We start from the raw sequence: 142,940 nt of genomic DNA, 5'->3' as shown, positions 1-142,940 counted from the left end.
ACATGGCGTTCTGAGAGCTGCTCAGTCTGAGTTATAGCTGAAGGGTTGTAGATGTGAGCCAAAGGATCCCATGCACATGATACCCTCGGGTATGTAGAGAGGGGACCTCGAGGTGTACAGTGTGTTCAGTTTAGAGCCCTGAAATGGTTTCGAGGGGGTTTAGAAACACACAGTCAATTAAAAATTCTGAATTTCTGCCCCTCGGCATCACCTTCTAATGGGCTGGACTGGCAAATGCAATGGTGTGGGGAGGTGTCCCGAGCAGGCAGCCAGGGTCTGCATATAATTGTGCCGTTTGGTGGGATGGAAAAGGCAACCAGAGGTGAAAATGGAGAGAGATGAATGGATGAGGTTTTGCTTCCCATCTCTGGTTTCCTTCATACCCTGGTCTCTTCCTGCACCACTGTCTGGAGAATCCCAGCTTGACACCCCATCCCCCATCTCTTCCCAGCCTCCACTCTCCTGGCTGCCGAGCAGGGAGCAATGGAATTGGATACAGGCCCATGATTGCTGCTCAGGCTCCTGGGGGACAGGCCAATCAATGCCAAGCCTCTAACTAGAGGCCCCGAGTTAATTGGCGTGGGCGGCTGGCTAAATGAAGATTTAGTATGCGTCGAAGGAGCTGGGGGACAGCCTGCCTTCGGAGCTGGGCACTTCCAATTTGTCTCTGCCGGCTCTGGCTTTTCTAATCGAATCCACCATCCTCTTGCGTGCTTGGCTTTAGATAGGAGATGAAGGCAGCGCAGGGAGGCAGGGGCGAAGGAGGAGATGGCCGGGGCCCTGGAGACAGCGGGGGCTGCTGACTTCTGAAGGTAACACTGAAGCACGGTCGCTGGTACACACCCTGCACCCCCCTGAGAGGGGAGATTAGTGTTTGCTAGGCTGATTTATTCCTTGGCAAACTCCATTCTTTAATGGAACTCTCAGCTCAGCAGCTCCATGGGCTTGTAATTTTTTTTGTCTGCCCTTCTCTCTCTTTCTTGCTAGCTGAAGCTTTGTAACTGAATTCTCTCCTCCATCGTCCATGAGAGATATGCGGGAGAGGCAGGGTTTGAACCAGGAGCAAGCCAGCCACACGTGTAGGAGAGGTCTGGACCCAAGAGTTTGGTCCAGACCCTTACCGATGCACAGACTGACCCTTTTATGCTTGGCTGTACCTCTATGGAGAGAGGGAGTTGTATCGACCTGATTCTGTTCCTCTCCGCTCACCCTTTGATTGCAAGCTCTTTGGGGCGGGGACTGTCTTCTTCTACAGTCCCCAGCATGAGGTGGCCCTCAGTCCTGATTGAGGACTCTGGCCCAACTGTGACATTAAGAAAAATAGCTATTACTGTCGGCACTGCATCAGGACTCCTGGGTTCTAACTGCGACTGTGGGAGGGGAGTGTGGTTGAGTGGTTAGTACAAGGGACTGTGAGTCAGGGCTGCTGGGTTCTGTACACAATTGTGGGAGGCTGAATGGAGGGGATGGCGGGGGGCGGGCAAAGGAATCTGGAGTTAGCAGGATCCCTTGAGGGAATCACTCCAAGCAAGCACTGCACAGTTACAGAAGAGGCCCAGGAACCTGCCAGCTAGGAAGTTTTAGTTGAAAATACTGTATCCTTAAAGAGCTAGTGCCCTGCATTGGCTGATGGGCCTCCCAGGGGATGCTCAGCTCAGGCTGATTGGGCACAGGGATGGGTGTGTGGATTAGTGGGTGAAGACAGTAGTGGGAGGGAGACTAAGCCCTAGAGAGGGCAGCCTGTTTTTCATTGTGCACGTCGGCCTGTCATTGGCTAAGAGAATGCAGCCTCCCAGGCTGAAAATGACAATGCCATTTATATTGTCCACGAGACACATTCTGTCTTTCTTAGTTCAGACTAAAACAGAGGAGTCCTGATTTCCAGCCCCTTGGATCTAACTGCTAGTCCATGCTCCCTCCTAGAGTTGGGCATACAACCCAGGTGTCCTGATGGCTAGTCTTCTGCTCTAACCACTAGGTCTCACTCCTGCCACTGCCCATGTTACAGTCTCTCCATTTGAAAGCTGGCCTGTTTTTCACATGCATGCATGCATGCACGCTCTCTCTCTCTTTCTTTCCTGATGTGTCCTGGGGCTTGGAGCCACTGAAGACAATATGAGCGTATATATATTTCTGGTGGGTATTCATTCTTGGTTTGGAAAGTCAAATTCCATGCACTCTGCTCCTCTTGCTGCTTGGTATTGGGAGAAGATGTTGGTTTATGTCTTTAACGCTCTGTCCTTATGGATTTTTTTTTCTCCCAGTAAGACCCAAGCAAACAGAGCCTATGCATTAGAGATCTCAGAAACCCAGTGGCGCCTAGACACTGCACAACAGAGCACCAGGAAAGAGCCCTGCTCTGGCTGGTACTGATGGCTCACAGCCCTCACCTGGGGAACCACAGTCTGCACTGAGCCTTCCCCCGCCAGGAGAGGAAATGCCTCGAGGACCCTGTGCTGTTCACAGAGTGTAGGAAAAAGGCTGACTGTCTGGGTGGAAAGCGCAGCGTCCAACAATAACTCTCATCAGCATTTGCATCAGCAGTCAGATCAGCTTCTTCGTTAGCATGCTCTCCAGGTCGTCCTCTACTGGCCCAGTCCCCTGGTGTTTGTTATCCTGACCTGGAAGACTGAAAGCACTTGACCCACATGCCCTTTTGCCCTGACTCCCCCACCAAGCTGGCCCATGAGGTGACGGCTAGGGGCTTGTTCTGTGGCCTGGCATGGGGGAGATGTCTCACAGTGCAGGGTTGCCATAGCCAGGACGGGCAGCTCCAGCTTGTGGTGATTAGCTTATGGACAGGGGGGGTGATACAGCTCTGAAACAAAGCGACGCATCAAACCCTTTGCAACATCTCTGCAGGGGTTGCAGCGGAAGCGTTTAGAGAGCGACTCGCCCAGCCCCAGGTACTAGGGAATGAGCTGATGTGCGAGCCCTGGGCTGGGGTAGCTGGCAGGGTTGCAGAGCAAGATTGAGAGACATTGTCAGAGAGGTCTGTGGGGAGCTCAGGAGTGGAGCAGCAGGAGGGCTGCAGGTCAGCATTGCAAGGCATTGTCAGAGATGGATGTATATTGTGCATAGGGAACTGGAATAACAGAATCCTAGAAATGTAGGACTGGAAGGGACCTCGAGAGGTCACCAGTAGCAGGGGGACGGCAGGTCAGGGCTGAGGCGCATTGTCAGAGCTACATGGGAAAAGCTTGCACTGCTCTTGTGTCTCCTGGGCCTTTCTCTAGCCAATATTATAGCCCCTTGATCTCTCAAGCACTAAATTCAGCTCTGGACTCAGCTGATCCAGGTAAGTGCTGAAATTCATGGGATCTAATCAGCCATTGTTGGGGGCGGAGGGGGGTCCAGCTATTTGCTTAGCTCAGCAGGTCGGAGATGGAGTGGCTGCCTGGGTGAGCAGGGATCCTGCTGCTGAGGACAGTGGCTGCCTGTTGACGTGAATTACTTAAGCCTGATACAAAGGAGGCAGCTCGAAGATGCTTTGCATTATTGCCCCTCAAGTGGCAGAGCAAATGAAATACTGTCACATTTGGAGAAGCTTGGAAGGAGAGGGAGCTGCCGATGCATGGGACTGTGGCAGACAGCCTAAGATGAAGCCGCATATTCCCTTCTAGGGATGGGCTTAATGGAGAGAAGATAGATTTACAGCACCAGTTAATAGAGTTTGACCTGATTGGCTGCTGGGTGATATCAATGGCTTCATGGTCATTCAGAGTACTCTGCAATGAAGTGCTCGGTGTATCCATCTTGGACAGCCATCGTCCTGCTTGCCTGAGGCCATCACAGCAGGCAGGGACTAGAATGAGACACCTGATTTACCCACGTCCTGGGGACTGAACAGTTTTTGTCCCTGCACTAGCTATTCTGGGCTTCCCCCTATGCAGGCAGGGTCCATTCCTTTGGGGTCCCCCAGTGGGTAGGTGCCAAGCTGAGTATACCTGGGGCCTGACTGGCAGAGGTGCTGAGCACCCCCCTCTTCAACTGGAGCCATAGTGCCCCATGGGTTCCCAGCCCCTCTGAAATTCAGGCCCAGAGGATCTTAGGCCAGGCAACCAAGCTGGGAAAACTGAGGCACAGAGAGATTAAGGGCCAGATTCCCAGCTGGTGTAAATCAGTGCTGCTCTATTGGAATCAGGAGGCCTGATCCCCACGTGGTGTGAATGGGTATTGCTCCATTGAAGTCAATTGCACCAGCTGAGCACCTGGCCTGTAATCGCTTGGTGCCTCAGTTTCCCCATCTTTAAAATGAGCATAATGATGCTGACTGCCCTCCCAAAGGGGTTGCAGCCAAACCCTTTGAGATCACCAGCTGGAAGGTGGAAGGGAAGTTGCCAAGTACAGTTGGGGAATTTCTGGAGTAGCTCTATGTGGGAACAGCCACTGCAGTGCCGCAGACTTTATAGGACATGCTTTAATAGGGATCGCCAAAGCAGTAGCAGCCTCACATTCCCTTGACTGGTCCTTCCGGTACAGCAGAGACTGGCTGATCACTTTTAATAGTGTCTTTAATGCATGTGCAACGAGGGCCCAATCCAAACCCATTGGAGTCAATGGAAAGACTCTTACTGATCTCGATGGACTTTGGATCAGTCCCCTGCTTATCATTTTGAGGCACAGCTGTCCCAGTAGGTTTGCTAGGGTGTGGCTCTAAAGCCAGATCCCAGGAACATAAGAACGGCCACACTGGGTCAGACCAAAGATCCATCTAGCCCAGTATCCTGTCTTCTGACAGTGGCCAATGCCAGGTCCCCGAAGCTCCAGGGTTCACCCTTATCACCCCTTTACTTCTTCTAACCTGTGCCCATCTCTTACAGATGTGCCCATGTCCAGACCTATAGGCCTGGCAGCTGATTATTCTGCGGGAGTCAGTCGTGCCAGCGTGCCCTATTTATTGAGGAATTTGGAGCACTGCCATTCCGAAGCAACCTAGAAAACATGGGTTAATCCTGCTAGTTCAACATAGGCTGCCGAATCCTTAGCTTTTGCTTTTTTAATATGTGGTGATTTTTAATGCTAAGTTTGCATCTGACTTCCCCTGTGCGCACGGTTAGTACATGAGTGTGCGTGTGTGTGTGGTGTGTGAGAGAGGACATCCGCCTGAGGCTGCAGTGTTTCCATACCTCCAGTGCTGCTTATTATTAATATTTGTACTTTAAATAAAAAACGAATGAACTCTTTTTGCATTATGTCTGCGAGACCGTGGGGCTCCTGGAAGACAGAAGTGTTTGTTATGCTTGAAATGTCTTGCCTGGGGGAATCTTGCCTCTGATGTTGCAGCATCTGTATCCCAGAGAGTTTCCTCCCTGTTGTTGTTATTACTGTCGCCCAGTTTTTCAGTCGACTTTCTCAGAGACACCAGGAATGAATGACAATGAAAGACAGGCTTGAGCTGGAGCTCTGTTTCTGCCCTGTGAGTGTGTACATGTGGAAGTGAAGGGGGTTTGGTTCTTCTGGGATATCCCTGAGCTGCAAAGGATCCTCCCCAAGGTTCTGCAGCATTTGGGCCTGGGAGCCTCCTGGTGCTGATGGAAATGGGAGATTTCTGCTTTTTTGTTCTTTCCTGGGGGAAAAAATCTCCATGGACAGAACAGCTCAATCCAAGGCTCCTTTGCTCTGGGTTCTCCTCTCTCTCAGCCTCCTTTTATGCCATTAACTGCAGTGGGGTTACTCCTGTTACCCCAGTGTAACTGAGAGGCTGCCCCAGCCCTCTGTCCAGAGAGAAGTACTAATGAGGGGCGCACCCCACGTGGATCTGATGGAAAGTAATAACAGAGTTGGATGCGCAGATCTCAATTACCCCAAGATTGGGCTAGTGGGAATGGATCCAAGGCTTTGTTTCTGCCCATCAAAGAAAGTCTGTGTCAGGCTTCCAGCCATGCCAAAGGCAGAAGGTGTTCAGATCTGGGCCCCTCTCTAATGAAAATGGCAAGCTGAACCAAATGAGCTCTCAGAATGGGAGCATTTCTGCTTGCATTCCCCTGCCAAAGAAACATAAGCATTGCCAGACTGGATCAGACTAGGGGGTGCATTTAGTCAATGATCCTGTCTCTGACAGTGGTCGGTACCTGCTATTTGTCAAGAAGGTGCAATGGGCAGTTATGGGATAACCTGTGTATAAGGAAAGTTACTTCCCAACCCCTGTCAGTTACAAGTTGGTCTAAGCCCTGAAGCATGACAGTCAAGGGATGGTGCATCTGTCCCTTCCTTCCTACTCCTCTCGCTTGGTGCAGTAGCATTCAGTGCTGTGTGGAACAGTATCTTGGATGCCTCCATGGATCACTCAGCCACAAAGCAGAGATTCTTACCAGCGCTACCTCAGGATTGTCCTTTGTCTGCTGGCAGTTATTTATCAGGTACAAATGGAGACTTCTAGAGGAGAAGCTTCTATTTTGTAGGCGAGGAAGCTGGTCCTATGGCTGAAGAACAGGACTGGGAGTCAGGACTCCTGGGTTCTATTGTTGGAGGACTGCAGTCTAGTGGTTAGAGAAGGGTTGGCGGGGAGGTAGGATTCCTGGGTCTGCCCCCATCTCTGTAAAAACAGCATAGTCTACCCTCGGCGGCAGGAGGCTTGGCATCAGGACCCCAGCTCTGACACTGACCGCGAACTTACGACTTCCTCTCTGTGAAATGGGGATAAGGACACTGTGCTGCTAGAGAGGAGGGTTATGAAGCTGAATTAGTTAATGTGAGTAAAGCTCATTGAGATCCGGAGTTAAAAGAGCAATGTGTTAATTAAAACATGGGCCAGATCCTCAGCTGCAGTGGAGCTCTGCCGATTTACACCAGCTGAGGACGTAGCACCAGGGCCCCACCTGGGAGCATGTAGCACACACAGGTTATTGTGTGTCTGTGCTTCTGGATTTATTGCCTTCATTAAATCCCAGCTGCCCCAGTGGATTTGGCATGGCGAGGAGCACTGTAACCCAACCTGCCCCAGTGCACAGGGAATCCAGCACTAACAGGATTGAAATTAAATCCAGACCTTCTGAGAAATACATGGAGCTGCCGGCTCATGCGGCTGGGTTACACCTGCAGCGGGGTTGGAGCGGGGGGGGGGGGTGTTTCCTGAGCCAGAGGCAGTAAGGAGGAGGAGAAGCAACTCCCCTTGGGTCCCATTACTTAGAGAAGCAAACTCAGGAGTGGGGTAGTAATTTGGGAATGTGGTGGGGACTGGAGATAAGGTAGGGACGGGGTGGGGAGTGCATTTCCCCATTCCCTAAAAGCAGAGGGGAGGTTCCCGTTCTCCTCTCTGGCTGGGATGAGCAGCACTCCCCCACAGCTGGGCTGACACAATGGGCGCTCCCCCATCCTGTCTCAATCTACGGTAAGCACTGGCTGGGAGTGCATGGCACAGCTGGCTGGGCCAGCCCCTGCTGTTGCATAGCAGTGGCCTGCTTCTGTGGTGAGACAGTGAGACTTGACCGCGATCTCCTCTGGATGAGAGCAGAGGGAGATAGGCTCTTGCTACAGGTGTGACACGGAGGACCAGTGCTTTGCTCTGTTCTGGCACTGGATGAAGCTCTCCCTAGGTGATGCCAAAGGAGCTTGTGGGGCTGGAAGGAGTGTCCTTATGCTGAAGTGAAGGTGTATTCTTCAAGCCACAATCTTGCTCTCAATGCCTGGTTTAATCTCACCCCCGTTCACAGCAAGCTGCTCCCATTTGTCTGCCTTCTCACCCGGGAGGAGTGCGATCTCCCCTCCCCATCACCGTGCACTCCTGGTGTGGAACAAAGACCTGGCCACACATCCCTGCATCTGATCCAGTCTCTGGGGCTGCAGAGGAAGGCAAAGCCCCCCTCTCCCCATGACGCACCTGAACCATTGTGCGATGCCATGCATGGGGGGCTGGGAAAGAAGAATTCCTCCACAGATGATGAACTTCTACCCTGAAGCACTGGTTCTGATTTCCTTCACCCCATTGTCTTAGCTTGCATAACTGCAAGCATTATTAATGCACGTAAAAATATCTTTAATTAAGCTCGGCTCCCACTGCCAAAGAAAATGAAAGCAGTAAATCACAGACAAGGGAAAAGCAGATGGCTAGAGCCACTAATCTGGGTCACTGTCTCTCTGGCTCTGCAACCTCTCCCCGTCACCTCTGCTGCTGCCCCTTGCCCTTCCAGATGCTCCTGCCAGGCTCCCCACGGCTGCTCCTGCTGTTGTCTCTGCCCAGCGGCACTGCTGAACAGATACCCTGCTGCAGAGGAGGAGCATGAGGTCAGTGCTGGCTGCCCACCTGAGCAAGCACACCTCCGTGCTGGACGTGGCCAGCGGAGGTCATGGCAGCGCGTTGTGTTCAGTGACGCCCCAGCGTTAGTTACTGGGGAGGAAAGAGCAGCAATGGCAGCCATGGCAGAATGAGTCAGATCTAAGGATTTGTGGCTCCTAAGAACTTGGTCTGTGTGGCAATTGCAGGACTCCAATGCCAAGCAGGCCAGTGCTAGGTGAGGATATACGCCAAGTCTGATCAGGAGATGCTGGAAGGGGCGTCCAAAGGGATGGGAAGAAGAAGAAGGAAGTTTCTTAGTGAAAGAGCAGGGGGGCATGCTGTGGCTGGTCCAGCTTCTGGACTGGCTGTGCCAGATAAGGGAGGCTGGATGGGGGTCATTGTTATCTAGGGGCTAGAGCTGAGGTTCTGCAGGAGAAGTGTGATGGGGCAGGAGACTGGGAGCCAGGAGTCCTGGGTTCTATTCCTAGCTCTGGGAGGGGAGTGGGGTCTGGTTGTTGGAACTGGCTCCTGGGAATCAGGCCACCTGGGTTCTATACCAAGCTCTGGCACTGTCTCACTGTGTGGCCTAGGGCAAGTCGCTTCATCTCCCTGAGCCTCAGTGTCCCCCTCTCTAACACAGGCATTTACATTACTCGGCTGGTAGGTATAAATAATTGTTCAGAGAGCCCGATGTGAAAAGCGCCACCAAAGGGTCAGCGTATTATGAGGATACCTTCATCTGTCAGAGAGAATATTTCCCTGCTTCACTCAGTGGAGACCAGCCCGGTGCTGTGCTTTGTAACTGCGAGGAGAGGGGGCCAGGAGGGGGGTGATATTACTGGACTCTTAAATCTAGTTGAAGCAGGAAAAGTGACGGAGATTGGACTTGCCCAGCTAGGCAAGGAAGAGACCAAAATGACAGGTAACATGAAGCCGGGGGAAACCGGCTGCTAATATCGGCCAGGCAGAAAGGGATGATATAAATATTCCTGCTGACGCAGCAGAGACGGCTTTGAGAGGAAGCTAGAGGCAATAAAGATAATCAAGGGATTCAGGGATATTGCTGGGGACCTGTGGGGCAGCTCATGGCAGTGGATCAGAAAATGGCTTTAGACATCTAAAAGAGGCCTTTAAAGTCTGATCATAGTCTGAGTGTGGGGAGAAGGTTATTTGCTGAAATGTTGATTGGCACAGCTACATGCAGGCACCACCTGCAACTCCCCTCCCCTTTCCCCTTCCCTCTGTTCTCCCCTTCCACTGAACAAGCAAGGCTGGAAATTGCTATTAAGGAAGCAAGAGTCAAGGAGTGGAAATAGGCCCCACAATCGCAGGAAACTCCGCCGGCCAGCCTCCTCTCCCTGGTTTTGCAGATGGCCATTTTGGTCAGGGCTAGGAGGAGTTTGACAAGGAGGTCCCGTGACTTTGTGGGTCCACAGATGGAGAGTGCATAGATGAACAGGTGATTTACCTAGCAGCCGTAGCAGGCTGTTATCCTAGAGTGCCAGGCCCACTAGAAGGGGATGGGATACTGTGATGGGGGTTTCCAGCCCACACAAGACAGAGCAGGTTGAGTGAGATAAATTCACCTGATAGGCTGCACCTGGGGGAGAGCTGGGGATAGAAAGGATGATTGAGGATGCAGACCAGGTGGGCAGGAAAAGGCTGATCTTGTATAAAGCCAGCAAGCTGAGACTAGACAAGGGCTGCAGGGGAAGTAATCTGCAGTGACTTCCTGGGAGGAGGGTGTTTGGGCTGGTAAACCCAGGTGGCAGAAGATAAAGCAGAAAGGTGGGAAATAGAAACAGGGTCTGGGAGCAAAGAGACCACAGTTGCTAGACATAGCGCCCCTGGACTGGAACTGGGAGAAAGGGGCAGGCCTGGGTTCCCCTGCCTGCTGCTAGGAAAGTGGCACAGGACTTAGCAGTGGAGTAAAAGACAGGAGCAGATGAGGACAGCTGATCAGGTGGGACTCTGATACCCCAGAAAGGGAGGACTTTACAATGATCTGGCTGGAGTCACGAAGGGGTAGCACTGAGTTTGGACAGAGAGAGCAAGAGAGGGTGTGGTGTGAGCAACCATCCAGAGGGGGGCGTCAGACCTAGATGGAGCTACTCCCAGAGCAGCCAGGAGGAGGCGCTCTACTGGTGAGTAAACCCTGTTAGAGATACACACATTGCCAGTGTGTTAGGTACAAGCACTGCGGTAACTTCAGCCCAAATCTTCTGCCACCCATTTATGGGCAAAAGGGCCCAGAAACAGAAATGGAAAAGGGAGTGAGTCAGCAATGAAAGCAAAGGAATGAGGGACAGTTCTCTTTCTGCTGTGGTGGAGAGGTCTTTGGTCTGGTAAAAGTAGACCGCTCTTTCCCTTTGGTTGTCACACAAACTGGGGACAAGATCCTCCCCCCCCCCGCCTTGTCTCTTCCCTGCTGTCTTTGCTGTCTGTCTAGCTAGGAGATAAGAGTTGGGCTTCTAACCCATTGGGCACTAGGCGTACCCAGCAGCCTTTGGAATGGGCCACATGCTAGTTAGATTTTGGGAATGGGAGAGAACCTTTCCCCCTCCCATCGCTTCCTTTCCTGCATGTGCTTGTTGGGGCTGTTTCCTGCACTGGCCATGGTGCTGAATTGCCAGGCCACTGAGGGCCAGGTCCAGGATGTTCTATTGTGGGTGGCATACCACACTCATTGAGAGGGGGTGGGTCACTGCTGGTTCAGTGCACTCACTTGCCCATCTGGGCTTTAGCAGTGAGAGGCCCACTGCTGTAGAGTTCTGGGATGTTCAGATCCAGGCATCTGGTTCAGGTTGATGGGAGCCAGTTGCCACTGGATCCAACCTTCTGTAAAGTTCAGGAGTTTTTGGTCCTCCAGGAGATCCTTGGTCTGTATTTTTAGCAGTTGACGCACTCAGGACCCAACTCTGTGGCAAGATCAGCCATTCCACTTGTTCTACTTTGCCCAAGCTGCACAGAAACTACGGTGATGGGCACAGCATAGGTATGAGAATAGAATACAGTTGAATAGCCCCTTTCAAGAGGTTGCAAATGTATTTGAAACCACCTGGGACAAAATCTGTCCCCTCCAATGTCTCTGAAATACCACTGCTTAGGTATACAGCTACCACAGCTATTCAGCTTAGAAGCCTGCTTTCCAATCTTATTAAAAGCTGTGCCCCCTTTTTGCAATGCTAATGCCTGCACTGTTATAACTAACACCTTGTTTGTGTTTGCCTGTCGGGACACTGTCGTATTTGAGCAGCTGTGACTGAGAGGGTGTTTAATAATCCTAGCTGCATTTCAGAAGGCGCCAGGGAGGGGGGACTGGAGGGGGATGACAGGAAGAGAGCAGGCTTGGGGCGAGTTTACTGGAGATGTTGGTGCCCAAGTTGTGTTTTCTGAACATGAGTGGGGAGGGGAGCGCTATTTGTTCAGGCATTTTTATGAAAGTCAGAAGAAGACAAATACAATCACCATGAATATTCATAAGCCTCCCTCCCTCCTTGTCAGCAAGAATGTCGAGCTGTATTCGAGCTAGTCATTCTTTATTAATGAGCCTTCAATTACTGGGAAAGCAGGGGGAAAAAGACATTTGTAAACTGTTTATTAAACTAAGAAACAAACAGAATCACCAGTAAGCATTAATGGGGATTAAAGTGTTTACACACCTGTTATTCTGGGATCTCGCTTCTGAAGGGGGATCTTGCTGATAGACTCCTGAGAGAAGCACCCAGATGATCAAATTCTAGGCAACAAAAGGCTACTTGGTCGTCTACATCTATTTCCACCCCTTGAGGTCTATTTCAGTCCCACTACCTGCTCTATCCTAATGCTCACCAGTCCTCCTCTCTTGGCAACTCTGAACTCCCAGTTGGTTTAGAATGATCTTCTGCTTGCAAGTAAATCCTGCTTTTCTCCTTGCCTCCCACAAGTTGGTCAACGGGGAAAGATCTAGCAAAAGGAACTAGGTGAAGGACTCCAGGGTGCTACTCCTGGATCTGGAAAGGCAGTGGAATCTAGTGGGTTAGAGCAGAGATGAGTGAGAGTCGGGACCCCTGGGTTCTATTCCTCTAGCCTGTCTGTGGCAGCATACCAGAGGTGGATAAATAATCCCAGACTGGAAGCTGTCTGGAACAGGGACTGTCTTTTATTGTTTGTACAGTGTCTATCACACTGGGGCCCTGCTCCCTGATGGGGGACTCGAGACTCTACCACAATATAAATAATAACAGTAATGGAATGAATTGGTGTAGAATTCCTTTCAGTGGAGACTGTCTGTGGAGCTACTCCAATTTACAGCAGCCAGAGATCCATCCCTTTCATTTTATGATCAATAGTAACATTTTTATCTATGCAAACACAGATAAGGGGAATCGCATCCCAAGCTTCAGGTTATAAATTGCTCCAGGGGGTTCCAGGCTTTGAGGGGGTTGTGATCCTGGGGGTTGGTTCACTCCCATTTCTTGCTCCAATAGTTCCCTGGCCCTGTCTCTTCTGATCTCTTCACGCTCGTCCCCACTCATTCCAGGAGATTGTCTTCCCCCTATTTCAGCCGTATCTCTCTCTCTCCATCTCCCTGCTCTGTGCAGACAGCAGTAAAATAGCTCATTAACAAATCTGCCACTTCCTTATTTCCCCTGTCTTCAATTTACCACAGTCACATTTTTTTATAATGGGCCAATTTCTCCCTGTCTGCTGTGGATATAGCTGAAGAGTTCTGCTGTGCAGAGAGTTTAAAATATTCTGCGCGGCTTCAGGCTCGCTGTGATTTCAGCTCCTTTAATTGTCCTATTCACTTGCTTCTCGGGTTTTCCTAGGTCCCCTGATCCACCCCTTGATCACATTGTTTATGTTCTTAAAAGCCCTTTGCTTGCTCCTCTGATGTCCTTGCACAGCCGGGAGGGCCTTCTCCCTTGGTAAGGAGGAGCTGGGATATGTTTCACTTACTGGTTCTCTCTTTCTCCTGCAGACATTAGTGAGATTCCAATTGTGATCCCTTTGGCTGGGTCTTATTTTGTTCCGATCTGGCTTCCTAAGTTTTAAATTATTAGGGTAAGTATTTGTGATAAGCCATGATTTAGTCATGCTTTTCATCCACAGAGTTCCAGGGGCATTAGAAAGGGGAGTGAACAGTAAGAGGTCTGGTGGATAAGCAGCTGAACGTGAGCTCCCAGTGTGATGCTGTGGCTGAGAGGTCTAAGATGATCTTTTGGATGTATAACAAGTAGTATGTTGAGTAGGAGTAAGACGATGATGATATTCCCACTTTGTATGGCAATGGAGAGACCGTTATTGGAATACCGTGTGCTGTTCCGGTCTTTGCCCTTCAAAAAGGATGTGGAAAAAATTCGAAAGGGTTCAGAGAAGAACTATATGAGGGATTTTTGCCATCTGGAAAACCTGCCGTATACATAGATTTTTTTTTTTTTGGAAGATCCGTCTATTTGGGTTATCCAAGAGAAGTTTAGGAGGTGACTTGATCATGGTCTATATGCACCTACATGGGGAGGAGATTTCTGATTAAAGCAGAACAAGGATTCAATGGCTGGAAGCTGATGCTAGATTAATTGAGGCCAGAAATAAGGTGCATGTTTTTAACAAGTGGTAGAAATTAACCAATTTACCAAGGGCTGTGGTGGATTCTCCATCACTTAGTCTTAAATCAAGGCTGGGTGTCATTCTAAACACCATGCTCTAGCTCAGCCAGAAATTATGGGCCAGATGCAGGAATCTCTAATCCTCGGGCCTAGACTCTGTGGGAGGTCAGATTAGAGTATCATCAAGGCTCCTTCTGGTCTTAAAATCTCTGAATCTATACCAGATGACTGGAAAAAGGCTACTGTAGTGCCCATCTTTAAAAAAGGGAAGAAGGAGGATCCGGGGAACTACAGGCCACTCAGCCTCACCTCAGTCCCTGGAAAAATCATGGAGCAGGTCCCCAAGGAATCAATTCTGAAGCACTTAGAGGAGAGGAAAGTGATCAGGAACAGTCAGCATTGATTCACCAAGGGCAAGTCATGCCCGACTAACCTAATTACCTTCTATGAGGAGATAACTGGCTCTGTGGATGAGGGGAAAGCAGTGGATGTGTTATTCCTTGACTTTAGTAAAGCTTTTGACATGGTCTCCCACAGTATTCTTTCCAGCAAGTTAAAGAAGTATGGGCTGGATGATTGGACTATAAGGTGGATAGAAAGCTGGCTAGATCATCGGGCTCAACGGGTAGTGATCAACGGCTCCATGTCTAGTTGGCAGCCTGTTTCAAGTGGAGAACCCCAAGGGTTGGTCCTGTTCAATATCTTCATTAATGATCTGGAGGATGGCGTAGACTGCATCCTCAGCAAGTTCGCGGATGATGCTAAGCTAGGGGGAGAGGTAGATATGCTGGAGGTAGGTATAGGATACAGAGGGACCTAGACAAATTAGAGGACTGGGCCAAAAGAAACCTGATGAGGTTCAACAAGGACAAGTGCAGAGTCCTGCACTTAGGACGGAAGAATCCCATTCACTGTTACAGACTAGGGACCGAATGGCTAGGAAGCAGTTCTGCAGAAAAGGACCTAGGGGTTATAGTGGACGAGAAGCTGGATATGAGTCAACAGTGTGCCATTGTTGCCAAGAAGGCTAACGGCATTTTGGGCTGTATAAGTAGGGGCATTGCCAGCAGATCGAGGGACGTGATCATTCCCCTCTATTCAACAATGGTGAGGCCTCATCTGGAGTACTGTGTCCAGTTTTGGGGCCCACACTACAAGAAGGATGTGGAGAAATTGGAAAGAGTCCAGCAGAGGGCAACAAAAATGATGAGGGGACTGGAGCACATGACTTATGAGGAGAGGCTGAGGGAACTGGGATTGTTTAGTCTGCAGAAGAGAAGGATGAGGGGGGATTTGATAGCTGCTTTCAACTACCTGAAAGGGGGTTCCAAAGAGGATGGATCTAGACTGTTCTCAGTGGTACCCGATGACAGAGCAAGGAGTAATGGTCTCAAGTTGCAGTGGGGGAGGTTTAGGTTGGATATTAGGAAAAACTTTTTCACTCAGAGAGTGGTGAAGCACTGGAATGGGTTACCTAGGGAGGTGGTGGAATCTCCTTCCTTAGAAGTTTTCAAGGTCAGGCTTGACAAAGCCCTGGCTGGGACGATTTAGTTGGGAATTGGTCCTGCTTTGAGCAGGGGGTTGGACTAGATGACCTCCTGAGGTCCCTTCCAACCCTGATATTCTATGATTCTATCTTGCAACACTGAGTAGGCAACCTATGGCACGCGTGCTGAAGGCAGCACGCAAGCTGATTTTCAGCGGCACTCACACTGCCCAGGTCCTGGCCACCGGTCCGGGGGGCTCTGCATTTTAATTTAATTTTAAATGAAGCTTCTTAAACATTTTAAAAACCTTATTTATTTTACATATAACAATAGTTGTTATATATTATAGACTTGTAGAAAGAGACCTTCTAAAAACATTAAAATGTATTAATGGCACGCAAAACCTTAAAGCAGAGTGAGTAAATGAAGACTCAGCACACCACTTCTGAAAGGTTGCCGACCCCTGTGCTATAGAATGAAAAACTGAGGCACATAAATGATAGGAATGTGGTACTCACAGCTGATGAGTACCTGCAGTTGCCATGAGTTCCGTGAAAACTGAGGGCTCAAGCAGCTCTGGAAATTGGACCCCAAGGGGCAGATTTTCAAATGAACTAAGCATGTTGGATGAAGAGCTCTTTTGAAAATGGGGCCGTAGGGTAGCTATAAGCCCACCGCTAGGGAGCAGCCCCTGGCACCCACCTCCTCATTTGGCAACTTGGACTCTATCTGGCTTGCCAAAGGATACAGATGTCACCTGACCCCGAGGCAGGTGCCCTACCCATTGCACCAAGCTGCCTAAGTGTCCGATTATTCACTCAGGTTCAATGCACAGATAGCATTCATGACCTCTTCAGCTCTTCCTCACTTGTGCTGGTGCAGATGGAGAAGCCTTTAATGGGGCTGTGCTGCAAAGAAGTCCCACTGAGCTCTCTATAGGAACATACCATGTCCCTGCATTGCTGCTCTCCGAATCAAGATACTTAATGTGACCCCATGAACAAACTCTAAAGATCTTTGCCTTGTAGTATATGGAAGATAAGAACATAAGAGTGGCCATACTGGGTCAGACCAAAGGTCCATCTAGCCCAGTATCCTGTCTTCTGACAGTGGCCAATGTCAGGGGCCCCAGAGGAAATGAACAGAACAGGTCATCAAGTGATCCATCCCCTGTCATCCATTCCCAGCTTCTGGCAAACGGAGGCTAGGGACACCATCTCTGCCCATCCTGGCTAATAGCTATTGATAGATCCATCCTCCATGAACTTATCTAGTTCTTTTTTGGACCCTGTTAAAGCCACTGTCTCACTAATGGCCCTGGAGGTCCCTGAATATCTTGATTGTCCTTACCTTCCATTCCCAACAACCTTTGCTGTGTGAGCAGGAATATTTATATCATCCCTCTCCGCAGATTCACACCCCCAGTTGTTGACATTAACATGCCCCTCCCTCATCCTTTACTTGACCTGTCCTTCCAGTGAGCACTGAATCTTACTGCTTTAAATCCTCCATCACCGTGGTTCAGGCATATCAGTTATTCCATGCCGATACTGGTCTGGGCTGTGGTCTTAGCACACCAGCTGCCTAACCATATGGTAGAGGGTACAGTTCACAATGGATAGCTTGGTCACACTATGAATGAAAGACCCTAATCAGGCTTCTCCTACACCACTTGAGTGAAACTTGGACCCAGAGATGCTGCAGTGCTTGTCTCAGGTTCACTTGATTCAGGATGAAACTCCTCTGTTAGGTGCAGACCAAGCTGCAAATGTTACACTGTTCCCCAGATATAGGCTTTCCCCTAATTTGTTTAAACTGCATTAGAAAACCCCCACATAAACAAACATGTCTTGAATCTGGTGGGAGGACATATCTCATTAAACAACATCTGATCCTGGGATTATGTCAAAACAGGATATGACACAGTGTGACAGGCACATTCTTAAGGGGCAGTTGTAGAACCGAGGTGATGGGAACCTCCAGTGATTGCATGGCACTTCCTGCAAGAGCCTAGGTGTTAAGTCCTTGTGTCGGGCAAATCCCACTGGGGAATTGCATCCCTGCTCCCTAAACTCCATCTGTGGTTTTGATTGCACATAGGATTCTTCTTCACTAGCTGTTCTACTCTGATATGTGATGTTGCTGTGTTTCACCCCAAAGATGGCTGCACTTCAGTGGTGGATGAAGTGGAAGGTAGAGATAGAAAAGAACTCTTTGATCGTCAGCCCATCTCTACTTCCTATAGATGGTGCTTTGGAATTGTTTGAGAGACCAGGTGGTACATCAACTCATTATTTGTTAATAATGATGCTTAGCACTTTAGGTCTCCAAATAGTATTGCAAACATTGCAATCCTTGCAGAATCCCAATAAAATGGGAAAGCATTGTTATCCTCATTTTACTAGTGGGGAAACCCAGGCATGGAGAGAGGACCTGACTTGTCCAAGGGAAAACAGTATCCTTACCAACACTTGGGAATAAGCATGATTCAGCCATTGTTCCCTGGCAAGTGGGGGAGGGGAGTCACCTCTAAATAGAGACAAGGGCAAGATGGGGTTAACCCTGAAGAGCTCAGTCAAGCAGGGGTTTGCATTGGCCTCATCTATGCTTTAGAGTTCTGCACTGATGCAGCTACCCCTGTGGCTGGCTAACATTAATGGAGTCAGGAGCATTTCCAAGCGTGGCCAAAGATGGTATCCGAGCCTGGATTAGAAATTCAGGCATCCCTGGCTCCAGGTCCTGTGCTCAGCCCACAAATCCTCCCTATGTCTTCTAGAGCTCAAAGGTGGATTCTGGCCAATCTCTCCTCCCGGTGAAGACTATGGTAAAACTCCGACTGGCTCCAATGGGACACTTCTGAAAATCCCAACCTGCATGTTCATCTCCTTTGTGCTGCCACGGGAATGTCCACATTGCAATCCGAAGCGTGACTGCAGGGCGGCTGGATGTACCCGTGCTAGCGTGGCTACAAAGGGTAGCATAGTTGTGGTTGGTTGCCCTGACCCTGGCGTGGTCTAGGAACTGGAATGTGGACCCAGGGTTCCGTGCAGGCTCATGCAGGCTGTGCTGAAGCCTGTGCTGCTGCATTTACACAGCCATGCTAGGGTGGGTAAAGCTATTGTGTTATGTCTCCCTATGCTGCAATCACACCTCTAAATGAAGGGGCTGCCCTGCGCAGCGCTAGCGCCAGCGGTTGATAAAATGAGGGCAGTTGCTTTGCCACCCACACACATGCTGGCACTCAGCTCCTTTTTTATATAAAAGCCCTTTAAAAAAAAAAGGCAGAGTAACAATGCTGGGGCGAGATGTTCTCCCCGCAGCAGCCTCTCTTGAACTGACACATGGTGCTCCTGTTCCCAGACAATCAGAGTTACCCTGACAAAGCTTTTCCTCCCTCTATTATCACAAGCGAGCACAGTGTTTCATAAGCACCTCCTTTGTTTGGCATTATTCAGAGTGTCTAGTGCTGAGATTCGGTGCATCGGAATGAAAATGGGGCATGTAGTATTATAGCCTGCCTCTCGAAACTCTGGGAACATGCTGTCAGACATGGGCTTAGGCAATCGCTCCTGGTTGATTAGCCCTTAACATGTTTTTTGACCTTCTTTCATTTCCCCATAAGGTTCCCCCCCAAAGCCTTTATGAACTATATGCAGGGATCTTTCCACCGGCCCATTGAAATGCAGCCACCTTTGGGACAGAATGCCGCAGCTGTTCAACAGCTGTGTGGTGACACCATGAAGCAGAATCCTGTACCTAATTGTGAATACACAGGAGATGCAGGGAGATAGAATGTAATTATCCGAGATATGGGCTGATCAGGACATTGGGGTTAACAGCTCCATTCTTGTAAAAGAACAAGTGTCATTGGTATCTTTCATGACCACTCAGGGCCGCAGTTGTACATCCCAGCCAAACAGATCCTCAGCTGGCGTAAACCAGCATTCCCCCCACCACTTCAACAGTGCTTCACCAGTTGACACAGCACTGACTCAGAAGGGAGAGCAAATCACCAGCATGCAATGGCTGTTCTGATAGCACACCAACTTTCCCAAGGCAGTCTCCCACCCAAATCTCAACCCAGCCTCATGCTGCTCCAGCTTTTAGCCGGGCCCCAACTAGCATAGGTTAGAGCAACCTCGTGGTTGCTCTCATCTGCCCCTAGGGCCAGGCAGAGAATCAGGAAACCATAACTGGGCTGGAGACAAGATTCCAGACTAAAAAAAAAAGCTGTTGAATGAACAGCAAGGTTGTTTCTTCCTCCCTTGCAGTACTCCCCACTGCAATAGCTCACTGGTCTGCTGGCTTTATAGACTGATCATAATGCACAGCCAGTTGGCACTCTGCCATCAGGAGGTCAGGTGGCTCTGTGTGTCTGACATGTCCCTACACCCATGTTCATAAGCCCCGGCTGTAGCAGAACAAGGCGGTCCTCTCTGGGACAAATCGTGCTCACCTCTGAGTTGTTTTCACCCAGCTGAGCTGCTAGGAGCCCTGGGTGAAAGCAGGGTGGGCAACATTCTTGTCATCCTTTTAAAAGCTTTTAGAGCCTTTTAATTTTGAAAGTATCAGGGAGTAGCCATGTTAGTTTGTATCCATAAAAACAACGAGGGGTCTGCTGGCACCTTAAAGACTAACAGATTTATTTGGGCATAATCTTTCGTGGGTAAAAAACCTCACTTCTTCAGATTCAACAGTCTTTAAGGTGCCACCGGACTCCTTGTTGTTAATTTTGAAAGTGGCCTGGTGCATGGACAGCCCCCCTTGGGAGCCAGAACAGATTCGTGACTGGGGCTGACAGGACGCTCCAGGATGGTGGGGTTGGGATGCTGCCTATGGGTGTTTCCCTCCCTCTACCTTTCTTTTTCCATCTCTCCCTTTCTCCCTTCTTTCCATCACTCCTCTCTCTTCCCCCATTTCCTAGACTCTCACTCTAACCTTCCAGCCTTTTCTTTGCGTCTCTTTCTCCCCTCTCGGCCCCTCCCCATTGTCCCCTGGCTGTATATCTCTCCTTTCCCTTCCCTGTGCGCAGCGTTCTACCATCGAACCCGCTCAGATGAATTGTGTGCATGCCTGGAAAACCAGCCCTCTTCTTGTCCTATTATGGCTCCTGGCAGCAGTACAAGATCACAGAACCTATTTTTGCAGGCTGGAAATTTACTGGCCATGAAGGTGAACCAGAAATTCCCGTGTCCCTCTAAGCTTTGGCCTAGTAAGAGCTGAAACAAAAAGCATCAGAGGGGCGTGCTGCTGGGAGAAGATTATTGTACCTAGGCAGAGCTTTGCTTGTGGGGAATGTGGGGGGAGAGGTTCCCTGTTAGTGGGTGTCTCCCAACTGGGAAGCAGGGGGCACGATGGAGAACAGGGGTAGCCATGTATGGCCAGTGCAGGCTGCACCGGCACATGACTGGCTGTGCTCTTACGTGCTTAGCTTGTCCTTCGTGCTTCAGATGACACAGGCCCATCTGGCCATCTGGAAGAGCAGCCAAGAGAGTCAGCTGCTGCCAACACGGCGGACGAGGGAGGGGGAAGGGAGTGTGGCCTCTCCAATCTGTTAAGTGGGCAAGGTACTGTCACAGAGTGGAACCTATGGGCTCCGTGCTGGCTGGAGGAGCCAGATGGCCAGCGCTTGGAGGGTGAATCCTTCTGATATTCAGTGCAGTTGGTCACAGATGTACAGCCAGCAAGAGGGAGAATGCCTTGGTGCCTTATGGCAGAGAAACTGGCAAAGAGCAAAGCGCTGGCACCAATAGGTAACTGCTCACCCAAGCCATGGAGCCTCTGGGTGCCACATTCCCAGTGTGGCATGGCTCAGGGGGACTGGCTCTACACAACAGCACATGAGCAAGGGTGGCTGGGTGCACGCAGGGCTCTACGCTGGGCCCCGTGGGCACTTGGCGTCGAAAGGGGAAGCTACATGTCCTCTCCCTTCTGGCAGCAAGGGAAGAGAGACAGGGAGGATCAGGAGGAAGTAACTCCCTGGGGGAGCTAGTGCTTTAGCTGGTAGAGGACCCAAGTTCAAGTTTCCACACCGACGTCCTCATTATGATACAGATGTGGTAATCGGCCTGCGGCTGGCAGAGGCGTGGTGTCCCCTGTCAAGCTGGCTCTGCTCCCTCTCTGCTCTGCAAATGCATCTCGGTTCTTGCCTTCCCTGCCATTCTTACAAGCCCCTGCCACTCCACGTGAGCCTGACCTACCCCCCAACTTTGCAGTGAAGGGCAACACCCAGACTTTCCTGAGCTCCTCAGCCTTGCCGTGCAACACTCCCTCTGGCTGAGCCAGTGCAGGGTGCTGACTGATCCCTAGCTGCTGCAAACAGCTCTGTGACCCCTCCCACCCCCCCAATCTCTTTCCGGGGTGACCTCGGCTCTGTTTCAGTCCCGCAGACCCTCACGCTGCTGCTGCTCAGGCCCCTGTGAAGCCTCGTTGTCGCCATTTCTAGACAGTGCCCCTGCCCAGAGCACCTCGCCTGCTCTGCCCTTTGCTACGTCTCCTCCTCCCAAGCTGCGGAGGCTTTCAGCACAGGGCAGTAATGTTGATATATAGGAATTTAACGTTGTTTCCTGAGATGAGGCCCAGTTCGGCTAATTCACTTCAACAGCGAGGGCATGAGAACGTTCATTCAATTATGTCATCTCCACTCAAGTGCTCCCTGCCCCGATGCAAACCATCTCAATTACTCTCCTCTAATGTCCACCTAATGGATGGAAATCGCATTCCTTAGGACCAGCCCCGAGTGCTGAGGGGAGCCCAGCCTGGGCTCTGGAGCTTTTAGCGAAACTTGATTTGTTTCGTTGCCTGATTAAGGCTGAGTGGCTGATACTGGAACCTGCCCCTCGTCTCTCTCATTATCTTGTTCCTTTTCCTCCCACCCCCCAAGTCATTCACAAGGCATTTTAAAAGCATCTGTCTCTTCTGACAGCTGGCCCTGTTCCCTGATCTCTCTGACAGCAGGATCCTAAGATTTTTTTCCACTGGGGTGGAGGGAGGAGTAGGCCTTGCCAGGCCTACAGGATGGTGTCCCTAGCCTCTGTTTGTCAGAGGGTGGAGATGGATGGCAGGAGAGAGATCACTTGATCATTACCTGTTAGGTTCACTCCCTCTGGGACACCTGGCATTGACCACTGTTGGAAGACAGGATACTGGGCTAGATGGACCTTTGGTCTGACCCAGTATGGCTGTTCTTATGTTCTTATCCCTCAAGTGGGGTGTCTCAGCTGAAGAAGGAGGATGTGCTTGTGCTCAAAGCTGTGAGTAAGGGTTCAGGAGATCCGTTTGATCCCAGTTCTGCCATAGACTCCCTGGGGGAGTCACTTGATTTTGTGGCACCACCATTCGAGACCCACCATCCGCTGCCTTCTGGTCAGTGGGGTATATTTCATAGACCTGTGGGACAGGATGGTGGTGCACCAGCAAACCCCACAGTCTTCACACCTGTGGATTCTAATGTCCCCAAGTTCCCTTTTCTTCTCCTTTTTCACCTACTACCCCAGAAGCCCTGCAGCCAGAAAAATAAGGCCCAGCATGACGGCCGGGCCAATCCCAGCTGATGTCTTCAGTGTTTAGCCCTGTGGGAGCTCTGTCTATGCCAATCTAACCTTCTGGAGCAATTACTGATCTTAAAAGCCACGTTGTCCCATGGCTCGAGCTGATGACTGATCTAAGCTTTAGATACAACATGCTGAATCCTTAATCCTCATTCTGCAAGTTACTGGGAGACTCCCCCATCCCTGTGACTTTGCTTTAGCTCCTTGGCGACTGGACGAACTGGCAGAACGCTTGGTTTCCCTCCTCTGAAAGACGGCTGCCGCCTGTAGACAAGAAGCTGCACTTGCGGGGGGGGGGGGGGGAGTGTCTCTGCATGTTTAGGCAGGCAGCAGTCCAGGGGCACGATCTGCCCCTGCCCGGATTCATCAGTCCATCCTGGTTACTGTGGCTTACTGCAAAACACCACTTGGGTGATAGAATCCACCTCTGGAAGCCCGTTTGCCTTGCCAGACAGAGGGTGATTGGACCCCATTCAGCTGATATACAGCAGTGGCAGGGAGCCCTAACTGTCTTGGACCTGGGCTGAGTTCACATTGGTCACGCGGAGCAGTATCATTAGTGGGCTGGATTCAAACCCTCGGTATTGAGGCTGAAGGGTGTACACCCCATCCCCGTCCCTTGGAGCCAGCCAGCCAGCCCTTTTATAAGGTTCCTTGCTCACACACAAGCAGAAAGGGTGGGGAGGTGGCTTTCGCCCCCTTGCCCTGCATAAAATGTATCCCAGGAGCAGCTTTGTGTTTACAAGGAGAGCTGGCTGTGGAGGGCAGGCAGAGGAGCTGCTTGCAGCTTACGCCCTTTCCAATGATCATGTTCTCCCCTTTAAAGCACATGCTGGCAGACTCACTGTGTGCTGGGCCCAGTGCAAGAAGAGAAGGGAAGCAGTTTCTCCTCTAATCACTGGCTGTGAGGGCAGTACAGGCCCGGGCAGCCTACAGCCCTGCCTTATGGGGCTTTTCAAGGGTGCAGAATTGCTGGGGTACAGCTTCCTGGTCCCACTCCAGTCCACCTCTGTTCTGCATGTAGCTTGATCCACAGCTGGCACCCAGCTGCTGCAGGGATGGCACAGAGCTGGTGGTGTCAGGTCTGTAGCTGGCCTAGGGCCCTCCTGGGCCAGGGGCTGCTCCCTAGTGGTGGGCTTATAGCTGACCTATGGCCACATTTCACCAGCCCAGGTGATTGAAAGAAACCATCGCTTCATGTTGAAGCTGGGCCTTAGTCTTCAGACAAACCTCTGTCTCTCCTCTCACATATATACACACACACAACCCCACACACCTTGCCCATTAAATACACCCTCCCAGCACTGCAAACCTCCCAAAGCCACCGGATTCAAGCAAGAGAGGTTGATTAAAATGATGAACAGAGATTAGAGTCAAACAAATCCCTTCCTTAGGAAGAAAATCCCCATCCACCACTCTTTCAACCCATTTTTTTTCTGCTCAGGTGCCTTGGGGTTTTAATTAAATGTCAAATATAATTTGGGACTGCAGAGGCTGATGTGTGTATGAACATAAAACTTGACAGCTCACTCTGTGGGTCTCGTCAGTACTTAGCTAATACTGAGCTCTTTGGGCTAATTGACCACTCGCTGGCAGAGGGCCATGGGAGAAATCTCCTGGACCCACTATGTTTTAAGTAAACACTGAAAAATTAATAAATAAAGCTTGTTCCGAGCAAAGCCTGGAAGCTTCAGAAACAGCAATATCTGATTCTGTCTACACAGGAACGGAGGAACAGCCAACCCAGAGTTCCCCATGGGCCATTTAGTCTGGAATCTTGTCTCCAGCCCAGTTATGGTTTCCTGATTCTCTGTCTGGCCCCAGGGGCAGGTGAGAGCAACCACGAGGTTGCTCTAACCTATGCCAGTTGGAAATGGTCCCCAAGGGACTACATGCCATCTGGAGAAGGCTAGTGCACATTGTTATCCTGTCATGCCCCCAGCCTGCCCCTCTCTGCTCCCTGCACTGGGTCAGAGGAGTAGGAATTCCCAATAGCAGACCACAAGGCACAAGTGGAGTGGAGCAGAGCAGAGATCAGCTGTGTCTGGCCCTCTAAATTGTTCCAAATGCTCTGCCTGATGATTCCTCAGGGATCTTACTCAGGTACCTGCTGGTCTCGCTCCAAAAGGCCCTCTGTATGTGGGGAAGCATATGTAGATAATCTGTATATATAGCAGCACACACATTGATCATCTTCTTAAGTGTCTTGGATGAGGCCCAGTATCAGAGCGTTCAATTAGCCAGGAGAATCATGTCCTTACGAAACTATCACTTTCTCTCTGGCGGAGCAGATCTGGGAACCCGATCAATAGCTCTGACTGTGCTGCCGCCGAGCAGCCCTTGTTAGTTCTCCACACAATGTAAAAGGAACAAGTGTAAAAGAACTAGCTCTCCTATCTTCCTCTCATCACTGGTGTCAGCAAGGTGCTGGGTACGGGGCCTGAAGCACCTTGCCCTTGCTGCTGCTTTCCAATTCCTCGGCCCTTGCCTTGAGTAGCGGGGATGGAGCCCAGGCTTTGCCCTGTCCCATCAATCCCATCTGCTCTGAGGAGGGTGTGAGCGACTGCATGCCCCCATATCATGGGCCAGCATTACTTAAATTGAGCTGGGAACTCAGTAGCGGTAGGAACAAGGGGAGTTCCCCTCCGGGACGAGCTGGAGGAAGTCAGGCTGAATTACCCAACGGGAGCAGAATAGCTTCCTGTGGGGGTAGGGGGGAAGCCCTGAGGTAGGGCCTCAGAGGCAAACTGCTGCAATCTCTGGTAAGGGAAGCAGTGGGAGAAGCCTGGTGGGGAAGAAAGCAAGAAAACAGAAGTTCTGAAGGGGCCCAGAAGCAGAGGATTTCAGGGCTGCCAGAGGGGGCAGAACTATCAGTTTATGCATTTGGTTTGGACTTGAAGTTGGACCTTTTGTTACCCAGGAAGGGGATGGAATTGTTACGTGACTTGGCCGGGGGAACCGAGCTACGGAAAACCCAGAGTCGGGAGAAGAGGTTGGCTGGGCTTGGCCTTGCGGCCAAGGAAGTGGCCTCAGGGGATGGGGGTGCGAGTACTGAAGTCCCCTGAAATGCTGCGTTCAGGCTTAAGGGGGTGCCCTTGAGGTGAGGATGCACGCCTACCCCCCCACTTATTCCTCCACAGCTAGACCCGCTCAGCCTCTGTAAGGGATTCATGCTCCACTATGTGGGTCTATGGTGAAAGTCACACTATAGCCCTCCGGGAGCAATTACTTGTTACGATTATTTGTGTTGTGGTAGTGGCAGGAGCCCCTGTCATAGACCAGTGACCCGATGTACTAGGTGCTGTACAAACACAGAACAAACAGATGGTCCCTGCCCCAAAGAGCTTCCAATCTCAGCATAAGACAAGAGGCAAAAGGTTGAGACAGAGAGACAGCTGGGGTATGCAAGAAAAGGATGAGACAATAGTGACAGTTGAACTGATTTTGTGTGTTGGGGGGAGACATTGTCCCACTTGTGATTTGGGGGGTTCTTTTTATAAACACTGGGAGACCGTGTGGTCCAGTGGATGAGGCACTGACTTAGGACACCTGGGTTCTATTCCTGGCTCTGTTACTGGCCCCCTTTGTGACTGTGGGGAAGTCCCTTCCTCTCTGCATTTGTCTATTTAGAAAGTAAATTCTTTGGGACAAGGGCCATGTACTACTATGTATCTGTACAGAGCCTAGCGTAATGGGCCTCTAGCTGCTGCCATAATATAAATAACTGGTTCGTTATGTGCTTGGCTGTAACCAAGTGATCTATTTTTAAAAAGAACGTATATTTGAGAAACTTTCTGAAGTGAATCATTTTTAACTTAGGAGCCCTTAATACCAGAGGTGGATCTAAGCTGCAAAACTTGGAACCAGATCTGGATTTTGGACACCCTCTGAGTTTTGGGCACCCAGCTCCCGTGTGTGGGTTTGGTCCATCGGTAACACTTCTGTGGCTCTTGATGTTCAAAGCACTTCATCGACATTACCTAATCACACCTCACAAAGTTCCTCAGAGGGAGGCCGGGGTTATAAATGCCATTGTATGGGGAAACTGAGGCACAGATATGTGACTTGACAAGGTCAATCAGTTGCTTGGTGGCAGGGCCAGGAATTGAACCCAGTGTTCTGACTCATGATCTGATTTCTAGACCATGTTGGTCTCATTTCTAAAATTCAGATCCAGCTGTGAGTTTGGATTTCAAACACCTGTGATGCTCAGGTTTGATGCCAAGCCCCCAGATCCAAATGCCCCTATTTCTAGAAGAGGTGAGAGGTTGTATCACTTGAGTTTGTGTGTGTGTGTGTGATAAGACAAAGGGCTAGATTGTGCTGAGCTTAACCTCAGTTGAAGTCAATGAGAGCAGCTGGTTGAAAACTAAGCGGGGGTGCTTGGTCAGAGGAGGACACGGGATGTTCTTAGGGCAAGTCTATGGGTGCAGTTGTGCCACTGCTGCACATCTGGTGCAGACACACCATGCTGATGGGTGAGCGCTCTCCCGTTGGCATAATTACTCCACCTCGGTGCAGTGGCTTTTTCACACCCTTGAGCGATGTAAATTATATCAAATTAGGCTGTAGTGTAGACCTGCCCTAATCCTGCCTCAGTGTGAGGAGATGGACTGGATGACTTCTTGAGGTTCCTTCCAGCCCTATGTTTCTATGATTCTGACATAATTGCTTCAAATATTCTGGTGCTTTATCCCCTAGGGAGGGGGGTGCGTAGGAGGTTTGGAAAGGAAAGCCGGAGAAGGGAAAGCAAAGGAGAACGACAGGAGTGACCTTGGAAGAATCTCGTCTCATAGACAGCGAGGGAATGACAGGCTCACGAGCAGCATCAGAGCTGAATTACTTTGCCTTAATTACTATCATTCCGAGAGAATACAAAACTGTCGGCTTTCTTAATAGAAACTTGTCCTGGTCAGATGTCTCTCTCTGAGCAAACTCTCCAGACAAGGACATTACCAAGCTGGCAGACACTGTTCCATCAACTTCATATGCAGGAGGTTTAACGTTTGACAAATAGAGGAGTGTTTACTCAGAGGGGTCAGACCAAGCAGGAGATTCTATATTTGCCTGGCTCCTCTGCTTGCTTTTTTTTTTTTAAAGTCGCTGCTATTACCGAGCATCTTTTTCCACACTAACAATTACGTCTGTAGAAAGACCTCAATTGTGTGAGGTAGGGCAGCAAGAGGGGGGGCACTCCCTTGGGGCGGTTGAAGAGGGAGACTTGGCTTGGAAAACATCAGTGAGGGTAAAATAGCCTGAGCTTGGGGATGGTTGTCGAGGTGTATTGCTGTAAAAGGGTATGTGTAGGGGTGTTCTACAGACTCCTGCAGCCTGGTGCTATCCGCTGGCCACCACGGTTCCACTGCCGTCAGCGGGACTGCAAACTCAAGGGCCTGTCTGGTCATGAAGGAGGATAGAGTTCAAAACCTATTGATCCAGCAACCGTGGAAAAACTCCCATGGACTCTGTCCTTGCAGGTCCTGATCCAGGCTCTTTCCACTCACTCTCAAGCAGAAAGGCCCATGGGCTGTACCTGTTAGTAGCTGACAGCCACACATCCTGGAGCAACCCGGTATTTCATCCAACACAGGGAAGCATGCCCACTCCGCTCCAGCTGGCCTGTTACAACACAGGTGCCTTTGCACAAGCAGGTTGTAGGCTTGTATAACAACCATGCTATGGGCCACCAATGAGATGGGCTTTGAGAACTAAAATCATTCACCTCATCTGCTTGAGCTAAAGAGCAACTCTGCTGGCTGGCAGCTGTAGGAGACTCTTTTCCTCAGACCAACCACTAGAGGTGGACAAAGACCCACCTTCCTGGAGAGAATTACATCTGCTAATGCACTTTTAGTGCAAGCGGTGACCCTACAGGGCCTTGCGCAATGGGGACTTGCCCATGCCTGAGGCTCCTAGGTGCTGCTGCAATGTAAACACTTAAAAGTAAAGTCGTGGCAATGGTCTCTTTCCAGCTGCCCTTTGCACATGCTTATTGATTGTATCCCCACTCCCACAACACACTTTAACTACATCAGTGCCCTTGGATGTATGTTGCCAGCCTAACAAAGTGGCATCCGTGTGGACATAGATCTGATGTGCTTGCGAGCAGTTAAAATGAACCTCTCTCCACCGCTTGCAATGTCCCCCATGGGTTTTGTCCGGGCTCAGAGTTCCAGCCGGCAAGGAAAGCCAAGACTCTGTCTGGTGGCTGCTTGGAAGGAGGGGCTGTCACAGCCTCTTGCACCCAGGAATCCGTGCTGCAGTGCTGAGACTGGCCCAGGAGCTTCAGCCTAGGCAGGAAGGGCAAGAGGACACAGAGTGAGCAGGACCCTAGTGACCACAGAGGGGACTGGGTGGCTCAGGGCACCACTGATTCAGGGAGGGTGGAAGCTGAAGGCCATACTGGTTGAATCCTGCTTGCTTTCCCAGCAGCACAGAAAAGATGTAAGGCCCTGCTCCCTGTGAAGTCAATGTCCAAACTTAATGGTGCTGCATCAAGCAGGGTGGAATGAGAGGCTGTCCCCACAGCCAGGCGCCCTTTGCCAATCAGAGCCAGCCAGATCCGATCCCTCTGCCTGCTGGGCTGCAATCACCATCCCAGGCAGGGATCCGTGTGCAGCAGCACCCTGGCAAACACCAGGATTTATGCAGCACTCCCAGCCCCGGTCAGGCTCTGGGAGGGAGAGATGGAGCACTGCTGCTCAGAGCTACTCGTGTCTCCCCAGCCTCTGCCTGGGCCTGCCTGGAACTCACGTACCATTTCAATGTCCCATGTATTGATCGCTGGAGGCTATTCCACGGGGCTGTAAGTAATGGGAGGCCGGCCCTGCGCATAAGTACCCCATAACTCAGCCGTGCCAGGAGATGCAAGTAAGTTATGGCAGGGCAGCTGCGCAGATAATGCTAGCAGAGGGTCTATTCCATTTGTTTCGGGTCTGTTACCTCCTAGGCCTTGGGGGTTTGTTCATTTGTTTTCCCTTCTGTCAGGAGCTTTTATTAACAAGATGAAAAGGCACTTGTGTCAGGGACTGGAGCAAAGTCCTGGCTGGGAGCACTGATCTTGGCTCAGCAATGACCATCAGTAGTCAGAGTTCCAAGATAACATGCCTCTCTGATAGGGTTGCCAATTTTGGTCAGACGTATTCCTGGAAGTTTCATCGCATGACATAGTCTTTAATTAAAGATTCATCTTTCATTCTTGGAGATTCCAGGTCAGTCCTGGAGGGTTGGTAACCCTACTCTCTGGGCAACCTGAGGCCTGGCGGACTCTGCATTCTTCTTTCCTGGAGATCAAGAGCTGGGGAATGGCTCAGAGGTGACCTCGTCTAGGTGGAATGAGAGTCCAGAGCCCAAGGACCTTTGAGAATCTGGGCCCAGCCCCCTAGTAGGAATAGAAAGAACCAGGAGAAGAGAGCAAAGCCCAGTTCCCTCCTTGGGCTGGTTCTCATTGCCCAGAAAGTGAGATCCTCATCTGGGAAAGCCCAGCCTAAATGGTCAGCTGAGGAGCAACAGCTGTGCCCCCGCCAGGCCAGAGGCCAAACCTCAGTGGCAGCACATGTTGAAACCCAGCTGGTTCAGGTCTTGGCAGCAGCCAGTACTCACTGCAGATACTGGCTCCTGAAGGCTCTGCCTTACTGCTGTTGTGCAGAGCAGGTACAAGAATACCGCACGCTCCCAGGCATAGGCACTTGGTGTACAGACAGAGTGCGTTTCCATTAGCTTGAGAGGAGAGGTATCGCCTTTACTATAATAAATAATACAGTCCATTGCCCTTCTCTAGCACCTTTCATCTGAGCATCTCAGATCACTTTCCCAGTATTAACCCTCGCAACAGCTCAGGCTGAGAGGCATTATTCCAGCTCTCTTACAGAAGGGGAAACTGAGCCACAGAGCGCTGAAGAGACTTGCCCAAGGCCACACAGAGGGTCAGCTGCAGAGGAGGAATGAGAATCCAGTTGGCTTCTCTAACCACAAGTTCCCCTCCCAGAGCCAGGAGATGGCGCGCAGGTGTCCAAAATTCCACTCCCCTGCTTTTCATCAGTAGATTTTACTCCCATCAGAGCTGGGAGTAGAGCCTAGGAACCCTGGCTCCCCACCCCTTTGCTCTGACTACTAGGTACTGCCCCCCCCAACATCAAAAGAAATATAGTGGTAGTAAAATTAAGCCACATCTTTGCCTCTTACTCCTGTAACAGAAGGCCTCCTGAACCTCTGCACTTCCAGCTACTCTCTTCATCAAGGCAGATAGGGATCACTGGCTGTTCACCAGATTTGTAATTAACAAGTAATTCATTAGGTGGCTAATGAACAAATGATCAACCTGGCAAGGCATGTCCAACATTTTGACTGGTGAGAGATGAAGTCGTTAATAACCACTTGGGAGCATCTGTGTTCCAAAGGCAGTTGTTTCAGCTGCAGCCACTAAGGCTAAGAAATATGGCAGCCATCCACAGAGCAGAGCCAATGGATGGATTGAGGACAGCCATGCATCTCCGGGAGCTCCCTAAAGCAAAGAATGGATGAGTCCACTCCGTATTTCCTCAGTGGTCCAGCTATAGTATCTATATGGCCCGGTTCTGGGCTATATAGCCCATCATGGCTTGGAAAGGGTTAATGGGACCTGAGAGGCCAATTAACACATCTAGCTGCAGCTGGAGCATGGGCCAGCCCCCATTGAAGATGAGCCCCCACTGGGGGAAGAACTCAGTGGTGACTATGAAGGAAGGAAGCCCGGGGGGTTGGAAGGAGAAGCTCTGAGGTCATTCTCCAGGACTGCAGAGTGGTGAGAAGTGTTCAGTGTAGGAACAGGCCAAGGGGGCCTGGAGGTGGCAGTTGGTTTAATTTTATATTTTTGGCTTAGGGATTCAAGGGTCCAGCCCAGGCCCTGTGAGGAGGGTGACCTTGAACATGCTGGGGGAGAGGCCTGCTGACAGGCTACAGCTGGAGGAAGTTAAGGGAGGCAGCCAGACCTGGAGGGGTCATTCCACTAGCTCAGGCTTTTCCGCTCCAACAGCACTGCCTTGGAGCAAGATTATTGGGTGGAACTGAGGTTTCTTTTGTATTGTGCTTCTGGGTTGGGTGGTCGTCCCATGGCTATACAGGACCCAGAGCATCGTCCAGCGCACTGGGAATGGGAATGGCAGCCGCAGCCTTCCTGAGGAGTTCACTGTTGGTCTCACTGAGGAGGTGTCTAGAGAGCCCACCTGAGATCAGAACCCCTGCAGATGAGATGCTGCACAAACAGTCCCTGCCCCAGGAAGTTCATTGAATGAACTGATGACAAAAAGACTAGGAAGGGAAACAGAGGCCCAGCCCCAGCCCTCAGAACACGGCTGGAGGTGTTCTTAGCATTCCAGTAACCCGCTGAGCCACGAGCACTGATCTGGAACGCCTTGTGCTAGGTTCTGTCCATACACCGCTTCTGCCCTGAAGAGTTTAAACAGACAAGGCAGAGCCCGGGGGGGAGAATGCTGGAATCAGCGCTGAGGCTTTGGGGTTTGGACAGCATTCAGACCGGTCCCACCCGCCCGAGGATTACAATGTTAATGAGTAATCCATCACTTTAACAACCTTGACTCCAGCTAATGTGGTAATTCCTTACAGAATAGACTCCAAAGGCGAGAGGGTAAGCAAATTCAGCTCGTATTAAAGGGACTTAAATGGAAATGGTGGGGAGGGGAATCCTTTGGTCACATTTATCAATTTACCCAAGAAATAAAGTGAGACCTAGGAAGAACAGTCCCTTCCAATTAGCATGGACTCCAGCATGGGGCTTGCCCATAGGACCATTAGAAGGCTGGGCCGGTTACTCAAGGAGAGTAAAGGAACTGCACCCTGTGATCCCAAATATAAACTTCCAAACAAGGCCAAGCATCAAGTGCTGCCCTGAACTTGTGGCTTCATCAGTGGTACCTGTGAGGCACAGGAGGAGACTGGATAGAATATCCCAAAAGCAATGCCAGCCTGTGTTCTCTCTGAATTCGGCTTGTGTGATTTGTGTTGGCATTGCACGGGTTGAAATTGCCCGGTACAGCCACAGAATCGTGTTACAAACATGAACCAGTATTTGTGGGGAAATGCATTGTTTGAGGCTGAGAGATGATAATGTCACCTACTGCAGGTGGGCACAGTCTGAGGTCCCATCGCACAGCAACACTTGCCGGTGTGCACCCCCAACACCCCTGTTATTCCAGCCCTCGGACCCCCCTTCGTCTCTGACAGTGCACCTCAATCCTGACCCATTACACCCCTTGCTATTCCAGAACTGGGATCCCCCAACTCTGTCAATGCACCTCAGTCATGACCCATTACACCTCCTGCTATTTCAGCCCTCGGAGCCCCCCAGCTCTGCCAATGCACCTCAATCATGCATTACACCCCTTCCTGGTCCAGTCCCTCCCTTTTCAGCTCTGCCTAGCATCACAAAAGCAGGATTGCTCGGATCTGGGATTTCGGTTCAACCCATAGCAAAGAAAGGGACATGTTTGCACAAACTGCCCCGTGGTTAACAGGAAGTCAGAGCTGCTTTTTGCTTTTCTCCATCTTTTTACATGATGAAAGCAGCTGGCGCCCATGCACGCTAGCTCTTACCAGCAGGGTTGTGTAATGTAAAATGTTCCTGGTTTGAAAGGCATGTTTTGGTCTCTGCTGCACTGCTAATAAAGAAGACACTCTGTTGATGTGCAAATGGAGTTATTTTTGGAATTAATCACATTACTTGCACTGTATGGTGCAAATACCTTAGTACAATTGCACTGTCAGCCTGTATCTGGTCATGCTGTGCTATTAATGTTCATCTTGTCTGTAAATTCAGCATATGATTTAGGCTTTGTGTATACAATTAGGGCCACAGTTGCAAATGCATCTTCTAAAGTTGCATAGGCAAGATTCACCACCAGCAGGGCCATGTTTGGATGTACCATAATCTCAGTGATGACCTGGGGACATCCAGTTCCTGACTCCTTGCTAGGGTTTTGGAATCATCAAAGAAGAGCTTGGCCTTTACTCTGACCCCACTGCGTGCTGGGCCAGGACCCTGGGAGATTAGGCAATGCAGTGCAGACAGCCAGGCAGTGCAGACATGGTGCCTCATTTCTGGACTTCCCTTTCAAGACTCAGGGCCTTGATTTAAGGAGCTCTCACTATATTATTTTTGAAGTAAATCACAAATCAAAGTGCAGATTGCTGGATGCTCCATGTTAAATCAAAGGCTGTAATGTAACAGGATCAGTGCTCTGTAATGCAAATGTAGTTCATGTTCACCAGGATTTTGTGTTACTAGCTAGTCGCTGGCCTAGCAGTTGCTGTGTCTGCAGTAGAGGGGTAACTTAATGAGCTGGGTCCTTTACCTCAGCTAGTGAAAGCTTTTTTTTTTTTTTTAATATAGCTCCTGAGGTCCCAGGTTCAATTCCTGCAGATGATCCCAGGGGAAAGGCATTGTTATTCAAGCTAGCTGTGTCTGGGCACTAAAATCACATAGTGCCCCCTTAGCAGAAGACCATCCCATTGGGAAAGCACTTTGCAGCTAGCAGGACTGCGAACCAACCTCTTGTTGTGACCTGTTGTTACTATTGACACTGCACTGATGCTCACAATATGCCCCGTGTTTTCCAAATTGAGAGAGGAGGGCTTAGGGCCTGATTTGTAAAGATGCTTAGATGCCTAAAGATGAAGATAGGTGCCTAGTGGGATTTGCAAAAACACGTAGGCATCTAACTGCCTTTGAAATCTCCTGTTTTAACTGATAAAACTGCCAGCTCTGGCTAGAACACTTGTTGCAACAATGTAATTGAGTTTTTTTTAAATCTGTGCCCACAATAGACTAAGGAGCAAAGAGACTTGTCTCAAGCCAGCTGTAGGGGCTCCTGAGTTGCAGTGCAATGCCCAAGGCTCTTAACCACAGTGTTTTTCCTTTGTATGCCTTGCACACATCAGTGTCCAATCCTGGAGGGCGCTGAGTGCTTTCAATCCCAGCAGAAACAGCGGGTACTCAGCAGCTGGCAGGATGGGCGCCCTTTGTGAAGGCACACTTCACCTGCCTCCATCATCACCCAGTACAGAACAGAAGCTAACACTGCCTGCTGTGCTGGGTGGCGGTTGAGTGGGGTGCTTACTCCTTAAGGACCAAGGTGAAATTTTCCTAAGCAGGCAGCTCATAATGACAGCCAGACTAACCCCTCTGCAAAGCTGCTGAATCCCCACTCTGGGAGTCCAAGGCCTTCTGATTGCAACAGGGCTCATACCACCTTGACATCTGCATATCCATTATTATGCGGTGATAGAAAATCACCTCCCCTTGCCCCAGTCTAGAACACAGTGGTTTAGTGCACTGGCCACCTGTCTTTGGAGACCCAGAGTCAGAGTTTGGTTAGGCTGGTGAAGAGGGATCTTTTCTTTTGCTGTTGGGTATTGGACCACATCTCAGAAACCACTGCATATTTCAGCATGATTGGCAGTCTCTGCTCAGGACTGGAGTAGTGCAGAGGGTGGCAGCGGCAGGTCAGGACTGAAGGGTACTGGCAGAGCTGTGTGCAGCTGCCAGAGGTGCTGTGTGTCAGGACTGTGGGTCAATGTTGATAAATGCAAAGTAATGCCCATTGGAAAACACAGTCCCAACCTATACATTAAAACAATGGGGTCTAAATTAGCTGTTACCACTCAAGAAAGAGCTCTTGGAGTCATTGTGGATAGTTCTCTGAAAACATCCACTCAATGTGCAGCGGCATTGTTAGGAATCATTAAGAAAGAGATAGATAATAAGAAAATATATTGCCTCTATATAAATCCATGGTACACACACATCTGGAATACTGCATGCAGATGTGGTCACCCCATCTAAAAAAAAAAGGATATATTGGAATTGGAAAAGGTTCAGAAAAGGGCAACCAAAATGATTAGGGGTATGGAACAACTTCTGTATGAGGAGAGATTGACTGGGACTTTTCAGCTTGGAAAAGAGACAGCTAAGGGGAGATATGATTGAGGTCTATAAAATCATGACTGGTGTGGAGAAAGTTGATAAGGAAGTGTTGTTTACTCCTTCTCTTAACACAAGAACTATGGGTCACCCAATGAAATTAACAGACAGCAGGTTTAAAACAAACAAAAGGAAGTATTTCTTCACACAACACACAGTCAACCTGTGGAACTCTTTGCCAGAGGATGCTGTGAAGGCCAAGACCATAACAGGGTTCAAAAAAGAACTAGGTAAGTTCATGGAGGATAGGCCCATCAATGGCTATTAGCCAGAATGGGCAGGAATGGTGTCCCTAGCCTCTGTTTGCCAGAAGCTGGGAATGGATGACAGGGAATGGATCACTTGATGACCTGTTCTGTTCATTCTCTCTGAGGCACCTGGCATTGGCCACTGTCAGAAGACAGGACACTTGGCTAGATGGATCTTTGGTCTGACCCAGTGTGGCTGTTCTTATGTTCTTATGACTGAAGGGCAGCAGCAGAGCTGCTGAGAGAGGAACAGGAGCAGAAGAGCAGGGGCTGCTCCAGGTGAGCAGAGTTGCATGCATCGAGGAGCTGGCACAGCACCTTCCTGTGCTCTGCCTGCTCTGGCATAAACGGGGGGCGGGGGGAGGGCAGTCTCCCGGGCTCTCCACCCAGCAGCTTTCGCCAGTGCTAAATTCACCTGGGAGCTCCCAGCTCTTGGCAGTTTGGGTCACAACTCCCCTGCCCCAGAGAGCAAGGCTGTTTCCCTGCCCCCCTGTCTGAGCCCCAGGGAGAATCCAGGGCACCCTCCACATGGACATTCCCCCAGTGCAGAAACGGGCTGTAGAGCTCTCCACAGCAGAGAACCATCAGGCACCGGAACCTAGGCCTCCGGGTCTCTCCAAGGCAGAGCTACCACAAGGTCTTGTCCCCTCAGCCCACAGCAATGAAGAGGGCAGCAAAGCCCCCAGAGCCCGAGCAGGAAAGTTGATTGCCTGTGTGAGCACCGGGAATGTTTCCACTGATTTCAGCAGGCTTGGGAGACCAGTAGGGGACATTTGTGGGAGGCACCCTTGCCTTGCCTTGCAGCATCATATATATATATATATATATATATATATATATAATATATATATATATATATATATATATATATAAAGCTTTTTGTCCGTCTGTAAAAGAAGAAGAGAAATGAAGCCAGTGTGAGGTCTGAGTGTGGCACTGTCTGGAGCTTCGGAAGATTTCACTGTCAATGGGCTCAGGGGTGTGTGTGTGTGAGTGTGTGTGTGTGAGAGAGAGAGAGAGAGAGATTCCTCCCACACACACAGGCTGAGATCAGCTGGCAGCTTGCTTCATTTCTCCCCCAAGGAAGCGGATCCTACTTAATTAATTTACTTAATGTTTAAAATTCCGATTAAATGCAATGGGTAATGTATAGTTTATGTTGCAGCCTCCCCCCACCCCCAAAAGAGGGGCCAAGCCATGCACTTTGCAAGGTGAATCGTGCATCTGCCTTGGGACAAACTCCCCCCCCCCAGCTCCATGCCTTTCCTCGCTCCCTTGTTTCCTCTCTCTGCGTTCCTCCTGACGTTCAAAGCAGCTCCGCGGGAGCTTGCACATTCACCGACAGAGCCAGCCCTCGCCGACCGAGGAAGGTTCCCAGCGAGCCGGGACTGTGTGCGCAGGAGAGGGCTGCTTCCCTGGTGCCGGGTTGGATGCAGCCCCGTCCCCTGCTGCCGGGAGAGAGAGGGAGTGGGGTGGGAGCCCCATCTCAAAGCCCGGCGTTGGAACTATGTAGCTCTCTTCGGGGGTCTCCCGCTGTGGCACGGAAGGGAGCGAAAAGTACTTTAGAGCCCAGCCGATGGGGACGCCGCTCCCAGCAAGGATTGGAGCGAGCCAGCGCCTGCATCTTTGTGCGGTGGCAAAGTTTCCTGGCTTCTTCCTTGGAGCGGGAGGGCTGCGTCTAGCCTGAGAGCAAGGAGACCCTCCGCCTCTTTAAATAGTGTGTGTGTGTGTGGGGGGGGGGCAGCCTGCCTTATCTGTACACCCCCTCTCCGCCTCCCCAAGCAAAGGCACAGCCTCAACCCGCCCGCTGCGCTTTGCGAGGAGGCGACTGGTCATCGCGGGCTGCCCGTTGTCGTCTCCCATCACCCGGCTTTGCCTCCCCACCCCTCCGACTCCGGCCTCTCTGGGTTGCTGCTGGTGGGGGTGATGAGCGGACAATCAGCTGAGACAGGGAGGCGAAGTTGAAGGGAAGGGGCCGTTCTGGGCTGGCGCGTTTCATTCCAGGCTCTGGTCAGTGTCAGTCCCAGAGGCGAGCTGGGCAGTGGCAGGGCTGGAGGAAGCTGCCGCTGCTGCTCCCTTGTTGATTCTGCTGCTGCTGCTGCTGCTTTCCACCACCGGGGATATCAGAGTGCAGCCCCTTCTCTCCACCCTCCCCCAGAAGGCAGAAAGAGAGAGACACGCAGACATCCCCAGTTTGCAGGAATTTCCATCAGCAAACTGGGCGAGCCAAGGGGGGAAAGGCAGGAGTCGTGAGCGCCCCACTTTCCCCGCTGTCTAAAGGATCCCGCCGGATTGTGTCTACTCTGATCACGCTGTGGATATTCGTCTAATTTCCCCCCCATCTCCACCTCCTCTCGGTTACCCTTTCGCCCCCGAAAGATGCTTGGGAGGAGTAGAACCAGAATTGTTCATCACTGGAAGAGCTAAAGAGAGAGAGAGGCTAGCTGGCTGGCTGCAGAGCTGGGGTGTATTTTTTGGGGGGTGAGGGTTGAAAGAAACGATTTTTTTAAGTTCATCAGAGAAATCTCAGGATTTCTTTTTGCCTGGATTTGGGAGAGAGATATAAATATATATTTGCACGTGGGGAACTATTGGATTTACTAACATGATTTTAGCAAACGTTTTCTGCATCCTCCTCTTTTTAGGTGAGTAATCCTGCTTAGGATGCAAATCATTACTCTCTGGTTTGTTTGGTGGTTATGAGTCCTTTGTCAAACCCCAGAAGCTCTGGTGCTTGGACAGCGTTTAAGAGCGGACATGTTTTGTATTAAAAGACAAACCCAAAACACAACGACAAAGCTAGGCACAGACCCTCACTTTAAAGTGGGCTACAGTCCGGAATGAAATACAAGGATTGAGAGACGCTTATAGTTTTCAATTCAACTAAATGTCTCAGCAACGATTCCTACTGGGAAGGAATTGGGGTCCAGGGAAGGGGAGGGAGATGAGCAGAAATCAGGCTCTTATCTAGGGGGCAACTTTTTAAACTATCAAACTTACGATGACCCCCACCAAGCCTCTCCTTCCCGCACAGTCTCACCTCTCCAAGTTGTGGAGGAATTGAGTCAGATATTCTGATCGAACCCTCTCCTTCCATCTGAACAGGCGTAGCGCTGCCGAATTGGTACGCAGCATGTTGCAGATAGCTGCCCGGCTGCGTGTTAGGTCCCCTCTATAACAGCCCTTATGGTAGAGGCTTTTTAGGATTATTATTTTAAAAAGAACCCCCCACCCCTCGATTCAATCACTTTTCAAGACCCTTTCATTCCAGGCTGGTGTGAGGCAAGTCTCAGGGGTTTTTGCTGGCTGGTTTTAAAGTGTGCATGGAGGACTGATTTAGAAAGTTAATTGTGTGTCGTTGTGTGTTGGGGGGAGTGGGGAGGAATTGCCATCTCTGTTGCAATCCAAGTGTCTGTTGTTTTAGATCATGTGTGACTTATTTAGCAGGCTATTTTGCCAAGAGGAAAGCTTGTATTTCTGAAGCAGCCTCATCCAGAGATGGGGAAGGTGCAGCCCTGGCAAGGGAGGAGTTGCAATGTATTTTAGGTGAAATAAAAGCAAAAAGCTCCCTTTCCCCCAAAGCACGTTATCACGTTGGCAAATTATCCTCTCAGTTTTTCCCAGTATTCTCATCTGGCAGGTAATGTCCCTTGTGCTACAATTCCACTCGTGCATGGAGACACAGTTACAGACAGTACCTGCAACTCTGTCTCTGGGTCTCACATACAACACTGCAGCACAGAACTCCTGGGGAATTCTGCTGAAATCCCCTTGGCTTTATGAATTTAACCCTGCATGGAGTGGATTAGGGTTGGAGGATGAGAGAGACAAGGGGCAGAAGGATGTTTAAAGTCATGGGGGTGAAGGGGGTGAGGGAGACTTGAAGGCTGGCCATGGCACGAGTGGGAGTTAAGGTAAAAGGTAAAGGTAATAATTAGAGATATACCAATCTCCTAGAACTGGAAGGAACCTCGAAAGGTCATCGAGTCCAGCCCCCTGCCACTTCTTCACTGCTTCAGGATTCTTCCCCTGGACTTTTGTTTTGGTTGGGGGGTTGGAGGGGGGCACAGCATGGGAAGCCCTCAGCAAGAGATCTATATGTAGGTTTAATATTTCCACAATAGGTCCCTGTGTCCTGGGATAGTAGGAGAATAAATGGCCCGCTCTTGGTCTCCCTTGCTGCTGGGCACAATTTTGCAAACACTTCAGTGACAAGATCATGGCTTTTGGAAGGCTATTTTCGTTGATGGCCAGGGAAGGGTGTGGGGGAAGGATGTCATTTTGGACTGAGGGGGATGGAAGGTTATTTTCTCCTCTGCCTTAGGAGGGTCTGAATAGTTGCCTTGGGCAGGGGGTGACGGTCTCCTTTGCAATCAGTGCGTTACACATCAGTGTGTCTCTGTAGCAGGGTCTCTGGGATAAGCCTGGGTATGAGGCGAGATAGCTTGCTGCCTGGTTCTCTTTTGACAGCAAGTGGGAATGCCTGACTCCATAGAGGGGGTGTGTGTGGGAATGACATGGCTCTGGACTGGGGATGATGGAAGATGGAGTAGCCACTTGTAGGGCATGTTGTCATTCCCAATGGCTTGGGGGCTTTGCGGGCAGCAAGAATGGGAGAGTGGGAGGTGGGAAGGGGTCAGAAAGTGAATGCACAGATCCCCCTGCCGCACTGGCTCCCTGCTGAGAGCAGGGGGTGCGGTGGGGACTCAGGCTTTGCTCACAGAAGAGGTTGGGGTGGGGCAAACATCAACCACCAAATTATTGGAGTTGTTAGGAGTTAACCCCTGGTTTATTTGCATGCACATTTGGCTGGTTGGGAGGCCCCCTGTGAGCTAAATACGAGAGTCTGGGGATGGAGGGAACAGTCATAGAATCCTCCTCCCAGCCCTGCCAACCCAGGACACTCCAGCTAAGCAGCAGGCTGGGATACTGAGCAGCCACAAACCCACTTCATTTCACCCCCATGAGGAGGCTGTTTAGAAACAGGACCTTCCTCCTTTGGGTCCTTGTTTCTTTGTAATGGTCCCAATCTTCTGCAGCTCAGACTGGGCCAGGAGAATGGTGTGGAGAGGAATCAGGGAGAGGTGCAAATTGAAGGATTAACAAGCTTATTGCAGGCAACGCTTACGCACGGTTCTAGACAGTGGGGCCGAGAATTGCCAAGCTGCACGCATGCTGGGTGCTGAGCAGAGCCTTAGTTAGCTTCCTAAATGGGAGCTGGGCTTTTCTGAAAGCCTGGCCCCAGCTGGGAGGTGCTGAGCCCTTGATAATCTGTCCCCTTGTTCCAATGAGCAAAGAAAGCTATTGCTGTTGGGGCTAAACAAATGCCACCACAAGGATGGCACACAGGGGTTGCATGTGCAGCAAGAGGAGAGAGCAGTACTACTGAGTTAAGCTAGGGCAGTGAATATTTGCTTATAAAGCACCCCATGTCCAATGGGCTCTGCCAAGACCATAGACCCATATTGCAGATGATGTGACCGAGTAACGATCCGGGGAAGCTGTGGGGAGAGAGGGGTATTCTGACTAAGGAATGTTTGCTGGCTCTGTGACTGAGGTTTGTGCATCCAGCTACAAATCCTCACCGTGCTCTGATGCCCTGGAGACTGCTGGGGATTAGATGTAAATTCTCTGCAGATGTTTTATTAATATGAGTTCAGTATGTGCGTATGCGCCGGGCGTAGGAAAACACTCACTCTGCCCCTCCATGCAAACTCCCTCCTGGGGGCTCTGAGGATGCTATATATGCGAGAGGTGAGCAAGGTACATAGATAACTTCAGGCTTCCTATACAACAGCTGGGCCTGGGCTGGAGATGGTGGATGTCAGGGCACAATGTATCATTGGAGTCAGTGGAGTGAACTTGGCCTCGTGTGTTTGGTCTGTGATTGTCCTGGACCTCCTCCTCTCTGGCAGGATGGGCTGAGCAGGGAGGGTTTATTCTTTGCTGGGGGCACAGAGCAGGGAAACAGGCACCATTGATGCTTGTGATGCAGATTCAGGTTGGCACTGGGATGACAAGGGGGACGTTTTAAAGAAGGAGCTCATAATCTGGGGTGGAAGCAAGGGGGGCATGCAGGGATACCCAACTTCCAGTCATCTTTGAAAGCAGAGGGGGGCTTCCCCTTGTCTAGCTGGCTTGGGGAACAGTGCTCCCCTATAACTCTCCCTCCTGTTTCCAACCTCTGCTTGTAATGAGCTAAATGCACAAGCTCCATGGGATTTAAGAAGCAGGAGCTGGGGCATTATCTGTGTAGGGACCATTTCAGAGGTGCCTGCAATGGGAACTTAGGGTGCTTGGTGCTTTGCTGGATTGGGCCCCAACGTGGTGCCCCACTGGCTACCGGACCAGGATAGTCCCAGCGAATACGCCAGCCAAGAAGCCATGCTGGTTTGGGATGGCTGTGCCAGAGAGAAAAATTCTGGTCCTAGCACTAGAGAGTGGGCAGGCCAGGTAGCAGAGATAGGGCCACTGGAACATGCCCATGTCCCGCTCTCCATGTCACAGCTGGTAGATTTGCTGTTGCATTTCCCATCATTGCCACTGGTGGGCATCTCTGCCCATGCAAGGGTCAGTGCAGGAGGATTGCCTTTCCATATGCACACTGGACCTCCCTCCCCATGGACTCTTTGTACAACCCTGGGCTCTCTTTTCATTACATCAGAACAAGGCCTTTTGTCTTTCTCATCTGCCTTGGCAGCATTTTCTGGGGCAGCGTGGCCTGTGGACCTGGCTCCCCTTTTGCCACGCCTGCCCTTCAGCCCCCGATGTAAACCAGTCCCATGAATTCACGCTTCTGCGTGCAGCTCGGGAGTCATGCGGAGTCAAGCTGGAGGCTGGGCTGTGCTCTGCAGGGGGATCTGGGGTGTGAGGAGCATGGCTGGAGGGAATCCAATGAGGATGGCAGGATGGAGAAGGCACTTCAGATCTAGCTGTGGAACCTTGTTGAGAAGGACTGGAGCATGGATTTCCTTTTGTCTCCTGAGACCTGGGTCTGGATCTAGGCCTACTGAGGCTTAACTCAGCAGCGAGTCCTTGAAAAACCAAGGGTCAATGTCATCCGTGATGTAAATCCAAGTGTGTGCAGAGATAGGGGGCTGGGAGGAAGAGTCCGCTTTGGGGCGATGGGCAGATTTGGTGGATCTAAGTCCCCGGGGGCAAGCATCTTTGCCAGTTGTGGTGGGTTCTCTTGGATGGGGTGCAGTTGTCCTGGGTTGTTGTAGTTTTTTGTCTAGCTCTTTGGATCCCACAACTGGCAAAGCTCTGGACCTCGCACCTCTCCACTCCAAATCTTCATTCTTCTTGCAGTGATGAGCCCCTGATTGGTCCCTAGAAGGATGGGAATCTGGAGATGCTGGCTCCTATTCCTCCCTCCACCAACCCTTTCTGGAGTTTTTGGTTGCCTGGGCAAAGCATTATGTGAGGGGCTGGCTCAGAGTGGATGCGGTTGTGGAATGGGGAGAACAAGCCCGCTCAGCGCAGAAATTGTGCATGGAACCGGAGATCTGACAGCAATATTCCAGTGCCGTTCTGCCTGATGGATCCCTCCTCCAGCCCACGTGGAGTATAGTATTGGAAGGACGAGAAGAACTTCCAGCATGGCAAGGGTAAATTTGCTCCCCATCTCTTGGCTGGATGAGGTTTTGAGCTATGGTTTCTTGCACCGACAGTGCCAGTTACTGGGACACCTTTCATGTCTGTCCAAATGGAACAAGATTCAGTGATGACCCAAAAGGTCAGACATCTGCTGAAAACAGAAGTAAATCTACTCTCTGCTCTTTGGCCTGAGGGCAGGTGATGGACACATTGCCAGTAAACAGCTCTGCAAAGGCATCTCGATCCAGACCTGTAACGCCCCCTGCTATTTCAGTCCCAGGCTCCCTCCCCCAGCTCTGGCAATGCCCCTCAGTCCTGACCTCCAACACCCCCTGCAATTCCAGTCCTCTCCCCACACACAGCTCTGCCAAGGCACCTCGCTTCTGACCTGCAGCATCCCCTGCTATTCTAGTTCTGGCTACCACCTCACCCTCTAGCTCTGCCAATGCCCCTCAGACTTGACCTGCAATCCCTCCTGCTATTTCAGCCCTGGACTGTACAACTTGCCTTCAGTGCTGGTTATTCCCAATCCTTAGCTTTTCTTTCTCTCTGCCAGTGCACTGAATGGTGTACTAATATTCTCAAAGGACTCGCAGGATAAATCACTAACTTGCAACGTAAGTGAAGGTTTGATCTCAGGTCCACGTATGAAAAGCTTGTGTTTGGTGCCTAACCTAAGGTACCACTCAGCTCCCAGGGCGGCATGTGTCTTATAGTGGCAGAGAAGAAGAGCAAACAATGGACATAATAGCGAATGAAAAGCTCATTCTCAGCTGCTGTGCGGGGCGGTAGGAAAGCAATGAGCACTGTTATGCGGTCAGTCTGAACTAGGACATCAGATCCAAAAGGTGTGAGACCGAGGAGGTGAGAGGTTGCTGTGAACATGATGTAAAGAAACTCAAAACAAAGCCAAGTGACCCTTGCTTTCCTTGCCCTGCTGCTTGTTGCAGGTGGAATCTGCTCTCAGAATGAAGCTAGCATGGGCCTCCCAGCTGCCTCTAGGTGTCACTGTCTCACTTCCATACCTGGCCAGAGTGACCTGTGGCTGGGGATAAGATGGAATTGGTACACTGAGGCTAGAGCCAGCCTGACATTTTCTGTTTATAGCTCGTGTTTTTCGTTACCAGAGCACACAGCGGGAAATAATCACTTGCGTGGCGCAGAAGGCAGGGCTGTAAAATCAGCAGTTTGCCTTTGAAGGCTGGGTGGGAACAGGCCCATGGGCATTAGGAAGGACTGAAGTGGGGGGTACAATCCGTTACACCCCAGACACAGAGCGAGAAGAAGGGAGCCTTCCTGGCTGGGCATTTAAAGAGGCATTTTTCTTCCACTCTTACCTGCATGTTAGACTTTAGCGCCCTGTCGACAGGGCTGCGCAGGTTTCATTTCCAACCTGTTGGTGAAAGGCCTGGTTTTAAATTCAGTGGAATGTTGTTTAATATAAAGAAATACCTCCCCCCCCCCACCCGGAATAAATCTAATGAGGCCCCTGCTTAGAAATGGAGACTATTATGTCTGGATCCAATTATACTGTTTGGAGAAGGAGGAAAAGCGAGAGAGAGAGATGGGGGAGGCAGGGAGTCCGGGCATGACTCTGCTCAGGGGCAGGAGCTAAGTGGAAGGGAAAGACACACCGTTTTTATTAGCTCTCCTGCCAGCTCATGTGAAGGTCAGCAATAGCTGTGTGTAAACTGAGTAGCTAGTATACCCTGCATGGCTGTATCCAATGTACAGCATCGGCAACTCCCAAGTGTTCAAGAATCCTGAGTCCGATGCCCCAGAACTCATGAGGTTAAAAAAAAAAATCCCATTTGGGGTTTGTTTCTTTGCCTTTGGTTTTTGAGCCTTTCCAGGTCACATCTTGAAGCTTTTTCTCCCAACCAGTAGGGCTAGAACCAAGCTTTCTTTTCTTTTCATGGGAGCTGAAATTCTCCTGTATTCACCTGACTCCAGGAACTGGGGCTTTAAGAAAATAAAGCAATTATTGTAAAATCACAGGAGTTGGCCACATTGGCTAAGGATTACATTCCCTTCCCCATAAATTCATTTGCTCACTTCAGTAACATTTTCCAGGGGAGGCCTATGGAAAGCCAATAAAGCCTCAGGGCTGCTCTAACATATGTTCTCCTTCCCATGAAAGCAGAGAATAGCCGCAGTGCAATATGCATGCCATGCCCCTTCCCTGCCACTGCACTGTCTGCACCTTCCTGGGGAGCTGGGCTAGTGTATTGCTTTTATGCAGCTCTGCAGCACTACACCAACCAGGGGCTCCTTTAGGGGGCTGTGTCCTGGCCCTTTATGTGGCTCCAACAGCGTAACTAAGAATCAGGCCTTATACCTCCAAAGCTCATTTGATGGCTCAACGTAGACCTCCAGCATACTCCACTGATCAATCTTGAGCCCTCAACACGGCTCTGCTGTGGCTTACAGCACCCCTGATATTCCAACACTGCTGGTGCCCATCACTGCCAACCCATAGCCCCCCTCCTTGCTGCTGTTCCAGCTCTAGGCTTCCTGACAGACAGCTGTGCTGATGCCCCTCACTCCTGGCCTACAGCCCTCTCTGCTATTCCAGGACTGGCAGCTGACATTTACAGTGGCGTGTTTATGGCACAAGGTGGACAAACTTTCACCAGGGCTAAGAATGAAACCTGCCAGACTCAATGCATTGAGGACCTGAACTAGAACTGGACCCTAACTCTGCAGGGGTGAAAAGCTGGTGCTCTGCAGCTGCTGAATTTCTGGAATGACTTGATGGAAGATGTACTATTTCCCATCTTTGGATCTGTGCTTAGAAAGACTGCAGAGATGCTGGTCAAAGGAGATATGTCCCTGTGCACCAGAGGGAAGGATCCACGTTCTGCGCAATCTTCCCTAACAGAGCAAACCCCGCAGCCAAACTGGCCAGCATGACCTTGCCGTACAGTTAGCAACAGATGCAATATAGCTGTCAGACCCATTTGAAAACCTGCCGGAGGAGTGAGGTATTTAACGCCTGCACAGTCTGGAAGGAGGACTGGTCAGGGATGAAGGATGTGTGTGAATGTTTCAGTGGGATCTGCTGGAATTGCACAGGGGAAAACTACTTTGGGAGAGAGCTGTGGCCCGATATTGTGGTGGGGAACTCCAGATGGTTCAGCTGGCTGATGGCCAGCCTTGGATCCAGTTTGCACAACAAACCAGAGCTTGGGCTGCTGGGGAATATATTTGGGAACTGGCTGGCTGAAGGGGAGGTTGGGGCAGGGAAAGGAGGTAGTGCTGAGCCCTGGGCAGTGTTCAGTCATGGGGAAAGTGATGGAGGAATTATCCCTAGTTATTCCCTTTTGTGCAAATATTTCCTTTGGTTTCCATTCATGCTATCTGCTTGAGTTTTGCAGTCTTTACTGGTTTTTATTAGAGCCCCAAATAAGCTGCATCAGACCAGTAGTCTTATTGGATAATTACATATCTCCTTACCTTCCAAGTTCCTGCGAATGTAATCACTCTATAAAAGCAGCTGGGTGCTTCAGGATTGCTCATTGAAACAGGCGAGTTTTATTCACTTTTTTTTGGAAACCAGAGGGGAATTTCATGTAATTTTGATGTGAAACAGTTGCACATTCACTCGGCTATGTCTACACTGCAGCTGAGAGGTGTAATTCCCAGGTTAAGTAGACATATTTATGCTAGCTACAGCTAGTCCACAAAAATAGTGGTGTGAATGTGGTGGCCCCGGGCAACAACTTGGGTAAGCTGCCTGCGTATAACCCCATCTGAAATCCTAGGTGCATCCTCTGACAACTAGCTCGAGCCACTTCCTGAGCTGCCATGGTCATACTGTTATTTTTAGCATGCTAGCTCAAGCATAGGTGAAGTAGGTGAAACTCACTAGCTGGCAGCAGGAGTAGACTCTTATCCTCTATGTGAACCAGCCTCTAGAAGGTGACTGGACATACGCTTAGCCAGTGGGTTACCCAACCCTTTGCCTGGCTCTGGTTTAAGCAGTCAGGGCTGAGCTGCAGGATTTGGAAGCAGAGCCAGGTTCCGAACCCCTTGAAAGCGAGAGGGTGTTGAATGCTTTCACCCACTAGTGATATGTGACTGAGAAAGCTCAGGGCATTACTCAGCCAGGCAAGAAGAGAAGCCAGGACTGATGTCCATCAGGGCCCCTTGGGTGCCTGCATTTGAAGCAGGTCAAAGGGGTTTGAGGGAGGGATAGCTCAGTGGTTTGAGCATTGGCCTGCTAAACCCAGGGTTGTGAGCTCAATCCTTGAGGGGGCCATTGAGGGATCTGGGGGAAAAATCTGTCTGGAGATTGGTCCTGCTTTGAGCAGGGGGTTGGACTAGATGACCTCCTGGGGTCCCTTCTAACCCTGATATTCTATAATTCTATGTGAGATATGCTGTGCTCAGTGCTCCAGAAGGTGAGAAGAGCCCCTGTGTGTTCTGGGCGTGGGGAGAGGAGCTGCTCCTTACTCCCAAATCAACTCATCAGTTACAACCAGTGAGCTTGAGCAAGAATGGTTCTATATTCAGTTCCATTGATAATCTGAGCTGCCCACCACAGCTGATTCCTACTGGGAACTCCAGCAGCTCCTGATTCCCTCTGGGGTGAATGGGAGGAGAACCAGGACCTGCATATTAACTGTCCATCTTGCCCCAGCACCCTGGGGAAGGTGGAATCTGCCAGCAGCTCCTGTGGCAGAGAGCTCCAGACATCAGCCACCCTCTAGAAACAGAGTTTGGGTTTGCAGGAAGAGAAAGGGGGGTGCTGCCTTCTGGGCTGTGGTCCAGTTCTTAGCAGTGGGGGACTGCTCAGGGCCCCTCTGCTGTTTGCACAAAAACTGCCAGGTCAGGACTTTCCATGAGCACAGAATCCTCCAGCTTTACTTATTTCTTTTGGAATTTGCTGCTTTTTTATGCATTTCTTTTGGCGAGCTGGACTCTCCCCTCTTCCACCTGCCCCTATCTGGTGCAACCAGGCCACCGACTGCTCAAGGATACAGTGCTGCAAATCCAGTGTCACTTCAGCAGACTCATTCCAGATTCACAGGACAGGGTGTTGGGCTCTCCCTGTGCTGGATCTGGTTTACAAAGAGCCAGTCAGGACCCCCTGTTGACTTTGGAATTAAACAGTAAGATACAGGAAGTCCTGAGCCACCAGGCTGCATTGAAGTCACTGGGGATTGCAGCAAGGAAGGAATACAGGATCAGAGCTTATGTGGAAAAGAGTGTGATCTAGTGGGTTGAACTCAGACTGGGAGTCAGGAATCCTGGGTTCTGTCTGACATTGACTCACTGTAGGGGTTGGAACGTGTCATTTCACTTTGCTGAACCTCAGTTTCCTCTTCTGTCATGGTGGGCCTATCCCATGTGCCTGGCTATCTCCTGGACAAGTTCACGAGCTATGTAAAGGCCAAGGATGGGCTTGGGGAGTTATTGTACCTCTAGAGATCTGGCCATGGGAAAGAAGAGCCTGGTGGTTTCAACCTAGAAGATGAGAAGTAAACTCCCACTGTATTTGTGGGATTTGCTTATCTTGCCTTCCCAGTATGCCTGAACTCAGCCTTAGTTGCAGGCTGTTCCACACTGGGGGATGTAGTAATAAGCAGTAACAAGATCAATTATTTATTACTATTATTTGCATTATAGCAGCACCTAGAAGTCTCAGTCAAGATTTGGACCTCATTGTGCTAGGTGCTGTATATACAAACAGTAAGAGACAGTCCCTGCCCCTAAGAGCTTACAATTTAAATAGAGAAGACAGACAAAAAGCAGGAGGGGAAACCGAGGCACGGGGCAGTGATGTACCTTGCCCATGGTCCCACAGCAGCACACTGGTAGAGCTGGGAACAGAGCAAAGCCCTCCTGAGTCCCAGTCAGGTGCACTATCCACTAGTCCATAACCTGATGCTGGTGGGAAAGGGAGGTCGTCCCAATGAAGTGATTGCAGTCACCAGTGGGAGACTAAACCCCAACAAACCTATTGAGTTGGGGACCAGCGGATGCTTGATGGACACTGAGCTCTGTTGAAAATCTGGCCCTTAATGTGAATAGAGGTTACACATAAACAGGTGACAACATGGGCCTTCCTTGACATATCAGTGCAGCCTGGGACAGGAGGGGCAGAGAGACCTGGAAGTGGAGTGTGACCAAATTTACAAAGATCTCTGTCCTGCCCTTATTTCAATGGGTGGCTGCAAACTGAGAAAAAGACCCTTTTAAGTGGAACATCCTGGGTTCTGTGAGCCTGACGTTGGGACGCACCTGGAGTAACACTATGGAGTCAGTGGGCTTTGTTTTATCCTATGGATTGACAGCACATGATCCACTGAGACGGCCTTCATTTTTTGAGCTGTGTTGCGATTGGTTGTGTTGGTCACATGGTATTTTTCTGTCTCCTAAGTGGATGAGTAAAGCTCTTATAACCAGGAGGAGAGGGTTGAAGAGTCCAATAGGAGGTTGATTCTTGGTCTAGTGTCTGCTGAGAGATGATTTACTGCATGTTTGTGAGCTGGTCTTTTCTTTTAGCAGGAGAGACTAGGCCTGCTCCACCTCCTCTGCAAGCTCTAATAAGGCTAGTCAGTGACAAACATTGCAGCCCTGGAAACAAGCTCTCTGTAGCTGATCAGTGATCCTGAGGACCTGCTAATGTTTCCCAATGTCCCATGCTAGCACAATTCCCCTGTAGTGGCTGCTCCCCTAGAGGATAACAGTTTACTACTGCTGCTAGCTACTGGATTTACTTATCTAGCTCAAATGGCAGAGGTTGGTGTTGAAGGCAGGGAGTTGAAACCCTGCTGATGGCCTCTGTGGAAGGCTGTTGCCTAGCTCTTCAGAGAGTGGAAACATTAACCCTTCTGTGACTGTCACCATAAGAGCTAAGACAGATTTATTGCATGGTACAACATTTCATTACCTCTCATGTTTTTAATATGCAGGATTTTTATTATATTGTAAGGATACTTCAGACTGAAGTGATGAAACTCATTTTGATGTGATCACTGACTACAAATATACTGCTTTATATGTGCAGAGCAATGTTATCGAGTGACTAGAGCAACTGACTGGGAGCAAGGATGTCAGGCTTCTATTCCCCTCTCTGCTCCTAATTTGCTATGTGACGTTGCTTGAGTTGCCTCATGGTATGGTGACTCAGTTTCCCCACCTGGCTAACAGGGTTGTAAGGACCAATCTACTAGCGCTATGAGAGGTAGTGAACTCTGGGAACCTGGCCACAGGAGAAATGAGGCTGTGACACCAACTTAGTCTCTTGTGAGCTAGGCATGACAGACAGTTTCTGCTCAAGAGAATCCCAGGCCTGAAATAGCAGGTGAGCTGCAGAGCTGAACTGGGGTCATAGAATCATAGAAGATTAGGGTTGGAAGGGACCTCAGGAGGTCATCTATTCCAACCCCCTGCTCAAAGCAGGACCAGTCCCCAACTAAATCATCTCAGCCAGGGCTTTGTCAAGCCGGGCCTTAAAAACCTCTTAAGGATGGAGATTCTACCACCTCCCAAGGTAACCCATTCCAGTGCTTCACCACCCTCCTAGTGAAATAGTGTTTCCTAATATCCAACCGAGACCTCTCCCACTGCAACTTAAGACCATTGCTTCTTGTTCTGTCTTCTGCCACCACTGAGAACAGCTGAGCTCCATCCTCTTTGGAACTCCCCTTCAGGTAGTTGAAGGCTGCTATCAAATCCCCCCTCACTCTTCTCTTCTGAAGACTAAATAACCCCAGTTCCCTCAGCCTCTCCTCGTAAGTCATGTGCCCCAGCCACCTGATCATTTTTGTTGCCCTCCACTGGACTCTCTCTAATTTGTCCACATCCTTTCTGTAGCGGGGGGCCCAAAACTGGACGCAATACTCCAGATGTGGCCTCACCAGTGCTGAATAGAGGGGAATAATCACTTCCCTCAATCTGCTGGCAATGCTCCTACTAATGCAGCCCAATATGCCGCTAGCCTTCTTGGCAACCAGGGCACACTGCTGACTCATATCCAGCTTCTCATCCTCTGTAATCCCCAGGTCCTTTTCTGCAGAACTGCTACTTAGCTAGTCGGTCCCCAGCCTGTAGCAGTGCATGGGATTCTTCCATCCTAAGTGCAGGATTCTGCACTTGTTCTTGTTGAACCTCATCAGATTTCTTTTGGCCCAATTCTCCAATTTGTCTAGGTCACTCTGGACCCTATCCCTAACCTCCAGCATATCTACCTCTCCCCCTAGCTTAGTGTCATCCGCGAACTTGCTGAGGGTGCAATCCATCCCATCATCCATTAATGAAGATGTTGAACAAAACGGGTCCCAGGGACTGACCCCGGTGGCACTCCGCTTGATACCGGCTTCCAACTAGACATGGAGCTGTTGATCACTACCCATTGAGCCCGACGATCTAGCCAGCTTTCTATCCACCTTATAGTCCATTCATCCAATCCATACTTTTTTAACTTGCTGGGAAGAATACTGTGGGAGACCATATCAAAAGCTTTGCTAAAGTCAAGGAATAACACGTCCACTGCTTTCCCCATATCCACAGAGCTAGTTATCTCATCATAGAAGGCAATCAGGTTGGTCAGGCATAATTTCCCCGTGGTGAATCCATGTTGACTGTTCCTGATCACCTTCCTCTCCTCCAAGTGTTTCAACATGGATTCCTTGGCCCAGTTCTGGTACAGCTGAGGGTGTAGGAGAGTAGCACCGAGCGGGGTGGGGAACCCAGGGCTGATGTATGAGGAGTCGGGGAGGGATTGCATGTTAGGATCCCATTGAATTGCCAGAGCTGTGTGGGGTGTGTGTGCGGACGTGGCTGGTGGAGTAGTAGGAACTATGGGTCAGGATCATGTTGCATCAGCAGGACTGGGAGAAGGGACCTAGGTGTAGCAGGATGCTGGCTGGGTGGGGGGCTATTTGTCGGTATCAGGGGCTGTCAAAGGGCAGTGCATTGCGTCTCGTCCCTGCCACGTGGCTATCATCACTCACCACGCTCTGGCCTTTCTTTCCTTCCCCTCCCCTGCCCCTTGTCCAGAGAAGATCCTCCATTCCCTGGCATCCGGCCAAGATCCTCATGGTTGGCGTACCCCAGTGGACTGTGTCCGGGCCAATGAGCTGTGCGCTGCCGAGTCGAGCTGCAGCTCTCGTTACCGCACGCTGCGCCAGTGCCTGGCTGGCCGGGACAGGAATACCATGCTGGCCAACAAGGAGTGCCAGGCGGCTCTCGAGGTGCTGCAGGAGAGCCCGCTCTACGACTGCCGCTGCAAGCGGGGCATGAAGAAGGAGCTGCAGTGCCTTCAGATCTATTGGAGTATACACCTCGGGCTGACGGAGGGTAAGTGTCCTGCGTGTGGCGGATCTGGTCCATCAGGAGGGGGGTGCCCCATATGCAGCTGTTCTGATGGATTAGCCCCATCGGAGCAGTGTGAGGGTGGGTCTGATCCCACGGGCAAGTGGTAAAGGGGCCCTTCTGCACCATTATGCGATGTTCCAGTCTGTTTGGTCAGGAGTAGCTGGGGGCTATTCTGGTTCCTTGGGAGAAGTGGTTCTGATCCACTCGGTATGGCTGGAGGGGTGGTTCCGGCCCATTGGATTGTTGGTAGGTGGGTGGGTTCTGATTTGCTAGCTCAGCAGTAGTGTGTGTGGCTGGGTATGGGTGGAGAGGGAACAGTTCTGATCCACTAGCTGCTCTGATCCACTCTGGCTAGGCCAGGAGCCCCATGTGGCTAGTCCTGGGAGCTGGTGAAGCAGGTGTGAGTTAGGAGATGTGTTCAGAGCCTGACTGTCTCTCGTTGCCATTTACACCTGTGCAAAGTGGAAGTAAAACATTCCCGCTGGTGTCCTGATTTGGAGCAATTCACACCTGTTCTGCACATGTGGGATAATGGCTGACACAAGTGCCAGGCAGCGAAGAATCAGATTTTTCATTAGTGTAGTTGGGAGGAGGGTTTACTACGGGAATGGCAGAGGGGGCCAGCTGGTCTGGAGTGAAGAGTGTTAGTGGAGCAGTGTGTGTGTGGGGAGTCCAGGACTGGAACAGCAGAGGGTGTTGCAGGAAAGGACTGAGGGGCACTTGCAGAGCTGGTGCGGGGTCCAGGACTGGAATAGCAGGGGGTGTTCTGCAGGAAAGGACTGAGGGGCATTAGTGGAATTATGTGGGGAACGTTCAAGTTCATTCTGTGCCTTATTCTGTAGCATGGGCTGGTGTGAGCCTGGGTAGAGCTGGAGGGGTATCAGCAGGGCTGTCTTGGACTGGCATGTCTCAGCTTTTAACCCCAAGGTTTCAGTGTTTAGATCCCAGGTAGATCTCTCCCCTCGTTCATTATCAAACAGAAGCCAAATTGATGGGTGGGGATGGGGAAGAAAGAACCAAACTCTCCCCTTCCCCTCCAGGCTCTTCCTCCTTTTCTCCACTCTCCTCCTCTAGATTCTTTCTCACCATTCCCCTTTCCCAGACTCTCTTCCTCTAGACTCAGGCACATCCCAACCCTGCCTTGGGAATTTGCTAGACTTGGAGAGCCCATGAGGCTTCCTAGTGCCTGCAGACACCCTCACTGCCATCGCCAACGACAGGGGCTGAGAGCTTGGAGAGCTGCACCAATGCAGAGGGCAGTCCCGGAGCCCGGCAGCTCTCTTAGCTCTGTCACTGCTTCCCTCTCCATGTTAAACAGCTGATTAGTATTCTGGAAGGAGCATCCTCACAAGAACCAGACTGGGCTGGAACAGGGGTTGATGGGGGTGAGATGAATGTGGGGTTGGGCTCTTCTCTGGTGCGGCTGCCTTTTCATAGCCAAGCTGCGAATGCCTGGCTGATCCCAGGCAGCCTCACCCCGGAAGGGGCCGCGCACACTGGAGCAGATTGGGCTGTAATGAGAAGACACGTCGGGGCATCGAGACAGGTCACGAAGAGGGGAGCCCATCGCGCAGGCAGCGGGGAGTTAATTTCCAGTTTGCGTTAGTGGGGTCAGAGGGCCAGGTCTCCAGTTGGTGCCTTTGCGTGGGCTGTTTGCCTGCTCCCCTCTCAGAGCAGGCTCCGGGCTGTCAATCTAGTCTTGGTGTATCTATATGAGTGTCCCCCAGGCCTTGCTTGCAGGGCATTTCCCTCCCCTGCACTGTATTGGCTCCTGCCTGTCTGTGTCCAGTGGATGCCCTGGCTTGCCAGGTGGGAACGGCACTTCATCCCCTTGCTCGCTGTCTCTGGGAATTTGCATCTTCCAGGCAGGGTGGGCTCGTGGCTGGCGAAGCAGACTCCCTGCTGTCTTCTGCTCTGTTCCAGCCTGGATTATGGCAACTGCACTGGAGTTAGTGGAGTTGCTTCAGACTTACGTTGGCATCAGTGAGGGCAAACTGTGACCCTGGCTCCTGTTCTTGGCTCTGCCACTGATTCACTGAGTGACCTTGGGCAAGTTCCTTCCCCTTCTCTGTAAAGTGTCTTGAGATCCTCGGGTGCAAGAGGCTATATAAGTGGAGAAAGGATTGTTCTAACAGTGATATGTGCCAGTACTGCTGGGTGGTGTTGGACCTGCCTAGCTGTGTGCCACAGTTTCTCCTTTAGCTCAAGCAGCTGGGGCCTGTGCTCAGGGAGCAAGAGGCCTGGGGTTGGATCCCCGTTCTAGACAAGAAGCTTTCAGTGGTCCTGTATCTGTTACAATATGATTCCAGCCTCAGCCCCTGTGCGTGCAGAACCCCTGCTACAGTTCAGGATGGGACTGATCGTCTGCTCTCCATGCCTCAGTTTCCCCAAAAAGAAGAGTGAGGAAGGGGACTAGAACTCAGGAGTTCCTGGTGCCCAAGATATTGCTTTGGCCATTAGGCTTGGCTGACTCTTTACGGACTTTTGATGCTGCGTGCATGCCATAGAGGGGCATGTGCCAGGAACAGGCTGTAGGCTGTACTAAAGCCCCACATGCAGTCTGTCAGCTGCCCTAAGTCCAGGAGAAAACCAGGCACCTCCTTAATACTGGTCATTCTCTGGCAAGGGTGGGGGTTGAGTGAGAGCAGTGGGAAGGACATGAGGGAATCTCGGAGCTGGCTGTTTCCATAAATGAACTGCCTCGAGATGCACCAGAGGCAGCTGTGATTGCAGGCCAGTGAGGGTGTAAATCAGAGAGGGGAGCAGTGCAGGTAATTGAAATTGGATTTTGCCAGTGCTGGGCCGGTTTGTTTATTGGAGAGAGGATTATCTACTCTCTCCTCCTCATCAAAGGGAAGGGGAGGAAGCTGTCTCTTCCCATCCCCCACATCAGCAAGTCAGGGGCCCTCCCCTCCCCTCGCTATCACATCGCAATCAGTGGCTCGACTGACTGGCTGTGCTAGGGTGTGGAATTGGGGACCCCCCCAGACCTGAGGGGCTGGGAGAGCTGGCTGGAATTTGGTGTATGGTGGGCAGGTGCTGGCAAGCTTCCTTCACGCAGCTTTGCCCATGCCCCTCAATCCTGAGTCTGTAGCCGCTCTGGTCATTTCCATCCTGGGTCTGCATAGAGCAGGGGCTGCCAGTCATTTCTGAGTATCCCCCAGTTGGTTGCTCTGTGATATGTGAAAAAGTATCACTGGTGACTAGAACGAGCCTGAGTCTGCCTCAATCCCAGCTGCCACGACGCTGCTCTTTGTAGCAAGCAAATTTCCTCCCTCCCATTTCCCTTGCACCTGGGCTGCCCCCTGGATGATCTTTTCCAGACAGAGGTACATCATCCATCCTTGCTGTCCCGCAACAACGAGCCAGTCAAGACATGTCCAGCCCTATCCGTAGTGAGCGCTGTAGCTTTTCCTTAATACGTTTGCCCATGATGCTGATTGCAGACCATTGAATGCCTGGGAATGCTCCAAGTACCCACAGATGAAATGGCAGATGTTGCTTCCTTGTAACAGAGAGGTGAAAAGTGGGTGTATGTGTACTGGGGTGTCTTCCATGCAGAAAGCCGGTGCTAGAGAGCGAGGATGTTCTAGTGGCCAGCAGGACCGGTAAGGTAGCATGTAGGGAACTCAGAAGAGCCCTGGGGAAATAATAATTGCCACTTACAAAGGATGTTGGATCTGCAAGTGTTTTACAAAGGGTGGGGGGTATCACTATCCCATTTTAAAGATGGGTGGGGAAATGGAATCAGAGAACATTAAATGACTTCCCCAGGGTTACACAGCAAGTCAGTGGCAGAGCTAGGACTAGCCCACAGGTCTCCTGACTCCTAGTCAGATGCATCAGCCGCTGGACCAGGCTGCCTCATTAAAGATTCAGAGCCAGATTTTTCAAAAAGCTCTGTACCCGAAGCTCCTGCTTGGGCACCTGAATGGAGTGACCAGCAGATTCAACATACAGAAGGTCCCATAAAAAACCCAGCCCTTATTTAGGTGCCTCAGTGGGAACTGAGCTCAGCTGAAAGCCTGGGCCTGATTGTGGGGTGGAGGGAGGAAAAATTGGGGGAAGGAAGGATAAAGCAGAGAGAGCTGAACAGGAGAGAGAGGATGAAAGGAGGTCGGGGGGAGAGAGGGTCATAGGAGTGCATCCTGCAAGTGAAAAAAATTCATTTCTTTTCCTCATGTAATTAAAAGCCAAGGGAGTGTGGCAGGGAATGAAAGGGGAATAGTTCCTCTTTCTAACCATGCAGCGCAACCAAAACCATAACACTCCTCTTCCTTACACGGGACTCTCCTCCAGAGGTGGCTCCCCAGCGGCTCTAGGCTGGAGGTAGAATAGAATGCGGCCTACCCACAAAGTGGCATCTGTTCAACTATCACTGTGATTTTTAAACTAGTTTAGTTCAATCAGTGAAACTCCGTGTGTGGACGCTCTTCAATTGGGTTAAACTGGGCTTATGTTGTTTTAGTGTGTTGGTAAAGGTACAGGGGTAAGCTCAACCACTAGAACCAGCTTTTAAACTGGAATAAGTGTGTCCACCCAGAGGTTTGCAGTCATTTAAAGTGTTGTAAGTCTGTGTGCAGTTGACATTGGGACCAGATTTCCAAAAGCACTCAGCACCCAAACGTGCTGAAAATCTGGCCCTGATTATGAGTGTTGAGTACCTCTGAAAACTTTGGCTCCTGGTGACTCCCTTAGACCTTCACCCACGCTTGGTTAAAACACACTTTTTTCTGATGTTAAATTGCAAGTGAAGATGAGGCAAGTTGTAGTTTTAACACATGTCAGCTGGTGGAGGTAAACCCTAGCCTCTAGGTCAGCTCCGCTGCTGGATGGCATAAAAGCCAGGCTGGAATCTCTACTTAATGGTGATTTGCCCCACAGCACCGTGCATTCAGCAATTTCAAAGGGCTTTGCACTCATGAATGAATTTAGCCTAACAACACCTTCAGGAGGGAGGGAAGAATACTAGCCCCATTTCACAGAGCAGAAAACTGAGGGACCAAAAGAGACTAAGGCACAGAAGGGGAAAAAAGGGTGTGTTCTTACCATGTATTGGAAGGCAGGCTGTAGCTTTCACATAGGTTAGCAGGGTGAGATGGTGACTCTGGCCAGGATGCTAGGTTTACTTCAACCTGTTAACTCATGTGAGAGCTGCATGGCTTTGCCTTCAGTCAGATTTTACCTTGTGTTACCACATATTAGCTAATGGGGTAAGAACACACCTTTTCCTCTTGTGATGACAAGGCCAAAGGGCCCAAATTCATGCACAGAGTAGTGGGGAAGCCAGGAATAGAACCCAGAATGACTCCTGACTCCACTTCTGTGGTCTAACCAGTAGGTAACAGACCATCTGTAGAAGGTTGTGCTGATGCCCAGCATGGATGGGTATTGGCAGAGCTGTGTGAGGAACCCAGGACCAGAATAGCAGGGAGCTGCTGCAGGACCATCCAAAGCCATCATACAAAATCCCATCTTGTTTCAGAGATCTCACTTTGCAGGTAGACTCACTGTAGTGCAGCAGACCTCTGGGCAACATGGTCCAGTATCCCATCTCCTCCCATAACTAGATCTCTCCCCAACCTATCACACTGGATCAGAGTGGTCTATCTAGCCAGTATCCTGTCTCTGGCACTGCCAATATGTGATGCTTTAGAGAGGTTCAATTCTCCCACAATGCATCTCGCCAATAGACTGTTCTCCACTCACCTTTCCAAGTGAGCAAGTTTTGCAGTGTCCTGGTGCATGGCAGCTTAGTCCCCAGCATTAAGCCTGGTTGGTTTCACCCCAGTGCCTTTCCCAGAGGTTAATTGCTTCTCAGCCAGCTTAGGGGAAGTTCGATGCCCTTTTAATACTGGGTAATTTTCCTAGCGAGCAGCAAGGTTCAGCCAGTGTTTAATTATTTATTGCATTGGCAAAGCAATATAGAGAGAGGTTAGTGTTTCCTAAACACACTTTAATAAAGGTGCCATTTGTCATCAGAGCATTAGCAAACCCAGCACGGTGAATGTGTTGGCACGATTTAAACGAGGGACTCTTACAGGATGAGCGTAAGTGTTTCCTTTTCTTTTAATGGCCTTTCAGTTTTACCAGCCTGTGGTAACAGGCCAAAATAACACATGAGGAGGGTGAGGTTGTTGTTGTTGTTGTTGTTGTTCTCAATATTCATTTGTAGTACTGTAGCAGAGGCATCAACCAAGATAGTCAGAGAGAGCCTCTGCTCTAAAACTCTCACAGTCTAGCTAGGGCTAAGGTGACCAGATGTCCCTATTTTATAGGGACAGTCCCGATTGTTGGGTCTTTTTCTTATATAGGCTCATATTACCCCCCATCCCCTGTCCCGATTTTTGACATTTGCTGTCTGGTCACCCTAGCTAGGGCAGACATGGGAAGAGAAGGCACAGAGAGAAGCGGCTCCTCCATGGACACAAAGCAGGGTCTGGGGCAGAGCCAGGAATAGCATTTAGGTCTCCTGAGTCCCCAGTCCAGTGCTCTATGCACTAGACAACGTTGCCTCCTAGTAGCTTGCCTTGTCTCTAAGGAAAAGGATAAATGGACACAAATCAGATATTAGGAATGGCAATATACAAAAACCTGTAGGAGAACACTTCAACCTCCCTGGCCACACAATAGCAGATCTTAAGGTGGCCATCCTACAGCAAAAAAACTTCAGGACCAGACTTCAAAGAGAAACTGCTGAGCTTCAGTTCATCTGCAAATTTGACACCATCAGCTCAGGATTAAACAAAGACTGTGAATGGCTTGCCAACTACAGAACCAGTTTCTCCTCCCTTGGTTTTCACACCTCTACTGCTAGAACAAGGCCTCATCCTCCCTGATTGAACTAACCTCGTTATCTCTAGCTTGCTTCTTGCTTGCATATATATACCTGCCCCTGGAAATCTCCACTACTTGCATCCGAAGAAGTGGGTATTCACCCACGAAAGCTCATGCTGCAAAACGTCTGTTAGTCTATAAGGTGCCACAGGATTCTTTGCTGCTTTTACAGATCCAGACTAACACGGCTACCCCTCTGATACTTGACGCCTTTTCTCTGTGTTCTTCCTGGTCTTCTCCTTTCCAGCCTGGAGGCTGGAATTCCTTTCTCTCACATCACTGAGGCTCCTCTCAGTGTGCTTTGATCACCTCCAGGAGGTCAGTCCGTGGTCTCTAATTCCAGCAGGCGCCTTCTGGTTTCTCTTGTGGGCCTGCAGTGCTGCTGCCCCCTCCCAAAAGGCGATTGGTATCTTCTTCCTGCTGCTAGGTACCCAATCGTGGGACTCCTCACAAGGCACATTCAGTGGGCAGGGCAGGTGTCCATTGCCGAAAGGAGCTGGTCACCATGGGAACAGCTTGGAACTGGGGCCGGCGGGTCTGTGCTGTGTAATGTGTACTCCGGGTGGCTTCGGCCGGGTTGGTCCCTGGGCAGTGGAGGTGAGGTAGGTGGACAGAGAGTGAGGCCATGGGACAGCTTGTGAGAGACTGACTGTACCATGTCTGAGCTGAGGTGACTTGGGCTCAGTTGAGATGGGGAGGTCTGGAGTGTCCAGCGTGACCATGACACAATCTGGGGGCTTGTGTTTCAGCTCACGGCGCAATAGCTGTGCTGTTGTCGCTCGTGCTGACTAAGCACGAGTTACTTCTCTAGCCCCTTCATGCCATGAAGACACCTGGCCGGGGGAAGTGGACTGAGACCCACCAATTCATTTCTCAGAGGCCACCAAATGGCGGTGAAAGCTATTGGAGCCTCTCTCTCTCCTCTTGCTGATCTCTCCACTACCCGGGTCCCATCCCAGTCTTGCTTCTGCTCTGCAGCAGGAAAGGAGGGTGGCTCAATCCCAGCATCCCAACAACCAATTTTGCCTCATGATCCTTTTGAAGGATTTCCTGTAGTGAAATGCATTTATAACCATCCACGGAGGAGCTGCTGGAAGGGGAGCCGGCCCTGCCTGATTGCTTCCTCCCCATTAATCGGCCTTTTTTCCAGCAGAAGGTTTTGAGTGGCTTCTTAATTATGGGGGACAAAAGGAGCCTTGCTCAGGCTAATAATATCCTGAATGATCCAGAAGAGCCTAGAAAAGTGGGCGTGGGCCACAGTCTGTTAGGAGGCTTGTACATCTTTTTAAAAACAGAAGTTTCCTGTCTCCTCCTGCTCTGGCTGAGCATCCTCCCTGTCAAGGGAACTAACTGATGGGTCACTGTGTGAGATCTCTGTTCATTCACAGAATAGGTGCATCACCTGTGGGCCAGAGCAAGCTCCCTCCATGTTCCCCTTCACTCAAGAGAGAGAGAGAGAGATCCCCCTACCCCCAGGAGTGAGAGGGCAACCGAGTCTAAGATAGGACAATTAGCATGATGAGTGTTCTTGTGGAGGCAAGGTCTGGCTGTTGGAGAGATGGTCTCATGGTTAAGGCTCTGGACTAGGACTCTGGAAGTTTGGGTTCTGTTTCCGGTTCTGCCACTGACTCCCTGTGTGACTTGGGCAAGCCACTTTGTTTCCCTGTGCCTTATCCCCACCCTGCAGATGGGAACAGATTCTGTTTTGTCTTACCTAGTGACATTTAAGCTCTCTGGGGAAGGAGGTATCTTTTACTTTCTATTTGTACAGCACCCAGGGCAATGGAGCCCTGAGCTTGATGTGGGATTGTAAATACTATCATACCAATAATTTAAAACACTAGGAACGAAATTGAATCCCACTCAAGTTACATCACATAAATCTCATGGGAGTATTTGCTTTTGATCGCTATGGACCTAGGTTGGATTTGAATCCATGACCTGGTGGTAAAGGCCTATATCCCAGCACTTGTCTTATGAGGAGAAGGCCCCCTTTTTTGTGCATGTAGCCTTACTCCAGATCAGCTTGCAAATTTGAATTTGAAGAGAGAGAGAAAGAAAAAGCAGATCCGAGAGTGTGGATGTTGGTGTGTGTTGATGTTAGGGAGCAAGCAGAGAACCCCATATTGGGACTCCTGTGTTCTGATTTTGGCTCTCTCTTTGAGAACAGTGGGCAAATCACTTGAACTATCTGGGCAAAATCAGCTCTGGCACAAGAGGATGGAACTTTCATTGATTTCAAAGAGTTGCAGCTGCTCAGATCAGGGCTGATTTGAATCCTCCATGCCTTACTTCACCATCTGTATGGTCTACCAAAACTGACAGATTGTGAGGTTTGTTTTGGTAAAAAAATAATGTGAAAAATCTCAATGTTTGTGTTTTGCTTTGAAGTGATTGTTTCAAAATTCTTTATTTTAGTATCAAAGCAGTTTAAGGATGGTAAAGGCAAAACTCAAATGTTTCAAAATCAAGCTGTGTTTTGATTTGCTCAAAGTTTTGGTTCAGCTCAAAACAAACATTTTGGAATCACCAGTGAACCGAAAAGAGTCAGTTCTTTTCACATCTGTACACCTGAAACCAGGCAGAAGGTGGAATTTGGAGGTCCCCTGTTACTCCTGACACCCACTTGTCATCCCAACCCCATGGCTTGGTTTGCTGTAGAGTTGCCCGTCCATACCCATCCCTTCATGCTTCACTTCCCCCTCTGTATGCTCTGCCAAATCATGTTGTGTTCTCATGCCAGTGGCTGGCCCACCTCGAGGATAAGAGCCTGTTATTGCTGCTAGTTAATAGTGACTCCTTTAGCTCAAGTGGTTGAGGCTTGTGCTTTGCCACTGGAGGTGGTGGAGTCAGTCCCTGCTGACTGCATGTGGTGTGGGTAATGTAGAATAGAGATGAATAATACATACTTTCCTGGCAAGGAGTGGGGAGGATGAATTCAGCGGTGATCGCCAAGTGCTTGGAGATCCTCATGATTATTTCTTGGGTCTGTTGTGACGGGTGCAAGCCAATGACCACAGTGAAAAGTAACTAGCTGTAATTTGTGTTACAGCTGAGATCAGGGCCCTATTGTGGCAGGGGCTGCGCATACATAGGGTGACCAGATGTCCCATTTTCATAGGGACAGTCCTGTTTTTTGGGACTTTTTCTTATATAGGTGCCTATTACCCCCTGTCCTGTTTTTTTCACAGTTGCTGTCTGGTCACCCTACACATACACATAGCAAGAGACAGTCCCTGCCTCGGGAGCTTACAGTCCAAACAGCCGAAGGAAGGATGATCATCCCTGCTTTGCCGACATGGAGAGATTAAAGCCCATATTCTTAAAGATATTTAGGCACCTAACTCTCCTTGATTGCAATGGGAGTTAGGCAGCTAAACATCTTTAAGAATCTGATCTTCAGTGTCTTGCTCCAGGTCACACAAGGAGTCTGTGGCCAAGCCAGGGATTGAACCCAGCTCCCCAGAGTTCTGGTACTGTGCCTTATCTGCAAGGCACCCTCCCACTCTAGCACCACACCTCCTAGTACCGGTTTGGGCAGACAGGACCAGATTCTCCTCTCAGCTACGCCGGCGTCACGGCCCCCCGTAGACAATGGTCTATACTGATGTAACCCAGAGCAGGCTCTGGGCCTGCCTGCTGGGTTTGGAAATAGGCCGCTCTGTTTAATCATCTATCCCTTTCCTGGAGAATCCCCTTTGCTGATCAGCAGAGAGCTAGCTTGGAAGGGAGCCCGCCCCAGCCCAGCCTCCACCTCCAGGGAGCCAGTGCAGGCAGTGTGGTTAGACCCAGTGTCCTCCTTGGTTTATGGGACCATGTGTGGCGTGGCAGTTCATCTGCTCCTAATCCCTCCACTGCAACCCCAGCTCACTTATCAGGAAGGTGGGCACTTCAGCATCTGCCAACCCTTCCTCCAGGCAGGAAATGTCTTCGGACAGGCCCTCTCCAAAAGGCTTGGCTCTCTCCCAATCCACAGAGATGTGCCAGAAGCTCACTGAAAGCATGGCTAGGTACAATGGAAACTGATGCACGAGGCTGTTGGTCAGTCTTCTGCTGGGAGCTCGGAGTGGCCTTCCATTGATTTTTTTTTCTCTCTCTCTAGCAAGAGCCCCTGCACAATGGGAGCGTTCAGGGTCCAGGACTGATATTAATGGTCCTTTCATGAATCTCTCCTTAAGAAGGACAAATGCTCTCATGGCCCATACGGCTTGTTGTCCCATTCTTGACTTTGCTGACGGCTGCTCTTTGGGGGTGCAGTTTGGTTTAGGAATTTGTGTGCACAGGTGTGTGTGCGTGCAAGAGAGATCATCACCTGGAGCTAATTTTTGTATCTCTCCTGAAGATGCTTGAAGGCAATTTAGTAATGGGCTTGTTGCCCTGGAGAGCAATTCTCCAAAATCTGACCCTGTTAAAGTCAATGGGAGTGCTCCCAAGCTTTGGCACTTAGTGTGGTGCTTTATGTATACTGGTCATACTGACGGCTTCACTCAGTTCCATGGAGATGTGAAGCAATCCTGGAGAAAAGCCACAAGCTCTTGAGCTCTCTGCATACCAGTGCTCCAAGGGTTAATATGCCATGGTCTTTGGCAGAGTTATGGTCCCTGGGTGGGGTTTTTAGCAAGGGGCTATTGCATTCTGTTGAGCCTGTTTGGGGTCTGTAGATTTGGGTTATTAAACCCCAGGGAAGGTCTTGGAAGCAAAACATTTGAAATTATAATAAAATATTCACCCAAATTCTTCCCCCCTCCCCGCAAATATACACCTTTCTGCCATGTGGGAAAGTGTTTGTGAGAAGATGGACTTGGAGTCAAGAGACTTGGGTTCTGTTCTGAGCTCTGCTACAAGATGACTTTGCTGCATTCACACACACACACACACACACACACACACACACACACACACACACACACACACACACACACACACACACACACACACACACACACACACACACACCCTCTCTGTGCCTCAATTTCCCCATCTGTACAATGAGGATGACAACAGATTTATAGCAGGTCTCTGTAGGTAAATTCATTAATGTTTGGCAGGAGCTATGAGATGATGGTGCTGAATGCTGTATAATTATCTAGATAGGGACCCAGTGATACTAGGAACTGTAGGGAGCTGCTTATCAATACAATGCCTTTTCTTTCCCCCCCAAAATCGGCCATGATTCTAACAAAGGCTAAGCCCTGAACTAGAGCTGTTCAGGGGTGAGGGGAGAATTTTGACATGTTGAAATAACTTTCTGTTCTGAATCAGAAGGTACTGTCAAAATACTGACAGTTTTTGCAAAGCAGGGGTAAAAAATCCCCCAAAGTTTTGAATCTGGGAAAACGTCAACATTTTTGATCGACATGCCAAAATGAGATATTTTGAACTGAAAAAAAAATTCATTTAATTTTGAAGTGTCCATTTGCAACGAACGTTTGTTTCAATTCTCCTGAAACAGGAAATCAAAAAGCTTTCGTGAAATTGACATTTTCCTGTGGGGAAAGTGTCAATTTTGACAATTACATTTTCCTATGGGCAAATTTTTATGGTCACATTTTTTTGACCAGCTCTGCAGAAATGAATAGTCAGAACATTCCAGGATGAATAGGATTTGTAGGGAAGTCAAAGGAATTTCTGTGGCTGGATCCAGCTGAAATTCAGTGGGATTTAGCACCTAATCCCCTTAGTACCTTATGACCGGCTTCCCCCACAGTGGCTTGCTGGGGCAGCTCAGTAATAGCATGGGTGGTTGTTGGGTTTATTCAGTGCGGGGTTTCAATCTCTTTTATTTTATTTTTTTCCCCTACTCCAGGAGAAGAATTTTATGAAGCTTCCCCTTACGAGCCGGTCACCTCTCGTCTCTCTGATATATTCAGACTCGCTTCAATTTTCTCAGGTAATAAAAGCAAAACAAAACATGCTTTCACTGTTTTATATTCTCTTCCTCTCGCCTGTGAATAGACCTTCTGCCAACCTCCAGGGGAATGATAAAACATTAGCTCCCTTTCCCATTCCTCAATCCCTTCCTCTCCAGCCTATCTCCCACCCCATAATATCTCATATTGCGCCCCCCCTTCCCCGGTTGCCTTGCAATCATTATTCTGTGACTAAGATGTTGCAGCCTAGAGCTATGGATAACAGTGACATCTCTAGCACTGCTACTGAGAATGCTCTGGGCTTGATTCTCAATCGCCCTGCACCTCATGCTGTTATTTCCACCCGTGCAAAGCGGGCGTGAAACACTACAGGGCAGATGCTCTTCACATAAAGCAGCAAGTGAGTAAAAGTGCAAATCGAGAGTAGCTCCAGTCAGGGAGATTTGGATTGCGCTGGTGTGACTGAGAGCAGAATTGAGCCTTACTGTTCTCATTCGTTAGTGGTTCACACACACCATGCGCTGATGATGCTATGAAATACAGGGCAACAGAAGCAGGTTTTTGGGGTTCACATGTATAGATCTATAATTAATGTGTTGCACCAGAGTCTAATCTCAGTGACGTTGGTGCCAATCTGGCGGCACTGCACTGATTTCTGTGGAGTTACTTGGAGTTTAAAGCAGTGTAACTGAGAGCAGAGTGCTGGACCAACGTGAGTGAACTAATAATGCTCTGCTGCAGAGTCCAATGGGAGGCAAATGTAGAGAGAAGTGCAGGGGTGACCCTACATTGGTCCCTGGTGGGGACAGACCAGACTGAATCTCCTGGGTCTTCCCCCTGCTAATTTTTCTGAGCTGGGAGGAGTCCTCTTTGCAACCACACAGTGACGTTGGTAACCAACCGTTGTGGTGAGTGGGATTAGAAAAGGTGAATGGCTTTGTGCAGTTGTTGGAGCCGGTTACGTAGAGCCACCACCTGAGATCCCAGGGCTGGGTCAGACCTTGAGACTCTGTAACTGGATCTTCTGGGGAGTGCTCTAGTCCTGGGAGACCTTGCAGAGATGGAGTCTGGGAGCAGCATGGGACCTCTGGACGCTATTCTCTGCCTTTGGGTATTCAGGGTAGTTCTAATTCTGCAGCCCAACATTGCCTTCTCTCCTTGCCCTCAAGGGCTCCCTCTATCTCTGTGTCTCCTTCCATTCTACGTCTCCTTTCTTCTTCCCTCTCTCTGCCCCTCTGTATTGTCTCCAGGCCTGTGGGACCCTTTCCCAAGCCAGACGACCCATGTGCACGTGTGCGTTCTATGCGGCACTGGTTCTTCCTCTCTATTTGAAATGCATTCTTTGATTTATGCACCTCCAAGGGCCTCCCTGCTGCAGCTGTGTAACTGTTGAAGCATCGCTTGCAGGTCCTCCCCTTTCTTATCCAGCTCCATTCCATTCAGACATTCAAGATTCCCATTGGTGTCAGTGGGAGCAGGGGTATAGCTGTGTCTGGTGCCTCCCATTTCCTGACATTGGAATCCATCTGCCAGATGCGTCCAGCAAAGCAACATATTCCTGCTCCCGCTAAAGTCAATGGATGACTAACGGATACTGAGGAACTCTGGGGTCATGCCCCTGGGAGAGGACAGCTTGGGAAAATAGCCAGAAAGGTGCAATGACTCCAGGGCCAAATTCCCTGCTGGTGGAAATCGACAGGGCTCCATTAACTTCAGTGCAGATGTGCCAGTTTACAGCAGCACAGAATTTTCCTGGTCTGTCTCTGTTAGTCACTTAGCTAGGGTCATGTCTACGCTATGGGTGCTAGGGACACAGATACGGTGCTGCTGCTGTGCCTCTGTAGCGTGGATGCTACGTACACCAATGGAAGGGGTTTTTCCACTGATGGAGGTAATCCATCTCCCTGAGTGGTGGTAGCCACATCGGCACTGGTGGTTAGGTCAGCTTAACTATGGCACTAGGGTGTGAAAAATTTTACACCCCTGAGTGATGTAGCTAGGTCAATCTAAAGCATAGTAGGGCTCGGAGGGGCATTTGGGGGTGCAGATGAGGAGAAATTGGCAAGACAGAACTAAGCTGGAACGTGCTACCTTCTCATCTTCTGTGGCATGACCGTCAGCGCGAAGAGCACAGGCTCTTCCTTGGAGTGGATTTCTTTTTTTTACAGAGCTGTTGTGGTTTGGTGTTTTACTTTTTTTTTCCTTTGGACCCAGCTGCCTCCAAGCATCGGATAATAAGGAATTGATAAAGTGGGCTGGAGATCTCGTAATTTGCTCATTTGTCTCGTAGACACACAAAACGTGTTCTCTCGCCCAGCAGAGTGTCAAGTCCATTAAGCAAAGATTTTCCCAGAGGGAGACACTTAGACACAGCTCCCCCCTCCCTCTGGGGGGCTGAGATCCTGCTGCCATTCCCATGCTTTGGGCAGGGGAGTCAGTGGTGAGGGGAACAGGAATGGGAATGCGTGACTGGGTAATGGGGCATCTGTGCTGGAGTTCCAGGAGGCTGTTTGACCAGGTTCCAGCCTTGGGTGGAGAGGGCAGATGGCCATTTGTGTCACCTGCATTTGTATCAGTCTGGACATGCTGTGATTTATGAGAGAGTCCAGAGGTGGGGGCAGGTCCGGCTGGCAGGTTCAAAGCAAGAGCTCTGGAGAAAAAGCAGAGTTGATTTTTGGTTGGTTTGGGTTTTTCTCTCTTTTTTTTTTTTTTACCTGAGGGATCTTGATTTCCAGATGCCCAAAATGGACATGAAAGGACCTTGTAGTGATAGGGTTTGAAGAAGGGTACCAGTATGAAGAAGCAGAAAGCCTTAAATGTTCTACTGGGAGAAAGGACTTCTCTCAGGGCCAATTTGTGCAGCCCTGTGTCCCATTGGTGAGCACTTGCCTATGGAAGGCCATAAGACCCCTTGTGGAGTTAGTACTCACCTGACTAAGGATTGCACAATTGCAGAGTAGGAATCAGGAACATCCAGCCACATGTTAGTCCCATGGCAAAATAGTGAAAGAACAGGTTAAAGAACACTGGGGGGATGAATCTAGTGGGGTCCCAAAGGGGTCAGCCCTAGGTTCGGTACTAGCCAATATTTTCATTAATGATGTGGATCATGGAGTGGAGAATATGTGTATAAAATCTGCAGATGACCCCAAGCTGGGAGGGGTTGCAAGCACTTTGGAGCACACAATTAAAATTAAAAAATGCCTTGACAAACTGGAGAATTGGTCTGAAATCACCAAGATGAACTTCAGTAAAGACAAGTGCAAAGTACTTCACTTAGGTAGGCAAAATCAAATGCACAACTACAAAATGAGAAATAACTGGCTAGCTGGTAGTCCTGCTGGACAGGGTGTAGAGGTTATAGTGGATCACAGATTGCATATGAGTCAACAATGTGCTGCAGTTATGGAAAAGGCTAATATCATTCTGGGGCAGGGGTAGGCAACCTATGGCACGGGTGCCAAAGGCACACGCGAGCTGATTTTCAGTGGCACTCACACTGCCTGGGCCCTGGCCACCGGTCCGGGGGGCTCTGCATTTTAATTTAATTTTAAATGAAGCTTCTTAAACATTTTAAAAACCTTATTTACTTTACATACAACAATAGTTTAGTTATACATTATAGACTTATAGAAAGAGACCTTCTACAAATGTTACAATGTATGACTGGCACGTGAAACCTTACATTAGAGTGAATAAATGAAGACTTGGACACCACTGCTGAAAGGTTGCCGACCCCTGTTCTGGGGTGTATTAACAGAAGTGTCATATGTAAGACAGTGGAGGTAATTGTCCCTCTCTAGTCTGCACTGGTGAGGCCCTAGTTGGAGTCCAGTGTCCAGTTCTGGGTGCCACGCTTTAAGAAAGGTGTGGATAAACTGGAGAGAGAGTCCAGAGGAGAGCAACAAAAATGATGAAAGGTCTAGAAAACCTGACCAGTAAGGAAAGGTTAGAAAAACTGGGCATGTTTAGTCTTGAGAAAAGAAGTCTGAGGGGGAGACCTGATAACCGTTTTAAATATGTTAAGGGCTGTTATAAAGAGGACTGTGATCAATTGTTCTCCATGTCACCGAAGGTAGGATAAGAAGTAATGGGCTTAATCTGTAGCAAGGGAGATTTAGGTTAGATATTAGGAAAAACTTTGTAACTGTAATGGTAGTTAAACTCTGGAATAGGCTTTGAAGGGAGACTGTGTAATCACCATCACTGGAGGATTTCGAGAACAGATTGATACATACCTGCCAGGTCCTGGTTTACTTGGTCCTGCCACGGCACAGGGAGCGGGACTTGATGACTTCTCGAGGTCCCTTTCAAGCCCGACATTTCTCTGTTTCTATGAAAAAAATATGAATGATGGAGCTGGTTGGGAATCTTCTGTTGAATGATTTTCCCAACGGAAAATGAAGTTTCTGCAAAATCAAAATTTTCTGCTGGAAATATTTCTTTTCAGTTTCCCATTGGGGAAAATTGAAATGAAATATTTGTTGTGGGTTAGTTTGACCCAGATCAGAATACTTGATTGAATCGACCCAAAATGTTTCCTTTTGAATCAATTAAAAAATAACATAAAGCTGCCTTTTTCTAGCTCTTTGCCTTATGGGTGTTGTCATTTGGATACCTGTTGTCTCCTATGAGCAGCGCTCCCGGGAGGACTATATCTCACACAATGCAATGTGGCTCCCTCAGGAATGTCAAAATGTTTTTCAAAAATGTCTAAATGAAAAGTTTCTACATTTTGGGGGGGGGAATTTCCATTCCATAATTATTATTTTTTTTAATTTCAAGTTTTCATCCTGTTCCAGAATGAAAGCAAATGTTGATATGTCAGAAATTCCAACTTTTGATCCGCTCCAATCAATGGGTTTAAAAGCAAGGCAGATCAGCTGTACACCCAGGATATAAACATCTGTATACACCTGGGTCTACCTTACTGCTTAGCAAGAGCTCTCTGCCCTGACAGTGAGGGGAAAATGGACCAGATGGACCAGGCACACAATTTTGTCTTGATTCCCACGAGAAGAACCCATGCTGTATTTGGAACAGACTCTGGGTACAGCTGCTAAAAAGAGGGAAGAACCTTACCTGGGGTCAAGTCTGTCAGGACTCCTGGGTCTAGGTGTGCCAAAGAGACCAGTTGTAACTAGGGCTGTGTCAGTAACTAATTTTTCAGTCTGTGGCTGTCCTGTAAAATCGGGGTGGAAAATAATTCTGGTCAACCTGAAACAAAGTTTTAAAAAATGTTGTTGTTTTTTTAACCAAAAAGTTGAAGAAAGTATGTATTTTTGGTTGAATAAAATGCTTCATTTTTGAGCTTTTTTATGCATTTTAAAACTTTTTAAATATAAGATTGAAGTAAATTTTGAAATGAAAAATTGTTTCAAATCAAAACATTTCAGTTTTGGGGAGGTCTTTTTTTCAGGGTTTCAGTTTTTTAACTGAAACAAGTCAGTGAATTTGACATGAATTTATGAAGCATTTTGGTGTCTCCTAATCTGTATTTTTTTCTTAGTGAAAAAAGTTTTGGATGGAAAATTTCTCCCAGCTCTAGTTGTAATTCACGCTAACACCATGGGCCTCTCTGTCTGTCACTGTGGGCCTGGAGTTAAGGTTGTCTGCGTGCTATAACTCTGCATTTCCAATCCTTAATAACCTTAACACTGAATTTCCTGAATATTTAATAGTTGGGTTTGGGATCACAACATCCTGTTGCGTCTGACGAAGTGGGTATTCACCCACGAAAGCTCATGCTCCAATACGTCTGTTAGTCTATAAGGTGCCACAGGACTCTTTGTTGCTTTTTACAGATCCAGACTAACACGGCTACCCCTCTGATACTTAACGTCCTGGTAAGGATTTTTACTCTTAAGCTACTGGTAGGAACTGTCATCTTATGTCCATCGTAATGTAGGTTTCTGTCTTGAAAAATAGGTTTGAATTTGCTACTTGTTTCTGACTTAGAGGTTTGATCCTCCGGGTCAGGCAAAAGCAGCTCATGGTTTTAGATACAGAGGTCCTAGGTTCAATGTCCACCGATAATCCAGACAAGGCTGTTACATCTTTATTTTTGTGTGGGTGTCTGGCTTAAGACAATTTAAAGGGGTCTGACTTTTCAGACAAGGTTGAGTGCCCTCCCTTGGAAAATCTTTAAACCCTTTGCAGGAGTCTCAAGTTGGGACCAAGAAGTCACTTATTAGCCCTGGCAACTGAAATCAAGTAAGAGCAGACTGGCTGGACAGAATTCAGTGGTCTGTCTGTCAAGGAGGAATCTGAGAACCTCAGATTTCTCTCTGTGTCTTTCCTTCAGTGCCACCCACTGAGCATCCTTTGGAATGTCATCCCAGTCCATTTGTAACTTTTGGCCATCAGTTTCCATGACCACCCCTTGGGGCTGCCTTTCCATTGGCTTCTCCCTCTTCTCAAGTCCCCTACATCTCCAGCCAGCTAAAATCAGGACTTGCAATGCCTTGACTTCTTTTCACCCATTCTCCTTTTAACCCTGGAGATGAAAGCCAAGCCCTTACCATTTGCCTTGTCCATGACACGAACCCTGCTCTCCAGCAGCCATGTCACTATGGCTACGGAGTTCGGCTGTGGTAATATACGAGGCAGGAGAGGCGTGGAAGGGCCGGAATATTATTACTCTTCAGAGGTACATTACATGGCTCATTGCACCGTCTGGAAGGTTAGGGCTTCTTTAAGAGCACGTTCCTGGAATGGGGTAGGCTAATAGAAAAATGTCCCTTCAGACGCTTCCAAATAAAACCAGTTAAGGGCACAAACGGCTGCTTTTGTCAGCAGTGAAGTGACATATTGCTCTGCTCCGGTGAGAGGTTAATGCTCTTAACTGCAGTGAGGTAGCTCATGCGCCTATAATGGTGACACACTGTGCTGGCCAGCTGAATGCTCGTGCCTTAGAGGGCTCACGTTCCACAGCCAGGGCCGCAGCTCAGGGCACGGGTGAAGGAAAGGGGAGTCGTGAGCACAGCCTGCCACCATTAGACTTTTGACCCTGCTGAATGGTGGGCAGATACTAACAAGGGACTGGTTACTCTGGGGCGTTGGTAATGGACTACAGAGCCTTATGCTTAGGGCCCTTCCAAATTCACGGCCATGAAAAATGCGTCATGGACCGTGAAATCTGGTCTTTTGTCTGCTTTTACCCTATACTATACAGATTTCACAGGGGAGACCAGCGTTTCTCAAATTGGGGGCCCTGACCCAAAAGGGAGTTGCAGGGGGTTGATAGGTTATTTTAGGGGGGTCACAATATTGCCACCCTTACTTCTGCGCTGCTGCCTTCAGAGCTGGGTGGCCGGAGAGTGGCGGCTGCTGACTGAGGGCCCAGCTCTGCAGGCAGCAGCACAGAAGTAAGGGTGGCAATACCATACCTGCCATCCTTACTTCTGCACTGCTGCTGGCAGTTCTGTCTTCAGAGCTGGGCTCCCGGCCAGCAGCCGCCACTCTCCAGCTGCCCAGCTCTGAAGGCAGCGTCACTGTGAGCAGCAGGGCAGAAGTAAGAGTAGCGGTACTGCACCCCCCCTACAATAACTTTTTGACACTCACCCTCCACAACTCCTTTTTGGGTCAGGATCCCTACAATTACAACACCTTGAAATTTTAGATTTAACTAGCTGAAATCATTAAATTTATGATTTTTAAAATCATATGACTGTGAATTTGGTAGGGTCCTATTTATGCTCCTTGGTCACAGGCTCAGAGAAATCAAGCTGTTATTGTCTGTCAGCTCAGTGGCCTGCATGAAATGAGTTTACTGGTTCTCAGTTTTGTCCACCTCACAAAACATCTAGCATCACAATGGGGCGGGGGGGAGAGCTCAGCAGACAGGTCACAGATGGAGAGGATCATAGATCTCCTATCAGTGCCCTTCTCTGTTCAGCACTGAAAGGGTTAATTGAAGGCAGCGGCTAGATTGTTTTCCCTGAAGTGATGCCCAGGCAGGATCAGGACCCCCTATTGTGCTAGGTGCTGTACAAATGCCTCGCCTGACCTAATCGCTGCCCTGAAGACTTCTCAATCTAGTTGAGAGGTGGGTCAAAGGGAGGATTTAAAAATGGAAAGTAAAATCATATTGTTGCTGAGTCGAACTCCTGGTTTTAACTTCTGAAGCAAAGGTGCTCCAGGGAGCTCAGCCCTTTGGGTTCCAGACAGCACGGCCATTTCTCCCCCCGCATTTTGGATTAAATTATCATCAAGGAAACATTTAGCTGGTGGAAAAATATGAAAAGTGAAGTGTCTGGCGTCAGGGATTATTAATTCGTGGGCTGATCTATTCCAAAAACCAACCCGTGATTAACAGGAAATGTTTCTGGCAATTGGGGCAGGGGGAGGAAGGGGCGGAACTGCCAGCCAGAGGGGGAGGCTGGGATATGGGATAGGGAAATGCTCAGCAAAGGGGAGTGTTGCTTTCACGGCTGCATGAGGCATAACGTGATTATCCTCAGGTTGTCTCCCAGGCCAAATGCGGAAAACATGTTATTTAAATTTCAAAAAGATCCGATTCCTCGCCAAACGGCTGTCAGAGCTGCTAAGTGTCACCGCAAAGCAGGTTAGAGCTGCTGCTCGGGCGTTACTCCAAACTCCTGGAGGAATCACCACTAGCTCCAGGGGACGTGAGCAGGAGGTGCAGGTTTGGGAACACGGGGAGCAAATAGACATTTGTATGTTGATCTGTTGCACCTCTCTTGTGCATAGTGGGATTCAGCCCTGGGCAGAGGAGCCCACGCTAGGCCTGTATCCCAGTCAAGTCCCACTTTAGCCCTCTCTTGATGGATTAAGTGGTGCATATGTGACTGCCACCATCTTGACCAACCCAGTGGGGATTGAAGCAGGGACTGAAAGGCCTGAATCTCTAAAGCCTGAATGTCCTACACCCATCTGCCTGCACACATGGGTGCACTGCCTCTTGCCTGCAGTTTCCCTTTCCCACCCCTTGTTCAGCTGCATCCCTTACCCTCCTGCTGCTCTTCTCTTGTTATTGCAGAGGATCCAACCACTCCTGCCCTGACTAGACCTTACCCTCCTGTCCTGCCTCAGACACCACTCCATCCCCATTCCTGCCCTAGTCCACCACCCTGTGTGCCCGTTTGCTGAGGGCTTTTCTCCTGTCCTGGGCTGCTGCTCAGGATGTTCCCTCTATCCTGCGCACCTACAAATTTCTTCTCCAGTGTCTTTTAAGAGCAGCCGAGGATATGACTTGGTGCAGCTGCATCTCCCAGCCCATCCCTTCATTCCTTCTGCCCTCCACCCTTGGTGCTGTGTCCATGCATGCATGGCAGTAATGAGGCTGCGAAGGGAGCAGGAGCTTCCCCCCTGACCTGAAACCGAAGCAACTGAAGCAAACGAGCTGTTACTGTTGTTTGTCGATAACAAGGCCGGGCCAGCCTGGCATTAATTGCCTGTGGGGATAGCCGTGGGATTATCGTAACCTTTTAAAAAGGGGCTGTGGAAGCAAAGAGGGAGATATTGCATACTCCAGGCTTGCTGGCTGCAGAGCAGCTGACCTGATTGGGAACTCCTGAAATGCCATCACCAATGGCTTTGGTGGTGGGTCTCCCCCTAACCCCTTCTGTGTTTTTGTTTCCTGCATCAATAGACCCAATGCCCAAGTTGGCACAATTAGCAGTCTGTGCTCTGGAGAGGCAGGGGGTGGAAGGGCAGGGGGGCTGCAGGGCAGGACTCATATGCATCAGTAGAGCTGTTTGTGGAGAGCCAAGACATGGAACAGCAGGTCGCTTGCAGAGCAGGTGAGAGGGCGTTGGCACAGCTATGTGGGGGAAGCTGCTAAATGCACTTCCATCATGGGGACAATTTCAGCTCTGTTCTCCTCCATTTGTGCACACAGCTTCCCTTCTGGAGACCAACTGCCTCCAGAGCTTTCTGTGCCTCTGTCTCTGGTATCCTTACTGTAATGCCTAGTGGTCCCAACTTGGCTCAGAAGCCGCTTGCACTAAGCCCTGTATGCACACATAGTGAGAGACGGTTCCTGTCCTGAAGTGCTCACAATCTGAACAGATGAGGCAGACACAGGGTGGGACAAAGGGAGGATTATTCTCCCCATTTTACAGATTGGGGTGGGGGAACTGAGACCCAGAAAGATGAACTGACTTGCCTGAGGCCACACAAGGGAGTCTGTGGCAGAGCCAGGAATTGCACCCAAATCTTTTGAGTGCCCAACCAGTTCTTTAAGCACAAGACCAGCTTTCCTCTGTCTCTATCTCTATCCCAGATTCCTTCTCTCCTCCCCTTTCATTAAAAGCTTGCCATACTTTGCCTGAAGGTCTCCCTTGCAGTAGACACCATTACATTTTATTGTTACCCCTTTTGGCCTGAGCAGCTGGTTAAAATTTGGGACCCTTGCAGTTTTTCTAGTTGGGAGGAGAAATTGTTTCCCCAAACACAGGAGGAACAAAAAAAACCAAACCCACACACATTTCCTTTGTTGGTTTGCCTTTCCAGCCAGCACTCTGTATCCAAAGAGCTTTGTCCCTTAGCTTTATCTCAGGACCACATTATTGTGCTTCCAGGTTACGTTTACTTGGCTTTTTCTCTCTGCTTCTGTCTTTTGTATCCTTGTCTTGTGCCTCTTGTGTGCACCCACAGACCAGAGAAACTGTTCCCCCAATCAAAGCCCCGTCCATACACTTGAAACCCTTTGAGCCACATAATTCAGCTTCTGCTTGGCTTTTCCGTGTGCCTATGTTTTGGGTGCTGCTGCTGTTGCTTCAGTCACGTGATCACAATGGATTCTTTACATTTATTCTGAATGAAAGCAGTGGCCATGTATGACCCATAACAAGGTTTAGCTCAAGCCAGAACAGTGTTCTACAGCCTGGTACTGTCTCTGCCCAATGTTTGCAGTAAAGGGAACGCACGCTGGACAAGGGAGCGCGCTGAGTTCAGGCTGCAAGTTGGTGGTGAATGTTCATTCATTTCCTGTGCTAGCAGCGCCTGGCTGTTGGCAAAGGGGTGAATAATGACACATCTGTCCCAAGAGCCAAAGGCAGCCCTAGGGAGAGCAGACATGGCTTCCGACAGCATTAGTGGACGTTAGCAGCGATTCATGTGAGACTCAGACTTTATATCCATTATTTTGCCTCAAAATTCTTCTGGACTCACCTGTACTGGAGATTCTATGAAGCCTCTTTGTACGGGGGCTGATGAGGAGGGAGATGGATCTGGGGTGCTGATAAGCACCTAACTTCTGTGCTGGAGACCCTGATGCAGGCTCGAGCTCTTGTATGCTTGATCTGTACACAGTAGGCAGCATACACAGGGTTGCAGGTAACCTTCCCTTTCCTGCCCTGGAAGTCTCTGCACCATCTCCTGCCCCTGGAGGGCCCTGGGCCCTGTCCTGCCTATTGTGAGGGTTGGGATAAGCTCAGGGGCTGAGGGGAATGGAGTTGCCACTCTCCCAGAGCTCCCTCAGAAGTCCCAGCTTCATAGACCCCCATTGCCTTTCTGCCTCATGAAATGTTAATGCTTGTGCCTCATTAATGAGCTCCCCAGAAACTGCGCTTTTCCAAGTGCAGGCTCTATTAAAATGCATCCAGGTCCCCGCAGGTCTCAGGCAGGACAGATGCAGATGCTCACGAGGATTATACAATAAGCCAGCACTGTGCATTGATCCCACATGTATGCCGGTGCATCAGAATGCTGTGCGCTCCGCTCTATTTAAAGTGTTCTGAGGGCTCTGAGGATGATCGGCCAGAGTGAGCATGATCCAGCTGCACCAGTGCCTGATTCCTTCTGGTCTAAACCAGATCCCAGAACGAATGCTCAGCGAGTGTGGGACAAGGTGAAAAAAGGCCCTGGGAGCTGGAGAGAGACAACTGCCATGTGTCTACCACCATATGTGCTGCCCCCAGGCATGTCTGCCTTCTTATCATCTGCCTATTGCTCCTCACTGTGGTGTCTAGGGAAGGGGAAGTTGCAGGGTAGAACGTATGTAGCTTGGGAAGACAGGAATCTGGGCAAACTCTGTGTTCTGTATTTTGCAGGGTAGGTTTTTAACATATATGCTGTGTTAGTAGTTAGCACTTGTCTAGAGGTTGGCAAGCAACTGTCCCAGCAGAGAACACTCCCCAAGCCACTGCTGGGGAAGGATGTGGGATAAATAGCTGGCTGTGTATGTGTCGGGGGTGGGGGGATTGTAGCTATTTCCGTCCCTGCCTTTTGAAGCAGGGTGTGCGACATGGCACATCAGAGCCAGCTGCGGGTGTGATCACGGCTACACCAGTTCTAGCCTCTCCCAGCAGGAGGTGCTGTAGGGAATGGTGCAGGTGCACTGGCTGTAGGGCCATTCCAATTTTGGCTTCTCCCAGCAGGGAGTGCTGCAGGGAGAGATGCTGGAAGGCTGTATTCCAAACCAGGCTTGAAATGTCTCAGTTGCAGAGATGGCTTTAGAAGCTGTCTGATTCTCTTAACAGCTGCTTTGGTAGGCAACAGCTTAGGAGGGCTGGCTGTGGGGGAGCTCTTGGTGGGGCCTGTGAGCACTGATGGAACAAAGCAGGGAGCGGAAAAAACAAAGCCAAGGTTTCCCACCTAGGTAGCTGCTTGCCATTTGCTAATTACCAAGGCTCTGCAAATATTTCTGTTAGGAAACCCTCCTTGATGCTGCCATCTGTCTCTGCCAGTGGAAACTGGGGAACAGCGGACGAATCCAGGATCTTGGTTGGTTTGTGGGGGAGGGGAAATTAGGGAAGAAATTACTGATGCAGTCAGGTGACTTTAAAATAGCATCTGGCTCTCCTTGGGCAATTCATCATTTTGACAAAAAATTCAGCCCTTGTTCCTTCTCCGGGGTGTGTGTGTGTTTGTATATATGTGTGTGTGTGTTTGGTTTTTGTTTTTGCTGATTGCTGGGATTCCGGGAGCAGATGCTGCAAATCCAGCTGTGCACTTGGCAGGCCAGCATTTCCGCTTCTCCAGCAGCTCTCTTCACTTAACTGCTCCCCTTCTCCCTAGTCCTGCCTGGCTGCAAGCGGTCCTGTTGGGTCTCTAGCTCAGTGCTCTTGGCTTGCCTAGACTAGGGGCTGTCCACGTCCATGGGACGATATTAGTGCAAGTGCCTAATACAGGCAAAGAAAACAAAAAAAAGGGCTGGTGCTGGTGTGGTTTACTCCAGATATGCCTCACCAGAACCAGCCCTGTCTTACACCAGGGCAGTGCATCTCTCCTGGAGGGGCTGCAGTGATGCAGCTGCTTCGCTGCAGAAGCACCTAGTATACATGGTGTCTATGGGCAGTGGTCACGCAGCCCCCTGGGGGAACCAGTGGGGAAGGTGCTAGCTGGCTGGGACCTGGCACGTCATAGGAGGTGATTCTGTTCTAGAGCTGGGCAAATAATTAATCCCTATTCATTGAATAATAGACTAGAAAAATATTGCAAATTCATGGCATAAATTATGCACTGAATATTATTTGATGAGCTTTGATCCCCCCGCTGCTTCTCGCCTGGCTCAGATTAACCCCTTCCATGCCAGATGTGTACCTCTAGTCCGAGCAGACTTTAGGGAAATTCATGTTAAATACAGGTCCTGTTCTGGCTGCAGCTATACACAATGATCTGGTGGCAGCTGTCTGTGAGCCTCCAAGCAGGAATTGGTAATGCGGATCTCAGGGGTGAATACGCCAATGTCTCAGTCGGGTCACAGTGCCCATGTTTTCTGACTTAGATGTCTGAGAGCACCTGACTAAGGGGGTCTGAGCTCCTGTGACTCTCATTGAAGTCACTGGGGGAGTGGAGATTGCTCTGGGTCTGGCCCATTGTGATGCTGAGGGCTGGAACTTGCCAGCAGATGGGGGCAGGAGGGGTTCTGTGCCAACTTGGCAAATAAGTTTTACGAAGTATTAACACACTTTAAAAAAAATGCTCCAACAGCCAGCCTGCCTGTCTGTCTGTCTGCCTACATGGTGGGGAGGGATAGCTCAGTGTTTTGAGTATTGGCCTTCTAAACCCAGGGTTGTGAGTTCAATCTTTGAGGGGGCCATTTAGGGAACTGGGGCAAAATTCTGTCTGAGGATTGGTCCTGCTTTGGACTAGATGACCTCCTGAGGTCCCTTCCAATTCTGTGTTTCCTCAGCAGAGAACAGGAAATGGCTCTTGGTTTGAGCTGCCCACTGCAATGAACCCTGCTGCTGCTCATAGAATCATAGAAACACAGGCCTGGAAGGGACAACAGGAGGTCATCTAGTCCACCCTCTGCACTGGGGTATATAGTGTATCTAGTATATAGGCATCTTTGCCCTCAGCCTGGAGTTCCAGAGGCAGGCTGGCTCAGGTAGGGTGACCAGACAGCAAGTGTGAAAAATCAGGACAGGGGGTGGGGGGTAATAGGGACATCTGGTAAATCAGGACATCTGGTCACCCTAGGGGGGTCTGGGTTAGGCCTCCAGGGTGCTGCATTGGTCTGTGAGGGGCAGGTGGTTTGCTGCGGTGCTTGACCAATCAGATGGACCATGCTCTAGTCTTCCCAAAGCTCTATTTGTTCAACTGGGCCACCATGCTGGTGGAGGAAGGGTAAAATCTGTGTCTCTTGGAGAAGTGGGTTCCAACCATCTATTCACCCTTTGAAATCAGTTCTCTGTGCGAGACGCCCAATGCTTTGCTGAGCCTGCCTTTGCACTCTTATTGACACTGCTTTGGCAGTGCAAAGGAGCCTGAGGCCTTAGTGTAAATAGGAACCAGGCTCCTCTTGTGATCAGTCACCAGTGCACTGTCTGTGCAAAATGCTACCAGTGTGGTAGCGCTTTACACCCACACTTTACCGGTGGGAATGACTGCGCCCAGTGCAGGGCGGCAGGTTGTCATCCCCTGTCCTTTGCATGAACGGCGCAGTTCACGCCGAGGCAGATAACACATGTGAGGCCCTTGCAGCTCACTTCTGGCTGAAGGGGAGAATTTCACCCTGTTACTTGAGGTGACCCCCTGCTAGCAGCAGTTGGCCCAGCACCTCTGTGTCAGGCTGCAGTGGCTTACACAGAGACCGTAAAGCAACACCAACTGTGACACACGTCATTCACCGCATGCCTCTAGCTGTGCAGCGATGCCAGCATCACACATGCCCCCCTGGGGTTTATTTACCCAGTAGCCACGCAGTTAACCATTGCCGCTGCTGCATTTTCACATGCTGCACTGTAGGAGTTGTACCAATTGTTGCCTATGCTCATATGTCCATATACAGACACTTCTTTTTAAAAGCAAATATCTTCTGTGTTCAGGCTCTGATTGGGAATGAGCCAAGCTGTAATTACAGCGGCATTAGTGAAAGAATATGCTGGGAGAGGGGGGAGCAAAGCATCCAGGAAACCTAAAAGCGGCATTAAATTCCTAGTTGGACCCTTGTTTTCCCCAGCCCTCCTTCACCTTGCCCCATGTGGCACCCCAGCAGCTGCCCTCCTTTTGTCCTTGCCACAGGGACCTGCAATGTAGAGGTGTCTCTTCAAGGCACGGATTTTCAATGGAAGGAAGCATTGCCAAATAACCAATTCAGTGCCTCCCCCCGTGCGGTTGCCATGCTGGTGTGCGGCATTCCAAGTGGCAGGAACGTGGCTGATGACTGCTGCGTTTAATCAGTGGCTCGACTGGGTTCTGGTGATGCCTATCCCAGTCGTAGCATAATAGGAATAATGCAGTATGTGCCTGGACACTGCAGCTGTGTCTCGGTGCTGGGGCATGCCAGAATGCTGTAGCCACCCTTTGGTGATGATGCCCTGTTCTGGCTCCCCTAGTCACATACATCCTCTCCTCTTCCCTAGTTTCGGGGCATGCCAGCAGCATCAGCCACTCTGCCATCAGCTCTGAGTAATGCCCATCCCCTCTCCCTCTCTCTGCTTGGACAGGAATGGATCCTGCCACCAACTCCAAAAGTAACCACTGCCTAGATGCAGCCAAAGCCTGCAACCTGAATGACAACTGCAAGAGGCTGCGCTCGGTCTACATCTCCACCTGCAGCAAAGAGATCTCGGCCACCGAGCACTGCAACCGCCGCAAGTGCCACAAGGCCCTGCGCCAGTTCTTTGACCGGGTGCCCAGCGAATACACCTACCGGCTGCTCTTCTGCTCCTGCAAGGACCAGGCCTGCGCCGAGCGCCGCCGGCAGACCATAGTCCCCAGCTGTTCCTATGAGGACAAGGAGAAGCCCAACTGTCTGGATCTGCGGAATATGTGCCGGACGGACCATCTCTGCCGGTAAGAACTATCCTCCCTCCCTCCCTCCCAGGCCATGCAGAGGTGCATGATTTGGTCTTGGTTATCCTCCTGCATGGCATTATGGGGAGACTAGAATAGGGATGCCCCACAGACCCTCATGGGGAATTCGCTGCAGTTCTGGTGGAGTCCAAAGGCCTGATGGCAAATCCTTTTCCATCTGCCTGGTCTCTCAACAAGCCTGGATCCTTCCCAGTTCCTCCAAGCAGCCAGGACATTGGAGGTGGGAGAAAAGAAGCCTCCTCTTCCATTCCCAACTCTTCTCACCCTGCACCTGTCCGAGCCAGGCTGAGGAGTGGGGAGAGGGGATGTTGTGCTGGAGTGGAGGGAGGCTCAGAACTGTCAGAGCACCACATCAATACAATGATGCAGTGATTGTGTGGCCTCCTTTGGCTCCCTGGCAGTGCTGGGGTGTGCGGCCGGTCTGTATACATGTTTGCAGTGGTCTCTTCTGCACTATGCTCTGGCAGAGCTGGTTAGCCGCTGGCGACTGGGTTTATCCTGGTACTGGTTGTTAGGCTGGTCTCTGGCCCATGGTTCCATGGACTCAGTGACTCCAGGGACCTGGCGTACCCTTAGACCATGGCAGTGCAACTCCAGGATGTCAATGGAGCTGTGCCGCTTCCTACCTGCAGAGGATGGGCCAGTTTTCTCTGACATGCTTGTCGTGACATGGTGCTTCCATGTTCCACAGTAGGCACCTTGCTATGTAATCCATCTGCTGTGCTCCCTTTACTGGTTTTAACTCACTCGGGAGGAGCCTGTGATTTAAGAGATTAACTCAGATCCTTCTCGGTCACCCCCTTGCTACTGGATGAGTGTATGGTGTTGTAAACAATCCCCGATGGCTGCAGCATTTCCGCCGATTCGTGTCTGGGGGATCCTGTACCGAGGCATAGCCACTCGGGTAAGCTGGCTGCCTGCCCGTACAGCCTGCGGACCGAGTGTTCCATTATTCCTTGGTGGGATACTAGAGGAACTCAGGCTGGATTGTGTAGTCCAGGCTCCGTCTGCTTCTGGGGAGGAGCTTTATTCTTTATGCATAGACTTGGATGTCTAGCAGTGTCCCCTCTGCTGGTTCAAGCATTGCCTTGGCAGTGATGTTCTGTCGCAGCTGTTCAGATTCCTTCATCTGTCTGTTGGCATGTGTAATCCATCTGTCTGCCTAGTCTACCCCAGCCTAACCTTTCTAGGTATTTACACCGCTCTCATCATCACGTCATCCAACCTTCCATGGGGAAGGGCTATAGCTGTACTTAGGAATTTGTCTTAAGTCTTTGTCTAATGTCATTGGCTTGCTGGAAGCGCCGGGGAATTTAGGGCCCAGATCTAACAAGGGTTTTACTGAATCTGCTCTATGGGGGGAGCTGGCTGGAGTATTTGTGTGTGTGACAGCCTTCCTCGTTACATCCTGAATTTTGAATAACAAGGGAGAGACAGTTTTCCCTCTTGCTTTTTATTTCACCAGCACTGCTAACAAGCCCAGTCTTAAGGGGAAGTACAGTCTAGACTCTAGCTGTTAAGGCCAGGGAGTGGGAGTCCAAAGACCTGGATTCTATTCACCAGCTCAGCCACTGACCTGCTGTGAGACCTTGGGCCAATCACTTCCCCATTCTGGGCCTCCTGTTCCCCTCCCACCCTTTCTCTGTCTTGTCTATATACACTGTGAGCATTTTGGGCCTGGGGCTGTCTCTGACTGTGTGTTTGTACAGTGCTTAGCATGCTGGGGTCCAGATCTCTGTTCAGGCTCCCAGGGCTGCCCAGAGGATTCCGGGGGCCTGGGGTCTTCGGCGGCGGGGGGCCCTTCCGTTCCGGGACCCGCCGCCGAAGTGCAGCCCGGTCTTCGGCGGCGGGGGGCCCCCACCGCGGGTCTTCGGGGCACTTCGGCGGCGGGTCCCTGAACGGAAGGGCCCCCCTCCGCCGAATTACTGCCGAAGACCGAGCTGAACTTCGGTGGCGGGTCCCGCTTCGGCGGTAATTCGCCGGGGGGTGTCCTTCCGCCAGCGAAGACCGGGAGCAAAGAAGCTCCGGGGGCCCGGGCCCCGCAAGAGTTTTCCGGGCCCCCCGGAGCGAGTGAAGGACCCCGCTCCAGGGACCCCGAAAAACTCTCGTGGGGGCCCCTGTGGGGCCCGGGTCCTGGGGCAAATTGCCCCTCTTGCCCCCCCCCCCCGGGCGGCCCTGCAGGTTCCTAGTCACTGCAGTAATAGAAATAGTAAGTAAGTAACAAGGAGTCCTCATTCGATGCTTTGTGTCTGGAGGATTGGGGTGTAGGGGAGCTGCCTTTCAGTGGCAGGTGGGTGTAGGGAGAAGGAAGATGGCCCGATGGTTAGGGAGTTAGCTTGGGCCCCTGGGCTTCTGTGGTCAATTCCCTGCCCTGCCACAGACTGACCATAGACTTAGCCTCCTGGGTGTGTCTACGCTGCATTTTAAAACCCGCAGCAGTGAGTCATAGAGCCCAGGACTACAGACTCGGGCTCATGCTACGGCGCTAAATACAGCTGTGTAGCTTGGGCTCTGAAGCCCACCCCAGGCTTCATTTTTAGTGTTGTAACGCGAGCCAGAGTCTGTAGACCCAGGCTGGGACGCTCTGCGGCGGGTTTTAAAACGCAGTGTAGACGTGTCCCCACGGCCTCAGTCTCCCAATCGTACAATGGGGATAAAGCACTGTGTTATCACACAGGGGTGCTGTGAGGATAAGCCCATGAAAGATTGTGAGGTGCTCACTGCTCAAATACTACAGCGATGGGTGCCATTTCAATACCACTCAGAGATAAGCTCTTGCTTTAAAAACCTACGCCCATATCTCCACTCTTAGTGAAGTCTGTTGGTTTCCCTGTGTACAAACTAAGTCGAGAGTGCTCCGGACTTTTCTCTGAGCATTATTATTCCTACAGCAAAAACTCCCCTTACTCTCCCCAGTGGCAGACTGGCCGCGTAAAGAATTTGTTTAATATCGGAGGAGGGTCCATTTCCTGTCGAATGGCTGCAGGGTCTCAGGGGTTAGTGCCAAAATAGAATCAATCATAGGACTGAAAGGGACCTTCAGAGGTCATCTAGTCCAGTCCCCTGCACTCATAAAGCTGTATCTACTTCTCCTCTCCTTGGAAATGAGTATGTCTGAAACTTCTGAATGTGGCTTTTCATCCACTAGTAATACAATAAACCAGTGTCTATGAATAAATGATACGGGGCAGGCTCTGTGCAGCGTCAAATTAACGGCAGTTCTTTGTCAGCAGGTCTGCAAGCCCGACGCTTGCTCAGAAGTTAAATGCTGTGGATGTGTCCGACTTGCAGAGGGAAATAACCTGCATTAGGAAAGAGTTGAGAGAGAGTGCCTGAGAGAATGTAGCTCTGCAGAGCACAAATTATAGACCCTTTCCAGCATGAAACGAAGTTTAGACTGAAAGGGGAGGGAGAGCAGCAGGAGTGCGGGAAAGTGTGCGACATTTGCCTTGTGTGTTTTCACTTTGAAATATGTTCCTGGCAAAGAAGAGAATTTACAATGGTGCGTCAGAGCCCCAGGGCTGGGGAAGCAGGACTTCTGGGTTCTATCCTTAGCTCGTGGAGGGCAGCGCAGGTCCAGTGCTTAGAGCAGGGGACGGGGAGTCAGGACTGCAGGATGCTATTTCTGCCTCAGGGAGTGCAGTGGGGGCTAGTGGTTAGAGTAAGGGGGTGTGGAAGCCGGGACCCTGAGGTTCTATTCCTGGCTCTGCCATGGGCTAATTGGGTGGCTCTTAAGGCCAAATTTTCAAACTTGGGTCATTAAACATGGGCACTTAAATTTTTATTTAGGTACCTATCTTTTGCCACTGAATTTGAAAAGTTTGGGCTTATCCTCTCTGCCTGTTTGTTCTCCTGGTAAAATGTAGATCGTGATAGTGGCCTGTCCCCCCGATAGCTGTGATGAATTAATTAAACACTTGGAGAACATTTCATGAACATGCTAAGAAAGTGCAGAGTAGATGTTGAAGTCAGCCTGTGTAGAACCCAGGAATTCTGGTGCCCCTGTGCTACCTGCTAGACCTACACTGCCTTCCAGATCCCAGTATAGCACCTGGAGTTGTAACTCCAAGTCCCTTGCTCTCTCCCTGAGGGCACGTCATGCTTGTCTGCTTAGACTCCTTATTGTCTGGTGGCTTTAGGAAGGGATAGTGCTGGTCTTGCACAGCAATGTCCTGCCTTGCAAAGAGTTAATCTATCCAAGGCATCCCAAGCTACCAGTGTGGAGTAGCTGGGAGCCCTGGTCACATGCGATGGGATTCTGACATGCTTGGGCAGCTCACTTGACCTGCTTTTGTTTGCAGCTGTAAAGCTGTTTAGAAGAAGAGACCTGTCTGCAGACAAGTGCGGCCTAACACCTGAGCTGTGTTTCCCTGAGGGATGCAGGTGGTAAAAAACAAAGAAGAATTTTCTTTTTAACTGTCGGGCTGAGAGCTAGAGAGGAGATCTGGTTCCTGGCGTTTGAAATGGAAATGGCTCTAGCAGATCCTCTGGCTGAGTTTTAGCTGGGGTGCGTGCGTGGGTGGGTGTTTGTGTGCACCACTCTGTAACCATGATGTAACCTTTAATTAAAAATGAATCTCTAATTTCTGGAGACTCCAGGACCATTCTGGAGGGTTGGCAGCCCTAGAAAAGAACTTTGTTTTGTGAAAAAAGTTGAGGTTTTGGCATTTGGTTTGATTCCACATTGGGACAAAACTGAGACCTTTAGAAAAACCAGAGAGAGAGAAACACGTCTACACAGACAAAAAGTACCCACAGCAGCAAATTTCAGAGCCTGGGTCAACTGACTTGGACTCATGGGGTCTGTGCACAGGGCTTAAGCTAGCAATGTCGGCATTCCCACTTGGACAGGAGCCTGGGCTCCAGGGCCCTCCTCTCTTGTCAGGTTTCCAGCCCAAACCTGAATGTCTACACTGCTATTTTGATCCCAGCAGTGCAAGTCTGAGTCAGTTGACCAGGACTCTGAGGTTTTTCAGGTGTGTAGACATAGCCAGAGTGCCACCCAGAAAAGCCAGGTGGCCAGGCACTCACTTGGGATGTGAGAGATCCAGGTTCAAGTCCCTGCTTTCCCTGATTTGGTGCCCTTACCACTGGGCTAAAGAGTCAGTCTTTCTGGCCCTGGCTCAGTGCAATGTACAACAGCTCTAGCAGGAGTGACCCCAACCACAGAATGCCCTGGGAGTCAGGGTAATCACTTGAGATGGTGGAGACCCAGGATTATGTCCCTGCTCCAAATCAGGAAGACCAAGGACCTGAACCTGGGTTCCCACATCCCTGCTGCATGCCCTGATCACTGTGGTTCTCTCATTTTGGCCAGGAATTCTATCCTGGGCCCAAGAAACCTTCTGGGGAAAAGATTTGTTGAACCTGCACCATTTCAGTGAACAGTTTCGGTTTCGACAAATTGGTCTTTTCCAATGACAATAAGTGTTGTTGAAAAATTCCTGATCCGCTCGACTGCCCAGGTGCCTTAATCCCCATTGGCAGTATCCCCAGTTATTCTGGGACCCTCCATAGCTCTGCCAGTGACCCTCAATCTGGCCCTGCTCCTCCTCCATCCCCGCCCAACCTCATACCTTGCTCTCCTATCCCTGGAAGAAGGCTGGCATTTGTGCCAAGCTGTGGATTTGGTTATACTTGCTCCAGGGGCCTTTCTCGGCCCAGTCTAAGCCTGAGCACTAATGGTGCTGAGAGACTCTCTGTGGGTTCTGTGGGGCCAGCCATCATTGTGGGATCTGAGCACTTTCCACTTAAAATCAATAGCAATAGTGAAGTCCCTGGTGGGTTTCCTGGAGTCTCTGGTGCTTCTCCCCTTTTGGAGTAAAATCCCAACAACCTCTGCTTGGGGTTAGGATGGTTGTTTCAAACCATTATTAATGTACTGGGGGGAGCGTAGGTTGATTAGTTTCAGTGTTGTTTGTTTTGGGGGTGTTTTGGGGCTTGGCGCTAGAAGCGGGCATCAATGTTGTGAGCGCCAGTCTTACGGTGGGAAAACTGAAGTGAGATGAAGGCAGCAGTCCAGCCAGTCCCACTGGGGACAAACAGCAGAGTGGAGCTGTTGGCAGTGTAATAAAAATCCGCTGATGGAGGCAAAGAGGCTTCTGGGTGTCAGACGACATGAGTGCACAGGGCCAGCTGTGACGTGGGTATCAGGCTACCAAAAGGAGGGCAACCCCTGCATTTCCTATCTCTCCAAGGGGGTGTGTGTGTTGGGGTGCATGTGTCTTAAGATAAATCTAGGTGTGTATGTGTGGGTTGGGTGGTCTGTATTGTGGTTATCTGGATGCTGGGGCCCTTTGTGTGTTTGGGGTGATTTGTGGGGGTTGGAGGATTTGGCAGGAATGTCATAAGGGGCACTTTGGGGTGAGCGATTTGGGGGTCAGGCCAATGTGAGGGTTGTGTGCCAGAGGCAGTTTGGGGAGCGGGTGTTTGGGGATGTGACCATTGGGGTTGGCACGTGGGGAGCTGAGTTGCTTTGGTCTGTGCTCTCTTGCTGTGTTGGGGGGGGGGGTGGAGAGTGTCATCTGAGATCAGAGAGAGGAAAATCTTGACTGATGTTACAAGGATGCACGGAAGAGCCGGCCAAGGAAAAACATCATTAGCGATAGTCTTGTCTCAGTGTATCTGAGTCTCCCGCTGCCCCTGTCTATATGACTTTGTCTGTCTGTCTATCTAGCTGCTAAGACTCTCTGTCTTTGGCATCTAACTACAGCACTGTCCCTGCAGAAGGGTTGGGAACCTGCTGTTCCCATTAGAACCTGCACCCAGCCCTCTGTCTCCCTCACAGCTGTTGGGAAGGCTGAAGTGAGCACTTGTCTGCAGATTTGTTCCCATAGCTATTAGCCTTTTGGCTGTGGTGGGCACTGGCTTATCCATTGCCGGCTAAGTCTTGAGCATCCAGGAATCTACTGGAGCTGTTCAGATGAGGTTTCTGCTCACCTAGGGATGTCATTTGCATTTCCCACAATGGTGCAGTAAATTTGGAGCTGGGGAAAGCAGATTTTAGCATTCCTGGGGACACCACTTCTACTTCCCTATGCAATGGACTGAAGCTGGACAGAATCAATCTCTGCTCCTAAAGAGCACGTCTACCTGCAGTTAAACACCTGTGGCTGGCCCGTGTCAGCTGCCTTGAGCTGCGGAGCTATAAAATTGCAGTGTTGACGTCTGGGCTTTGGGACTCTCCCTCCTTGCCGGGTCCCCCAGAGCCCGGTCTGCAGCCCAAGCCCAAGTCAGCTGATACGGGCCAGCCATGGGTGTTTTATTGCAGTATAGACATACCCATAGACTGGAGCTGGGGGAGTCCAAACTCCTTCAGGGACAGTCAGTTGTGCAGATATTTAGTCCACATTTCCCTGGGTTTGCACTGAATTAAGAAGGTCCCGTGTGAGGATTGTGAACAGTCCATGTGATGGCCTTGTGTGTGCAGCTCCGGTGTAGCTTTGGCTGCCGTCGATTCCTACGCACACAAGACGTAGCCAGCAATGGATGAGCCAACACCCACCGCAGTTGTACGTCGCTAGCCTAGCTTTGCCAGCCTGTGAGGTATCACTAACCACTGTGAAACTGTTCCGAGCCCTCACTGTAGGTGGAGCCATTTGGTAAACATCAGCACGAACTTGTAAGGTCAGTCCGGGCTTCCCTGACCATTTCAGCAAGGCCATGTCCAATCTTTACAATAGTAATAGTAAAGGTTGTCATCCGACCCAAATCAGGCTCTTGTTAGCGATGGGCGGATGGGGTTCAGACACAAAATCTGCCCCGACCCTTTGCCCCAGAAAGTTGGATCCACCCTGGTTTTGAGATCTGAGAACATCTGCTTCACGTGGCTCCTACTAGTGTGAGATGGACGTGGCAGTGGGAACACACAGAGAGAGAAACTGCTTTTCCAGCGTGTGCTGGAGGCTGGGTATCTCACAAGGGAACCTAATGGGGTTGGCTAAGCAGCCATGCTCTTATCTGAACGCAACCGCCCCAGTCACTAGCAGCCATTGCCCAGCAACCCCTGGATGATTAGAGCCTTATCAAGCTCTGGTGGGTTTGGTAGGGTAGTGAGGTGCCATGCATGATGACCTTCCCCCGGTATCAGATGCATCCTCTTTGGGTCCAGGCAAGATGTGCTGGCAAGCAGGCTCCACGCTCACTCAGGAGCACCAGAAAGAGCCTGATGTTTGTTTGTAGTTTTGTCTGTTGCTGGAAAGGTGTCTCCACTCCCTTGTTTGTCTCCAAGGCGCTGTACATTTATAAATAACAAGGCATTGGCCGTGAGCCAGTGCCAAGGCTGTAATTCAACCTCAGCATGCTGAGAATGTGTATAAATAGAGCATGCCGGCTTTGCCCTCGCTCGCTTTGCATCTGTCTCAATTGGGCTGCAGCCTCAGGCAGCCTTTATCTGCTCCTGCGTTACCCCTCCAAGCGCAGTTATGGTGGTGTAGTCCTGGCTCCAGAATCTCTGCCACAATAACAAACTCTGCTGACTTCCTTTGGAGGATGTCAGCCTCATCGTTCCTCAGGACCAGCTGGCATGGCTTCCTCTTAGATCCTCTGTGGATAGCACAGAGGTATCACTGTGGTGGCCAGATATTTGTGCTAGTTCTGGATACTCTAACAAACTGGGAGCCGCCTAAGACTTGACACAGATTCTCCTGCTTCGGAGGAAGCACAGAGCCCATCCACCTGAGCTCAGAAAGAATCTCCACCAGCTGTTAGCAGTACAGGGCTTGGGACACACAGTTGAGCAATTCAGATTCCATCCAATAGAGGGCAGTGTGGTGCACTTACACACTAGCCAGGACAGTATAAAGTAGCACAAGTTAGTTTAATGGAGCATCTTCTCTATGGGCTGTCTATTCCAAAACATACTTTAAAGAGGTAATGAGATTGGAGGATGTGGGAAGAGGTTAAGAGGCACATACATGGGACAAGAGTGAAGAAAGGTGAAGAGAGGCGGAGAGCAGTCAGAGAGGGTTCAGGGAGGCGGATGGCAGGAAGGGTCTCAGACCCGTAGCCAGGAGGTGCCAGGGAAGGAGTCTTGGCCTAGTGATGTCTGGGTAGGTGCCTCTGTCCCTCCCGCTAGCAGCCTTTTGGAAGCAGTGCAAGCTTTGGGTTATACCAAATAAAGTTGCACTGTCTTTTGGGACCAGAGCTCAGGGTCAGATTTCCAAGTGCTCAGCACCCACAACTGAGGCCAGATTTTCACAAGAGCTCAGCATGTTGGGTGCTGTGTTTGGTAGAAAATCTGGCCAGGAATGTGACAATGGGAGCTGCTGGGTGCTGGACCCTATGGAGAACGTGACCTTTATTTAGATGCCCAACTGGCACTACTGAGCGCTTACCTGTTGTGAAAATTCCAGCCCTGATGACCCAGCTAGGGTAGTGTGCACCGCTTCCTTCTGTATAGGATGGAATCAGAATCACGCAACTGCAACTGAAAGTGGAGGGTAACTGGGCCACATACAGGTGTAAGTTCGTTGACTGGACCACCGAGAGCCTGATATGTGCCTGTACTTATCAGTCCTGAGTCGTTGCATGATACTCATCTTGTTAATCTTTACATGGGACCAAGAGTGTTGATTGCACTCTGAAGCAAATCAACAAGCAGCAATGCTACCTAATAGCGACACAAGGAAGAGATAAAGCTTCTCTGCCAGGATGGGAGGTAATTAAGCCTCCAACTTCCACTGTTAATGCAAGGCAACATGGACTGTAATCAGAGAACCTTTAAGCAGAGATTTCTGCTGTTCTCTCACAGCAGTTGGTGTAAGAGGAAAAAGCCCAACAAACCAAAAAAAAGCAGAGCCACCTGGAGAGACGTGCTTTTCAAGGAAGACTTTGGTGAATATCATGCTGGGGAAGCTTCTCACCTTCTTGGAGACAGATGAGGTCCCAAAGTGAGCAGGGGTTTTGGAGACCTCGGCTCTGTTTTTTAAGATGACCACCTGATTTTTTCAGCTCATGCTGAGCACCAGCCCTTGGAAAACCAGGCCCCTTTAAGCTGATTCCAGTTGGGCTCCCCAAATCAGATTTGAAAATCTTGCCAGGAGGTCTGATCTAAAGCCCGCTAGAAGTCAGGGGAAAATCTCCCACTGGCTTCAATGGGCTTTAGATCAGGCTCCAATGTCACATTTTTACAGAACAAATCTAACATGGACAACAGAAGGTCAAGATTCATCCTGGGCTTGGAGGGACTTTCTTTTAGGGTAAGAGCCAAGTGGGGAGGTCTCGCTCCAAGATCCATTCAGTCTCTGGCCTCTGCTGAGACTGCCCACAAAGGCATCCATTAAAATATTTGGTTTTGTGATTTGTCCAATTGGAACTGGCCTGAATGAGACCCCACAACTCATCGCACAGGCAATTCAACTGCTGTCAAGCAGTAATTACATCTGGCCTGGGCTAGATTCCAGCTGGCAGCTCAGTTTCGAAGGTCAGTCAGAATTTACAGCTCTGAGGCGTTAGAATCAGAGTTTTGAGATAAGAAATTCAAAATGGCAAGTGAGAGAGTCCCAAGTTCAGGCTGGCCCAGTTCAAAACATCCTCAAGCCAGGAGAATGGGATGTGCAGTTAAACACCCTCAAGGCCGCCGAGTGTGGGTTTGGGCCCTGGTGAAAAAATTTTTTCGGGCCCCCAGCAAGGGGGGACCGGGCCGACGAAGCCAGGGAAGCCGGGTCCCGGGCCCCCTTCCGGACCGCCGGGCCCTGGTAATTTATATAGGCTTCTCCCCTCTCTCGTCGGCTCTGAACACCCTCCAGTGTTTGAAGCACTGATGCAATAGTTGGTGAAAGCACTGCAGCTCAGCTGATGAGAGAGGATTAGTGGGCATTTGAAGAAATAGGCACACAGGAGCTGAACAGCTGGGAACCCAGTGCCCTTATTCAGTGCAGCCTGGGAAGAACTGGTGCTTCTCTATTCAGAATTCTAGTTTCATCTTCCACTGCCACTCAGGTCTCTGCAGACAGCAGGTCTCTGTTCCAGTCCCATCTTCCACCACAGGTCAGGTTGCCAAGAGTCAGCTCTGAGGTTTGCCACAGGGATTCAGATACCCCCTCCCATGAAAATGAATGGAAGTTATGCATCTGAATCCCTTAGTCAGCTTTGAAAATCTCACTCCAGTCCCCAGTCACTTGGGAACAGGCTGGGTTTTAGTGCAGTGCGTGGCCCCAGTCCCTGAAAGGAGGGGCGTTTACAGACTGAACGGGGTTGTGATGGCAAAAGGCAGATGGGGCTGTTTGCTGTGGTGCTGGATGCCGTAGCCTGTGTTAGGTGATGAAGCATGTGTAAATTCTGTGCTAGTAGAAGGAGCATACAAGATTAGATTACAGACACAAGCTGTGACAGCGAGATGGCTATGGACACCACTGTAGCTACAAAAAGGTTTCTGCGTATTCTCGGAGGGTTTGGTGCACAGCCACCAGCAAGAAAGCAGCTGCTTGGAATCACAGTGGAAGCTGTTCAAAGCCAATTGCTACAAAATAGCGAAGGGATGCCTGCAGCCTGGGTGGCCAGGAGTTACTTATCCCAGAAATACCAGGCAGTCTGGCATGAGAGGCAGGCTCTGCTCAGGAAGGACCCAGGACTGTGGTTGCTGGGCAAGCTGGAAGGGCATTGGCAGAATAGTGTGCAGACCCCAGGAAGAACTGTACTTCAGGACTGGGGGCAGAGTTTGGAAGAGTCACATTGGGATGGCAGAGGGTTTTGAGGGTCAGGATTGAGATCTCTAGATGTGATAAGTCTAGTGCACTGACTGGCTTCTCCCAGTAGAATCTTGTCTTCCTTTATCACATACTGGGTTACCCCAGAACTTCCTCATTGTACCCTGATCACAGACTACAGCCTCCAAGCCAAGCAGAACCCAGAGATTGTGGGGGAGGAAACAGGACCAAGCTGTGACAAGAAAACCGTATAAAACAACCAGAAGCAGAAGCAAATTCAAAACAAGGATTGGAGACTTCACTGGGTAATGAGAACATCCCCAGGTACATCAGAGAGGATAAAAAGCTAGAAGACATTTAAACCCTTTTACTTCAGGGCAGGAGCCAACCAATAACTGATGGGGTCAGTAAGAAACTTCCCTGATGGGCAGATTATCCCATAATTGCCCACTTCAGGGTTCTTGCAACTTCCTCTGAAGCAGCTGGTCTTGGCCATCATTGGAGACAAGATGCTCAGTAGCACCAGCCCCAAGCATTCAAACATCATGGGTCAGGCCTCAACAAATCATGAGATTGGCTTAAAAATCATGATGGTTTTATTTCCTTAAAGATACATTTTAGCTAAAGCTGTTTGGAGAAACTCCAATGGAGCCATATTCGGTCAGAATACGCAGTTCAGTTGACATCTGAACACTTCTCAAAGCTGGGTCAATTTTGCTGGAATTTCCTTTTGGGGGGAAAAATGGGGGAGAGGGAGCATTCCAGCAATGTCGAAATGGCCTTTTTCAACATTTTTGGGGAAAAATGTTTCATTTTTTCATTTTGAAATGTCTCTTTAATTTGCTGAGTTCCTTAAATTTTGTGTTACCTACTATTTGTGTCTAGCAATTATATATTGTAATACAAATTAAAAAATGTCAAAATCAAAACATCTTGATTGACCAGAAACAAAAAAAATGTTTTGGAATTTTCTTTCCTTTGAAATTTTTGCTCCAATTTGGAATGCAGCTAAACATCAAAATCTCAAAATCCTCTAGAAAAATGAACTTCCGTCCTATGCACAGCAATGATTTTGGATTCATTTTCTTTGCCTTCTGATTTCTTACCCCCTAGGGTTACACTCAGGTCACATTTTCCAGATTTTCTTCCCAACTGTTAGGACTTGACACTTAGTTTTTTAACCGTAAAGTGAATTTTTCATTTAATGACATGAATCCAGGAGCTGGAGCTTTAAGAAAAAACATCAAACGCTGCAAGACTCATAATAAAACTGCAAGAGCAGGCAACTCTGAAGACTGGGTGAGCCACTGGTCTGATTCAGTACAGCAATTCCAATGTTCTTAAATTCCTGTCCTCCCCTTATGAAGCTTGGGCAGGCAGGATGTCTAACACCACGGACTGAGACTGGCCTTGGAGAAGTAACGCTTGCAGAAGTCAATACTGGAATATTTTTTTTCTGATTCCCCTCCCCTGCCCCAGATGGAAAGTTTTTCTTTTCTTTCTTTTTTTAGTTCCCTTGTTTACTGGCTGTTGGTGGCATATTCTCAGCCAGACAATCATTCTGGAGATTTCACTGCTTTTCGCTGCTGCTGCTCTCTGACTGCACAGGGCTGGCTTTTAAATGGTCGTCAGACACTGGTCTCTGTCCCATCAATAGTCATAAAGTTGGGGAGATAAAAGCTATCAGTTTTCCATTACGGCTGAAAGCAATACTGTAGACAGCTATTTTCTGAATGCTGGAGATAGAGGTATTTTAACTAGCAGACAGTGTACCAGCCTGGAGGGCTGCAGCTCATATAAACAGCCTTGCGGTGAGAGGAGGTGGTGAAGTGAACAACGCGCTGCTTGCGTTTTACCTCCAGTCTCTGCTAACGTTGCTCCATTGTGGGCTGGATTGCTGTTTCCCAGAGACACCCACTGTGTTCTGCGGATGCCCCAGGCTGCCCCGAGTGGGCCAGGGTAAGATTAGAAAAGTCCAAACTGTAAAGGGGCAAACACGGTGGCCAAGAGGGCAGGGACCTCAAACCAGTAACGGCTTCACTCCTGCACTGGTGAAGCCCAATGTTGCCAGAGCAATAGGGATGCTGCTCACTCCCACCATGGCGTGATCAGCTATTCCGCTACCTAAGACCATCAGAGTCCGCGCCAGCTGACGCAAACCTTGCTCAGGCAGTTGGCTTCCCCTCCATGGCTTTGCCCTTCACAACTTCACTTCCCCCATAGAGCTGCAGTAGGCTGCGCTCTCTACCCTCTGCTAGCCAGCCGGCTGGATGCAAGTCTGTGCTGGCAGTGAGCTTGCATACGCTGCCATTGGTGTCTTTCCACAGCCACACACTCCTACACTTGGATTTACTTGTGACCGACACAAATGAAACATTGCAGCCCTCAGGCTGAGCATGCATTTCCTACAGGTAGCCAGGATTCATGCACCTGGAATAAAGAGAATAGAAACATGGACTGGATTTCTGTGCCCATCTGGGATTGGCTCTGGGTACAGTTCCCTGGTGGGAGGAGAAGATTTGGAACTGGATTTAGTTTGCTGGCTGGAATGGGCCTGGAAATGCAGCAGCCCCATTTTATAGTTGTGCTGCCCAGGGAGGCTGAAGTGGTGCACGGATGGTCTTTGTGCTGGGGTGAATTACAACGTTGTGGCCTGATCTTAAGAAGTGCTGAGCTGCATCTGCAGCCCCCACTGATGTCACTGAGCACTGCCTGGGGCTTAGTGCTTCTGAAAGTTAGGTCCTGCTGAATGACCTAATTGTGATGGGTTTAGAAAGGGCACCCAAGCTGCAGAGCCTGACCTGGATTTCCAAGCCCACCCCATTCTGGGAAGTTCTGATAGGGGACTTGGCTTTAGACATAGGGCATGCTGGGCCATATGCTTTAGCACCCCAGAGAACAGCTCACCTGGAAAATGAGTTTTAATTGAGCTAAAGCTCCCTGGGGCTGTATCTAAGAAAGAAGCCGCTCTGGGCCTGACTCTGCTCCCACACACATGCCACCTGCACCCTGATGTGACTCCGTGGATTTTGGTGGCGTTACGCCTGGTTTACACTGGGGTGACCAACAAGGAGAATCGGTCTCTCTCCTGCTACTGCTGGACACTGAACACCTGTAGACCGGCCTGAATGCAGCAATCCTGCACCATGCCCCAAGGTACCAACACTGTTACTGCATGTACAGCATGATTTTCAGAGGTGCTAAGTGCCTCAGACTCCCATTGACTTTATTGGGAACTGCACGTCCTGAGCCCTTTAAAAAAAATCCAGCCCCTTCATGTTCAATCCAAAGCCCACAGAACTCAATGTAGTTGGGGACTGGTCCTGCTCTGAGCAGGGGGTTGGACTAGATGCCCTCCCGAAGTCCCTTCCAACCCTGATATTCTATGATTCTATGATTCAATGGAAAGGTTTTCAGGAACTCCACTGGGCTTTCGTGGGGGCCAGACCTCTCCACCAACTCAGGTACTTGGGCTTCTAGCTGTGTATCAACCCATTGCGTGAATGTGGACAGGGAAGTTTGTAGAAAGCTCCCAAGGCTCCTGAGTACAAGCCTAGGCTTTGGAACTGGCTGAAGCATGTCTATTTGCTTGCACTGTAACGCTAGCAATACAAACAGGTCAGCTGTCTTGTGGTGGCTGGGCGGGTACTACTTCTCCTGGAGTGCAATGTCTGTGCCCATGCCATCAGCATTTCTGATTAGACTCAGTTCCAGGCAGGTTTGTGTGCCTCTGTGCTACTTTTTTAAAGTTTACAGGCTGCATCTGTCTATTGAAATGCAAAATGCCCTCGGCATCATTATTAGCATTAATCCTGCTTATTACGGTAGTGCCTAAGGACCAGCCAAGAATGGGGCCCCACTGTGCCAGGAGCTGCATGACACAGAGGAGCAGACAGTTCCTGCCCTGAAGAGCTTGCAAACTAACTATGCAGGGCAGACTCAGGGTGGGGGAAGGGCTGTAACACACAAGCAGAGGAAGCAATGGGATGCCATGATTTCTGGGCACTCCCTTGGTTCTGACGCAAGGACTTGGTGCCAACACCTCTCGGATTGGTTATTCCTGAGGGTTGTGAATGGTTTGGGCAAGGGACTCTCCTGCCTGCTGTAGGGTAGAAGAAATCCTAAAGTCCCAGGATCTTTTTGGGAGAATGAGGCAAACATGCCTCCCTAAGCCAGGTGCTAGAACTGTTTCAACCTGCAGCTTCCAATGAAAGACCCTGAACAGCAGTGACCAATCCTAGTCAAACCCTATAGGAGCAGGACTTTCTGCTAGCTGGGTCTCCAAGTTACTGTAATTCACACACCACCTCTTCTTTAGTATGGAGCTCACAAACATAAAGGACTGGAGGCAGGGCCAACGTGGATAAGTGCTGGGCAAGCTTCCTGCCCAAGCCCTCCACTGATCACCCTTCACTCTGGACTTGTAGCACCATCCTAGGCCTGGGCTCCTCACTCCTCCTCCAGCTCTGCCAGAGCCTTGACTTGCAGCCTTGTCCTGCTATTCCAGTCCTGGGCTGTTGCACACGTTGCTCTGCTGACGTCGCACAATCCTGACCTGCCTCCAATGTGCTATTTGAGGCCCAACACTCTCAAATCCCTGTTCTGAGCAAACAAGCTATTGCACCGATTCTCAGCTGCCGCACCCCCTGGTACTCTAGTCCTGGGCTCTTCCACAGCTCTGCTAATGTACTTTAACTCTGATCTGCAGCCATGCTGCTATTCCAGATCTGAGACTGCCACCTCTACCTGTCCAACTTTCCCAATGCACTGTAATTGTGATCTGCAACCCCCTTGGCTATTCCAGCCCTGGTGCAACTAACCCAGTCTCTCAATATGCCTTACTCTCGTTTTCTAGCATCTATTGATTTCTCCAGCCCTGAACCAGTAGCTCAGCCAATGCACCTCTTTCAACCTGAGGTACCCCCTGCTCCTCCAGTCTTGACCTTCTCTCTCACTTCTAATGAGGCAGGTCAGTCCTAGACTGCAGCATTCCTTGCTAGTCTAGTCCTGGTTCTCTCACTGCAGCGGAGCTTCCAGTTCCAGCAGTGCGAAGCTGGAATGCCTGGGCATGCACAAGGGTTAATACACTAAATGTTGCCATGAGACACTTGGCTTGCAATGCTGGCCAGGATACAGGTGAAGTGAGCTGCACAGTCTCAGCCTATTCTGCAAACAGACTCTGTTCAATGCAGCGTGCCATTGCCTCTTCATTGCTCAGTTTTATTGAAACTGTTCTTCATCACCAGATGGTTGGATTCCGAGAGATTTGGGATGTGGAGAGGGGAGGTTGGAGAGGTCAAATCTCTAGGTGCCTTAGCATGAAATCCTACCTCTCCTCCTCATTTATATTATGATGCCTTTTGAAAGGCCCCTGAGAAACCCTCCAGTTCCCAAGCCCTGGCCCTCTCTTGTTCTCTGAGTGCTGAAGAGTGAGAGGAGGGAGCGTTGTGATTTGCGAGGCTTTTTGTGCCAGGAAGCCTTCCCCTCTGCCACTGAGAATTCTGACAAACTCCCTGTGCAGTGTGTCTGATTGCAATGGACAGGTTTTAGCTCCCAGAATATAAAAGCCTTTTGCAAAACACTAACCTCAGCTAAGGGGAAAGGAAAGGGGGGAGAAAAAGCTGATTTCAGCAGCTGCAGTTTGCTGTATTTTTCATCTTGCATCAGCAAGTCAAGACCACAAATAATCTGGTCTTATATGCTTCACTGATGCTGGTGCTTAAGAATTTCCCATCCTCTAAAGGCTGAATTTCCACAGCATCCAAAGGCAGGGCAGCTTTTAATTCTTCTTTGGTTTCTTTCCCCTTTCCCAATCCTCTCCCCTAAAACAATTGACTTATGGGATGGGGAGAGGGTGATTATTCGATTCTGGCATTGACTTGTGTCCCCAGCTTCATATCCTTTGCTAGTACAAGCAAAATGTCATTTATAATGGATGTTTCCTTGATAAACAGCATCAGAGCAGCTCAACTTTTTCATTACAACATGTAATGAGAGTGGCTCAGTGCTGCTGTTTAGCTGTCGAGATATTCCCCCAGAAAGAAGAAGAAGGGGAAAAATATGTACATGAACTTACCGAGTGTTTTGAAAACCAAATAAAGAAACAAATAGAATAGATAGATTTATATAGTGAGATGGGAAGCAGGCATTCCTGCTGGCCGCCTGTTGGGGACTTTCTGGGCTATGGCATTGTTTAATGTTATCATCTCGACTAGATCTTATTGGGTCGCTTTCCCCACTCTGTAGACTTGCATTTGGCCGAGTGTCTTTGGATGCTCTTATCCGCATGGTGAAGCAGGAGGGAACTCCCCATTGCTCGTTGTCAAGCCACCAGGTCAGCACTCAGTTGTGGCTAGTTGCCCTGTCGCTGAAATTCCAGTTGCCAAATGTTAACCATTTCCTGTTGGCAGCTAGAGTTCAGAATACTTGGGTCAGACTACTGGTCCCTCAGCCTACTGCTTCATCAATAGGGACCAGTAGAAACCAGTGGAGACCAGCTGAAAGCAAGCCCACTTGAATTGCCACTACTGATGTGATCTTCTGGTTGGATGAGCCTTTCGATCAAGGTCTCAAAGGGTGACTGTGAAGAGGAATCCAAAGGGATTCAGGCTGTTATCCAACCTGCCCTGTTTTATGCCTGCACTGATTTAGATGAAGAATGCTCCAACTGTCGTGTAAAATTTGTATGTGATAAAGGAATCCTCCCTTTCCTGTTAAGGCCCCAGACTGAGGTTTAGATATCCCTGGGGATGAGGTGGGGCCTAGACGGTGGCTTCCTTCAGCGTCGCTCCCTGATTAGTCAGCCTGGTTTGTTACCAAGGGATGCTCGCTATTCTTGAAACCTCCAGCCTTCCTTTGGGCCTCACTCAATCCATCTGCAAGGATTGTCCCTTCCCTGCTGCAGATGGGTATATGGAAAACATGGAGGGCCAGATTCTCCATTGCCTTCCTCCTTGCCTTGCTGTTCACACCGTGCCAAAGTAATTGGTTCCAACTGGGACAGTGTGACGTTATTGATATAATCTGGGACCATATAGAACATGGTTGCAACCAAAGTCCTGTAGTGGCACCAAATCTTGTATGAAGGGGGTCAAATGAGGTGTCTAAGATCAGGTTATAGGTTGCTGGTTATGATTATGCTGTCTGTATGCATGCATCATTTTGTAGTTGAAGTATGAATAGTGACTCTGTACTGTCTGTACTTCAAACTTATGCTATGCTTCTGGGTGACATCCCAGACAAGATGGTGTTAGCTTTGCCTAGCCTGCTTGATGGCCCATTAAGGACCATCAGCTACACAACTAACCCATTGAGAGAAGGCAGATATGCCTTATAACTCAGCAAAGTATGCAGGAACTTGCCCATGTGACTCCAGACTCCATTTTGCTGTAATTTTCCACAGTAAGAACAAAGAGGTGTTCTTACACCTGGAAAAGACTATAAAAGGCTGATGCCTCATCTTCCTCTTGTCTTCAGTCTTGCTTCTTACCTCTGGAGGGACTTTGCTACAAACTGAAGCTTTGAACAAAGGACTGAATGACCCATCCCAGCGGGGGATGTACTCCAGAGACTTGATTTAAACCTGCAGTTTATTTCATCACTGCTACAAGCCTGAACCAAGAACTTTGCCATTACTGTATGTAATTGATTCCATTTAACCAATTCTAGCTCTCATCTATATCCTTTCCCTTTTATGAATAAACCTTTAGATTTTAGAGGATTGGAAACAGCGTGATTTGTGGGTAAGATCTGATTTGTATATTGACCTGGGTCTGGGGCTTGGTTCTCTGGGATCGAGAGAACCTGTTTTTCTTTATTGGGATGTTGGTTTTCATAACCATTCATCCCCATGGCGAGTGACACTGGTGGTAATACTGGGAAACTGGAGTGTCTAAGGGAATTGCTTGTGTGACTTGTGCTTAGCCAGTGGGGTGAGACCAAAGTCCTCTTTGGCTGGCTGGTTTGCCTTAGAGGTGGAAAACCCTCAGCCTTGGGCTGTAACTGCCCTGTTTTAAGCAATTTGTCCTGAATTGGTACTCTCAGTTGGGTCCCGTCAGAACCACATCGTTACAGAGAGGCCGGGGGTTATTTATCCAGTCACCAGTTAAAATTATGCTCAATTTATATTTTCAGTTTACAGTCTTGTAGGGTGAATCTGGCACTGGTTTGACCGCTCTTGAGAGGGGGGAAAAAAACCATTGCTCATCCACACAACAGATGCAGTGTGATACGCTTCCTCCAGGCTATGCCCCTACAAATGACTTCAATCTCACTGGAGGGGTCTCTTCCATGGGGGCACAGAGGGTTTGCCTGCCAAGGTGCACTGAGTCCTTGGTGTGTCGGCAGAGACTTCTAATGATTGCAGAGATTTTTGCAATGCAAATGCTTGTCTGTTGGGAGCAGGGCAGCATCCCGCCACATGAACACTTCTGTACAACTGTCAGATGGCAGCAGTGTTGCAGGGTGAATGGTTCTACAGCCCCTCACGCTCCACATAGCCAGCCAGTCACGCCTAAATGCAAATCTCTGATAGGAACCTAGGAACCTCCAGAGCTGAGCAGAGCAGGGCTCCATCTAGCCCAATATCCTGTCTCTGGTGGTGGTCAGCTCCAGCCGCTTCAGAGGAAGGTGCAAGGAACCCTGCCGTGATGGAATGACCTGCCCCCGTGGAAAATTCTCCTCCAAACTCCCAATAACTGATGATTTACCTAAATATGCTTTAGAAAAATGCAAAGTCCCTTCTTCACCTGACTTCTGCATAGAGGTTGTTGGATCTATCCTCCTGTGCAATGCTGAAGGGGAATAAAGAGAACCAAAGGAAGAGGTGAAAGAGAGGAATAACAGAAACCTCTGTATTCCCCTCCCTCCTAATTCATTTCTTTGCACAAGAGAGGTGGCTGCACTACTCAGAAAGATAATGATAAAAGACCTCAAATCTTCAGCAGAAACCAGATCAGCATTCAAAGAAAGTTTAAAGAAATCTTTCAGCTCAGTGGCTACCTTGCTCAAGGCTAACCACACTCTTAACACAATAATAAGTCAATTCTCACTGAATAATTAAATAGAGAACCTTCATAAGTATTGACTTAATGTGACAGCCAGTCTATACTGACTCAGGGTTTGCTTATGTAAACACAATCTCTTGTTCAGCTTAGTTAGCAGTTCAATGAAATAGAACATTCCTTCAATTAAAATCAAATGATGTGTGCATTTAATTCTTTCCTTCTCTTACTGGGTAATAATAGGTTTTGAACATAGGCGAGTGGATAAAAAAATCTTTCAAGTGCACTTATCCGTGATGAATCAAAATGTAGTGTCCTAAAAAATATGGGTGACTTTATTTCCTAATTCAAAGACAAAGTGGACTTATCTTTGCAGCCGACCTATTGTCTATCTGACCTAATTTATTCCCCACCCCCCCGCTCTCTCTCTCATCTAAATAATAACTTACCTTAAGTTTATCATAAAAGACACAGCTATTCACTGCCTCTAGGTTTTTACTGGGTTTAGTTTTTTTGGTCTCCTTTTCTTTCCCCTCCCCCCGTTTCCTTTTATTCATCATCAGCTTCCATTATGACAGGAAGGTTTTTATGAAGTAGCAGGTGTGTGTACATTTGTAACAAGATATTCCCTGGCACAGATTCCAGAGCTAAGGTTCAGTTGAGATTTGCACTCAAAGCATGACTAAGATTCCTCTGTGTCACACTGTAATGATTGACTTTAGTCTCCAAATCTGGGCCAATAGCTCTTCATGGGCCAAGTGAAATGTCCATATTTTACTTTTTTCAGTGACATATTGATGAGGAAACGTATAAATGCTCCTCTTGTGGATTTTTCCCCTGCTTCCCTCTTTTTTCCTTTGGACTCCTTTAGCTAACCAACCACAGTCCTCACAAATGCCAAACTCTGTGTCGCACACATGTTTTCATGAGCATGCATTCTTAACAACATCTCAGACATAAACCACGTCTGAACTTGAACAATTAAATGCATAAAGAGTCATTCTCCTTATAGGTCATACGTTTTGCCAGGGTTATCTGATGGAACTACATCATCCATCTAGTGGCTTCTATTTTCAATGGAAAACACATTTTTTGTCCTACAAATTCCATTTTTGTGTAAGTTATCTACCCAGCTCTGTTCCTATCTATCTAGGGACTTATACTCACCCTGTTACAGTGGTATCTGAGGAACTCACACTCTTTATCCTCAACACACCTCTGTGAGGCAGGGCAGAGCTGTTCTCCCTGTTTTACAGAGGGGGAACTGAGGCATAGAGGGGCTAGGTGACTCATCCATGGTTACACTGGCAGGCTGTGGCAGAGCAGGGAACTGAAGCCAGGCTTGTGCCCAGCCAATCTGTCATCCTTCCTTTGACTCCCCACTTGTGCTCTGCGCACACACCCGGGTGAACCCAGGGTGCAAAATGAGCATCATAGGCACGTGTCCTGGAGGACCTTGGAGAGGGATGAGCAGGGTTGATCGAGGAGCAGGCAGAGTGAACATAAGGGAACAGGGGTTGAGTGCTGATTTGGGCAGGCTATGCTGAAGGAATAGGTTAGTGAATGAAAGGGGCCACTGCTGAGCGGGGGAAGGCAAGTGTCTGCATAGATACTGCATGTGAAGGTTTCCCCTGGCATAGCTTATTGGGCCCCAGAGCTCAGAGAGGGCAGAGTCTGAGGAGCCCACTAAGTGCTGCTGCAGAAGCACAGGGCTCCCTACACTCTTGGCCTCCCATGCAGTCCTGCTCTTCCCTCTACAGATCCCTCCTGAAATCTCAGCCCGGCCTACCAGCTGCGAGTTTAGTGTGTGCCCTGTTGGGGTTGTAGAGCTCTTGGTGAGCAGGGGCTTGTCTGTGTGAGGTGCACACTCCCGGGATGCTCTGACACAGCCAACCCTCCCCCTAACCAAACAAAGGCAGGGGGATGCGGTGCCGGAGGCCGAGCCAAGCATGGAAGCTCTCAGGCAGCAATGAGGGTATTGCTCTTTCTAGCGCTTTCGTCCTGCCTGCCCGGTGGGTGGCTGAAAATCTTCTGCCTCTGGTTGCGCTCATGAGAGTTCCATGGCGCATCGCAGTGACTCAGACAGGCACTGAACTGCTGAGGGAGGGGCACGTCAGAGCGGGTGTGCGGACGCCTATGTCCATTAAAGCCATTTTGCCTCGGTCCTTGTAAAGGGCCCTTGAAAACACATCTTGAGTAATTTCCACATTGTGGATGTTTTCTGCATGAAATACTCAAATGCACGATACGGTTCATGGGGCAGCGAATTCCTCAAACTGTTCCTGGTGCTGTGCCGAGACCCTGCCAGGTGCTCAGGAAGGAGCACAGTTAGGGCCACTTAGGCACCTTGGCGTCAGTGCTCATGGTGTTTAAGGCCCGAAGGGACAACCAGCTTATCCGGTCTGACCTCCTGTCTATCATAGGCCACCCACCGCACCCCCACGCTAAACCCAACCACAGAAATGAGACCCAAGTATTACAGCCCTCGGGAGTCCTTGCTGGCTAAAAAATACTCTGGAAGAGACTTTTAATGCTGGAATGTGGGTGTCTTGGTGGCACTGACAAATGGCATACGAAATGCTTCCATGAGATTAGGGAGCATTGTACAACAGTAACTAGGCAATCATATGCATTAGCAGTGTGGCCCAATGGTTGGGGTCCTTGCCTAGTGTTCAAGAGAGGTGGGTTCTATTTCTGGCTATACCATTGACTGGCTGTGTGACTTTTGGCAAGCTGATTCCCTTCCCTGTGCCTCTGTTTCCCCTCCTACCATTTGTCTGTCTTGTCTGTTTAGCTCTTTAGAGCAAGGACTGTCTCTCACTCTGGGTCTGTACAGCAATGCGCACAATGGGGCTGTGATCTCAGTTGTGGCGAAGAACGTTGATTCATATAAAAACCAGAATTGCCTCCAAACGTGACCTGGTGGGGGATGGGGGCATTGTGTGACTTAGGGCAAGTCTCTGAGGCCCAGATTCTCATAAGTATGTAAGCAGAATCAATGGGATTTAGGTGCCTAAATACTGTTGAAGCTCTGGGATTCGTCCCTCGGGTCTCAGTTCCCCCTCTGTACAATGGGGATAATAGCACTGCCCTGTCTCATGGGGTGCTGTTAGGATAAATATGTTACAAGATTGTGAAGGGACTTAGTTTTTAATAGGGGTAATTAGGAGCTTGGAGGTGTGGCAGGGTGGCCAATGGGAACAAGGATATGAAGTAGAAATTACATATCCAAGGTGGAAGCCAAATTCAAACAATTTAATGGGACCAAACGGGGCAGGGAGATAATCTTCATCCAAGAATGTTAAAGGAACTGTCTCATGAAATTACAAGCCCAAGAGCAAGGATTTTTAATGAATCTGTAAACTCAGGGGTCATACTCTACGACTGGAGAATTGCAAACAAAGTACCTATATTTAAGAAAGGGGAAAAAGAGTGAAAACTACAGACCTGTTAATTTGACCTCAACTGTATGCAAGGTCTTAGAACAAATTTGAAAGAGAGTAATTATAGACCTAGAGGTAAATGGTAATTGGGATAAAGTACAACATGGTTTTGCTAAAGGTAGTCATGCCAGACCAACCTGATCTCTTTCTTTGAGAAGGTAATTGATTTTCTAGACAAAGGAAATGCAGTAGATAGAATCTACCTGGATTTCAGTCAAGTATTTGATACAGTTCCACATTATGGTCAGCGATGAATTACCAACACATGATGGTTAGAAACCTTCCCCTAATTTCAAGCCTAAACTTGTTGATGGCCAGTTTATATCCATTGCTCTTGTGCCAGAATTTGCCCTTAACTTAAATAACTCTGCCTCCTCTCTGGTGTTTGTTCTCTATAAATACATCAGAGGGATAATCATATCTCCCCGAAGCCTTTGTTTCATTAGGTTGAACAAACCAAGCTCCTTAAGTCTCCTCTCCTACGGTAGGTTCCCCATTCCTTTGATCGTGCTGGTAGATGACTCGAGGTGTCTGGCTGATGGGTCTTGCTCACATGCTCAGGTTCTAATTGATCACCATATTTGGGGTTGGGAGGGAATTTTTCCCCAGGTCAGATTGGCAGTGGTTTGCTGTTACCACCTTGTCTCTGATATCAGTGACTGCAGGCCAAGTTTTCCAAAGTTACCAATGATTTTGGGTGCCCAGGTTCAGACGTCTTAAAGGGGCCTGAGTGCTCCATACTTTCTGACAGTCAAGCCCCTTCAAGCTGTCCCACGTTGGGCATAGAAAAATGGAGGCACTCCAAATGACTAGTTACTTAGAAAATCTTGGCACTGCACCCTTCCCACCTCTCATGACTGGAACAGCTGCAGGTGACTTGAGCTAACTTAATGTGGTCAAATTAAACTGCACTCTGCCTGTTTTCCTTTAAAGGGTACAAGGAAACCTTAGCCAGGGAATCCCAGCCAAATTGAATTGTCCTGGCCTTTTTGTCCAGAAGGAAAACACATTTCCGAGATGAATTCATCAAAGGGGAAACAAGCCGGAGAATTTTAACTTTGAAATTCAGCATTCGGGTTGGTCTCATTTGTTCTTTTCTTTTAATCCTTTTTTTGTTCCTTTTTTCTTGGATGGATTTCAGGAAAATAACTTGACAGCCAAGATTTTTGGTGCATGCGCGCTCTCTCTCTCTTCTCCTCCTCCCTCTTTCATGGGATTTGACCTCAGCTGCCAGGGAAGCTGACTCCAAAGCAGGTCTCAGATTTCTAGGCAAAGACTGGCTGGGCCCACCTGCTGCCTGGAGTTGTGAGCAGCAATTTGGCATGAGTTCCCCGCATTGCTGCTAAAACGGACTTGGCTCTGTCTCTCTTCACCGAGGCACTTAAAGGCAGAAATCTGAGAAGCCATGGGACTGTTCCAATAAGGTTTATTCCTGGCAGTTAGAATCTCATCCAACGACTGTGAACTCATTGTATATAACGGAAAGAGTGACATCTGGCTTGGATATTATGGAAAGATTACCAGCTGGCTTGTCATGTATTATGAAAAGAATAACATTTGCCTTAGAGGATGCTACAAGCCAGGAGCAGGGCCCCGGGGAGTGGGCTGACAAATTTCCATCACGCTGGGTGATGAACTTGCCACAGTTCTTTAAGGGAATTGACATAACTTTGTCTCTAATTCTGGGAGAGGGAGATGCTGTCATGAACTTTATTTATCTCCTGAGGAGGGGTGGGGGAAGGAAAGAAGGAAGGAGCTCAAGTACCTTCTTAGCACAAGTATGTTTAGAAAGCATCAGAGTTTTTCTGCAGTGGGGCAGGTCCCCCCTTGCCTGCAGATTGGCAAGAGGTTATGGGGGCTTTTAAGGCCAGATCTAACCTCACTGGTGTCAGTGGAAAGGGTCCCATTAACTTCAGTGAGAGCTGGATCAAGTCCTTGGCCCAGGACTCCAGACTCCTAGGGTAGACTAGACTCTACATTCTTAGCCTCCCTCCCTTCTCTCTGCCTTGTGCATGGGGAGGCATTGCTGCAGCCCCTAGAGACATACAACCTGCAGGGGGTATGAATGCCCTAGCGGGAGCATGCTCAGAAGTGGCCTCCTGTCCATGGGAACCGCATGCTTTCCAAGGCATAGCTCAGCTGTGCTAGCTGGTATGAAAAAGTAGTGGGGGGGACCCACTTTGGAGCGTCTCACATCCCTGGCAGCACTAACACTCTCCCTGCTGCTTGCACTCATGTAGCCTGATTCTAAGCTTGCTTGCACTGGGTCCACACCAATGCAGCACCACTTCAGCAGAGTCACTCCTGATTTACACCAGAAACATCTGCAAGGAGGATCAGGCCTCCAGGGAGCTCAGGTACAGGGACTATTCCCTGCAGAGGTGGACAATGGGGTTAGAGCTTCGTATACTACCCCTTTGCCCATCCACCAGAGTCAGCACTCCGCAGCCCTCTGTCCCCTGCATTCTAGCTGCAGCTTTGGTTATCTCCTGCAGGGTGGTTTATTCCTTTGCAGTAGGGCAGGAGTGTTTAGGATGGGCACTGAGGACAGGAGTCAGGCACAGGTAGAAGAGGCACAGGCTGGACATCCATGGAGGTCAGTCTGGAGGTGGTAATAGCAACACCAAGGGCAATGGATGCTGGAAGAGAGGTGGCAAATGTGGGAGTCGGGTCTCCCCTGCTCTGGATTCATGTGGTCTGCGTCTCATGTTGCATCAAAGATAGGCTCAAGTTGCCTGGATGCTGAATGGCCCAGAGCGGGGTGGGAATTGGGATTCAGGGATTTGGTCTAGCCCATTATGAAGATAGGGGCCATTTGGGAAATCCAGATCTGGGTGCAGATTTTGCACAACCCCATCTCTAAGAATAATTCTTTGCCCTTCTCTAGTCCCTGTCTTCCCTGGATCTCCAGGCACCTTGCAAGCCTGCTATCTGTGCTTTTGCATTGGTGCCCATCACCCTAGTACCCAAGCTCCACATTAATGAATTAACCCTCACAAATGCCTCCCATCCCACCCCAGGAGGTAGTAGTATCCCCATTTTGCAAATGGGCAGATTGGGGTGCAGAGAGGTGAAATGACTCACCCAAGGTCACCCAGCAGAACAGTGGCATAGGGCAGGGAATAGAGCACAAGTCCTCTGAGTCACAGTCCCCCCTATTAGCACCCCCTTGAGCAGAGCACACACTCCAGCTGTGAAATGTAAGTCCCAGATGTAAGTGGTGAGTGGCACCCAGCCTTCTCAGGTGCCAGCAGCAGTGGCTTCCCGAGCAGCAATGTATTCTTTTCTCACCCTTGCTGATGCTCCCGGGAAGGCAGGCAAGGCTTTTCACACTCTGAGCTGACATAGCTCACAGCTGGTTGCATTCAATGTCTTCAACTTGGGGGGGGGGGGAAGGAGGGGCGTGTTGACCAGATGCTCAGTAAGGTGGCTCAGCCCTGGTGTTCTGATTTCCCCCTGGGGTGCTGTATCCACAGTTTTCCATTCCATTGGTACTGGGCTTTGTTGTTTAACTTTCCCTTCTGCATCTATCCTGGCATCGCTTCTCCTTTCAGCTGCCACTGCTCAGCAGGACCTGTTTCTGTTTGCAACCTGCCTGCTGTTGTATATCCAGTTGTACCACTAGCAAGAACAAACCTTTCCTCCTTTCTCCACAGATGCTGCCTTTTGAGATTGATTTGTACCAAAATATGTATTCAGTTGGGGATAGAAACCCCCATGCTTCATGGCATTCACCAACCTCTAATTAATGGGGGTCAGGAAGAAACTTCTTGTTGGGGAAGATTATCCCATAATTGCCTACTGCAGGGATTCTTGCCCTTGCCTCAGAAGCAGCTGGTCTTGGCCACTGAGAGAAACGGGGTACTGGGCTAGATGGACTCCAATTTCGATCCAGTCTGGCAATCCCTGTGTTCTTTCTTGTGAGTTTCCCTCTTACTTTGTGTGTTTGTGAACAGACCATCGTTCAAATGTATTTGCAGGACAATTATTGGTCTGTGGGTTCTGAGGGTATGTCCACACTGCAGCTGTAACTTCCACCTTGGGTAGATGTATAGGTGGCTAGCTTTGATCAAGCTCGCATGCTAAAAATAGCAGTGTGGCCGGAGTGGTGCAGGCAGCAGGATCAGCAGCTGGCCACTTGAGTACAATCCTATCCAAGACCCTAGGTGTGTATTTGGGTGGTTAGTCTATGCCTCTGTCCACACCATTAGTAGACGTGTATCTACCCAACCTGGAAATTACACCTGCAGCTGCAGTGTAGACATAGCCTGAGATAGTGTCGTGCGCCCCTAGGTCACATGGTGTTGACTCCATTCCCTGGTGGGAAGAATGTAACTCTTACAATCAGATTTCCAGCATGAATGGCTGTGTTTGCAAATTCAGTTTGCTTTATCCTCATCTGGGGTGAACTGGCATAATCCATGAAGCTACACTGGTTTACATCAGGGGAGGATCTGGCCCTCCAAATTTGCTTCCTATGAATATTCTCCTAAATTTGGCTGTTTCCTTGAAAGCACCTTTCTGCTAGAAAATTTGCAGAAAGGGTGAAATCTTTGTAGAGGGGTGGCACAACTTTCCTTCCCCTTTTAGGGTGTATCTTCACTGCAGAGTTAGTCCAGTTGATCTGCATGGCCATCTGAACACATGTGTTAGCCTCATTCGGGTGTGAGCACCCACGCTGCAAAGCCATATCTGAGTTACTGTGACCTCCCTGTTTCTGCACCCACCAATGGTTCTTTGAGCAGAGATATTCTGATTCTTTCCCAGCCAGTTGTCAATTATGGGAGAACTTGTCTGTCCTATCGGGGGAATTATGGGAAGACATTACAGGACTATCAGCACTTGAGTGATTTAGCCTGTGTCCTCATTGCAAAGCAGGCGGGTTCTAGCCCAAGTGAAAGTGTAGCCTGGGTTCTACCCTGCACCCCCAGCTGGGCCAGGTAGCCCAGGCTTGAAGCACCTCCAGACCTGAGTAAATGGTTTTTGGGTGTGGACTGTAGGGAGAGTTAGTGTAAAACACTGGTAAGAGCCCAGATTAACTCCTCAGTGAAGACACACCCTGGGGGGACTCAATCCTGCAAGGTTCTGAGCGCTCCAAAGCCAATCCAGTAAAGCACTTAAACACATGCCTGACTTTAAACACAGGAGTTGACTTCATTGAGACTCTACATGTGCGTAGGTGCTTTCCTGAGTATGGGATGGAAAGCTCAGAGCCTTGTAGGCTGGAGCCCAGGGCACCTGTCACTGCGTTGATTCTGCCACAGGCTGTGGAAAAGTGCCTTTCCCTTTGGGAGAATAATATCACAGACCAGGGAAATAAACAAGCAGGTTTACTGAAGCCTAATCTGCTGCATTGTGAGGAGGAGTGGAGTGCTATCAGGTTAGCTTTGCGTTGGATTTACGAGTGGCACTAAAACAAAAGAGCTGAGCATGACAGAAAGGAGAGGTTTGTTTCCAGCAAGGAGCGGGAGCTGGCTCTGAACTGGGGGTGAGGAGAGGGTGGGCTGATGTATGCATTGACGTCCTTCCCTCCTGAGGGCTGACAACATGTACAGTTCGCTCACTGAAGGGTGGGGGAGTTGGATCAGGGGCCAGGCCAGTCTGATTTGCTTTTGTTCTCACATTTTCCACAAGAGAAGAGGGAATTAAAACCCACATCAGTGGCTCCTGAATGGAACACTCCTGACACGCAAGCAGCACACACTCCTCTCTCTCAGGGTCCGTCCACACTGCAATCTGAAGTGTGATTGTGCTAGCTTTACGCACGCTAGCATGGCTTAAAACAGCAACGTAGGTGCAGCGGTGCAGGCTGCAGCATGGGCTGCACAAGCCCACCTGGAATGCTGGGCACTTATGCGCATTGGAAAGCCCATGCTGCCACATCTCCACTGCTAGTTTTAGTTATGCTACTGTGGGTAAGTCCACCCCATCTGCAATCCCACCTCCAGCTGCAGTGTAGACGTACTCTCGGTTGGTGTGTCTGCTTACAGCACGTCGGGAGGTGTTAGCCAGGAGACGGAAGCCAGGGAATTGTTGGCTAAGGTGCAATAAGAACAGGAGTACTTGTGGCACCTTAGAGACTAAGGGCTTGGCTACACTTACAAATTTGCAGCGCTGCAGCAGGGTGTGAAAACACACCCTCTCCAGCGCTGCAAATTGCAGCGCTGCAAAGCGCCAGTGTGGTCAAAGCCACAGCGCTGGGAGCGCGGCTCCCAGCGCTGTACGTTATTCCCCACAGGGAGGTGGAGTACGGACAGAGCTCTCCCAGCGCTGGCGCTTTGACTACACTTAGCGCTTCAAAGCGCTGCCGCGGCAGCGCTTTGAAGTGTAAGTGTAGCCAAAGCCTAACAAATTTATTTGAGCATAAGCTTTCGTGGGCTACAGCCCACTTCTTCAGATGCATAGAATGGAACATATAGTAAGGAGATATATATACATACAGAACATGAAAAGGTGGAAGTTGCCATACCAACTGTAAGAGGCTAATTAATTAAGATGAGCTATAATCAGCAGGAGGGAAAAAAAACTTTTGTAGTGATAATCAAGATGGGCCATTGCAGACAAGAGGTGTGAGGATACTTAAGATGGGGAAATAGATTAAATTCCCTGTCTGTGTGTTCCATTCTATGCATCGGAAGAAGTGAGCTGTAGCTCACGAAAGCTCATGCTTAAATAAATTTGTTAGTCTTTAAGGTGCCACAAGTACTCCTGGTTTTTTTGCGGATACAGACTAACACGGCTGCTACTCTGAAACCTGTTATTCCTTTAGCTGTTTCTCTTTCTCCCCTGCTGTCCTCTGTCCTGCCCTTTCCCACTTGGTCATTAAAGACAAGTTTGTTATGCTGCTGGTTAGCCAGAATGCTTCTCTTGGGCAATCCTTTTAAACTGGAGAGAGGCACTCGGGTCCTATGGTGGCAAAGGCCATATAGACACCTAGCTAGACAGAGAGCATAGGACAATTGAGTCTCAGAATAAGACAAAGGCTGAAAATTTGCATCCTGTACTCTTTACCATGCTTGCTGGCCCCCATTAGGCCCTGGGAAGCAGAGAACAGCTGTAATATACTGCTCTTTGGGGACACCTCCCTACCCAAGTGGGCTGGAAGCAGGCTCCACATATGGACCTCATACCAGCTATTCACCAGCTGGGGAAGACACTCTGAACAGAGGTTATTCTCATGGGACCAGTTATTCCCATGCTAAGTCCCCTTTCCGCTTCTGAGCAGCATAGAACGGGCCTTAGCGTCACTGAGAATCAGGCCTGATGCATTTTTAAGTTCCTGCCTGAGCACTTGTATCCTTTAGCATCACCTCGCCAGCTTAGGAGAATTGAAAACGCCAGGGGTGAGACATGCAGGAGGAGGTGATATCTGAGCTCATTAATTCTGGTGAGCTGTATCATACCTCGCTGTTTGTTTCTGGGCTGGTAATGATCGAGGCAAACTATTGTTTTTACACTGCCTAACTCCAGGGAGAGAATGTTGTATCCAGAGGAAGAGAAAGATCTCTTCATTGTCCTTTACCAGGGCTGCTCTGCAAATCCAGGAATCCCCTGGGACCTTTTAGCTTTAGCAGCTCCATAATTCATGATCCAGCTGAACAGCGGTGCATATCATTAACCCTAATGCTGAAGTCAGGGCTTCTCTACTCTCAGTACAGAATGTCTGTGCCAGGCACATTGGAAGCCAAGAGAGTAGGGGTTCAGGATACCCCGTCTTGTAGTCTTATGTGTTCTTCAGGTAGAGATGTTCATGTGTTTATGGGAGACCTGGCAAATTGGGTCCACATTCCGTAATTACAGTAGCAAGCCCAGAGTTAGGCACTGTACAGATACAGTGAGAGACAATCCCTGCCCTGGAGATCTGACAGTCTAAATAGATGAGCAGTGGGAAGGAGGAAGATGAATATCCCCAGGTAACAGTGGGGAACAGAGGCACAGAGAGATAAAGAGTACATCTGCCCTGCAGCTGGCAGCGTGCCTCCCAGCCCAGCTAGCCAGAACTGTGGCACACTCCCAGTTGCAGCGGAGACATTCCCTAAGTGACTTACCCAGGGTCACACAGGGAGTCTGTGGCAGAGCCAGCAGTTGAACCCCCTTTTCTCAAGTCCCAGTGTCTTAACCACAAGACCAGCTTTCGTCTCTGTCTAAAGTAGATGCAGCTCCACTGGAGGTCTCTGGACCAGATTTATCAGTGGACTAAATGGTGGTGTCATCTGCATTATTATTATTATTATTACTATTGTTATTGTTTTATTATTTATTACTGTTAATTATTTATATTACCCTAGTGTCTAAAGGCCCCAATCCCATTAAGATTGGCACATCCCATTAACATAGCCCTGGAAAATGTAGTCTGTAGATAGGCAGTAAGTGGGTCAGCAAACTGGTGTAAGTGCTAATTCAGAGCAAAAATGAGTGTAACTTACACACTAAGGGCTTAACAAGCAGCAGGAGAAGGTATAAGATACAGCACATGGGATGACTGTTTATCTTCCAGTTTCCTGGCGGCTGTTGCATGTTTCACTTCTAATCCTTTGGCATGTACAGCAGAGCCAACCACACTCAGTTTTGAACACACAGAATGCCAGACTGGCACAAGTTGCACCACTTTCCCTCTTACCCTTGTTTTCCAACCACTTGCATCCTGTCCTCAATTGTTATTGCTGAGTGCTAGTAAGCAACTGCTGAGTTCCACCCCATGGGTGGCTGCATTTCAGCAGGATCTGTCACTCATTCTGTAGAGCGCTTTGATATCCGTTGTGACAAAAAGCAATGTATAAATGGAGGGTATTACTGCAGATCCTTCCACTTCATTCAATCACGGCTTCGTTTGTTCCTCCATTTAATGTGATCAAAAACTTCTGGATCCAAATAATTCATATTTAAACCCCCCCACACAATTTCCGCCCTTTATTTTGATCAATTTGGATGGCTCTAGGCAGGTAGTATTGGATAATTCAATCACTGGTTGTAGAGAGCTGACATTTAATTAACAAGGAAGCAAAAAGAAAAAAATTGGAAAAAGGCAAGAAAAAATTGCTCAGGGGAGACTCCCCTGTGAAAGCCAAGGTCTTCTCTACACTGAGCAATATGATGTCAGGGGACCTGGCTACATTGACCCAGTTTGGCTGAGTCACAATTCAGTCCTCAATATGTTGCAAACCCTGATGAGGGAGATTCTGTTATTGTTACTGAGTTCCACAATGTGGTGTTTTTTACAGTGCATGTGGGGCACCTATTCCAGGTATTACGGTGAGGCAGTATAATCTAGGTATTAGGGCACTGGACTGGGAGTCAGGAGGCTTAGGTTCTATTCCATGTTGTGACTGTGGGTGTGTCACGTAGACTATTTCCTTCGCTGGTCTTGTCTGTTGAGACTGTAAGCTCTTTGGGGCAGAAGCTGTCCCTCACTAGGTATATGCACAGTGGAGTATGCAGGTCTACTGCAACATTAATAATAATAAGGCACCACGTGTTAGATGACTGGAACTGATTAGACTGAATCGAGAAGAGTATTCATTTAGAGATCCACAGAGTTCAGCTCTGGCTTTGCCAAAGCTGTTCTAGGTTTGGAGCTGGTTTTCTTTTTCTGTTGACTCATCTCTTGTTCAATTATTACTTTTGTTCCTGGGAGGAAACCCCATTTTTTTTCTTGGCCAGCTTTCCCAACTGTAGAAAGTTCCCTACCCAGTGCTGCCAGTTCCATTTTAGATTGAAATGATACGATTTGCAAGGCAGCTTTGATGTAACTGAGAAGAAAATTCCTATTGGCAGCAGTAAGCCATATAGCTGTAAGGCTGTAATGTAAGCAAACTCCTTAACTCCATATGGAACTCCTCGTTATTGGCCTTTCTGGAAATCTCTCTCTCTCTCTCTCGCTCTCTCTCTCTATCCAGGGGCGGCTCTAGCAATTTCGCCGCCCCAAGCACGGCGGCACGCCGCGGGGGGTGCTCTGCCAGTCGCCGGTCCCGCGGCTCCGGTGGATCTCCTGCAGACGTGCCTGCGGAGGGTCCGCTGGTCCCGCGGCTCCGGTGGAGCATCCGCAGGCATGCCTCCGGGTGGTCCACCGGAGCCGCGGGACCAGCGGACCCTCCGCAGGCACGTCTGCAGGAGGTCCACTGGAGCCTCGGGACCAGCGGACCCTCCGCAGGCATGTATGCGGGAGGTCCACCGGAGCCGCCTGCCGCCCTCCCGGCGACCGGCAGAGCGCCCCCCGCGGCATGCCGCTCCAAGCACGCGCTTGGCGCACTGGGGTCTGGAGCCGGCCCTGTATCTATCTATCTATCTATCTATCTATCTATCCTCCATCTTTCTCTGACCTCCCTCTCTTCAGAGTCCCCTCTTCCTTTCTTTCTCTCCCTGTTTAGCCAACCCCAAGAAAACCCCATCCTCCAAAGGAATTAAAACAAAACACATGAAGGAAGACACCAATCAAAATGGTGGCACTAACATGGTGTTTGCAGACCATCACTGTGTTCGCTCTGCTTGCATGTGCCATCCTTCCCCCTAGTCCTTGGTTCTGTCTTTGTAAGTTCTACAGGGCAGGGACTGTCTCATTCTGTGTTTTTACAGCACCTCATGCAATGATCTCAGCTGGGGTCCCTAGGTGCTACCATAACACACATAATAATAATAGCCGTGCTCCCATATGGCCCTCATCACCTTGGTATTTGAGAGCCTCCCATTAGGCAACAAATATTATGGTTGTTGTCTCTCTCTCCCCTGCCACCGAGAAGCAAGAGAAGACAACAAGGGGTATGAAGGAAAACAGAGGCAAAGTGGCTTATCCAGCAGTCTGAGGCAGAGCCAGGAATAGAACTGAAATTGCCTGGCTTTCAGTCTGCTGACTTAGCCACTAGCCCAAACAAAGATGGGCTTGGAAGAAAGGGAAGAGGCTTTATTTGCATCTTTATGTGATGCTCAGAAGCAGGATGTTCTGGTCTGTTCCCCCACCGCCCCTAATCCCTGACACCACTGTCATCCTTTCCCTTTCTTCTGGCCTGTTTGTCACCTTCATTCTGCCCACCCTGTAGCTTAGAGCTACGCCAGTGGTGCACTGGGGTGAGCATGAGAGCCTAGAGGGGAGCTAGTATGGGCAAGCAGAGCCTCTGGTTTCTTATTCCCTTTGTAAACTTGCGACTTTGTATTTCAGTGTCACCGGCAAATCACAAAAACAACCCAACCCCGGGCGCTTCAACCGCACGCCAGCCTCTAACATTCCAGGGGGCCGATAAGATCCAGCAGTGAAATTATACAATCCTGGAATGATGCTGGCAGCAGCGTGGCCAAACAAGGATATGAAATTTACAGAGCACTCGGAATGTAGGCAGTACTTAAAGAGCGAGCAATGTCCCAGCATACCAGCCACTGCTGGTAACTAGCTAAGCATATTAGGGCAGTGTCTTGTATGCCATCCTTATAGTATTTACAGGGTAACTAGGAATCTGTGTGCAGTACTTGGACACCAACATAAGTGATGTCCCCAGCTCACCGCTCCTTCCTCAGTGGAAGGGCCCTGAGTAAGCAAGCACCAATGAATATAGGGTTACTCACAGTACATGCAAGGTAAATAATAGTGCAACATGCATGGATACCCTTGGAACTGTATAATGGTGTAGCTACAGCTTTGCTACTCCTAGTATTTCCAGTGTAGTTACTATGGCCCAGGGTCACATGCACAGCTAGCCATGTAACTGGCTGACTGTAGCAGTGCAGTGTAAACCAGCAAAGGGTTTCCTTTAATCCAAGGCATCAGACACAAGAAAGGGTAGCCTTGTGATTTGGGCATTGGCCTGGGATGCAGGAGAGATGAGTTCAGTGCTTGGAGCGTCTGAAAACTTCCTTGGGTGACCCTTAGTCTCTCTGCAGCATTGTGAAACAGGGGGACGGCACTGCCCTCGTTTGTGTAGTCTGCTTCAGTTTGTAAGCTCTCCAGGGCAGAGACTTTCTCTTGCTCTATGGCAGGGGTTGGCAACCTTTCAGCAGTGGTGTGCCGAGTCTTCATTTATTCACTCTAATTTAAGGTTTCGCATGCCAGTAATACATTTTAACATTTTTAGAAGGTCTCTTTCTATGTCTATAATATATAACTAAACTATTGTTGTATGTAAAGTAAATAAGGTTTTTAAAATATTTAAGAAGCTTCATTTAAAATTAAATTAAAATGCAGAGCCCCCCGGACCGGTGGCCAGGACCCGGGCACTGTGAGTGCCACTGAAAATTAGCTTGTGTGCTGCCTTCGGCACGCGTGCCATAGGTTGCCTACCCCTGCTCTATGGTGCCACAGAACCTGACACGATGGGCACCCTGTTTTGGCTGCAGCCACTAGGTTCCTAGAAGGAGCTATTGCTTCGGCCTATCTGTAATGCTAACACCTCGCAACCCGTACATGGACCCAGACACTAATGACATGAAACTTGTGGCAATGTGACAGCACAGTGATTGCTCTTGCAACAGGGAGAGTCGGCCCCATGCCCTGCAACAGAGCCGCTCTCACGTCCCCCCGGCTCTCTGCTCACCATCCCCTGAGTGCGTCAGAGAGGAGCTTGCAGGTCAGGTTGTTGAGAGAGGTTTGAAGCGAAGATACGGAGTTTTTCCTGCTGTTTTGGCTGGCGAGGCTCTAAAGGCTTCTGTTTCTGTCACCCTGAGGGCTCAGGGATGGCAGGACCCAGCCACTCGGAACGAGCTGGACAGGCACATCAGCCTCGGCTGTGCTCAGAAGCCACATCTCTCTGAAGTCAAGCAAGTATGAGTCACTCAGGCGGGGAGCGTTTGTGCTGAGAGGAGTGGGAGGGGGCTCTGAAGTGCCTGTCACCCAAACCCCTCAATGGTTGTCCAGCCCGTCAGGCTTTGAAAGCATTAAGGCTTGATCCTGCAAAGTGCTGGACACTCTCTGCTCCCACTGGAGCTGGGGTGTGCTGACTGAACTCAGCACCTCTCAAAATTAGGCCCTTAGTGTCTGTTCCCATTCTGGCTTAGGAACAAACTGTAAACAGCTCAGAAATCCTTACCCCGTCAACTGCCGGGAAAAGCGTGCCAGGCTCTCGCTGACTTCAGTGGGTCTTAGGGCGGTGTGTCATCCAGCAACAGCAGGGAAGGGAGACCCCAAGGACAGCTGCCAAGTGGGCTGCAGAAAAAGTAGGCCATGAAGGAGAGCTTTGATCTGTCTCTCTCTTTGTGAGCACGGTTGCAAGAGGCCTGATGTGAATTCTCCTGGTTTTTGCTGTGTGCGCAGTGCATAGTGCAGTGGCTGGATGCCGGGCAGGAGAGAATGGGTCACTGATGCTTCATAGAATCTTTTATCCAGACCTTCCTGCTCCAAACCAGCATTTCTTACTGCCAGGGGAAGTGGTGGCCTTCGTGTCTGGGTCTCCCTGTGTTTGTGAGAACCTGTTTAAAACAACGATGGAGCAACGAGGTGAAATATTTCCCCTTTTGTTTCCCAATGTGTGTATGTATAAAAGGAAGGGCTTTGTCTCACTCTGTCCCCGGTGAGCTGCTGAATAGCTGAGGGATATAAATCCTCCTGCTTCAGGGCACAAACCAGCCACTAACTAATGAGGGTCAGGAAGAATCTTCTCCTGTGAGCAGGTTATTCCTTAATTGTCCACTGGGGTTTCTTGCCTCTTCCCTCTGAAACAGCTGGTGCTGGCCACTGTCAGAGCCAAGTCTGATCTGTTATGGCAATTGTTATGTTCCCATGAGAAGCCATATGACATTTGCATGGGTCTGCTTGGGTTAGGCACTCTGATATTCTCTCCATATGTGTATAGCCATATCATTTCTTCGCTGTAAATCCAGCCTTACAAAAGCCCCATGGAAATGTACTAGCCCAGGCTTTGAATCTACTCACCCAACCTTTGGCATGTTCCTGAAAAACAAGACCCCCTCCCCCATCCCCCAAACAACCCAACCCCTATAAATAGCTCATTCGCCCATCAGGAAATCTTACTCCCGGTGAGGAGTGGAATTTTGCAAGGTTGTGGTGATCAGCATGGCCGTAATCAGCAAAGAGATCCGGGAACCTGCTTATTCTTGAGAGGCAGGCCTGAGACCTCAGCCCACCCTGTCCCCTTCATGCTTTCTCTGCATTCTGATTCTTGCTTCTGAGGGTTTGTGTTTTTAGTGCAAAGTTAACTCGAATTCTACTCAAGTGTTGCCCCTAACCAGAGTCCCATCCATGCACAGAAACCTCTCACTTGAGTCTGCTGGTGCTTTTCACTCAAGCTGGCTGGACTAATGGGGGAGGGCAATTGATCTTCAGAGCATCCTCATGTTCTGGGTGTGAGCTATGTTCAAAACCTACCCGGATCTACGCTACAAAGAGGTTGATGTAAGTCACCATTTGTCAACTTATTTGTGCGTGTGTTTGCACTCAAATCTGTCTCCCAATAACATAAATGCCCTGTTACGGTGATGCAGTAACGCCATCTCCCTGAACGGTGTCGAGCCATGGTTGACATACAGTGGTAGACGCTGCATGAGTGTGATCGATGACAGAATGAGATCATATACATTAAAATATTGCTGCAGATTCTAGCCATTATTCTCCTTTAGCTCTCCTCTCTAATACGTTCTCTTCTCTTCTTTTTCTCTCTGCTTTAAAACCACTGAATTTACTAGTTCTTAGGGAGGAAAAAGCAGACAAACCAACCAAACCCTGTTCTCTCTCTTGTGTTTTGTAACCAGGTCAAGATTGGCAGATTTTCACACAAATTGTCAAGTCTCTTTCCAGTCACTTACCAGCTGCCCCGGGGATAATTACCAGGCGTGTCTGGGCTCCTACGCAGGGATAATAGGTGAGTCTGTCTTGTTCATCATGCAGAGCACAGCAGGGTTGCCTTTCTCAATCAGTGTCTGGGTTTGGGGGGACTGGTTTATGGATTGTGGCTTGGGGGACTTGACACTTTAGAGACAGAATAACTTAGTGCTGGGGCGTATTGGAGGGGTGGTAGTGGATGCAGACGTTGGAAGTTTAGCAAAGCTGCTGCAGCCAGCAAGAACAACCACTTGTATCTGCAGGAACCTTCCTCTTAGCTCGCAAGAGCAAAAGCACCAACCCCTTTGTGCATCTGCTGCAGGGTGGGGTTATAGGGAGATGCTGTGGCCCAGTGGACAGGGGGAGCTGGGTTGTATTCCTACCTCTACCTGCTGTGTAACCTTGGATAAGTCTCAGGTTTCCCTCTGTTAAAGGGGCATAGAGATGCTGGCCTTGCTATGTACAGCAAGCTCTGTTGCTAAAGGAGGATGTATTATTACTGGAGACAACTCTGGTTCTAGAGGTGCACCTGGGAGAAAACAGGTGAAGGTGGCAGAGGTGTTTGGCAAGCTCAGCCGATGCCGATTGGCCTTTCCCCAGAGGGGTGCTCCCGAGGTCTTCGGCAGTAGGTTAAATCCTAGGGTGCAGGTTGCAGGGGAGAGAGCTGTGAGTTTCAGAGATAGAAAATCCAGCCGCTTTGTCACTGACTCAGTTTCACTCTTCAGTCCAGGGTTTTGCTTCTCTCGGCTTTGCTCTGACCCAGAGCTCCTTCTCCCCCGCCCCCCGCAATTACTGCACAGCATTGCAGTGGCCACAGTGGGCAACCGGGAAATGTTGTTATGATCCTGACACCAGGACTCAAAGGCATCCTGACACCAGGAACGCAGAGGGGATGATGGGTGGGCCAGGGCCCCGTGTGAAGCTGTCAGGGCAGCTCTGCTCATCGCACCTGAAGAGAGACGCAGGGGCAGGTTGAGCAGGCGAGCAGCATGTCTGAGTCAGACAAGATTCCCACAGAGAGAAGGAAGGAGCAGGGGACCAGGCCAGCTCAGAGGGACCAAGAGCCATGTGTCTGCTTAGACAGGACAATACCAGGGGCTAGTTATGGGACATGGAGCCTTTCGCCCACCACCAAATTGTTATCCTCCCTCCATCTCCCACTGAGTTACCTGCTTCCCCTTCTGTGCTGTGGATCCCACCCTGAGCTGGTTCCTGAGTGAGCAGCTGGAGGGAGAGTCCCTGGTAGCGGGGGTCTCTCAGAGCCACTTGGGTTGGGGAGAGCTGGGGGCTGGAACGAGCCATCTGCAGTTCCCTTTAGCTCTGCCTGGATCATGGGGAATCCACTGGGCATGGAAGACGAGAGCCAAGCTGGTGCACAGCCCACCCTGCTGTGAGGGGAGGCTGTCGGGGCAGAAGGGAGCACAGAGCTGTTTCTCTCCGTCAGACTTTGCTCTTCTGGCCCTTGATTCCCTTTCCTTCCTCCTGAGCAGGGTTCGATATGACACCCAACTACATTGACTCGAGCATCGCCAGCATCACGGTGTCGCCCTGGTGCTCCTGCAGAGGAAGCGGCAACATGGAGGAGGAGTGTGAGAAGTTCCTGAGAGACTTCACGGAAAATCCATGTCTCCGTAAGGCACCGCTCTTCACTCGTTGTCTGTCTGAAGGGGCTTTGGCCTGTCCCAGGGAGCAGGGCAGGAGCTCTGGCTGTGGGAGAGCTCCCTCCTATTCTAGACGCATTCTCTCCCACCAAGGAGTGCTGTAGGGAGCCAGGCAGGAGGGCTGGCTATGGGGGAGCTCCCAGATATTCCAGTCCCAGCCTCTCCCAGCAGAAGCTGTGGGAAGCAGTCTGATGCAAGGGACTCCATGGAGTGCTATATGCTGTGCTGCAGGAGCACTTTGTGTCGGTGGAAGCTCACAACTGCTGTATTGCAAGCTTCTCTCAGCAGTGGTGCTGCAGGTGTCTGTAACCTCCTAGATTTTCTGGCCTCTCCACAAGACCCTGTCAGAGCTCCTGCTCCATGTCTCTGAACAGGAAGGAGATGTAGGAAATTCCTTCTGGCTTGGGCTTGCTTTCTGTGGAGTTTTGGGAAACCTTACAACCTTGCAGATAGCTATTGACAAGGTCCCTTTGATGAAGGAGGCTCTGGTGTGCTGAGCTCTGGGAGTTTCATTCTCTCCATTACTTATTATAATTGTATCCATTTAATTAGTTGTCATTCAATTTAATCATCCAAAAATGTTACCGTCAAGCTCTCGCCTAGTGCTAACAATGTCCCCATCCCTGCCTAATCGTCAAGCTAATTTAATCTGTTTTGGGGGTAACAACTGAGTGCAAGCAGGCCTGGATTATTCTGCCATTGCAATTTAGTCCTGCCTTGCAGGATTAGCCTAGCGCACTCATGAAACAGAAGGCATTGTCGATTTCACACCAGGAGGCATTGTAGAGAAGGAAGTAGGAGCCCTGGCTCCCTTGGTACTATGTAAATAGTAAATAAAGAAATAATACAATTATTATTATTAATAATGCACCTCAATCCTGACCAGCAGCACCCTTGTTTTTCCAGTTCTGGATTCCTCATATGCTGGTCTGCCAATTCCCCTGACTCCTGACCTGTAGCACCGCCTGCTATTCCAGTCATGGCCCCCATTCCCTACCCCACCCTAATGTTTCCAGTGCCCCCCCCCCACTATTCCTGCCTGCTAACCCTATGCAGCTGTACCAGTGCACCTCAGTTCAGACTTGCACAGCTGCCACATTCTGTACAGCACCATGTAGGACATACTATGCAAATAAGCTATTTTGCATATTTGCAGATAGTTTGCATTTACTCTTAAACTTCCCCTTAAAAGTATCATGAGGATTTCATGCTGGTGAAAGGCATTGGGCAGAGTTAAGGTTACCTATACAGCCCCCTTATGCATGTTCATTAGGACACAGTGTTTAATTATACCACTACATGCTGCTTTTCCCCCACATGAGTTATCAGGATTTGAACCTAAGGCCTTCTGTGCCACAGCATACACCTCAGCCATCTGAGCTATAGTATAGGAAGAGCTGTTGCTCTAAGCAGGCTGTTATCCTCTATGTGGACTAGTCCATAGAGTGGGGGACACGTCACCAATGGGTTATACTACTTTTTGTGAGGCAGCACTGGAATGCTGGGTGTCAGGATTCCTAGCTCTGGGAGGAGAGTATGGCCTAGTGGTCGGTGACAGCACAGCCAAGCACAGTTCAGCCCACAAAGTGGATGACACTTGCTATGTCATGTTTGAGAGTGGCATGGCATTTTACAAGCTACAGAGGCAGGCACAACAGAGCTGCCAAATGCATGAGTGTTGTGTGAGATGCGTGATATGGGACTTTTGGACCAGCTTCATCCTCCACTGTTCCAGACTGAGGTTCTCCAGAGAGCTTACCAGTCCCGTCAAAAGCGTGTGTCCGTTTTGTTATATGGCTCAATGGCTGCCAGGGTTTAGACTGAGATCTGCCCAAACTCATTTCACTTGTGAGTGCTAGAGATGTTGGAGTCCAGAGTTAGGTAACAAATGTGTTATTGCCTTGTCCCACCAACACCTGTTCCCCACCTCATCATATAGCTCAGTTAAGCCACTGCAGTTGCAACATGCCATTGATACGCTAGACAGACCCAGGTCTATTTCCACCTACATACAATCATAGAAGATTAGGTTTGGAAGAGACCTCAGAAGGTCATCTAGTCCAACCCCCTGCTCAAAGCAGGACCAACCCCAACTAAATCATCCCAGCCAGGGATTTGTCAAGCCGGGCCTTGAAAACCTCTAAGGATGGAGATTCCACCATCTCCCTACGGAACCCATTCCAGTGCTTCACCACCCTCCTAATGAAATCGTTGTTTCCTAATATCCAACCTAAACCTCCCCCACTGCAACTTGAGACCAGAGAAGGGCTACTAGGATGATCCGAGGAATGGAAAACCTGTCTTATGAAAGGAGACTCAAAGAGCTTGGCTTGTTTAGCCTAACCAAAAGAAGGCTGAGGGGAGATATGATTGCCCTCTATAAATATATCAGAGGAATACATACCAGGGAGGGAGAGGAATTATTTAAACTCAGTACCAATGTGGACACAAGAACAAATGGATATAAACTGACCATCAGGAAGTTTAGACTTGAAATTAGATGAAGGTTTCTAACCATCAGAGTAGTGAAGTTCTGGAACAGCCTTCCAAGGGGAGTAGTAGGGGCAAAAGACATATCTGGCTTCAAGACTAAGCTTGAAACGTTTATGGAGGGGATGATATAATGGGATAGACTAATTTTGGCAATTAATTGGTCTTTGACTATTAGCGGTAAATATGCCCAATTGCTGGTGATGGGATGTTAGACGGGGTGGGATCTGAGTTATTACAGAGAATTCTTTCCTGGGTGTCTGGCTGGTGAGTCTTGCCCACATACTCAGGGTTTAGCTGATCGCCATATTTAGGGTCAGGAAGGAATATTCCTCCAGGGCAGATTGGCAGAGGCCCTGGGTTTTTTTTTGGCCTTTCTTTGCAGTGTGGGGCATGGGTCGTTTGCTGGAAGATTCTCTGCATCTTGAAGTCTTTAAATCATGATTTGAGGACTTCAATGGCTCAGACACAGGTTTGATACAGGAGTGGGTGAGTGAGATTCTGCAGCCCGCATTGTGCAGGAGGTCAGACTAGATGATCATAATGGTCCCTTCTGACCTTAAAATCTATGATTCTGTGATTGACCCTTGTTCTGTCATCTGCCACTACTGAGAACAGCTGAGCTCCATCCTCTTTGGAACTCCCCTTCAGGTAGTTGAAGGTTGCTATCAAATCCTCCCTCATGCTTCTCTTCTGCAGACTAAATAAGCCCACTTCCCTCAGCCTCTCCTCATAAGTCATGTGCTCCAGCCCCCTGATCATTTTTGTTGTCCTCCACTGGACTCGTTCCAATTTTTCCACATCCTTTCTACAGTGGTGGGCCCAAAGCTAGACGCAATACTCCAGATGTGGCATCACCAGTGTCGAATAGAGGAGAATAATCACTTCCCTCGATCTGCTGGCAATGCTCCTACTAATACAGTCCAATATGCCGTTAGCCTTCTTGGCTACAAGGGCACATTGCTGACTCATATCCAGCTTCCCATCCACTGTAATCCCCAGGTCCTTTTCTGCAGAACTGCTGCTTAGCTAGTCAGTCCCCAGCCTGTAGCGGTGCATGGGATTCTTCCATCCTAAGTTCAGGACTCTTCACTTGTCCTTGTTGAACCTCATCAGATTTCTTTTGGCCCAATCCTCCAATTTGTCTAGGTCATTCTGGACCCTATCCATACCGTCCAGCTCTCTACCTCTCCTGCAGCTTAGTGTCATCCACGAACTTGCTGAGGGTGCAATTCATCCCATCATCCAGATCATTAATGAAGATGTTGAACAAAATGGGCCCCAAGACTGACCCCTAGGGCACTCCACTTGATACCGGTTGCCAGCTAGACATCAAGCCATTGATCATTACCCATTGAGCCTGATGATCTAGTCAGCTTTCTTTCCACCTTATTGTCGATTCATCCAATGCACACTTCTTTAACTTGCTAGCCTTCCTGTACCCTGTGTCCTTAAGCCACAACCCCTGTCTCTACTCCAAGTATAATTCCTTCCAGGTCTGTGAACTCCGAGTTCCACAGCTCTCCTCAGTTTCTCCTATTACCAGTAGTGCCAACCCCAACCCCCGAGTCTGGGCTTCAAAAATCATGAAATAAGCTTAATACTCATGAGATTAACCCCCAGATTCACACAATTTAGGGGCTTTTTTTCTTTGCCTTCTAGTTTCTAAGCCTTTAAGGAACACTTGGGTCACGTTTTCAAGCTTTTCTCTGTAACCAGATGTGACAGATGCTATAGATACATGGACTATTCAAAGATTACTACACTGACTTTATAAATGTTATATGTATCCTGATTGGCTGACTAGTGATTGTCACACCAGGAGGGCTGGAATCATGGCTTTTGTTTCCAAAGAACTGAGATTCTCATGCAGTCACTTACATTAGATACTGGCTTCTAAGTAAAACACCAACTATCATGAAACTCACAATCAAACCCTACATGCTGGCAGTGCTACCTAACTCTTCTACCCTCCTGCTCATTTGTCATTTCTTTTTCCTTTGCAATGAGCAATAGGGGTGTCATGGCGGGGAAGGTGATGAGAGGAAAGATTAAGGTGTGTCGGAGGGAAGGGCAGCACCTTGAACTCAGTGGCTTTGAACCATGTGGCTGGCAGCTGATCTCTTCCAAGTTTCTGGCTCCTGTGCATTGTTCCTGTCTGGGGGAGCTGGAAAGCTCTGCCTCTGGGGTGCTTTGCCCATGGTGCATCTAGGGCTGATGAGAATGCCTATGGGCCGGAAGAGATGCCTGGCGAAGGGATCAGGGATGCTGAACTTGGGGGATGAGGGTGGGTGTAGCAAGGGGAAGGGAGGGATGAAGGAGGTAGAGGAGGATGGGAGGTGATGGGGAAGGAAGATAGGGAGAGGATGGAGGTGAGGAGGTGGAGGTGGAGGTGGAAGATCCTCTACCAGACGGTATTTTTAGTTCTGCTTTCCATTAACTCTCATCCCATCACTCTCTTCTTTTCTCTGCCTTCCCTAAACACTGCTGCCACACCCCCGAGATGCCTCTCCTGCACGCAGCGCTGGAGAGGAATCGGGGGCTCAGTGGAGACGGCGTAATTTGTGCTGTTTCCATCAGCAACTGCCATATTCTCTGTGACGGCGCCGCAGCGGGGAGTGGGGCTGGAGACAATGCACCCGGGCATTTATCTCTGCACTGGGCACGGAGCCCATGCAGCCAGAGCAGCGGGTCAGCGCACGATGCCTAGTTGCCCCTTCCCCCCACCCTCTTTGGAAGCTTTTCTCGTGCCGTTGGGTAGAATTGCCCCGGGCTGCCACCTTGAAACAGACTAGGGCCTCGTGTGCATGTGTGTGTGTGAGACAGAGAGATGGGGAAGGAGGAGTTACTATTGGAGCAGCAGAACTGCTGCCAGCCCCAATCTTGTGCATGGGAAAGCCACTGACAACCTCTGCAGAGCAATGGGCTGGAGCGGGGAGGACTCCAGGACCGTCCCAGGGGATCCATGAGACACAGAGTCCTCTCCATCAGGGGATGGGGGTGCTGATGATGGAAACCATGCATGTGGTGTTTGTTATTACTACTTCAAGCCAAGGGGTGTGGCTCATCCCTAGTTCCAGCACTGCTGCCCTCAATTCCCTTCCCTGGGCTCAGGGAGGAGGTGGGGTCCCCACTAGAGATGAGAGTTCATAAGACGTATCCCTTCTGTGGTGGGATTTAGTGATATTTGAGAAACGGGCTTGGGGCGGGGGGAGGGAGGGTTAAGGAGAGGAAAACACTTTGAGCTGCAGGGGCTGTGTCAGAGCTAATGAAGCAGAACCTCAAGGCGGCAGGCTGGGTCCCAAAGCAATGAGGTCTGGGCAGGAAGGAGGGCTGGAATGAGGAGCAGGGAATGGGAAGGAGGATAGGTGAGTAGGGAGAGTGTGTGAGAGAGAGAAGGTGCGAGGCCAGGAAGGAAGAAGAGTATGAATGAGAGATGACAGCCTGACAGGAAGAGAAATAACTTTCCCACATTGTTTGATGCCTGCTCACTCCCACCCCTGGCCCTGGTATCCCACTGACAGCTAGTGACTCCTGGCTCTCTCTGCCATGGCATGCGTCTCAAAGTGGGATGTGTGCAAATAAAGCTTGAGGGCTTTTGCTTCGGCAGCTGCCTGGAAGCAAGCAGACCCCCTCCCAAGGAGGAGGCTGTCCGGCTGGCCCAACAGAGCCCCAGCAACTATCTCCTCTCATGGGCTGCTGGTGTGAGAGTCTGGGCGTGGGATGGCAGTGGCTGTCTCTCAGTTGTTACCTAAGTCAGCCCCTAGCCACGATCCCTGATGACCATGAAGCTTGATACAACCAGCAGGGAGCCACCCTAAAACACAGCAAGCAACATTTCTAGTGGTTAGAGGAGGGAATGGGCCGTCAGGACTCCTGGGTTCTACTCCTTGCCCTGGGAAGGGATTGTGCTCTAGTGATTAGCACAGTGGTCTAGGAGTCAGGACTCCTGGGTTCCATTCCCAGTCTAAGGAAGTAATGTTGTGTAGTGGTTGGAGCAAGGATGTCATGTCTGCCATGGCCTCTGATCTGGCATCTACCACCAACTTGCTGTGTGGCCTCGGGCAAGTTGCATCCTGGTTGGGTGCCTCAGTTTCCCCATCTATAAAATGGGGATTATGCTGACCTGTCTCATGAGGAGGGGAAGTTCGTGAGCTTTAATCCATTCCTAATGTTTGTAAAGTGTTTTCAGATCCATGGGGAAGCACAGCATGTTTAGTATTTATTTTTGTATGCCCTGTGAGTTGTGTGCATAGAAGTTGATAGTGAAACCACATCCCCAAAGCCCTGTCTCTCTTTCCATTCACAGGAAACGCCATTCAGGCCTTCGGCAATGGTACGGATGTCAACCTGTCCCCCAAAAACCCCTCGCAGCCTGTCACCCTGCCCCCTAAGACAGAAAAGAGCCCCGCTTTGCCAGATGACATCAATGACAGCAACACCATCTACGACACCAGTGTGATCACAACTTGCACCTCTGTTCAGGTAGGACCTCGGCTCCGGCTCCTGCTCCCTCTTCACAGAAGACACATGTTAATTGGATGCATGGACCTAGCTTGGCCAAAGCTTCCCACATATTGATGTGCCTGCCGGGACTTAGCCTATGGTCTTGGAAAGTGAGGGTTGTCTATTGAAGGCTGCTGTTTGCAAGTGTACCTCTTGAGTTATTACAGCGCCAAATTCTCTGTTACCCAGAATCCCCTGGGCCCATGCCCAGCACTGTATTCTCTGTTACTCAGAATCTCCCTGGGCTCTGCCCAGCCCCTGATACATCTCCATTACCCAGAATCCTCCAGGGCTCCTGAACAGCCCCAGCCCCAGCGTGCTCACTGTTATGTGTATTAGATGGTTTGATTTCTTTTCGCCTTCTCTTGTTTGGGATGGATCTCTCCCAGGCTCATGCTTTCCCATGCACTGACCCACGGGCTACCAGTTTTTGCCCAGGTTGGCTAGCCTTCCTGCTTTGGGCGAGCACTGGAAGCTGAAAGTGCCCATCAGTATCCAGACACAGCCTGTGGATTTACGGCCCGCACGTATGCCCCTATGCACACACACTGCTATGTAATCCTGCTGGTGATGGGCTGGGGAGGAGGAGGTGGGATCTGGATCAAGATTAAGATTATGTCTGAGGCTGAATCGGGGGCCCATGCTTAGGTTCCAGGGCAATGAAACCTTGGCAAGTGATTCTGTTAAGACAATGAACCCAAATAGATAATCTCTTAGGACTATAGTTGCTTTTGTGGGATTTCCCCCACCTTGGATTGCAATCTTCTGAGCTGCCCTCCTGAGATTTTAGCCATAACTAAACAGGAACCAGAACTGGAAAATAAGGTCCCTTCTGCTTTTGAATCGAATCCAGAAACAAAAACAAACCCACATGGGCTGGCAGGGTGTGATGAGCAGGGAGCAGGGCGGATTTGACCTGGGAATGTTGCCAGGGAGTTACATTGGGGATGAGAAGGAAGCTACCTGAGCTGTAACCTGAGCCAGGAGGGGGATGGGAAGAAGTGACACCTTCTGCCCCAGAGACTGAACAAAGGAGAGGAGGAGCAGAGGGGAGGGAGGAGAGAGCTGCTGGAGGGATTTTTAGAGTCAGTTTGGGCTGGGTGGTGCAACGCAGGGAACCCCAAGCTGGAGTCTAAGCTCCCTGAACCCCCCAGAAGGACTTGATTGAGGGGTTCTGGTTGTACCTACACGCTCTGCTTGGGACTGTGTTCCTGTTGTCTAATAAACCTTCTGTTTTACTGCTGGCTGAGAGTCACAGTGAATCTCAGGAAGAGGGATGCAGGGCCCTGACCCCCCCACACTCCATGACACAAGGATCTTAGAATTTAACCCTCAAACCACAATTCACAGCTCCATCCTTGGCCTCCTCAAATTTCTCTGGCCCTGCAGACTTCCAGTTGCTTGGGAGTTATTCTCATCCTGCAGCAAGAGCTGGCCATGCCCATTTGGCATTCTCCTTCACAGCTTTGCCTAGATGAGTGATATGTCTATGCGGTGGTCACAGGGTGTGATTGCAGGTTGTGGAGACATACCTGGGCTAGCTTTAATCTAGCTGGATGGGGTACTGATAGCAGTGAAGTTACAGCAGCATGTGCTTCAGCAGGGGCTACCCACCCAAGTAATTACCCAGGATTCCAGGTGGGCTTGTCCAACTTGTGCGCTACTCTGGTAATCGAGCTCGCTAGACTAAAGCCAGCTCAGGTACCCAATGATTACAGTATTGCTCTGTCCTAGGACTGAATGATGTGTTGTTAGCTAGTTCGATCCATTGCTTTCTAAAACTCTAGTGAAGACAAGGCAAGCTGCACTATAGCAAGGCTTTAACTCAACCCGTTTAGCACGTGCTGTAGTACAATTTACCTCGTCTGGTCTAGAGTTTTAGAAGGTGCTGGGACCGAGGTAGGTAACCCCATCCAATAACCTTCAGTCCTAGTCTAGATGAAGCCTCAGACCCACCCAGAAATTACTACTCCCCTCATCCCTGCACCTGAAGCCGCGTTGCTGAAGGCAGGGGAAGCATCAAGTTACCACACTGATCAGAGTGGTGTACAGACAGCTATTGGAATCACTCCGCTGGCCCCCGTCTTTTAATGTTTATCAGATGGTAATGCCCAGAGGCCCTGATCTTCTCTAGGGACTGTACAAACACACAGAAAGACACGGTCCCTACCCCAAAGAGCTAGATAGATAGATGGGCATCTCCTACTCACAGTCCCAAACAGAGGATGATTCTTTGTCCACCTCTGCAGAAACAAAGTAAGTCTCTTCTTCTCCTTCAGGCTGGCGAGCACACGTGAAGGCAGCAATGTCACCCTTGGGCAGCCTCTAATTAGATCCGGCATGCTTGAGTAATTACATCTTATGTTTTCTAGTTACCACTCCGTGAGACAATCAGCAGCTCAATTTCATGCTAGAATTGCGACACATCAGGGCCCCGCCATCGCCTTGGTGGGCACTTGGCTCACTGTTCATTGTGAGACACGCTTGGCAGAATTGTTCTTCTAAGTGGGAGGAAAGGGAAAAACAGTGGTGTTATCAGCGTTACCGCATCTTCTGCTCCATTTGCCACCTGATGATGGAAGCGCTGGTGGTGGTGGTGTGGCGGTATATTGCTGGAGTCAATTACTAGTGGACTAGTTTTGCTCGTAGTAAACCCAGTGAACTCCACTAGGTCAGACCCTGCGCTCAGTTGCTACTCAGGGAGAACTGAGTGGGAAGAGAGCTGGGTAAAATGTTTTTGCTGTAACTCTTGTTCAGTGAAGAATGAAGATTTGGTTGGGAATTGGAGTTGGAGCCAACCAAGTTTTGGTTGAAAAACACCTTAAAAAAATTGGAAAAAATCAAAACGTTTCATTTTGACGTTTTATGAAACAAAATATTTCGATTTTTTTTTTGGTTCAGAACAACTATGTGCTTCAAAATGTCCTTCTAATTTTATTGGAAAAAACCTCCAGATATTTAAAAATGGTCCAGAACCCAAAACATTGTGATTTTGTCAAAACAAAACATTTCATTCAACCTGACATGTATTTATTTCTTTTTTAATTTTGGACTTGTCGACATTTTTTGAAAAATTCATTTTTGGTTTGCCCTGGAACAATTTTGTCCTGATTTTTTTTTCAGAATTGCCAGAGAACCAAAACACCCATTATTAGCACAACTCTAATAAGAGTGATACCTGAGTAACACACAGGGCCCTATTCTGATCCTTTATACTGTGAGGAGGGTCATGTTCTCTGCTTGTAAAAACAGGCACAGCTCCGTTGGCTTCAGTCAAGCTGCCCCAAATATACCGGCAGAGGGCTTGGCCTGTGTTACTCCACTGACTTCAGGGATGTGACTATGGATTTACTCCAAAATCAGGCTCAGTCACTCCTTTGTAAATCAGGAATAGCTCCATGAAGTCAGTGGAGTAGTTCCTGATATATACCTGTGTATATATCAGATCAGAATCTGACCCCGAGTGAGCAAGTCTGGATTTGACCCACTAGGTAAATCAGGAGTATCTCCATTAAAGTCATTAGGCCTAATTCTCCTATCGTACACTGGTGTGACTCCATTGACTTCACCAGAGTCACTCCAGATTTACACTAATGCAAGTGAGAGTAGAACTAAGCCCAGTGCAGTTACACCAACATTGACCTTAGTGGGGTTACTCACATTTACACCAGTGTAGCTGAGAAGAGAATTATGCACTTAGCTTTTCAGTTCATACCACTTTGTCAAGAATTAAGGTGTGCTCTGTTGGTGAGAGCCAGGGGACTAGAAAGCACTCCTGGGATTCACGTCTAGATCGGCTACTGATTCACTATCTGACATCAGGCAAGAAAATGAAAAGAAAAAGTTAGCTTGTATTTTTTGAACTTCCGTAAAAGTTTTTCTTGGAAGAGCAGTGCCATGTGTGTGTCCTCATGTGTACTTGTGGGTGTGCGTGTGCTTTACCATTGTGCAATGGTGGCCTCTCCGGGAGCACTGTGGCCTCTGAAATATGAATGAAAATCCCATCCCCCAGCAACTCACTCAGATAGTACAAATCTCACTTTCTTGAGCCTGTCCACTTTTCCTTTAATGCTGAACGGCAAAAGGATGAAAGGAAGAGATGAGTCTAATGGCCCCCATCTCACTTCACATTGAGAGATTTCAGTGCTTTTATGGCCATCTCCAGCACTAAAGGCCTATTGTAGTGAGATTGGGAGAGCTTCTTGTTAGTGCTTTTGTTCTTGAACTGTACCTGCTCCTTTCAGAGGCTTATTCCCCAGCTTCACCTTACCCTTCTCAGCTCTCTCTCACAAGAGCTTCATGGGAGAGCCTGGCTTATGTATGATTGGCCAGTCTGCAGGCTTAGAACCAGTGGCTGGAACTGGGCAAAACCCACAGCCCCTTTCAGACTGACACAAAATGGAAGGATAATTAGTCTCGTGTACACTCTGGAGTAGCCCTGATGGCCTGAAGTCAGAGTAGCTGCACTGCTGCCAAACCCAAGTGCAGCACAAGCAGTGGCAGTGGACTCTAGGTATTTATGCTCCAGTTTTTAGCTGAGCCCTCCGAAGCCATGGAAACTTGTAACTGGAATCACCACCAGTTAGCTCCGTTCATGCAAACCCCAGCTTGTCCTTGTCTGTGCTTGTGCTGGCCCATAATGGCTGAGTCGGGGCTGTTACTGGTGGGAGACCAGGCATAAAATAGTCTGTAGGGGCAACCCACCTGATACAGAATCTGAACTCTTCTCAGGGCTATTTCCCCATCCCCACAGCCCCTCCCCTGCAGCAGGCAACAAGCGCCATTCGCTCCTAAGCTACATTGAACCGCTTCTGCTCCCTGGCTGGATTCTGATGTGGGGCTTGTCTTCACTAGAAATGTAGGTGATGTTAGAACACAGCCATCAGGAGTCATAGAATCATAGACTCATACATCTTGCAGTCAGGGTCCACAGGGGCCTCTGTGTTTAATACCATGTCAGGGATTGAGCCTACATATAGTTCCAGGAGGGTTCGCCCACAACACAATGCTGAATGCAACAGTCCCAGCAAAGTCGTGTTTGACAGCATGTCAGTTAACATGACTCGTCAAGGATGTGTTCTAACACAACCTGTAAAAGCAGCAAAGAGTCCTGTGGCACCTTATAGACTAACAGACGTATTGAGGCATGAGCTTTCATGGGTGAATACCCACTTCGTCGGATGCATGACGGATACTTAATACAACCTGGCATTCCAGTGAAGGCAAGGTCTCCTCTCCAGATTTGTCTTCACTGCAGGGTTAGCTTGCGCTATCGACACTTGAGTTAATGCCTCTCGAGTGCGAGTGGCCACACAGCAAAAAATGCTCGAGTTGCACTAGCTCCAGCATCTGCAGCGCTCGAACTCCACCCCCCATCCAACAAGCCAGCTAGCTTCAGTTGAAAGCAACACTTATCTTAAGCTAGAGATGCGTGTGTGTGGATGGAAATTGGCTCAGGGGCAACACTTGAGTTATACCTCAAGATAACACAGCTGGGAAGACAGGCCCTTAGCTAACTAGCCCATCCTGATGCAGATTCAGAATTTCCTCTCAAAGGGTATGTCTACACTGCAGTTAGACACTGCTGGCCTGTGCCTGGTGACTCGGGTTTGCAGGGCTCGGTCTGTGGGTCTGTTTATTTGAGGTGTAGATGATTCGGCGTGGGCTGCAGCTGAGCTTTGTGACTCTCCCACCTTGCGGGGTCCTAGAGCCCGGGCTCCAGCCCGAGCCTGGACATCTACACTGCAATTAAATGGGCCCGCAGCCCGAGCCCTGCAAACTTGTCAGCTGGCACAAGCCAGCCGCGGGTTCTTAATTGCAGTGTGGACGTACCCTGTGTGGGAAATTTTACATCGTGAGTGTTTGTGCCGTGAGTTCCTCAGAGCAGGGACTGTCTCTTGCTAGATGTTTGTATGTCACCTAACATAGTGGGGCCCCCAACCTGGGTGGGGCCTGGTAGCTGTATTGCCATACAAAAAATAATAATGATATCTGGATTCATCTGCTTGAAGACTTCCAGGCAAGGAACACGTAGTCAGTCGAGTTTGCAGAAGTTGAATGAATATTTGCAGATTTATTTTGTTTGCACTATCTGCCCAGATCTAGGCAGGAGTCCAGCAGAGAGGCTAAGCAGCCCAGGGAGCGAGGGATGAGAATTTTCTTTCTTCTCTCCTTCTCAAAGCTTTTCTGGCAGCCCCAGCATACGCAGAGCATACAGAGAGACTTAATGTTTCAACACCAGCCACACACTCTGAACTGCCTTCAAATGCCCCATGCAAATGTGGAAGCCTGGTAATTGCAGGCCTGTGATCAGAATAAAAACAATTTGGGATGCCCTTGTAGGCCAGCTCTGCAAGGACAGTGGAAAACGACAAAAGTTCAGCTCCAATGAAATTGGGCTTAGTGTGCTCCGGAGGGACAGCTTGTTTGAGTGGGGCTGGTGGAATGAGTCAGGCCTTTAGAACTGAGGGTACGGAACAGGCCAGCACATTCCTTTCTTACCAGCTAAAGGGAATGATTTGTCTCATCCACAATGTAACATCAGAGGTAGATCTTACTGCTTTTTTTGGAGATTAAAGAGAAATGACAGGAAGGAGGAAGCTTGCTCTGGAATTGCCTGATAAAGATGCTTCCTCACACCCCCTTTATTCTGTCACAGATTGTGAGGAGTGACCAGTGATGTTCCATGGCGGTTACAGGTGTTAATCTCTGATCAAGCACAGTCTGTCCACGATGCAGCATGGATGGCCTGTTACTTAAAGCAAGTGCCTGGGAGTCAGGACTCCTGGGTTCTATTTCCAGTTCTGTGAAGGAATGTAATATAGTGGCTCCTGGGCTCTGTTCCCCTCTGCCACAAACTTAATGTGTCATCCTGGGCAAGTCACTTTAGCTCTTTCTGCCTCTGTTTCCCCATCTATAAAATGGGGGTAATGATAGTTGGCTACCAGGTCTGATTTCAGGTTGCTTGAAACCCTAAGACCTTTGGCAAGGCCTCCTGGCTTGTTCTCTCTCCTCCACAGGAACATGGACCGAAGCTAAACAAATCCAAAGAGCACAGTCTCTGCTTCTCGGAGGTATGTGTCATGGCATCTCCTGGGAAGAGAGAAAGGGGCAGGCTGGAGACCATGGAAGTGTGAGCATGGGAGTGCTTTGTGCCATGCGTACATGCCAATAGAGGCAAGAGATGGAGTCAGATTCTGTTACAAATGAGGCTCAGCATATCTATTAGGGCTGTAAGGTTTCTCTAAGCTGAGCTGGTTTTCAAGGGCTGTATCTACAGGGCGACACTTTAAGGAATTAAAGAAAACAGCCAAACTTTTAAAATCCTATGAGCCTGTTCCTACTCTGTTTCCACATCTTAGTGGCACTGTATGTGTGTATCCCTAACACCTACTCACCCCTGTTGTGTTTTGCTGGCTCCAGAATATGTGCTAACCCTAATTACAGCCCAATTCTGCAATGTTCTATTTGTTCAATCTTAGGTGTTCCTATAGGGCTCCAGCCTGAGCTTGAGTGTCTACGCTGCAATTTTACAGCCCAAGTCAGCTGACCCGGGCCAGCTGCTGGTGTTTAATTGCTGTGTAGACCTACCCATAGCCCCTGTCACCTTGGAATCTAGGTATTGTCCAGGCAGTGAAGCAATGGGAAGTTGAAGGGGCCAAGCATCTTGCCAGAGAGTGCTTAGTATCTTAGGCCTTATCTACACTAGAGAACTGAACCATTTCTATTCAGCTGGATTAAGCACAAATGGTTTAGCGTGTCCACATTAGCCAGGCTGAATCGGTTTAAGGACCCCTTGCAGGTTTGCTTTTCATCCACACTAAGGCAATACAGTTGCAGTGTCCTCTGGGTACCTCTTCCACAGCTCAGCTTCTATATGCAGTGCATTCTGGGAGATTTCACAAGGCCACTGGTGCACTGTAGGATAGCAGTGGGAGGCATAGCATTACTGTTCAGCTAGACCATACTGGCATCATAACGACTGAGACTCAAAATGTGTTCTGTTTAGATCCACTGAAGAAGAGTTGGCTCGGAACAGCTGTGACCCAGCAGATTTGTGAAGAGCTGGTTGACATGATATTTTTTTCTTCAGATCTTGAAACGTTGATGAAATTCTTAAATACCAAAAAAGAGGAAATTTTGGATGAAATTTTCACAAAAAAATTCACCTGTTTTTTCCCAACAAATTATAGAGCAGGGTTGATATTTTCAAAATTTTGGGGGAGAAACCCCTAAAAAATTTGGGGAAAAAAACAAAATTTTGAAATGAAAAATTCAGTTTTGAAAAAATAAAAAATTTGGGCAAAAAATCCAATTTTAGAGAAAAAATGCAAGCTCTTTGATTTCTTTGAACCCCCTCCCAAATTCAGAAGAAAATTAAAAGCTATTTCCCAAAGATCCCTACCCAACCTCTGTAGCCAACCAGATCTGGCTACAGTTGGTAGCATGATTTTTCAGTGATGAGGGGAAAAGCCATTGGAACAAGCTACCAAGGGAAGTGGTAGATTATCCATCTCTTGATGTCTTCAAGTCAATATTGGATCCCTTGCTGGAAGATATGCTGTAGACAGACACAAGTTACTGGGCTCAGTACAGAGATAACTGGCTGTTATTCTCTGGCCTGAGTTATGCAGGAGTCAAACTAGAAGATGTATTGGTCCCTCCTGGTCTTAAAATCTATGAGCAGTTAGAAACAGTGTTTATTACAGCAGATACATTATTCCAAGATAAGATCAGATGCTTGTCCCTTATGCAAACACAGATCTCTGCCACTGAACTAAACTTCTGTTTTCCATTTCTCTGCCCACAGACACAGCTGACCACAGACATTATGCCAGACCAGAAGACTTTTGTGGACCAGAAGGCATCTGGCAGCCGACATTCAGCCAGGGGTATCCTCTCTGCTCTCCCATTCCTTCTCGTGAAACTGGCGTTATAAAGGAGAGAGGAGCCGCATTGTGAAGGAAATGCCAACAAAACCCATACTCGCGCGCACGCACACCCAAAAACTCTTGCAAGAATTCTCTCTCTCAAGTTGTTTTCTCCCAGGGTTTCTGCTTTTGAGAAATTAAATAAAAGAGAATCCTTGTGTCAGACACTCAATGTGCAAGAATAGAGTTAATGCTGGCCCTGGAATCACCGACCTCTGGGTGGACATGCATCCCAGTGGATGAACTTTGATCATTTTCTTTTATAGGTACTTATGGTTTTTTCCTTTCTGAAGCAAGAACCTGAGACTCACAACAAACCGGAACACACCCACACACATATACACGTGTGCACACACAAACAGTGGATCCAAAGCTGTGAACAGAACTATGGGGGATCAGGCGGTGACCTACTGAAGCTTTGGTGAAGGCCAAGGGACAGAGAATGACCTGCCACTTCCTGGATGGACTCTGGCAGTGCCAGGATCACTATAGCTGTTTGCAGGAGGATGGAGCAAAGGACAGAGACCCTTTTTCCCTCCCCATGTTCAGTTTCTCTTTGCAGCTTGAGAATTCTATATGTTTAATTCCCACCCCAGATGAAGTCTGGTATTCTGTATCCTGGGAGATCCACAAGCTAGTGTTTTACATCCTCCACTCAAACCACAGTGGGGCAGGTGTGTGTGTGGGGAGACAATGAATGTTTCACATGCGGACTCCAATCTCCCCTTTGAGGCTGCATCCCTGACTGGATGGGCGAACACTGGATCAGAATGTGGGCAACTCGGAACCCAGGGGATCTTTTGCCAGTTCCATGGGGAGGGGGGTGTCTCTTTAAATCTTTTCCTTTCCTTTCCTGGGGTTGGCGAAAATTTTAAAATCAAAGACAAAAACCTCCACCGTTAAAAGGTTGTCATGACATTTCCAAATTGCTCTTTCGATGGAGATCTTTTCCTTTATCCTGTTGGGTTTGGGTTGGATGGGAGAGGCCATCCATGAATGGGGGCCGCTGTATGTTACTCTCTTTTTGTTTTCTTTTGTTTTATATATACATATATAGTGTATGTATATAGAGACCACCTATATCTACATATATGTATGTATATACATAACCATATACATATACTGTGTGTCTTTTTTTTGTAATTCCTTTCTTTCCTTTTTTTTAAATGATCAAACAACAACAACAAAAATGTATTATTGTAAAATTTATTTTTTTTAATAATGTCTATAATGGAAAAAAAAATAAACCAAGAACAAAAATGAAACCTTAATTCTCCCAGCCTCCGATGGGGCTTCGGGAACAGGAGAGCGACCAATAAGTTTAACCAGTGGCTAAAATAAACATCATAGGAAGCAAATGGTGTCCTGTTTAGTTCAAAGTGCCTGGTTCCTGCTGCTCTGTGGATGTCCTTGTGCTGGCTGCGGCCAGCGCCCCCACCAAGTGCAGCAGCAGTCAAGGAGGGTGGCTTCTAAACGGCCATTTGTGGCACAGTTCATGGAAACTGGAAGCAGAGGGCTGACTGGGCTGGCAGGAAGAAGGCATTTGTCCAGACTTGGTAGTCGGGTATCTTATGTTCCATGTGAGATCAGGTAATCTCTCTATTTTAGGTACTTATATGGCCCCTTCAGGTGTTTCCCACTGTCAGTGACTGGGGATGAGGAGCTACTCGCGCACCTGCCTACTTCTATGCTGTACGTGAAGGATCCCTAGCGCACTCTGGAAACAATACCTGTTACTGATGGCATTAACATTACCCTCAGCAGTGCCCATCTTAGGGAGAGAGCTCAGTGCCTGGTCTCTTCAGCCCCTGGGCTTGACGCGGTGGAGGTGTGTGATACAGATTTGGCAGGACGAAGCATGGTTTAGGGCTTGCACAACACAGTTGATCAGATCTGAGGGTTTTTTTGCAAAGCCGGGTCTGTGTCCTGGTTATCGGTTTCCCTTGCAGGGCAAGACGAGACTGAACCTCCTTCTGCTTTGGGCCTCCGCCTGCTACCTTATGGCTCTGAGAGGGACGGCTCACTGCAAAACGAGAGAGTTGCATTATGGGCGGAAGAGCCCCTGCTATGGCCATGTGTGTTCTTTACTCTGCAGAAATGGGCCCCCTTCACTGGAGGGGAAACGGCTCCTTCCTTATGAAACAGAGAACTGTGTGATTCAATGGAGTGGGGCAGAAAATCACAGAAATCTTCCCCGAATCCTACCACACACACACAAGCCCCCACCCTCTGCATGAACACATTCGACAAAGGCGTCCAAAGAGGAGAATCATGTTGTCCCAAAGGCTACTTGAAATTTGCTAGGGGAGGGGTTTTGTGAAGAGCAGTGAGATAAGCCCTCTCAGAGCCTGCACTTAACACCAGATGCCCTGTTGTTTAGCCACAAGTCCCCAGCCTCCTTCAGGAATGGACTCCTGCACAATCACAATTCCACAGTCTTCTTTTTATCACCGTGTTGTGCATCCTCTCAGAACAATTTGGGCTGCACTCCTGTTTTTCATAACTCCTTATGGGCCAAGGGAGGGTCAACTGATCAAGCTTTTTCGTAAGCAAAGTTCCTGTTAAGACAGGGGATCTCTTGTACACATAGATGAGCCTGGACACTGGATGGATGGGGTGGACTGGTGCTCTGAGGTGGTACTGAGATTCTCTTTCTCAGGTGCTCACAGGCTCAGAGTCTTCAGAGTCTAACTGATCACCAGATTCAGGGTTGGGAAGGAATTTTCCCCCAGCTCAGCTTGTTGGTGACCTTGGAGTTTTTCGCCTTGCTCTGCAGCGTGGGCTGTAGTTTGCCCGCAGGGATCATCTGGATACAGCTCACCATTGCAGAGGTGTCAGGCACTGGTGCACCTTGGTCCCTCCAGTTCTCTGCCAGTGGCACATAACAGTTTATTCTCTTGAGGTCTGTAATACTTTGTCTAATTCTCGCTGTTGGGCTTGGTGTAGCGATGTTGTTGCGTGGCCTGACAGAAGGTCAGACCAGGTGATCTGGTGGTCCCCTCTGGCATTAAACCCTAGGATTCTGTGACAAGGAGCAAATGTCTGCTCAGAGCTCCCATAGCAGTAGTGGGAGGGTGAAATTCATTCCGGTGTATAAGACCAGCATCACGCTACGAAGTGGGACTTAGCTGATGCCCAGGCTTTGCACTGGCACTCTGCACAGGGTGAATTTCACCCCTTACAATGCCCTGAGCACCAGCATTGCAAGTTGACTTCAAGGGACATTGCAGCTGCTCAGCATCAGTCCCTCAGCACCGAATGCTGGCTTTGATGTGCTGCATGGAATGAAGCCAGGTGACAGGATGCCCTTGTGAACAGTAACCATCAAGCACTGCACAGCCCCTCATCCAAGGAACAAAAAGTGAAACTGACTATTTCTTGGATGCCAGTACCCATGTTATAGATCAGGACTCCCCTGCGCCGAGAGCTGCACATACACATAGTATCCCTGCACTCCAGCAGGGAGATGTAATTCCCAGCTCAGATACATGTCAACAAGCCAACTTAGCCACATGGCCACATTGGCACAGATGGTGGCTCAAGCAAGCTGCCAGAGTACAAACTCACCAGAGATCCTAGGTACATACTCCAGTAGATGGCCTGAGCAGCCACTGCCATGTTGCTATTTTTAGCATGCTAGCCTGAGCAAAGCTAAAGCATGTGCATCTACCCAAACTGGGAATTACACCTCCAGCTGCAGCATAGATGCACCCATAGTAAGAGACAGCAGTGCCTGCCCCCAAAGCGCTTAGAATCTAAATAAACAAAACAAATGGGGAGGGGGAATAAAATGACTCACCCAAGATCACGCAACAAGCCAGTGGTGCAGCCAGGAACAGATCTTTATTTCTGACTCTCCGACCAGTGCTCAACTCTTTGGATCACACTGCCTCTCACTATTTGAGCCATATGTGTCACATATGCTTCATTTACTAACAAAACCAGTAGCTACCATTCTCACCCCAGCAGAGCAAGCAGGAGTCAATTGCATTAACCCAGTTACCCGCTAAATTCTGATTCTCTTCCCCCACCCTTGCCTTCATGGTCAGGGATGATGCAGAGAGCAGAGCAAGAAGAGCACAGCTCAGTTTTCCAGGAGTGAGTTGGAGCCAGAAAATTTAGTGGGGAGAAATAAATGTCCCCTTTGAAATTTGTAAAACTAAACAAATTTGATGTGGAAGTTGCCAAGGGGAAGATAAATATGTCACGTCTCTTGCAGAAGTCACTTTGCAAACCCAAACTGCTCTTTAATATATTCACCCCTATAACAGCTAAGGGAATGACAGGCACTGGAAACAGAAAGCCAGATGTGCTAAGCAGTTTGGTGCTGAAAAATATCAACAGCTATCCAGGACTCCAGAGGATGGGGGAGAGGGAGTAATTGAATGCCTGGCATGTGGGGTGTTTAGGGTCAAAGTTTGTGTGCCTTTTGCTGGCTAAACACCAATTAAATCAGCAGGACTTGGGCCTCAGAAAGGACTGAAGGATTTTGCCCTTAAAGCTAATTTTCAAAAGGAAAAACAACTTGGATTGGATCTTCTTTTGTAGAAATCTGAATTTTTTCCCTGCTTG

General features: G+C 49.4%; 1 protein-coding gene across 2 annotated transcripts; it reads left to right on the top strand.

Moving 5' to 3' along the window:
- The first annotated feature begins 37,615 nt into the window (after positions 1-37,615).
- On the top strand, positions 37,616-139,715 carry GFRA2 (GDNF family receptor alpha 2). 2 transcript variants are annotated; one of them, XM_045007798.1, is made up of 9 exons: positions 37,616-38,715; positions 52,676-52,975; positions 65,637-65,720; positions 81,561-81,909; positions 120,712-120,821; positions 122,272-122,412; positions 129,242-129,417; positions 136,458-136,511; positions 138,248-139,715. In XM_045007798.1, exons 1-9 carry the CDS (start codon positions 38,676-38,678, stop codon positions 138,374-138,376), a joined length of 1,383 nt encoding a protein of 460 aa, XP_044863733.1. In that variant the 5' UTR covers positions 37,616-38,675; the 3' UTR covers positions 138,377-139,715. The 2 variants fall into 2 exon arrangements, with proteins under 2 accessions (XP_044863733.1, XP_044863734.1); XM_045007799.1 differs by lacking the exon at positions 136,458-136,511.
- The last annotated feature ends 3,225 nt before the right edge of the window (positions 139,716-142,940 follow it).

This window comes from Mauremys mutica, chromosome 2 (assembly GCF_020497125.1).
Source record: "Mauremys mutica isolate MM-2020 ecotype Southern chromosome 2, ASM2049712v1, whole genome shotgun sequence".
NCBI lineage: Eukaryota > Metazoa > Chordata > Testudines > Geoemydidae > Mauremys > Mauremys mutica.
Note: the sequence above shows the minus strand (reverse complement) of the source record. Positions and strands in the feature narration are given on the sequence as shown.

Bases quoted from the DNA above. Each gene is read 5' to 3' on its own strand.
- GFRA2 (XM_045007798.1), top strand. From the start codon at position 38,676: ATGATTTTAGCAAACGTTTTCTGCATCCTCCTCTTTTTAG. The intron at 65,721-81,560 runs GTAATAAAAGCA...CTGCTTGGACAG, and splicing joins ACTCGCTTCAATTTTCTCAG to GAATGGATCCTGCCACCAAC. The intron at 129,418-136,457 runs GTAGGACCTCGG...TCTCCTCCACAG, and splicing joins CAACTTGCACCTCTGTTCAG to GAACATGGACCGAAGCTAAA.